The sequence below is a fragment of the Somniosus microcephalus genome, chromosome 9 (assembly GCF_052327205.1).
Source record: "Somniosus microcephalus isolate GS21.2 chromosome 9, FLI_Smic_1.0, whole genome shotgun sequence".
Classification (NCBI taxonomy): domain Eukaryota; kingdom Metazoa; phylum Chordata; class Chondrichthyes; order Squaliformes; family Somniosidae; genus Somniosus; species Somniosus microcephalus.
This window is the reverse complement of record NC_140995.1, coordinates 203236736-203372648: the sequence shown is the minus strand read 5'-3', so window position 1 is coordinate 203372648 and position 135913 is coordinate 203236736. Positions and strand designations below refer to the sequence as shown.

The following is a 135913-nucleotide window of genomic DNA, read 5'->3' as shown; positions in this document are numbered from 1 at the left end:
TCCCTGAGGCAGACACTGCATAGAAGAGGCTATTGCTGCTGAAGTTTTTTGCCTGTTTATAGAACTTTCCTGGGGCAAAAATTTCTATTGCATTGTGCTCTGGAGCTTCACTAAAACATTCTCCTATCATTTAAAGTGAATGGTGGACCAATTTAAATTTTGGAGTGCGGAAATGGATTTTCTACACTTCCTGTGTTATAAAAAGGAGCTGGAAGGGTCCAGATTGAAGGAGCTTAGAGTGAGATATCACAGAAAATGCTTGTTTCCAACCAGTCGATACCGAGTCCAAATGGTTACAGAACTGAAAGATCTTACTTAGATTCCTCTGCTCATCCATGCCTCAAAATAAGGCTGAAAACCTGCTGCCCAGTGGAATGAAGAGCTCAGCAATGAAACTGGCCACTTACCTGAATTTTTTTTTAACCACGGGATCTTTCCAGGCAGTCTCAGGTGACCTTTTTCATATTAGTCAGGGTGCAGCTCACCACTGTATAAAGAAGGTCACTGATTTTCTGCTCAGGTGGGCTTCACAGTTCGTTACTTTTTCAATGGAACCTGCAAAAAGAGAGCGAACAGTTGGACTGTCAGGGTAAAAGTCCCGCTCCTGCCAACGAGAAGAAAATCCAGTCCTTTCACTGTAAATGACTGCTATGCCTGACCAGGCTGTCACAGGGTGCTCAAAATAGAATGTGTTCCATTTCCCAGAGCTAATATCCCTCACCTTGATCAGCAAAATTTTTTTTTTAAATCCTTTATCCTGGATCGCTGACCACTTTAGCACTGCCCCATTTTCTGCCCTCATTTCTAGTGACAGACAAAGGCATCTGTCTCAAACTGGTGGGAGTGGAATTTAAATATTCATTTGAGAGCAAAAAAGTCCAGCATCACAAGTTTTCACCCTTCTGGCCTGCAGGATGTCAGATGTAGATCATACACGTGAAATGGGTGAGTAGGTTTGCTACGTGCTGGTAAGTACACAAGTCATGGAAAGGGCACAGTAATTTAAAGATAAGTGTATTTCAGCCATTTCTTAACCATTTTTTTCCCTATTGGCACTTAGGTTCTCTTCAGCCATTGTGCCAATTGTTGTAAGTTATTTATCTTTTGCCCCTTAAATCAGTTTCCCAATGGAAAGTCCCCCTATCTCAACAACAACAACTTGCATTTATATAGTGCCTTTAACACAGTAAAACGTCCCCAGGCACTTCACAGGAGCATTATTAAATAAAAGGAGATATTAGCACAGGTGATCAAAAGCTTTTTAAAAATTTGTTCCTGGGCAAGGCCAGCATTTATTGCCCATCCCTAATTGCCCTTGAGAAGGTGGTGGTGAGCCGCCTTCTTGAACCGCTGCAATCCGTATGGTGAAGGTACTCCCACAGTGCTGTTAGGGAGGGAGTTCCAGGATTTTGACCCAGTGACAATGAAGGAATGGCGATATATTTCCAAGTCAGGATGATGTGTAACTTGGAGGGGAACTTGCAGGTGATGGTGTTCCCAATCGCCTGCTGCCCTTGTCCTTCTAGGTGGTAGAGGTCGCGGGTTTGAGAGGTGCTGCCAAAGAAGCCTTAGCATAAGAACATAAGAAATAGGAGCAGGAGTAGGCCATTTGACCCCTCGAGCCTGCTCCGCCATTCAATAAGATCATGGCTGATCTTCTACCTCAACTCCACTTTCCTGCACTATCCCCATATTCCTTGATTCCCTTAATATCCAAAACTCTATCAATCTCTGTCTTGAATATAACTCAACGACTGAGCCTCCACAGTCCTCTGGGGTAGAGAATTCCAAAGATTCACCACCCTCTGAGTGAACAAATTTCTCCTCATCTCAGTCCTAAATGGCCGACCCCTTATTCTGAGACTGTGACCCCTGGTTCTAGACTCCCCAGCCAGGAGAAACATCCTCCCTGTTTATTCTTACTCTCTGTATTCTGTCCGTTAACCAATCTTGAATCCATGCTAGTATATTGCCCCAATCCCATGAACCCTAATTTTGTTTAATAACCTCTTGTGTGGCACCTTATCGAATGCCTTCTGAAAATCCAAATACACCACATTCACTAGTTCCCCCGTATCTATTCTGCTAGTTACAATCTCAAAAAACTCTAACAGATTCATCAAACACAATTTCCTTTTCATAAATCCATGTTGACTCTGCCCAATCCTATTATTATTTTCCTGTTACCACGTCCTTAATAATAGATTCAGGCATTTTCCCTACTACTGATGTCAGGCTAACTGGTCTGCAGTTCCCCGTTTTCTCTCTCCCTCCTTTCTTAAATAGTGGGGTTACATTTGCTTCCTTCCAATCCACGGGAACCATTCTAGAATCTATAGAATTTTGGAAAATGACAACCAATGCATCCACTATCTCTATAGCCACCTCTTTTAAAACCCTAGGATATAGGCCATCAGGTCCAAGGAATTTATCGGCTTTCAGTCCCATTACTTTTTCCAGTACTATTTTTTTACTAATACTAATTTATTTCAGTTCCTCATTCTCGCTAGACCCTTGGTTGCCCACTATTTCCGGGAAGTTTTTTGCATCTTCTTCTGTGAAGACAGAGACAAAGGGGGTGATTTTCATTCAGAAGTCGGGAAGGAGGCGGGACTACAACTTTCGGGGTTGCAGTCCCGCCTCCATCGAGAGGTGGCCAATCCACGCGATTTTAACTTGATTGACCTTGTTGAGCCCGCCCAGTGGGCTCAGCAGGCCAATTAAGGGCCACCCAGCAACAGGTGACGTCACAGACTGAAATTTCACCTGTCAAGATGTTTTGACAGATGAAATATCAGTGTTTCACAGCTGTTGGAAGCTGTCAAACACTGACAGTCTTACTTCTAACCTGAGTCCTTCTACACAGACTCAGTTAGAAATCTCACTGGCACAGAAAGCTGTAGGCTGTCACTTTTGACAGATCGCAGCCATTCTGCTTTCTGTGCCGGTTAGATGATGGACTCCCGAAACCTAGAGGAAGGAAGGCTGAAAAGGTAAGTACAGGTAATTTAAACTTCTTTACACACTTTAGGCACACCAAACACACTTACCTTTGCACTCATGCACCCATCACTCACCTGAACACCGACATCTCGACCCCTCCAAGTCCTTCAACCCGACGGCCCGACTTCTCTAACTTGCCGTGGTTTGGAGCCATCGGGAATCCCACACTTCAAGCTTTAAAATAGGGATTAGGCTAAAAACTGCCTGTTAACTACCTGTTAACAGGCAATTAATTGGCACTAATCCCTTCCCGCCTCGGGTAGGTGGGTCCCAGTGCGGGGTGGGTTCCCGCCTCCTTTGAAACTTACATGGAGGCGGGTTGGGGGCGGGATGGTGTCGGGACCCCCGAATTCAGGACTTTAACCCCCCCCCCCATGCCTCCAATCCCGACTCCACAGGTCAATGAAAATCGACCCCAAAGTATTTGTTTAATTTCTCGGCCATTTCCTTATTCCCCATTATAATTTCTCCTGTCTCAGCCTGTAAGGGACCCACATTTACTTTCGCTAATCTTTTCCTTTTTACATAACTATAGAAGCTTTTCCAGTCTGTTTTTATGTCTCTTGCTCATTTACTCTCATTCTATTTTTCCTTTCTTTATCAATTTCTTGGTCCTCTGCTGAATTCTAAAATCCTTCGGCTTACTACTCTTTTTGGCAACATTATAAGCCTCTTCCTTTGATCCAATACTATCTTTAACTTCTCTTGTTAGTCACGGTTGGACCACTTTTCCTGTGGGGTTCTTGTGCCTTAAAGGAATGTATATTTGTTGTAAATTATGTATTAATTCTTTAAATGCTTGCCATTGCTTCTCTGCTGTCATACCTTTTAATGTAGTTTCCCAATTTACCTTAACCAACTTGCCCCTCATACCTACGTAGTTTGCTTTGTTTAGATTTAAGACCCTAGTTTTGGATTTAACTAAATCACTTTCAAACTCAATATAAAATTTCATCGTATTATGGTCACTCTTCCCTAAAGGACTCTTTACTACAAGGTTATTAATTAACCCTTTCTCATTGCGCAATACTAAATCTAAAATAGCTTGTTCCCTAGTTGGTTCCTCAACCTACTGATCTAGAAAACTATCTTGCATACATTCCATGAATTAGTCCTCCACACTATAACTGCAAATTTGATTTGCCCAGTCTATATGTAGATTAAAGTCCCCCATGATTACTGTATTACCCTTGTTACATGTGACTCTAATTTCCTGATTTATACTCTGCGCTACAATACAACGACTGTTTGTGGGCCCGTAAACAACTCCCACCAATGTTTTCTGTCCCTTGCTGTTTCTTAGCTCCACCCAAACTGATTCTACTTCTTGATTTTCCAAGCTAAGATCCTTTGGGGGAGAAATTGTGTCGCGACCCCTTTGGGGTGCTAACTTCGCCGGGGCGCTACTTTTAGCGCACTGAGAAAACTAGCAACTCCCTGGCTGAAATTCATTGGGAACGCCCCAAGGGGGAAGTGGGGCGCTACTGGAAGCACCCTGCCTCCCTCTTGAGGTGCTGTGAGGGAATATCGCTGCACATCGCACCGCGGTACTGCAGACCTTCCTCCCCTTCTTAAAGGGGAGGGGCCTAGCGCAGCGCGACCCGGGGCCCAACTAGGCCACCAGAGATCAGAGTGCCGGCTCACGGAGCGCAGCCGACACTCCGCGGGGGGGCTGCTGTGGAGGTGGGGGACGGCAACGTGGGCAGGTGCTGGCAGGCAGCCAGCAACAAAAATGGCCGCCTGGCACCTCGCCTTTAATTAGCGCCACCCTGGCCGCAGGTAGGCCCCCATGACCCCGTCATAGCGTCCGGCGGTAAGTCAGGGGGCGATACCGAAGATCGCGGCTGGGGCGCAAGCAGGGCACTGCGCATGGCGATGACGTCATTGCCGGTGGTGCAGTGCCACGGGGCGCTGCCGCTAACCTCTGCTGAATTTCACAGGAGGCGTTGGCGGAGCCACGCCCAGGCGCTAGTTGCTTTTGCGCCACCTTAGGGTGCTAACGGGAGGCACAAAGCAACCGAATTCTTCCACCTTTTTCTCTACGGTCTTTATCCCATCCTTTATTATCAGGGCTACCCCTCCTCCTTTTCCATTTTGCCTATCTCTTCTAAAAGTTAAGTATCCTGGAATATTTAGTTCACAACCTTGGCCACATTGCAACCACGTCTCCATAATGCCTATTAGATCAAACCTATTAATTTCTATCTGCGCTATATATTCATCTATTTTGTTGCAAATGCTTTCTGCATTCAGATGTAGTGCCTTTGGTTTTGACTTATTTCTATTTTTCCCTGATGTCACCTTAGTCACCGATGCCTTATTTGCTTTGTTACTCTCTTTGTCCCTTCTGGACCCACTCTGCTTATTTTTATCCGAAACTCTACTCTGCTCTAGAGCCTTGATATTTCTCTCGCTGCTTTTAAATTTACTCTTTCCTGAATCCTCCCAACCCCGCTTCAATAATTTAAAACCCTGTCTACTGCTCTAGTTATTCCGTTCGCCAGGACGCTGGTCCCAGCCCGATTTAAGTGGAGCCCGTCCCAACGGAACAGCTCCCTCTTTCCCCAGTAGTGGTGCCAGAACCCCATGAACTGAAACTCCTTCCTCCCACACCACTCTTCTAGCCACGCATTTAAACCTCTAATCTGTTTGCCCCATGCCAATTTGCGAGTGGCTCAGGTAACAATCCAGAGCAGGTTATTGGTGAGTAAGTGCCGCTTGATAACACTGTTGGCGACACCTTCCATCACTTTGCTGAGTAGAAATAGAAGGATATTTCAGATGAATACGTGGCTAGAGGAATGGTGCAAGGGGGAGGGATTCAAATTCCTGGGGCATTGGAACCGGTTCTGGGGGAGGTGGGACCAGTACAAACCGGACGGTTTGCACCTGGGCAGGGCCGGGACCGATGTCCTAGGGGGAGTGTTTGCTCGTGCTCTGGGGAGGGTTTAAACTAAAATGGCAGGGGGTTGGGAACCTGAGCAGGGAGACAGAGGAAAGGGAAACAAGGATAAAAGCAAAAGATAGGAAGGAGAAAAACAAAAGTGGCAGTCAGAGAAATCAATGGTTTAAATCAAACATGGCCACAGTAAGTAATAATTCTAATAGGTCTAAGAGCTTTAAAAAAACAAGCCTGAAGGCTTTGTGTCTTAATGCGAGGAGCATTCGTAATAAGGTGGATGAATTAGCTGCGCAAATAGAGGTAAACGGATATGATATAATTGGGATTACGGAGACATGGCTCCAGGGTGACCAAGGCTGGGAACTCAACATCCAGGGGTATTCAATATTCAGGAAAGATAGGCAAAAAGGAAAGGGAGGTGGGGCAGCATTGCTAGTTAAAGAGGGGATTAACACAATTGTAAGGAAGGATATTAGCTCTGATGATGTGGAATCTGTATGGGTAGAACTGAGAAATACCAAGGGGCAGAAAACATTAGTGGGAGTGGTATATAGACCTCCAAACAGTAATACAGAGGTTGGGGATGGCATTAAAAGGGAAATTAGAGAAGCGTGCAATAAGGGCACAGCAGTCATCATGGGTGACTTTAATCTACATATAGATTGGGCTAACCAAATTAGTAACAATACTGTGGAGGAGGAATTCCTGGAGTGTTTATGGGATGGTTTCCTGGATCAATATGTCGAGGAACCAACTAGAGATCAGGCCATCTTAGACTAGGTATTATGTAATGAGAAAGGATTAATTAGCAATCTTGTTGTACGAGGCCCCTTGGGTCAGAGCGATCATAATATGATCGAATTCTTCATTAAGATGGAGAGTGAAGTAGTTGACTCAGAGACTAGGGTCCTGAATTTAAATAAAGGAAACTACGATGGTATGAGGCGCGAGTTGGGTAGGATTGATTGGGGAATGTCACTCAAAGGGTTGACAGTGGATAGGCAATGGCAAACATTCAAAGACCGCAGGGATGAACTACTGAATTTGTTCATCCCAGTTTGGCATAAAAATAAAACAATAAAGGTGACTCAATCGTGGCTAACAAGGGAAGTTAGGGATAGCATAAGATCCAAGGAGAAGACTTATAAATTGGCCAGAAAAAGCAGTAAACCTGAGGATTGGGAGCAGTTTAGGATTCAACAAAGGAGGACAAAGCGATTAATTAAGAAGGGGAAAATAGAATATGAGAGTAAGCTTGCAGAGAACATAAAAACTGACTGTAAAAGCTTTTACAGATATGTGAAGAGAAAAAGATTGGTGAAGTCAAGCATAGGTCCCTTGCAGTCAGAATCGGGGGAATTTATAATGGGGAACAAAGAAATGGCAGTCCAATTAAATACATACTTTGGTTCTGTCTTCACAAAGGAGGACACAAATAACCTCCCAGAGATGTTGGGGAACATAAGGTCAGATGAAAGGAAGGAACTGAAATAAATCAGTATTTGTAGGGAAATGGTGATAGGGAAATTGACGGGATTGAAGGCCGATAAATCCCCAGGGTCTGATAATCTACATCCTAGGGTACTTAAGGAAGTGGCCCTAGAAATAGTAGATGCATTGCTGATCATCTTCCAACATTCGATGGAATCTGGAACAGTACCCATGGATTGGAGGGTAGCTAATGTTACCGCACTATTCAAAAAAGGTGGTAGAGAGAAAACGGGGAATTACATCGGTAATGGAGAAAATGCTAGAGTCCATCATAAAAGATGTAATAACAGAGCACTTGGAAAACTGTGACAGGATCGGACAAAGTCAACATGGATTTACAAAAGGTAAATCGTGCTTGACTAATCTACTGGAATTTTTTGAGGATGTAACTGGTAAAATAGATAAGGGAGAACCAGTGGATGTGGTGTATTTGGACTTTCAAAAGGCTTTCGATAAGGTCCCGCATAAGAGATTAGCGTGTAAAGTTAAGGCACATGGGATTGGGGGCAAGGTATTGACTTGGATAGAGAACTGGTTGGCAGACAGAAAGCAAAGAGTTGGAATAAACGGGTCTTTTTCTGAGTGGCAGGCAGTGACTAGTGGGGTACCGCAGGGATCGGTCCTTGGACCCCAGCTATTCACAATATATATTAATGATCTAGACAAGGGAGCTAAATGTAATATCTCCAAGTTTGCAGACGACACAAAGCTGGGTGGGCGTGTGTGCTGTGAGGAGGATGCTGAGAAACTCCATGATGATTTGGACAGGTTGGGTGATTGGGCAGAAGCATGGCAGATGCAATATAACGTGGATAAATGCAAGGTTATCCGCTTTGGTGGCAAAAGCAGGAAGGCAGATTATTATCTGAATGGCAATAGATTGGGAGAAGGGGAAGTGCAACGAGACCTGGGTGTCCTTGTGCACCAGTCGCTGAAGGTAAGCATGCGGTTAAGAAGGGAAATGGTATGTTGGCCTTCGTAGCATGAGGGTTTGAGTACAGGAACAAGGATGTCTTGCTGCAGTTGTACAGGGCCTTGGTGAGACCACATCTTGAGTATTGTGTGCAGTTTTGGTCACCTTATCTGAGGAAGGATGTTCTTGCCATGAAGGGAGTTCAGCGAAGATTCACCAGGCTGATACCTGGGATGGCAGGAATGACGTATGAGGAGAAAATTCTCACAAATATGCCCTGAATTCAGAAATCTGACTGACAACCAAAAACTCCCATTCCTACTGGGGGAGGAGAGAAGCTGTGTAACACTGGCGGCACACTATGTTACAGCTTGCCATGAACAGAGGGACAACCAGTAAACTAAGACAAGAGTATATATAAACAAGGCGAAAATATATTTATAAACTCAGGGATATACCTGTTTATACACTGTATGAATGGAACCGCGTTTATGTGTTCAACCATAAATGTATTTTGATGCTTTGGCAACATAAGATGTACCTTATCATGCCAATAAAGCGATTTGTATTGTATTGTATTGTATTGATTGGGTCGATTGGGCTTATACTCGCTGGAATTTAGAAGAACGAGAGGGGATCTCATTGAAACTTATAAAATTCTGACAGCACTGGACAGACTAGTTGCAGGAAGGATGTTCCCGATGGTCGGGGAGTCCAGAACCAGGGGTCACAATCTAAGGATAAGGGGTAAGCCATTTAGGACAGAAATGAGGAGGAATTTCTTCACCCAGAGAGTGGTGAACCTGTGGAATTCTCTACCACAGAAGGCAGTAGAGACCAATTCATCAAATATATTCAAGAAGGAGTTGGATATATTTCTTAAGGCTAAAGGGATCAAGGGATATGGGGAGAAAGCAGGGACAGGGTACTGAATTTGGATGATCAGCCATGATCGCATTGAATGGCGGAGCAGGCTCGAGGGACCGAATGGCCTACTCCTGCTCCTATCTTCTATGATTGAGAGTAGACTGATGGGGCCTTAATTTGGCCAGATTCAATTTGTCCTGCTTTTTGTGGACAGGACATACCTGGGCAATTTTCCACATTGTCGGGTAGATGCCAGTGTTGTGGCTGTACTGGAACAGCTTGGCTAGAAGTGCGGCTAGTTCTGGAACATAAATCTTCAGCACAACAGCCGGGATGTTGTCAGGGCCCATAGCCTTGCTGTATCCAGTATGCTCAGCCCTTTCTTGATATCATGTGGAGTGAATCAAATTGGCTGAAGACTGGCTTCTGTGGTGGTGGGGACCTCAGGAGGAGGCCGATATGGATCATCCATTCTGCACTCCTGGCTGAAGATGGTTGCAAACGCTTCAGCCTTGTCTTTTGCACTTGTGTGCTGGGCTCTGTCATCACTGAGGATGAGGATATTCTGGAACCTCCTCCTTCTGTTTGTTGTTTAATTGTCCACCACCATTCACGACTGGATGTGGCAGGACTGCAGAGCTTTGATCTGATCTGTTGATTGTGGGATCGCTTAGCTCTGTCTATAGCATGCTGTTTCCACTGTTTAGCATGCATGTAGTCCTGTGTTGCTGCTTCCCCAGGTTGGCACCTCATTTTTAGGTATGCCTGGTGCTGCTCCTGGCCTGCTCTTCTGCACTCCTCATTGAACCAGGGTTGGTCCCCTGGCTTGATGGTAATGGTAGAGTGAGGGATATGCCGGGCCATGAGGTTACAGATTGTGGTGGAATACAATTCTGCTGCTACTGATCGCCCACAGCGCCTGATCGATGCCTAGTTATGAGCTGCTAGATCTGCTCTGAATCTATCCCATTTAGCACGATGGTAATGCCACACAACACGATGGAGGGTGTCCTCAGTATGAAGATGTGACTTCGTCTCCACAAGGACTGTGCGGTGGTCACTGCTAACAATGCTGTCATGCACAGATGCATCTGTGACAGGTAGATTGGTGAGGACGAGGTCAAGTAGGTTTTTCCCTTGGTCAAAGAGGTAGTTTTTAAGGAGCGTCTTAAAGAAGGAGAGGCAGAGGGAATTCCTGAGCCTAGGGCCCCGGCAGCTGAAGGCACGGCCGCCAACGGTGCAGCGATTAAAATTGGGGAGGCCAGAATTGGGGGAGTTCAGATATCTCGGAGTGTTGTAGGGAGGAGGTTACAGAGATCGGGAGGGGCGAGGCCATAGAGGAATTTGAAAACAAGGATGAGAATTTTAAAGCGGAGTGATTATTTTCACGAACAAATTTGCGTTGTTCTGCACATGCGCAAAGTTTGGGGTGGGGGGAGCCTGATGACTGTCGTGCCCCCCTCCCCCTCACCGGAGCAGCGATGAGCACCTGTCGTTCCAACCACGCATGCGGCTAAGTTTCCTGTCAGCCCAACACAAACCCCGGAGCCCGAAGCCCATTCACCGGCTGTAGGCCCAACTCAAACCCCGGAGCCCATTCACCGGCTGTAGGCCCAACTCAAACCCTGACCCCGGAGCCCATTCACCGGCTGTAGGCCCAGCTCAAACCCTGAGCCCTGGAGCCCATTCACCGGCTGTAGGCCCAGCTCAAACCCTGACCCCGGAGCCCATTCACCGACTGTAGGCCCAGCTCAAACCCTGACCCCGGAGCCCATTCACCGGCTGTAGGCCCAACTCAAACCCCGCAGCCCATTCACCGGCTGTAGGCCCAACTCAAACCCCGGAGCCCATTCACCGGCTGTAGGCCCAGCTCAAAACCTGAGCCCGGAGCCCATTCACAGGCTGTAGGCCCAGCTCAGAGCCTGAAGTCCATTCACTGGCTGTAAACCCAGCTCAAGGTTGAGGGGAGGTCAGGAATGCAGGGGGCAGGCGGGGGGCATGGGGTGGGGGAGCGCGGGGAGTGGAGGTGGGAGAAGTTCAGGACCTTTTTGAGGGGGGGAGAAGTTCAGGAACTCGGTGGGGGGGGAGGAGAAGATCAGGAACTTGTTGGGGGGAGAAGGTCAGGAACTTATTGGGGGAGAAGGTCAGGAACTTGTTGCGGGGAGAAGGTCAGGAACTTATTGGGGGAGAAGGTCAGGAACTTGTTGGGGGGAGAAGGTCAGGAACTTGTTGGGGGGAGAAGGTCAGGAACTTGTTGCGAGGAGAAGGTCAGGAACTTGTTGCGGGGAGAAGGTCAGGAACTTATTGGGGGAGAAGGTCAGGAACTTGTTGGGGGAGAAGGTCAGGAACTTGTTGGGGGGAGAAGGTCAGGAACTTGTTGGGGGAGAGAAGGTCAGGAACTTGTTGGGGGGAGAGAAGGTCAGGAACTTGTTGGGGGGAGAAGGTCAGGAACTTGTTGCGAGGAGAAGGTCAGGAACTTGTTGGAGGGAGAAGGTCAGGAACTTGTTGGGGGGAGAAGGTCAGGAACTTGTTGGGGGGAGAAGGTCAGGAACTTGTTGCGAGGAGAAGGTCAGGAACTTGTTGGGGGGAGAGAAGGTCAGGAACTTGTTGGGGGGAGAAGGTCAGGAACTTGTTGCGAGGAGAAGGTCAGGAACTTGTTGGAGGGAGAAGGTCAGGAACTTGTTGGGGGGAGAAGGTCAGGAACTTGTTGCGAGGAGAAGGTCAGGAACTTGTTGGGGGAGAAGGTCAGGAACTTGTTGGGGGAGAAGGTCAGGAACTTGTTGGAGGGAGAAGGTCAGGAACTTGTTGGGGGAGAAGGTCAGGAACTTGTTGGGAGAGAAGGTCAGGAACTTGTTGGGGGGAGAAGGTCAGGAACTTGTTGGGGGAGAAGGTCAGGAACTTGTTGGAGGGAGAAGGTCAGGAACTTGTTGGAGGGAGAAGGTCAGGAACTTGTTGGGGGGAGAAGGTCAGGAACTTGTTGGGGGGAGAAGGTCAGGAACTTGTTGGGGGAGAAGGTCAGGAACTTGTTGGGGGAGAAGGTCAGGAACTTGTTGGAGGGAGAAGGTCAGGAACTTGTTGGAGGGAGAAGGTCAGGAACTTGTTGGAGGGAGAAGGTCAGGAACTTGTTGGGGGGAGAAGGTCAGGAACTTGTTGGGGGAGAAGGTCAGGAACTTGTTGGGGGAGAAGGTCAGGAACTTGTTGGAGGGAGAAGGTCAGGAACTTGTTGGAGGGAGAAGGTCAGGAACTTGTTGGGGGGAGAGAAGGTCAGGAACTTGTTGGGGGGAGAAGGTCAGGAACTTGTTGGGGGGAGAAGGTCAGGAACTTGCTGGGGGGAGAAGGTCAGGAACTTGTTGGGGGAGAAGGTCAGGAACTTGTTGGGGGAGAAGGTCAGGAACTTGTTGGGGGAGAAGGTCAGGAACTTGTTGGGGGGAAGAAGGTCCGGAACGTGTTGGGGGGAGAAGGTCAGGAACTTGTTGGGGGGAGAAGGTCAGGAACTTGTTGGGGGGAGAAGGTCAGGAACTTGTTGGGGAAGGTGGTCAGGAAGTTGTTGGGGGGAGAAGATCAGGAAGTTGTTGTGGGGAGAAAGTCAGGAACTTGTTGGGGGAGAAGGTCAGGAACTTGTTGGGGGGAAGAAGGTCAGGAACTTGTTGGGGGGAGAGAAGGTCAGGAACTTGTTGTTGGAGGGAGAAGGTCAGGAACTTGTTGGAGGAGAAGGTCAGGAACTTGTTGGAGGGAGAAGGTCAGGAACTTGTTGGGGGGAAGAGAAGGTCAGGAACTTGTTGGGGGAGAAGGTCAGGAACTTGTTGGGGGGAGGAGGTCAGGAACTTGTTGGAGGGAGAAGGTCAGGAACTTGTTGGGGGGAAGAGAAGGTCAGGAACTTGTTGGAGGGAGAAGGTCAGGAACTTGTTGGGGGGAGGAGGTCAGGAACTTGTTGGAGGGAGAAGGTCAGGAACTTGTTGGAGGGAGAAGGTCAGGAACTTGTTGGGGGGAGAGAAGGTCAGGAACTTGTTGGGGGGAGGAGGTCAGGAACTTGTTGGAGGGAGAAGGTCAGGAACTTGTTGGGGGGAGAAGGTCAGGAACTTGTTGGAGGGAGAAGGTCAGGAACTTGTTGGAGGGAGAAGGTCAGGAACTTGTTGGGGGGAGAAGGTCAGGAACTTGTTGGGAGAGAAGGTCAGGAACTTGTTGGGGGGAGAAGGTCAGGAACTTGTTGGGGGAGAAGGTCAGGAACTTGTTGGAGGGAGAAGGTCAGGAACTTGTTGGGGGGAGAGAAGGTCAGGAACTTGTTGGGGGGAGGAGGTCAGGAACTTGTTGGAGGGAGAAGGTCAGGAACTTGTTGGAGGGAGAAGGTCAGGAACTTGTTGGGGGGAGAAGGTCAGGAACTTGTTGGGAGAGAAGGTCAGGAACTTGTTGGAGGGAGAAGGTCAGGAACTTGTTGGAGGGAGAAGGTCAGGAACTTGTTGGAGGGAGAAGGTCAGGAACTTGTTGGGGGGAGAAGGTCAGGAACTTGTTGGGGGAGAAGGTCAGGAACTTGTTGGGGGAGAAGGTCAGGAACTTGTTGGAGGGAGAAGGTCAGGAACTTGTTGGAGGGAGAAGGTCAGGAACTTGTTGGGGGGAGAGAAGGTCAGGAACTTGTTGGGGGGAGAAGGTCAGGAACTTGTTGGGGGGAGAAGGTCAGGAACTTGTTGGGGGGAGAAGGTCAGGAACTTGTTGGGGGGAGAAGGTCAGGAACTTGTTGGGGGGAGAAGGTCAGGAACTTGTTGGGGGGAGAAGGTCAGGAACTTGTTGGGGGGAGAAGGTCAGGAACTTGTTGGAGGGAGAAGGTCAGGAACTTGTTGGGGGGAGAAGGTCAGGAACTTGTTGGGGGGAGAAGGTCAGGAACTTGTTGGGGGGAGAAGGTCAGGAACTTGTTGGGGGAGAAGGTCAGGAACTTGTTGGGGGGAGAAGGTCAGGAACTTGTTGGGGGAGAAGGTCAGGAACTTGTTGGGGGGAGAAGGTCAGGAACTTGTTGGGGGGAGAGAAGGTCAGGAACTTGTTGGGAGGAGAAGGTCAGGAACTTGTTGGGGGCAGAAGGTCAGGAACTTGTTGGGGGCAGAAGGTCAGGAACTTGGGGGGAGAAGGTCAGGAACTTGTTGGGGGGAGAAGGTCAGGAACTTGTTGGAGGGAGAAGGTCAGGAACTTGTTGGGGGGAGAGAAGGTCAGGAACTTGTTGGGGGGAGAGAAGGTCAGGAACTTGTTGGGAGGAGAAGGTCAGGAACTTGTTGGGGGCAGAAGGTCAGGAACTTGGGGGGAGAAGGTCAGGAACTTGTTGGGGGGAGAAGGTCAGGAACTTGTTGGGGGGAGAAGGTCAGGAACTTGTTGGGGGGGGAGCAGAGAAGGTCAGAAACTTGTTGGGAGGGAGAGAAGGTCAAGAACTTGTTTGGAGGGAGACGGTCAGGAAGTTGTTTGTGGGGGAGAAGTTCAGGAACTTGGTTGGGCGGGGGGTGGGGGAGAAGGTCAGGAACTTGATGGGGGGTGGGGAAGAAGTACCTAACCCAGGAGTTTGAGCCCTCTCTGTTCTCTGAAAGCAGTAGTGTTAGCACTGTGAGCTCTGGAGCCTGGCTGTCACAATGAATGGAGCAAATTACACATTGCAAAGATCTTGATTACTCAGGCAGGCAGGATCTAATTACACATTCCAGACAAACTTTTGGGTGTGCCTTGTCCTCCAAGGGGACCAATCAGAAATCTGGTCTTGTCCTCCAAGGGAACTGACATGAATCAGTCATTCATGAAAGAAAGACTTATGAAATAATACTGAGCGGCCTGCAGGTGGCACTGTCCAGGGAGAGTATAAATACTCGGGCACGGGCCCAGCTTGCGCAGGACATTCTTAACAAGAACTAGTGAAGGACACAACTAGATCTCCATGTTGTAAAACAGTTGATTAAAGCTTTGTTTAACGCTTAGACCAAGTGCCTAGTAGTTTTCTTATGTCAGGAGCCAATCAGAAATTTGGGGTTGCAAATAGTTACAGCCATTTTAAAATTGAGGCATTGCCTCAGGGGTTTGGAAGAGGAAGGAGAGGCCAACTTAGGAATTCCAAGCAGGTTAAACTGAAAATGAGATGCTGTGTCTACCCGCTATTACCTACATAGTTGCATTAACAGACAGGTGAATAAACCTGGCTTCCACGCATGATATATGCCACCTATGAAATCAACTTTCAAACTTTACCAATAATAAGGTGCATACATAACAGCTTTAGCGCAACCATAATTTTAATGACAACTCATATTGTGTATGTACTCAGTGCTTCTTGCAACCATGCTTCCCCTTGGTTCCAGAAGGTTCAAATACCAGGTGGCAGCCAGCCACTTCACTCATGGGGCAGCACGGTGGCATAGTGGTTAGCACTGTTACCTCACAGCGCCAGGGACCCGGGTTCGAATCCGGCCTCGGGCGACTGTCTGTGTGGAGTTTGCACATTCTCCCCGTGTTTGCGTGGGTTTCCTCCGGGTGCTCCGGTTTCCTCCCACAGTCCAAAGATGTGCGAGTTAGGTTGATTGGCTATGATAAATTGACCCTTAGTGTTAGGGGGATTAAATACGTGGGATTACGGGGATAGGGTGGGATATGTGTTGGTGTAGGGGTTACGGGGATCGGGTGGGATATGTATCGGTGCAGGCTCGATGGGCCAAAATGGCCTCTATCTGCACTGTGGGGTTTCTGTGATTCTGTGATTCTGTGATGCTGCCACTGCAGTAGCATCAATAAGAGGCCCAGGGCTAGGGGTATGAACACATTCTTCATACCAGCGTTACTTGCTATTGGAACCTTCTGGGATTGAGCTGGCTCTTGTCTCACAGCATCTAAGCCCTGAGATGGACGTGTTGCAGACTGCAATACTTGAGCTGCTGCATGGGCTGCTGGGCCTGAATTAGTTTGCTCACATGTACAGGGGGTTGATAGGGATGCATGCATGTGCTGCCATCCTGAGAAACAGTGTAATTATGCATTCCATTCCTGCCATAATGCTTCGGAGGGAAAGCAAACCTGATGGTAACAATGACATCTGTTCAGCCCTATATAATGCTTGTCTGAAACGCAAACGCAATCCTTTGAAGGACGGATGAGACATCCCTTTCCAATTTGGCACCCCAGGTCTCTATGACAGCAGTCTGGGCTTCCATGAAACATCACAAACTGGCCTTCGGGCTTCTGTCATGTTGGTCTCTGCTGTAGGTGTCCCTGGAACAAGTCTTCAGTTAAGAACTCACATGTTCTGACCTGGTTCTCAACAATATCTTGCTTCTTGTGTCACCGTGCTCTGTATGTCACCCAGCGTACTCCCCTCTGGCTAACTCTGTAACTTCCCCAGATGTCTCCTGGGCTGGTGCTTTCGTGGGAGTGAGCGACTGATAAACACATGCCCTGAAATGGTGGTAGGGCAGTATGCACTGGGACCCAGTTCATCTTCGTTGGGCACATCTTGAGGAAGAATAGATAGAGAGGTTAGAATGGGTTGCTGAAGATCAGAGTTCACATGTTGTTCTAAGTAGGAGTGACATAAAGGTTCACAATATAGTTTGCTGAAGGGTACCACGAGGTATGGTGGAATGAAATGGAAGAGAAGTATAATGTCATCACAAATCTGCAGCTGGCACATGCTGTCCTGCTTCCCTTTCTCCAATGCCTACAATGGCTTTTCTCCCCAGGATTTGAAGAGCTTCTTCCTCGTACAGTAAAAGGACAGAGATTTGGGTGACAACCACCTATTGCAGATCTCTCTCTCTCATGTGATGATCTGTCTTGTCCTTGAAAAAAAGAACGCAAAAAATGAGAATTACCTTTGGTTAACATTTCATGCAATAATACCCAGGTGTCCGCATGCAGCTCATAATGAGTGTGATGGCAGGTACGCATACACCAAGCAAATACATATGAGACTTCAATTTTGGGAAATCCTGCTTCTTTCCTCTGTCATATTGCCAATGGTTGTCAATGGAAAGCAGATAAAATTGCTAGCTGTAGAAAACAGTGCATCTGTGACTTCCTTGATGGATCTGCGCATAGCTGTTTGTTTAATGTTACAGATGTTGCCTGTGGTAGCCTAGAATGACCAGTATTGTAGTGTCCGAGGATCAATAATACTCAGACTGCAGGAGAACAATAAAACAGGTATTTACTGAACAGGGAGTAATTCAAGACTGAAATACAGAAGCCTGCTATGGCTTTATATACAGGGGTGGTCACTGCCGGTACTGCAGTATAGAATCAGTTCTTCTCTTAAAGGCACATACACAACAATTCCTCCCCTTTTAGATAAACAGTACATAACATTCATTTAACAACTAAATAATAACTAATTACAATTACAATTTTCTCTGTACTATATACATTGATGTGCCACCAATAACTCAAAGACAAGGAGTTTAAAGGATTCAACTAAAGGCTTTTAATCACTAAGAACATTGCAGGTCTTTCCACGTCGGGTTCGTCTGATAGAATGACTCATACAGCTCTTGAGACCTTTATATGACAAAAGACAGGGGCGTAGCCAATACACACAATAGGAAAAAGGGGGCGGTACACACAATACAAAGCAGGTAAAACACAGGGGCTGATGAAGGCATATATTTCATTACATTCACCCCTTCTACAGATTTAGTCTGTCCGGGGGTGTGATAGTCCTTCCTGAATGTCGCAACAGCACCTCGGGTTCCGACCGGGAGTCCGTGGTGCCCTCTTGGGCATACCCATGTGTTGGGGGTGTTGCAGGTACTTCTGGGGGTGGTGAGCCTGGGGATGGTGGAGGTTCTTCTGGGGGTGGTGGTGGTGATGGGTCGTCGTCGCTTCCTGCCGAGGCGAGGTCCTTTATGGACACGGTGTCCTCACACCCGTCGGCGTGCTTGACGTACGCGTACTGTGGGTTTGCATGGAGTAGGTGTACTGCCTCCACGAGGGGATCCATTTTGTGGCCCCTCACATGCTTCCGTAATAGGACTGTCCCTGGGGTGGAGAGCCACGAGGGTAGGGCCACTCCTGAGGTTGATTTGCGGGGAAAAACAAACATCTTCTCGTGAGGAGTGGCGTTAGTAGCAGTACACAGTAGCGACCTTATCGAGTGGAGTACGTCTGGGAGGACCTCTTGCCAGCGGGAGGTGGGGAGGCCTTTAGACCTTAGTGCTAAGGTGACCGCCTTCCACACTGTCGCGTTCTCCCTCTCCACTTGCCCATTACCCCGGGGGCTATAACTAGTGGTCCGACTCGTGGCTATCCCCTTCGACAGCAGGTATTGGCGCAGTTCGTCGCTCATGAACGACGCCCCCCTGTCAGTGTGGATGTAGTTAGGCATGCCGAACGTGCAAAACAGGTTGCCGAGGCACTTGATGACCGTGGCACTGGTCATGTCTGGGCAGGGGTAGGCGAATGGGAAGCGGGAGTACTCGTCCACAATGTTGAGAAAGTACACATTGCGGTCGGTGGAGGGGAGTGGTCCCTTGAAATCTAAGCTCAGGCGCTCGAATGGCCGTGTAGCTTTGATCAGGTGGGCTCGGTCGGGCCTGAAAAAACGGGGCTTACATTCCGCACAGGTGCGGCAGTCCCTGGTCATTGACCGGACCTCCTCGATGGAATAGGGGAGGTTACGGGATTTATAAAGTGAAATAGCCGGGTGACCCCCGGGTGGCAGAGGCCATTGCGGAGGCCCTGTAGCCTGTCCCCCTGGATGCTGGCACACATCCCTCGTGATAGGGCGTCGGGGGATTCGTTGAGGGCCCCTGGCCTATATATTATGTCGTACTCAAACGTGGAGAGTTCGATCCGCCACCTGAGAATTTTGTCGTTCTTGATCTTCCCCCTCTGTTTGTTGTTAAACATGAAGGCTACCGACCGCTGGTCGGTAAGCAGGGTGAAGCGTTTGCCGGCTAGGTAGTGCCTCCAGTGCCGCACTGCCTCCACTATGGCCTGGGCCTCCTTCTCTACCGAGGAGTGCCTGATCTCGGGCCCTTGGAGGGTTCTTGAGAAAAAGGCTACGGGCCGCCCATCCTGGTTGAGGGTGGCTGCTAATGCGAAGTCGGACGCATCGCTTTCGACCTGGAAAGGGATGTTTTCGTCCACTGCCTGCAGCGCGGCCTTCTCAATGTCGTGTTTAATGCTGTTGAAGGCGGCGTGGGCCTCGGCCGTGAGCGGGAAGGACGTTGATTTCAGGAGGGGACGGGCCTTGTCGGAATAATTGGGGACCCATTAGGCGTAATAGGAGAAGAACCCCAGGCACCTTTTCAGGGCCTTGGGAGTGTTTGGTAGGGGTAGCTCCCGTAGGGGGCACAATCGGTCGGGGTCCGGACCGATTTCCCCGTTTTCCACCACGCAGCCCAGGATACAGAGGCGCGTGGTGCTAAAGACACACTTATCCTCGTTGTAGGTGAGATTGAGTCTGAGGGCGGTTTTCAGAAATCTCGCGAGGTTCGAGTCATGGTCTTGCTGGTCGTGGCCGCAGATGGTGACGTTGTCTAGGTATGGGTAGGTGGCTGTTAACTGGTTCTCATCGACCATGCGGTCCATCTCCCGCTGGAAGACCGAGACCCCATTCGTTACCCCAAAGGGGACTCTGAGGAAGTGGTAGAGGCGTCCGTTCGCCTCGAAGGCGGTGTATGGACGGCCCTCCGGCCTAATGGGGAGCTGGTTGTATGCCGATTTTAGGTCGATGGTGGAAAACACCCGGTATTGCGCAATTTGGTTAACCATATCCGCTATGCGGGGCAGAGGGTAGGCGTCTAGCTGGGTGTATAGATTAACCGTCTGGCTATAATCTATCACCATCCGCTTCTTTTCGCTACCCTTAACTACTACTACCTGGGCGCGCCACGGGCTGGTACTGCATTCGATGATACCCTCCCGCTTGAGTCTTTCTACTTCCGACGCAATGAACCGTCTATCCTCCCAGCTGTACCGCCTACTCTTGGGCGCTATGGGTCGACAGTTGGGTGCGAGGTTGGCGAACAGAGAGGGCGGCTTGACCTGCAGGGTAGCCAGACCGCACACTGTGAGGGGCGGCTGGGACCCACCGTAGGTAAGCGTGATACTTTGGTGGTGGCACTGGAAGTCCAGACCCAAGATCACGCTCACACAGAGATCTGGCATTATCAATAGTTTAAAATCTCTGTAATCAGTGCCTTTTACCGACAACATAACCGCGCAGAAACCTGTAATTTTTGAGGTATGAGTCTTATCAGCCATGGCGATTTTGCCCTGTGTGGGGACTATCGTTAGTGAAAGTCGTTTTACCAGGCTAGCATGAATAAAGCTTTCGGTGCTCCCGCAGTCAATCAAGCATTTAACCTTGTTCCCGTTTACCTCTATGTCCATCATCGATTTAGACAACGGATGCGGCCTGGATTGATCCACTGTGATCGAGGCCACTAGTGGGTCCTGGAGGTCCGTGTAGTCGGGGCAAGATGGTGGACTCCATGAGGGTGGACAAGATGGCGTCCAAGATGGCCGCCCCCACGGCGCACATGCGGCGGTGGTGGAGTTGGAGGCGGGGTTCCCTCTGCAGACTTTGCTGAAATGTCCTTTCTTCCCGCATTTAAAACAGGTGGTGCCCTTCGCTGGGCACAGATGCCTGGAGTGTTTGTCCTGGCCGCAGAAGTAGCATTTCGGGCCCCGATGCATCGCGGCAGTAGTGGGGCTCCTGGGTGGGGGCTGGGGCTCCGATGGTGCTAGGCTGGCCTGAGACCTGGGAGGTGAAGATGGCTTCCAAGATGGCGGCCCCCACGAGGCGGAGTGGGCCACGTGGCCTGAGGAACAGGATTCAGAGTTCCTCTGGGCCATATCCAGCGATCGCGCTATACCCATAGCCTGTTTTAAGTCCAGTCCCTCCTTTTCAAACAGTTTCTGCCGAATGTAATTTGAGCCGAGACCCGCAATAAAGGAGTCTCGGATCAGCTCCTCCGTGTACACGATGGCAGACATGGCCTTACAGTTACAGTCTCTGCCCAGTACTTTTAGGCTTAGCATGAAGTCCTTTAGTGACTCACCATGCCGCTGCGTGCGAGTAGTCAGAAGATGCCTGGCGTACACTTCGTTTATTGGCCGCACGTAGTGGGCCTTCAGAATGGTGCAGGCATCCCCGTAGCTGGTGGCATCTTGGATGAGAGGGGAGACCCGATGGCTCACCCAGTTTCGCAGGATTCCCAGTTTCACGTCTCCGGTGGCGGTTGCGGCTGCTATGGCGGTGGATGAGTTTGCGATGAAAAATTCGAAGCATTGGAACCAGTGTCCGAACTGTGTGGCTGCGTCTGAGGCATGGGGGTCCAGATCCAAGCGCTCTGGTTTCAGGAGTCGATCCATCTTGGTGTTTTAGTGATTAAAATTGATGTGCCATCAATAACTCAAAGACAAGGAGTTTAAAGGATTCAACTAAAGGCTTTTAATCACTAAGAACATTGCAGGTCTTTCCACATCGGGTTCGTCTGATAGAATGACTCATATAGCTCTTGAGACCTTTATATGACAAAAGACAGGGGCGTAGCCAATACACACAATAGGAAAAAGGGGGCGGTACACACAATACAAAGCAGGTAAAACACAGGGGCTGATGAAGGCATATATTTCATCACATACATCAACTGAAATAATCATTTATAAGTTCAGTCTTTGATGAGGCTTCCTGATCCTGACTGGATAGCGCCTTTCTCGAGTATCCTGTTCTTGCGGCGGCGTTGACTCTGGCTCATTGTCATTGGTTGGTTCGTCAGCTTCCAATACCACTGCTTCTGAGGTAGACGCAATCTGTACTTCGGGTTGATTACCAGGTGCATCTGCTCGTGGTATGGGTTTGGCTTGTTCCTGTGACTCTAGAATCTGGTCAGCATGGCGTCTCACGATGCTCTCTCCAACGTCCACTGTGTACATTAAGTGGTCCCTGCTGTGTGCATATCGTTCCTGGCTGCCATTTTTCTGTTCGGTAGTCGCGGGCCAAGACTGGTTGCCCTATCTTGAAGCTCCTGGTTGGCTTCTCATTTATGTGCTGGAATTGCTTATCCTCAACATCTCGTCTTATGTTTGGTTTGAGCAAATCCAGGTGACATCTTAGCCTTCGGTTGAAGAACATTATGGCTGGAGCTTGGTTGGTGACTGCATGTGTCGCATTCCGGTAAGCAAACAAGAAATTATCCACCTTGTGTTGTAGTGGTATGTCGTCATTATACGTTGCCTTTATTGTCTTTTTAAAGGTCTGAACAAACCTCTCAGCCAATCCATTTGTGGCTGGATGATATGGGGCAGATGTGTAATGTTTCACCCCATTATTCTTCAGGAACCTCCGGAAATCCTCAGACACAAACTGTGGCCCATTGTCGGAGCAAATCTGTTCTGGCAAGCCATTCCTGGTGAAGATGGTCCGTAGGACTGCAATAGTTTTCTCCGTGGTGGTGGAGGACATTTTGATGACCTCTGGCCATTTCGAATGGGCGTCCACAGCGATTAGAAACATTGAGTCCATAAATGGACCAGCAAAATCAATGTGTACCCGTTGCCATGGAGATGAGGGCCACTCCCATGGATGTAGCGGGGCCTGTGGTGGAGCGTTTTGGATCTTCTGGCATCCTGTGCATCTCTTGGTCATATCCTCGATTTCTTTATCGATTCCCGGCCACCACACAAACACCCTGGCTAGGCTCTTCATTTTTACCCCTCCCAGATGACCCTCATGAAGTTCATTGAGCACTCTATCTCTCAACTTGGGTGGAATTACCACTCGGGATCCACACATCAAGGTCCCCCGGCACACTGACAGCTGTTCTCTCCTTGGCGAGAATGCTGGCAACAGTGAGTCGCCATGTGCTGGCCATCCCTTCACCGTCAAATCATAGACCCGAGAGAGTGTTGGGTCATTTCGGGTTTCCTTCTCTATACTTGAGTTTGTAACAGGTAGACATTCGACTATGGTCGCATGGAATATCTCAACAGGGTCCACTGCAGGTGCTTCCTCTACCGTAGGCAACGGTAGGCGCGACAGCCCATCAGCGTTTCCATGCTGTTTTGTACCCTTGTACTCTATGTCGTACTGATGTGCCCCTAGAAAAAGTGACCATCTTTGCAGCCGTTGCGCCGTCATCACCGGAACGCCCTTCTTTGGGTTAAAAATGGAGACCAGGGGCTGATGATCAGTCAGTAGGGTGAATTTCTGCCCGTGCAGATAGTGATTGAACTTCTTCACCCCCCACACCAGGCTGAGGGCCTCCCTGTCAATCTGGGCGTAGTTACGCTCAGCTGAGGTTAACGAGCGCGACGCAAAGGCTATTGGCCTCTCTGAACCGTCAAGGAATTTGTGTGACAGCACCGCTCCGATGCCATAGGGAGATGCATCACATGCTAACCGAATCGGTAGTGTTGGATTGTAGTGGGCCAATACTTCTTTTGAAGTGATTAGGCATTTACATTTCTGAAAGGCACGCTTACACTCATCACTCCATTTCCATGTTACTCCAGTTTACAGTAGGGCGTTCAGTGGGTGCAGAATTGTGGATAAATTCGGCAAGAACTTATGGTAGTAGTTCACCAACCCGAGGAACGACCTCAGTTGCGACACATTTTCCGGTGCTGGAGCCTTGACTACAGCCTCAATCTTGTCCGGTGACTTATGCAACCCTTCCTCATCAATCATGTGGCCCCAATATGAGATTTGTCTCCTGAAGAACTCGCATTTGGGGCAGTTGGCTCGTAGCCCATATTCCTGTAATCTCGTGGAGCACCTGCTCCAGGTTGGCAAGGTGTTCACTGTCATTTTCGCCCATAACCAGGATGTCGTCCAAATAACACTGGGTCCCCGGGATCCCTTGCAGGACTTGTTCCATCGCCCTCTGCCAAATAGCCGGAGCTGATGCTACCCCGAATACCAGTCGATTGTACTGGTAAAGGCCTTTGTGAGTGTTTATCGTGAGGTATTTCCTAGACGCTTCTTCCACCTCCATTTATAGATACGCTTGGGCCAGATCAATCTTTGTAAAGCGTTTCCCTCCAGGTAGTGAGGCGAAAATATCTTCTCTCCGTGGAAGTGGATATTGTACTGTGTGCAGGACTGGGTTCACAGTTACCTTGAAGTCCCCACAGATGCGAACCTTCTTCGGTTCCCCAGGCGTGCTGCTCAATGATTTCTTCATTACAGGAACGATGGGTGTGGCCCACTCGCTCCAGTCCACCTTGGACAGCACACCCGAACGCTCCAGACTCTCCAGCTCTGCTTCAACGGCTGGGCGGCCTTAAAAAATTTGGGGTTTGCGTTATCTTCGATTTTTATCGTTGCCGTTACTCCTTTTAGAGTCCCAAGTCCTTGTTGGAACACCTCTTTCGCGTCAGTTAGAATTTTTGACAGTCGTCCAGGTGTGACGTCATCATCCTTTTTATCAGTCACAGTTAGCGCCTGAATGGAATGCCAATCCAATTGTATTTTTCGGATCCATTCACGTCCCAATAATGGTGGTCCTCCATCTGGTAGTATATATAGATACAGTTTCTGTGTTTCCTTGCCGTTGTATTCAACTGGCACCCTTATTTTTCCTCTGGGGTAGACTTTTTGCCCCGTGTATGTCTTCAATACAATGGACGTGTCCTTCAAGGGTATGTGTGAGAATAGCCGCTCATAGTCTCGTCGATTCATGACAGTTAGGGCTGATCCTGTGTCCAATTCCATCTTTACTGGGGACACTGCTATCATGAGGGTGACCCAAATGGTTCGGTGACCCTCCTTTGCGATCACGTTGTGTAACTTTAGACAACTTAGTCTCCTGCTCCCGGAGTCCTTATCACTCTCCTGATCTTCCGAACTACTGTCTGTCAATTTCTTTACTTTCTTGTACTTTTCCTTAGTAGTTCTTGTAGTGTTGGTTTTCTTTCCCGACCTGCAGACTCTTGCTATGTGTCCCATTTTCCCACATTGCCTGCATATTTTGTCCTTAACCCAGCAGTCCTTCTGATCATGGGTTGTTCTGCCGCAGCGATAGCACTTTTCTGCTCCATACGCCATTTCGTTAGCGCTGTATTCCTGTGGTTTCTGTTGTATTTCCGCAGCTCCCCATGCTGCTGCTTCGTAGGATACTGCCACGCTGAAAGCCTGTTCTAGCGTCAAGTCCTTTTCCGAAAGTAGTCGTTTCTGGGTTCCTTCACTCTGGAGCCCGCAGACAAACTTATCCTGCAAGGTGTCTGCCAGTCCTGCTCCGAACTGGCAGTGCTTCGATAACTTGCGTAGTTCCGTAAGATAGTCAGCATTGCTCTCATCTTTGTGCTGGTTTCTTTTATGGAACTTGAATCTTTCTGCTATCAGCAGCGCTGTATGGTTTAGTTGTTCCTGTAAGATATTAACAATCTCCTCAAAACTTTTCTCCATTGGTTTAGCTGGGGAAATTAAATTCCGCAATAGGCCGTACGTTCTCGCGCCCATCAAATTTAATAATACCGACGCCTTCTTTCCATCGGCCACCTCATTTGCCTCGCAGTACACTTCAATTCTTTCCACATACGTGGTCCAGTCTTCTACCTCGTTGTCGAAAGCAGTGATACTGCCACTTTTTGGCATCTTGGGTGATTTAAAATGGCGCCTCCCGCGCTTTTTCTTCTTCAATGAATTAAAATGGCACCTCCCGCGCTTTTCCTTCTTCCGCAATGGAATAAAATGGCGCCTCCCACGCTTTTCCTTCTTCCACTTGCTGCCACGCTGCTCCTAGCGTTCTACAGGGTAATGGCGGCGACCCGCGGCTTCAGCACGTCTCACTTTTCCTTCCCCGCATTCTATCCTCTCCATGCTGCCCTGTTCTTGAGCACCGACCACGCCCTGTGCGCTCCACCCTCTCTCTCTCTCTTTTCCTCCCGATGACGCTGCACGGCCCCTTTGCAGAGCCGCTCTATCGAGCCTGAGCCCGCCGCAGTCCGGAAGGGTCAGCGCACTACCTGCTACCAGCACGACTTGCTGGAACACCTCGACTGGGGAGCCAAGCCCAGCTCTCCACAGCCTCCCCTGCAACTCTCCGATGGATCCCTGGGCGGTTGCCTGCGGTCGACGCCCGCCGTTCTGACTTCGACCTCCAAGAAGCTTCTCTTCAGGGAAAAGATCCCCGTGAGGTGATGCAGTACTGCAGGTGAGTTCAAACCTGCCCGTCGCCAGTGTAGTGTCTGAGGATCAATAATACTCAGACTGCAGGAGAACAATAAAACAGGTATTTACTGAACAGGGAGTAATTCAAGACTGAAATACAGAAGCCTGCTATGGCTTTATATACAGGGGTGGTCACTGCCGGTACTGCAGTATAGAATCAGTTCTTCTCTTAAAGGCACATACACAACAAGTATGACATAGAGGTTAAGGGCAACTGTAATCTTAACAGCCATTAATGAAACTTACCTGTGGTGGAGGTGAGCCTGCACCATGTAACATACTTAGTTACAGCTTTGGAAAGCTCCTCGGCCAAATGCAGATAGCAGAAGCACTTCTGACTGTATATTCTGATGTGGAAGTATGAGCATGTGGGTGCCATGCATCTCTAATACATCCTTACCAGCGCACCATTCTTACATTGCATCTTCTTTCCTTCCAAGAAGCAGATGGAGAGGAATTCCCAATGGGAAAGCCCCTGTGCCCTGTCTGAAATGGGGGACGAGGAAAGACAGAGGACAACGATATTAGCAATAGCAAAAAAAACAACATTCTTGAGAAATAAGCTTTTAACTGCACCTGCAAGCATTGAACTAGGCCTTTAAAATTCTCTTTAACCTTCTCCATAGCATCTAACAACCCCGGATGCCCAGTTTACATGTGTATGGAATTGAATCAAAGCAAAAAGATAGAAAAGCAGAAAATGGAACATATGACATAATTATGGCTTAATTTGCATGCTGATTAATACTGACACCCCTATAAATGGGTATTGAGGATTATCAAGCACAATGGAGGGGGATTTTCCACCAGAAATTATGTTGGAAGATGGGACAGGCACTAAAGTAGGTGGAGATCTGGCATAATAAATCTTTGGCCTATTTACTGCTGTTGCCCACCCAATAAATGCCACAAAATTGAGTAGAAACCAGTAGAAAATCTAGGCATCCCACTCTCTGTGGCAAAGTGTTTGATAGCATGACCTTGCTTGGAAAGTAGCCAGGCATGAAATTTGAAGTGTAAGCCTATATCCCACCACTCTGGTACTGCACATTAGAACTCAAATATTCTGCTACACCACTGTCAACTTTTTTATTTTTAAGTAAATCATTTTAAAAATCATTTTATGGTCCAGTAGACATACTCTCATTTATTAGCGAGTTTCCTGGGTGCTTATCCACAGTGTAAAATTCAGACCCATTGCAAGCTAAATTTTGATTAAAAAGGCACACTTTACCATGATGCATTTTATTTCTGAGTTGAATTGGATCGAAAAATCGTTATAAAATAGGGAGCCATTTTATCCATTCTCTTCCAGGAGGAAGACGTGATGCATTCAGAGATAATCCTGTCTGCGCTTTAGCTATCCTCTTAGTTTTAGAAAGAACTACGTTTTGAAATATCGTGTTTGCTATATCTAGTGCAGCTTGACATTAAAATCGCCTTGATTCGAATTAACTTTGTTCCTCCTTTGTTTGCAGTCAGGCTTCTCGAGAGACATTGCAATGTAGGTCAAATTACATAGCAACGCATGTGCAGTGCAAAATCTATTCAAATGTTATCATGCGTTTCTTTTACACAGTCACCCTAATGGATCATAATGGATTGCAGATTTAACTGTAAATAGTTCTTTACCGTGGCTCAGTTTAGGTTAAATCCCCCCCTCCCCCCTGCTTAAAAGCTGAGACAAGGATTAAAATGTTCAAGTGAAATACAAACGAGCACATGGTGTACATAATGTTCTTCATGAGGATTAAAACAGATGGTTGAGTATGTGGGTTGCTGTGCTCACCAGGGGAAATGCAGCTATAGTAATATTATGGGGGGGGGGAGGGGAGGGGCGGGATCAAGCCTCCACCAGCACCACTACGTGGAGATTTAAATTTATAATATTCCCTTCCTTCAAAATTTTGTCAGTTTACTTCAGGTTTATAAATGTGTTGCAAAATTTTTTAAAATCCTAGTTTTGCTCTCATATTTGTCACAAAGCTGTTGCAAATAAGATGGAGATTTTATTCTGGACACAACGTCAACCCTTCTCAAACAAAAAAAACACGGCTGACAACACCGCACACGTGCTGTGATGACACACTGAAAATAATGCAGCATGGCTGCAGCATGCCTCGACTGACAACACCAGGAAAGCAGTAACCAAAAGGACAAAACGGACCCGTCCTTGTATTTAGATGAATGCCACACACATTTAAAATAAAAAGAGGAAAACCACACGTAAATGCAATATAGCGCAATCCCTTCTTCCTTCCACGTGCACAGACTGCCTTTGCTGGGATTTAATGATTAAATACACTGTCCGTGTTTTTGTTGTTATTGTGCATCCCCCTCCCCCAACCTCAGAATGGGGAAGAATGGCCAACAATCCCGCCAATCAGCGCCAGCTGTTAGCTTGAGTGACATTCGCACCGGACCAATAGGAGTCGAAGGGAGCCGGAGTCACGCGCTCCTGCCAAGAGAATGACGCAATGTGTTTCAACTCGCCAACCTAACTTGGTGGTCGAGCGGCCTGCGTGATGCAGCCGACTGACGGCTCCCTATCCGACCAATCAGACGACTGTCCGCCTCACTCACCCACCCGTCGAGTAAAGACGTGCCGACGCGAGGCCCGATAGATCCAATGAGCGCGATGCGGAGGTTGGGCGAGTCGGATAGTAAAGCTGGGTTACGCTCTGGCGTCTCTAAACTTTGTTTCGTTGTTGGGAGGAGGGGGGGAAGAGAGAGAGAGAGAGCGAGAGAATATGAGTGTGTGTCTCTCTCCTGCCAGTTCTCTTGTCAGAGTGGGAGGAGAAGGGGGAGCGAAAGGAACATCAACAGCGAACGTGGGACTTGGCGCGAGCCAGCTGGGAATGTGCGATTTAGGTAGCGAGTAACGGCCGGCCGTTCTAGATCTTCGCCCGTCTCCCGGAGTGACGGCTCGCGGCCAACTGACGGCGCGCGAGCGAAGCAAAGGGGAGAGAGAAAAAGAGAGAGAGAGAGAGAGAAAGCGGCTTCAAACCGACCCGCAACAGCGTTAACCCCCCCGCCCCGTGCATTGTTTAACCCCCCGACTCGTGCATTGTTTAACCCCCCGAGCCTTTCCTCACAGCAATCGGGGGGGAGGTCGCTTTAAAGGACTAGGCGGTGGGGGAGAGGGGCCCGGGGGAGGGGTGGGGGTTAGGGGTTTTAAAGGGGTGACACGCTGACCCACACACTCCAGCCAGTTGGAGACGGTGTCAAGATGGCAGCCTTGTGAGCAAAGCGACGGACATTTACCTTGCCGTCGCCCGCTGAGCAGTGTGAGGCCGGAGTTTTAAAGCCGCTCGATGGATCCGAGTCACCACCTTGCGGCTTTCGTTGTTTCTCCGAGTGCATTCTGAGCGCCGAAAGCTGAGGGGAGCTCGGCGGCCAGGAGTCCCGTACCTGCATCACACCACCCCCCCCCCCCTTCCCATCACCCACCCACCGCGCGCGCTCTCGGTCCTGCGGGCTGAATCATGGCCGAAGGGGCTGCCCCCACGGCCGTGGCCGCCCCACTGGACATCGACCCCGACTTCGAGCCGCAGAGCCGACCCCGCTCCTGCACCTGGCCCTTACCCCGGCCCGACTTCCCCGCCTCCGCCTCCTCGGGCAAGAACGACTCGAGCGAGGCTTCCGACATGATCCCCGAAGAAGAAGAAGAAGAAGCGGAGGACGACGAGCTCGGCGGCTCCGAGCCCGGCCTGTTGCTGCTGCCGCCGCTGGGCTCCGCCGGCGGGGGAGAGCCGCAAACAGCAGCCGGTGGCGGGGGAGACGGGTTGTTGAAGCAGCAGCCGCCAGCAACGGGCGGCCCCCGGGGCTCCCGCTCGCCGTCCTCCTCCTCGCATTCCCCCGGCTTCGGCGCGGCGGCGGCCGGCGGTGCGGGGCCCCAGCAGCGGAAAGCCTCGTCCCGCAGGAACGCCTGGGGCAACATGTCGTACGCGGATCTGATCACGAAAGCCATCGAGAGCTCGCCGGACAAGCGGTTAACGCTGTCGCAGATCTACGACTGGATGGTCCGCTGTGTGCCCTACTTCAAAGATAAAGGAGACAGCAACAGCTCGGCCGGCTGGAAGGTACAGCAACCGCCTATCATTGTTAGAGCCCTGCACTCACCCGCTGATACTTTTTAACACTTTAATGCTCCACTCTGTCTTTCACAATCGAATTACTGATTTTAAAAAAAATTATAAAGCAACGGAGCCAGTGAGTAAACTTTATACGCAATTCGACTATTTTGTGACCGATACATTTTGGAAATGGCTGCAAGAGGGTTTTCAACCTAGGATAACTTGTTCCGGAACACCTACGATTTCGACGTAAACTTGTTACAGGAGATGGGGGATGTGTCTAATGTTGCCGTATTTCCTTCATTAGCTTATTTAAAAAAAAAAAAATCTATTTTGCACTAAGTATTTGTTTCTTTTAGTACTCTATATATCAGCCAATACAGACTATTTTTAGTTACAAAGAACTTGCATTTCTATAGCTTCTTTCACGACCTCGGGACGGCCCAAAGTGCTTTACAGTCAATGAAGTACTTTTGAAGTGTTGTCGCTGTTGTAATGTATGGCACAGCAAGGTCCCACAAACAGCAATGTAATAATGACCAGAAAATCTGTTTGTGATGTTGATTGAGGGATATATATATATATATAGATATTGACCAGGATACCGAGACAACTCCCCTGCTCTTCTTCGAAATAGTGCCATGGACAGGGGTCTTTTATGTACCCCTGAGAGGGCAGATTGGTTCTCCGTTTAACGTCTCATCCGAGAGACAGCACCTCCAATGGCAAAGCTCTCCATCAGCACTGCACTGGGGTGTCAGCCTGGATTATGTGCTCAAGTTCCTGGAGTGGTACTTGAACCCACAACCTTCTGACTCCAAGGCAAGATTAAACCACTGCCTTGTGTGCTGCTGCACTGCAAGCATTTTGGTAAATGGAGATGTGAACATTGGTTTTTAAGAACCAGGCAGTATCCATTGATGGGTGTTCTAACATCCTGTTAACTAACCCTAACTCTGTGCATATCACTAAGCCTGGAGGTGGGTAGATATGCCTTGCATTGAAAAGATGCCCAGACAAATACAGTTTCACTCCTGCCAGAGCAAGTGGGATGCAAGTGTAGTTTCAATTTGTTTTATTCTATTGTGAATTTAAACACTGCTTGGGAGCAGGGAAGAAGATTTTATCTGTGACCCCTTTTTTTGTAGGTCTGATGCTTGTACCACTTTACTGGTATGTCACTAATCTACAATATTCACTGAAAAAGTGCATTTAAAAACCTTGTTTTATAGTGGTTGTAGTCTGGTACCATGATTCCCAAGGGTGACATTAGCTAGTTAAACAAAGGAATCGGTACAGTTGTACTCCTAACTTGAGTCTTCACATTGAGGATGGGTGGAGCAGAGACCATCAGAGGGAAAAGTTGGAGGCAAGAGGGGGAAAACATTGAATTAAATGTTCCCCACATTGGTAAATGGAGGTTGTGATTGCTGAGTTAATTTGGTATCTTGTGGAAGCCTCAGGACTGGGAATGTGACAAGTAATTAAAATCAGATAGCTTATTCCCTGTTAAATTAGTGATTTGAAATGCAGCCATCTGCATGTCTAGGATATGCTGTTGCATGTTTCTACGAAGACAATTATTATCTGTCAAGATCATAATTGAGACTGCAATTGACGATTGGCACAGGTACTAGTTAAGGGTATGGCAAACTTAAAAAAAAACTTAATTCAAGTGCCATGGAATTGTGTGCATGTGTGCATGTGGTGTTTAGGTTTATGTATTTAGATTCTTTTGGTATGTGGATGTGTTAAAAAGCAACACTTTATAAAAAGAGAGGTTTCTTTCTAAAATAATGCTGCATTTTACGTGGTTCATGACTTTTATTAAATAAGACTTAAAAATGTTTTCAGCTCTTGCTAGTCTCCTTGATAAAATTGTTTGCTGAACTAGCACCAGCATTAACTCACATTGATGGCAGTGAATGTCATGCATTTTAGCTATTATAGCTTTTGTAAACCAAGATGCTTCACTGTCTATAATGTACAACCTGTAATAACAGGGACTTAATGTGTATATATTTTGTATTCTGTGCAGTTTTTCTAAATGAACAACTTGCTTTTGAAGTTGCAGGCCTTAGAATTACTTGATTCCCTGGTATTCTTCAGTTATAAATAACCCTGACACTGAAAAAAGCCTGTCTTTTATTTTAAATGGATGTAGTGACTGCTCAACCTTTTAGCATATTTCTGTGTGTTCAGTCCAAGAATTTTTTCAGCTGCCATAATTTTGCAGATTGCTTAATAGGAATGCTGCTTTCTGGCAGTTAGTTTTAATGTTGAGGATGGGATAGATTTTTTTTGAACTGTGCAAGCAGACTAAATTTGGTTCTGATAATGAGCTATTAGATCTTTCAAGTTGGTGTTTGGGAATATTGCAACCACTTGCACTTAAATAGTGCCTTATTAACATAGAGAAATGCCACAAAACATTTCAGAGGCATAAGGAGAATCTGCATCGAGCCAAATAAGGTGAGATTAGGAGGAGTGACCAAAAGCTTTGTCAGAAGTGGTTTTCAGGAAGGATATTGAAGGAGGTAAAGAGGCATAAGGGTTTAGTGAGGGACTTGGATAGCTGCAAGCCATTTGTGGAGGTGGGGGGGGGGCACGAGGGCAGGGGTCGGTGGAAATGGATTTGTGGCCCGTTAAAGAAATAGTGTGTAGTGCTGGAGGTGTTTAGAGATAGGGAAGTGATGTAAGCTCAAGGTGAAAATTTTTAAATTTGAGGCAGTGTGTGACTCCGTGTAGATCAGTGAGGACGGTGTGAAGGGTGAGCAAGTCTTAATGCAGGTAGAATTTAGACAGAAGAGTTTTGGATGAGTTAAAGTTTATGGAGGGTGGCTGACTGACCTGACTAAGAAGTATTCCACTTGTGACTCAACACATGTGCCCTTCAAAGGCAGATTTTCATGGAGTGACTGGGGACAGACATGTGAGGAAAACCTTGGAGGTTGAGGGGAGAGTGGGAGTGACCTAGACACTGGGAAATGGAGCTAATGCACGGAGCTGATGGCAGTTTTGAAAGGCATGAGGGACAGCGCCTGAGGAGAGCGAACAGTTTAAAATGGGTGCTAGGAAGTGAAGTTTGGTTATCTGAACTTTGAGGGAATAGGGTTGAATGGGCAGGTGGTAGGGCTCGCGGATGAGTTGAGTTTGGAAAAGCAAAATGGGGGGGGCTTGGGGTTTAGGGCTAGGATGGTGATGGTGGTTAAGGGCAGTAAGAACCAGAGGTAGTAACAGATGGTCACACTTTGAGACAAACAAATCCTTCCTCACGTCATTAGAGATGGGGAGGCGGATTTAAGGAGGCAGTTGGTAGAGAAAAGGGGGTGTGGGTTATCTTCGTCCTCCAGAATGATCAGAGAATAGTGGACTGATTTAACAGAGGAGACATGACCTGGTGGAGCTTGATGTGGGCTAGTCAGATCTGGTGATAAATGGCTTAAACCAGTTGTCAGCCAGCTTTCTCAAGTTTGTTCTCCTTGGAGTTGAGGGACCAAAGATGGAGGCTGTACCAGAAGTATGACCAAGGTGGGCATGGTGAACGTTTTATTGGGAACAAGGGCATCAAAAGCAGAGGTGAGGGAGTGTTACAGTAAATAAATAGCTACCGAGGTATCGTGGCAAATGGAGCTAGGTAGTGAGTTCAAATGTGTGATTTTTAAGAGATTTATTGGGGGAGGCGGGGGCAGGTTGTTTCCAGGATGCAAAAGGAAGGAATTTTGGGGGAATTGTGTTGAGGGATGTGACCAAATAGGCAGAAATGACCTCGCTTGGTGTTTTGAGCCACAGGAAATGGCAAACTTGAGGGGTTGGCTGTGAATATGGGGAGGAGAGGTTTAGCGAAGACATTAGGTCAGTCAGTTTGGAGGAGATGGGTCAAGGGGAGCTGAAATGGAGATTGCTGAGGCATCGAATACAAGAGCAGGGAGGTTATGATAGAACTATATGAAACACTAGTTAGGCCACAGCTAGAGTACTGCGTACAGTTCTGGTCACCACATTGCAGGAAAGATGTGATTGCACTTGAGGGTACAGAGGTGATTTAGGAGGATGCTATCAGGACGGGAGATTTTTAGCTATGAGGAAAGATTGGATAGGCTGGGGTTGTTTTTTTTGGAACAGAGGAGGCTGAGGGGAGACTTGATTGAGGTGTATAAAATTGAGGGATCTGGATCGAGTGGATAGGAAGGATCTATCTCCCTTAGCAGAGAGGTCAATAACCAGGGGGCATAGATTTAAAGTAATTGATAGAAGGAATAGATGGGAGTTGAGAACTTTTTTCACCCAGAGGGTGGTGGGGATCTGGAACTCACTGCCTGAAAGGGTGGTGGAGGCAGAAACCCTCAGTGCATTTTAAAAAGTACTTGGATATGCACTTGAAGTGCTGTAACCTACAGGGCTATGGACCAAGAGCTGGAAAGTGGAATTAGGCTGGATAGCTCTTTTTCGGCTTACACAGACACGACGGGTCGCATGGCCTCCTTCTGTGCTGTAAATTTCTATGATTGATTGATTCTATGTTTAAATTTGCCTAGGATAGTGCCTTCAGCTGTCTAGGCCCTATGCTCTTGAATTCCCTCCCTAAACTGTCATATGAATCTAAAAGATCCCATGACACTATTTGCAGAAGAGCAGGGATGTTCTCCTGGCGTCGTGGCCAATATTTGTCCCTCGACCAACATCACTAAAACAGATTATCTGGTCATTTATCTCATTGCTGTTCGTGGGACCTTGCCGCGCGTAAATTGGTTGCCGTATTTCCCTATATTATAACCGTGACTATACTTCATGTACTTCATTTGGCTATAAAGCGCTTTGGGATGTCTTGAGGTTGTGAAAGGCACTATAAAAATACAAGTTTGTTCATCTGTTTGTTCTTTTAAGCCTCACCACCTCCCTCCTTCATTTAAGACTCCCATATAACCCACCTCTTTGCCCAAGCTTTTAATATCCCCTCCTTTGGCTCGGCATCAATTTGTCAGATTATGCTTGTATGAAGTGCCTTGAGACTTTTTTTCTACATTAAAGATGTAAAAGTTGTTGCATGAATAGTTTGATGCAGAAGCTGAGGGTGAATATCTAGTGACCCAGTTGATGTAAGGAATAAATACAGTATTCAGACATCCAGTGATGAGTAAAATCATAGGTGTGTATTCCCAGGGGCTGCTGTACATATTTGCATGAATTATCTGAAATACAATTATCCAATGCAGTGTATTTCAATGTCATTCTTGATGTGGCGGGATTGTAAAGACTTAATGAAGAGGCATCTCGGCAAAAGCCATGTATTTACATTGTAAAATTAAGGTTGACTGTGGGTAAAAGCTCTGTGCTGGTTGTGGCTTGCTCCAGGGCTTATGTGACCTTGTTAACTTTAGTGTGGGTTGGATAAAGGACTGTGATAAGCACAATATTTAGTAATTGATGTGGCTTCAGTCAGAGTAGATTATGTAATTTAGTATTTTTACAAACGTGTTTAGGAGTACAATTCCTAATCTACTCATGCTGGCTATCGTATTTGAAGAATACAATCGGCAAACATTTTGCCAAGTGGGTCTTGTACAATTGTTGCAGTGGACCATTGGGGGATTCAGCCTGGAAATACAACCAGTTGAAATCGCAGCTGCATCCTCTAAACCTCTCAAACACAGTAAATAGAAGAAATGTACATTACTGTGCAAATGTCTGAATTGACCAGTGCCATGCAAGAGTTTCTTGGCTGAAGGAAAATATGGAATATTGAAATGTATTTGTATGTGGAGAAACATAATCAGTTTTGTTGGAAAACAACCATGGGAGTTCTAGAAAGGCAAATTGTCATGAAGGAGCATACTGCCCTAAACTACCAGCTCTAAAATGAGTTGGATTATACTTCTCAATGCAGTTGGCCCAGCCTGCTAATTTGTTCACACTAGAGTAAGGTATGAGGGCCACAACGTGTTATGTTTTAAATCTAAACCCACATTGGGTACATTAAGGAAATACACCCAGGCAAATAAAGTGTGACTCCCACAAGAGCTGCATGAATATCTTTCAAATGGGATTCAAACATTGGTAGAATTTGTTCTACTTTCTTTGTCAACACTGCAGCTGCTAAGTGGTTTTTGCTTTGCATCAATGCTAAAGGTGCACTATATATCCAGTGTCCAGTCTGATTCTGGAGGGAAGTAATGAGACCCCACCTTCCCCCCCCCTCTCTCTTTCCCCCCCCCCCCCGACCCCCTTAGAGTGTAACCTATGCGGTTTTGAACCAAGTTTTTATATTTCAAAAAAATGCTTGGCGGATTGTTGGACCTCCTGAGCACTTCCTAAATCTACTTGGAGTTAATTTAAACATTGAGAGTGTAAATGCCACTACTTGTGTTCTTGCTGTGAAATTTTAACTTCTGGAAGAGGAACACTCCACTGCATGTCAGTTAAACGATGTTATTTTTAACAGAACACGTTCCTCCATACAAAAAGGGGGCGTAGATACAAGAACACATCAAGACTGAATCTCAACATACTACCCAAATGATATAAGACATAAGGACGCTTCACAACATGAAGTGGCTTTAGTGCAAGCCCCTATTAAAACTGTAGCCTCAACTGTGAAACTAGCATGTTGGAGATGAAAGCCAAATGCTTCCAAACTTAATGCTACATTTATACAGGGACTGGTAACTGGAATATGGCTCAATCTGTGGCTTGCAGTATGGTTCCAGCTAAACTATAGCCTATTTCCACTGTCTCAGTGGAACTCCAATTCTCCAGCTTAGGAGGGAGCTTTTGGGTAGGTGAACATGTAACGTGGTGTTTCTAAATTCATCTGTTTTCTATATCCTATTGAATGGCTAGTTTTGTTTTTATTTAAATCTTTTAATGGCCATAACTGTAGAATGGCCTATGATGATGCTTCTAATTCATTAAACAAAAATGTGTCCCGATTATCTTTTGGAGTGTCTGGAATTTTGTATGAAATTCTGATCTACTCTGGAACTTGAGCACATAATTTAGGCTTACTCTCCAGTGCAGCACTTGATAAGTGTTGCATTGTAGGTGGTGCCATCTTTTAAATGAGATGATAAACCTATATGTTTCATTAAAGTACACTTAAAACATAGGTTCCATGGTATTAAAAGAAAAGCCTGGTGTCCTGGCCAGCATTGTTCCACAACTAACATCAAAACCTGACTACCTGTTCATTATCTTATTTCTGAGCGATATTGCGGTGTACAAAATAGCTGCTGCTTATGTAAATTATACCACAAGATTCATTGTATATGAAGTGCTTTCAGACAATTGAGAGATGTGATAAAGCACTCTATGAATGCAAGTTCTTTACTTTTACCCAGAGGTTTCCACTGGAACAGTAATCTATAGAAATTGTCCTAAGATGGAATGTTGATCACAACTTTAGTCTTGCCAAAGAGCAGCGTGTCTGCTAGTCCTCGCCTCTGGTTCTTTTATCAATTACCTTAAATCTGTGACCGTTGGTTACTGATGCTTTTTAAAAATTAGTTCCTGGGATGTGGGCGTTGCTGGCAAGGCCAGCATTTATTGCCCATCCCTAATTGCCCTCAAAGGTGGTGGTGAGCTGCCTTCTTGAACCGCTGCAGTCCGTGCGGCGAAGGTACTCGCATAGTGCTACTTCTGCCACTGGAAACATTTTCTCTTTCAAAACCCCTCATAATTTTGGACACCTCTATTAAATTTCCCCTTTAACCTTCTCTGCTCTAAGGAGGACAACCCCATCTTCTCTAGTCTCTCCGTGTAACTAATGTCCTGCGTCGCTTGGTACCATTATAGTAAATTTTTTCTGCACCCTCAAGGCTACAACATCCTTCCTAAAGTGTAACACCCAGATTTTGGACACTGTATTCCAGCTAGTGATTTATAAAAGTTTAGCATAACTTATTTGCTTTTGTACACTGTCTCTGTTTGTTTATAAAGCCAAGGATCTTGTGGGGTTTTTTAAAACCGCCTTCTCAACTTATCCTGCCACCTTAAAGATTTGTGTACATACATCCCAGCGCGCTCTCTTCCTGCCCCCTTTTTAAAATTGTACCATTTAGTTTATAAAATGCATCACTTCACACATCTCTGCGTTAAAATGTGTCTGCCCATTTCACCAGTCTATCTCTGTCCTCCTGAATTCTGTTACTATCCTCCTCACTGTTTTGTCTTGTCAGCAAACTTTGAAATTATGCCCTGTATACCCTGTTCCGGGTCATTAATGTATTAAAGAGCAGTGGTCATAAAAACAACCCCCTGGGGAGCACCACTATACTTGCCTCCAGTCATTCACCACTACTGTCTGCATTCCATCTCTTAGCCAGTTCCGTATCTATGCTGCCACTGTTCCTTTTAATCTCATGGGCTTCAAATTTGCTAACAAGTCTATTATGTGGTACTTTACAAAACACCCTTTTGAAAGTCCATTGAACTACCCACATCCACCCTCTCTGTTACTTGATAGAACTCAATCAAATTAGTCAAACACGATTTGCCTTTAAAAATCCATGTTGGCTGTCATTTAGTAACCCTTATTTTTCCAAAAGACAATTAATTTTGTCTTGGATTATTATTTCTCTTGCCACCACTGGCGTTGCCAGGTTTATCCTCTTTTTTGAACAGAGGTGTAATATTTGCAATCCTCCAGTCCTCTGGCACTGCTCATATCTAAGAAGGTTTGGAAGATTGTGGCCAGAGCCTCCACAATTTCTATCCTTGCTTCCCTCAGCCACCTAGGATGCATCCCATCCAAATTAGGTGGCTTTTCTACTTTGATCGCTGCCAAACTTTTAAGTACGTTCCATCCTATCCAATTTCTCTATTACTACTTCCTTTACTATGATTTTGGCAGATGCAAAGTACTCATTTAGTACCTCAGCCATATATTTATATTTCTGTTTTATTAATAGGAATGCTGCCTTGTATTAACTTTCAGCAGAGAGTCACACATTGACAGTTACTTGTTCTATGGCCTTGTATTCTGGGAAAGGCAAGTCTGGGGGAGGGAAAATGCAGACTGGCTGGCTACTCTGCAACCTAAGCCAATAGCATGATATCTGGGGTTCCACTGGTGTGGAGTGCCTCCTGGGTCAGTGTTCAGTCAAGGTTCTTGCTGTTTGCTTTATAACTGCTCCTTATCTGAAGTTTGGAACATGCCCTGACCTTGCATTGTTCCTGGGAAGCATGGTGGCATAGTGGTTAGCACTGTTGCCTCACAGCGCCAGGGACCCGGGTTCGAATCCGGCCTCGGGTGACTGTCTGTCTGTGTGGAGTTTGCACATTCTCCCCGTGTTTGCGTGGGTTTCCTCCGGGTGCTCCGGTTTCCTCCCACAGTCCAAAGATGTGCGGGTTAGGTTGATTGGCTATGATAAATTGACCCTTAGTGTTAGGGGGGGGATTAAATACGTGGGGTTACGGGGATAGGGTGGGATATGTGTTGGTGTAGGGGTTACGGGGATCGGGTGGGATATGTGTCGGTGCAGGCTCGATGGGCCGAAATGGCCTCTATCTGCACTGTGGGGTTTCTGTGATTCTGTGACTAGCCTTCCCAGGTATGTCTCTTGACTCTTTTTAGTAGCTGACGGGCATGATGGGACTGTTATAGAAAGTGTTATACTTCCAGGAAGTGATCACACAAGACATATAATAAAAGAAAGACTTGCATTTATATAGTGTGTTTCATGACCTCTTGACTCTCAAAGTGCCTTACAGCCAATTAAGTACTTTTGAAGTGTAGTCACTGTTGTAAAGCAACCAATTTGCACACAGCAAGGTACCACAAACAGCAGTGTGATATGACCAGATTATTTGTTTGTGTTGGTTGAGAGTTAAATATTGGCCAGAATTTCCCTGCTCTTCAAAATAGTGCCACGGGATCTTTTACAGCCACCTGAGGGGGCAGAAGGGAGCTCGGTTTAACGTCTCGTGCAAAATACAGCACTGAGGGCAGTGCAGCACTCCCTTTTGTGCTGCACTGGAGCGTTGGCCTAGATTTTTGTGTTCAAGACTCTGGAGTGGGACTTGAGCCTGTATTCTTCTGACTCCGAGGCGACCATGCTACCACTGAGCCACAGCTAACACTAATGCTATGCTATCAATTAAAAAATACATGCAATATACATGCCTCATCAATAAGGTCTTGCATTGCTAATACCAAGCATGCTTTGTTCGCATTGATGCATTATATTTAAGGCATCTTCCAGCTCTTCCTCCTAGGCAGGTGGTACAGTGTTACTGTACACAGCACTATTTGCCTGAGGACTGCAAAATTGGGCTCATACCCAGGGTTCCCTCCTGTTGCTTCTCATCACTTTGGTGATATCCCCACTCCTTCAAGGCCTACAGCTGCGTCCCAGAAACTGTTTTCATAATTTTGAAAGGGCTTACCGTACTTGTACTAAAATAGCAAAAGTGCTGTAAATGCTTAAGAACTTTAAAGCTGGTTCCTGGGTTATTCTAGGCTTTTTCTTGAGTGGTTGTGGAATTTTGCAAAGGACTTTATCTAGCACTAAGCTGGCATGCTTGTGTTACACATTTTAAAAGACAAATGTCTCGGCTCTTCAGGCACCACTCCTCTACATGCCATCACATCTTGGGTCTTTATCTCCCTCCTTCCCGCCTCTTTCTGCCACCCGCCCCCCCCCCCCCCCCAGCACTCAATCCTCCTGTACCATCAGACACGTCACCCTCCACTCATCCTGGACTTCGTACTTCCTCCCTAATATTTCTACACCAGGTTACTGTGCCCCCTGCTCCTGCAACCCTCTTCGCAGTGGTTCCACACCACAGCTTGCCCTGCCCCCTGCCATTTCCATGGTTATGTCCCTTTCTAAAGCCCAGTACTCCATTATTTTGCTTCTAAACCCCACTATCCACCTTATTGCTCCAGGACCATCAACCCTCCAACTACTGCTCTTAACTTCGGTTCCCCCTCCCAATTCAACTTGGAACTTCTTCCTGTAGATCCTGGACTTCAAAAATTGCAAGACTTAAATGGAGTACATAGGTAATCAAACACCATGGGTGCTGCTGTACAATTTAGTTCATTATTTCTATATTCTGAAAATGATCACAATTTAAGCTTGAACATCCCGGAGAGCTGTGCATGCTCTTATCGTTGAGTATATTCAAGGCAGAGACTGATTAGATTTTTTGATATCTAGTGAATCAAGGAATATGGGCATAGTGTGGGAAGGTGGAGTTGAGTTAAAGATCAGCCATGATCTTCTTGAATGGCAGAGCAGGCTCGAATGGCCTAGTCCTGCTCCTATTTCTTAAATTACACTACACCAGAAATGTTAAATGTTAGTGTTCCGTCGCCATATATCAGTGGTCCTGTTAAAAGGCTGGCTATAACTTCTGATAGTTGTGAATTACGTCAACTTTACTTGATGAATTTTAATACTTGCAGCACAGAGGAAGGTAAAATGGGCAATGAACATGCTTCACGAGTAGTGCTGAAATAGATAAGGATGAAGTTAAGAGACCTATGAGTCTTAGACTCGACACGAAACATGTCCAACCAATGCATTGAGGCAATCTAGCAAGCAAATAAAATTTTAATCTATCTGACCAAAACAGTACTGTATCCAATCCTGGTCAGCAAGACACAAATGAGACATTCTAGTGCTGGAAACATGTGGAGAAGAGCCACAAGGCTGATCCCTAGTATGAAAGGTTTGAGTAGGAGGAAACACTCGGGGCGTGGGCTTTTCAGCTTTGGATGAAGTGACCTTGTAGAAGTATACAAAATGGTATGGAAAATTAATTTAAACTGAATTACATGATTAGGACATTGGTTCAATCTAGTAAAAGTGCAAATTTAGGATTGGTGAGGAAGTTTTTCAATGATAAACTTCTGGGAAGAGTGGCGGAGGTGAAAATTGTGGACTTGTTTTTCCTGATTAAATGAACTAAGATGAGCCAAATGGCCATCCTCATCTATCATTACCTTGTGTGATTAAACTGAAAATATTTGCACGTTTGGTCAACAACTTTTGTTTCCTGTTAATGAGGCTGAGATTTTTTAAAATCACATAGCTGTTCCTTATTAATGCATTGAGGTTGCTGTTACAGGTTCCAGTGACTGAATAGCTAAAAATGATAGAGGTCTTCAAGATTATGAAAGGGTTTGATAGGGTAGACGTAGAGAAGATGTTTCCACTTGCCTCGAGACCTGAACTAGGGGCCATAAATCTAAGATAGTCATTAATAAATCCAATGGGAAATTAGGAGAAACATCTTTACCTACAGAGTGGCTAGATTGTGCAACTTGCTACCACGGAGTAGATGAGGTGAATAGCATAGATGCAGTCAAGGCGAAGCTAGATAAGCGCATGAGGGTGAAAGGAATAGAAGGATATGTTGGAATGAATCGGAATGATGCTGCACCGAAGGAGGCCATTCGGCCCATCGTGCATGTGCCAGCTCTTTGGTAGAGCTATCCAATTGTTCCCTGCTCTTCCCCATAGCCCTGTAATTTTTTTCCCCTTTCAGTATTTATCCAATTCTCTTTTGAATGTTGCAATTGAATCTGCTTCCAGCACCCTTTCAGGCAGTGTATTCCAGATCACCACAACTCTTTTTTTAAACAATCTTTTCTCATGTGACCTTGTGCCATGTGGGAACTCAGGACGTTTCCTGTGTCCTGGACAACCACACGTACAGGAAGTGTTGTTAGCTGGAGGAGCTCAAGCTCCAGTTTTTGGTTGGATGGAGAGGGGTGGGAGGAGGCTAGTGTGGAACATGGACCTGTTGGGTTGAATGGCCTGTTTCTGTGCTGTAAATACTCTAATACTTTGTAATTGTGATATACATTATAAACATAGACAAAGACAATGTGCTGGATAATGCGTATCTTAGCTCACAGTGATAGAAATCTTCATTTATGAACCATAACAGGTATTCATGAAAAATTACCAAGTGGGTTATGGTCGGCCTTGCAGGTGGAGATAACTACTCCTATTAATGACTGATGGATTCCATTTGTAACAACTTAAAAAAACTAGCAAATGTCTTTTGGAGCAGAAGAAACCTGTTGATGAAGTGTTTCATTGTGATGCCACTTATCTGTAAAAAGAAAAGCCTAAAGATTTTGAAAGTACTGGTATTTTATGTTCAATCTTTTGCTTTGTGACCAATTTGTGTAGGATACTGTGCAATTCTGCATTTTTGTACAATCCAAGTGTTCCCCTGTGAGCGTGCCACCACCCCAACCCACAATATTTCCCCAGAGATGGTGGATGGTTTTGAATGGGCCCTATGTTGTTCTGGAGTTAACTAATCTTCCCACCTTGGTAAAACCTGGTCAAAATCCTCAAATCAAGCATGCAACCAATGTTTGTATAGTGTTTCAAGGTTGTTGGTGTGTTGTGACTGAGTACATCAACAGCATTACTAATACTTGCAGTATTTAACTCTGCTATAAAGAATTTGAAGGAAAAAAGTGTACGTTTGTTTTTAAGCTCCTTTCCATTCACTGGTCAGAGTTATAAAACGCTTTTTAAACTTTTAAACCCTAATTAAATAAATGTTGCCTTGATAATCGGATTGAGGGCTCCCTGCTGACTGTATGGACACTCAATCCTGTTCTAAAACTACCAGCAATTTACAGAAATGCCTAATTTAGTACTAAATTGACTGCCTTGCTTAGGTCACAAGGAGGACATCTATGAGGAATAGAAGCATTGCACTGGTACAGTAGGGACATATTTCAGCACTTTTTTGGAACAGCATAATACTAAGTTTCAATTTTGAACTTGTTATATGTACATAGAAACACCAGAAGATAGGAGCAGGAGTAGGCCATTCGGCCCCTCGAGCCTGCTCCGCCATTCAATGAGATCATGGCTGATCATCCAAATTCAGTACCCCGTTCCTGCCTTCTCCCCATATCCCTTGATCCCTTTAGCCTTAAGAAATATATTCAACTCCTTCTTGAATATATTTAATGAATTGGCCTCCACTGCCTTCTGTGGTAGAGAATTCCACAGGTTCACCACTCTCTGGGTGAAGAAATTCCTCCTCATCTCAGTCCTAAATGGCTTACTCCTTATCCTTAGACTATGACCCCTAGTTCTGGACTCCCCAGCCATCGGGAACATCCTTCCTGCATCTAGTCTGTCCAGGCCTGACAGAATTTTATAGGTTTCGATGAGATCCCCTCTCAATCTTCTAAACTCCAGTGAGTACAAGCCCAATCGTCCCAATCTCTCCTCGTACGTCATTCCTGCCATCCCAGGTATTAGCCTGGTGAATCTTCGCTGCACTCCTTCCATGGCAAGAACATCCTTCCTCAGATAAGGCGACCAAAACTGCACACAATACTCAAGGTGTGGTCTCACCAAGGCCCTGTACAATTGCAGCAAGACGTCTTTGTTCCTGTACTCGAATCCTCTTGCTACGAAGGCCAACATACCATTTGCCGCCTTAACTGCCTGCGACACCTGCATGCTTACCTTCAGCGACTGGTGCACAAGAACACCCAGGTCTCTCTGCACTTCCCCTTCTCCCAATCTATTGCCATTCAAATAATCTGCCTTCCTGTTTTTGCCACCAAAGTGGATAACCTCACATTTATCCACATTATAGTGCATTTGCCATGTTTCTGCCCAATCACCCAACCTGTCCAAATCGTACTGGAGTTTCACGACATCCTCCTCACAGAATACCCTCCCACCCAGCTTTGTGTCGTCTGCAAATTTGGAGATACTACATCCAATTCCCTTGTCCAGATCATTATATATTGTGAACAGCTGGGGTCCAAGGACCGGTCCTTGCGGTACCCCACTAGTCACTGCCTGCCACTCGGAAAACGACCCGTTTATTCCAACTCTTTGCTTTCTATCTGCCAACCAGTTCTCTATCCAAGTCAATACCTTGCCCCCAATCCCATGTGCCTTAATTTTAGAAGCTAATCTCTTATGCGGGACCTTATCGAAAGCCTTCTGAAAGTCCAAATACACCACATCCACTGGTTCTCCCATATCTATTTTACCAGTTACATCCTCAAAAAATTCCAGTAGATTAGTCAAGCATGATTTACCTTTTGTAAATCCATGTTGACTTTGTCCGATCCTGTCGCTGCTTTCCAAGTGCTCTGCTATTACATCTTTTATAATGGACTCTAGCATTTTCCCCACTACCGATGTCAGGCTTACCGGTCTATAATTCCCTGCTTTTTCTCTACCACCTTTTTTGAATAGTGGGGTAACACTAGCTACCCTCCAATCCATGGGTACTGTTCCAGAGTCTATCGAGTTCTGTAAGATGACCAGCAATGCATCTACTATCTCCAGGGCCACTTAAGTACCCTAGGATGTAGATTATCAAGCCCTGGGGATTTATCGGCCTTCAATCCCGTCAACTTCCCCAACACCATTTCCCTACAAATACTGATTTCTTTCAGTTCCTCCCCCTCATTAGACGCTATGTTCCCCGACATCTCTGGGAGGTTATTTGTGTCCTCCTTTGTGAAGACAGAACCAAAATATGTATTTAATTGGTCCGCCATTTCTTTGTTCCCCATTATAAATTACCCTGATTCTGACTGCAAGGGACCTACGCTTGACTTCACCAATCTTTTTCTCCTCACATCTCTAAAAGCTTTTATAGTCAGTTTTTATGTTCCCTGCAAGCTTACTTTCATAATCTATTTCCCCCCTCTTAATTAATCCCTTTGTCCTCCTTTGCTGAATCCTAAACTGCTCCCAATCCTCAAGTTTGCTGCTTTTTTTGGCCAATTTATATGCCCTCTCTTTGGATTTTATGTTATCCCTAATTTCCCTTGTTAGCCACGGTTGAGTCACCTTTTTTGATTTATTTTTATGCCAAACTGGGATAAACAAATTCTGTAGTTCATCCATGTGATCTTTGAATGTTTGCCATTGCCTATCCACCGTCAACTCTGAGTGACATTACCCAATCAATCCTACCCAACTCTCATCTCATACCATCATAGTTCCCTTTATTTAAATTCAGGACCTTAGTCTCTGAGTCAACTACTTCCCTCTCCATCTTAATGAAGAATTCGATCATATTATGATCGCTCCGACCCAAGGGGCCTCGCACAACAAGATTGCTAATTAATCCTTTCTCATTGCATAATACCCAGTCTAAGATGGCCTGATCCCTAGTTGGTTCCTCGACATATTGGTCCAGGAAACCATTCCGTATGCACTCCAGGAATTCCTCCTCCACAGCATTGTTACTAATTTGGTTAGCCCAATCTATATGTAGATTAAAGTCACCCATGATGACTGCTGTGCCCTTATTGCACGCTTCTCTAATTTCCCTTTTAATGCCATCCCGAACCTCTGCATTACTGTTTGGGGGTCTATACACCACTCCCACTAATGTTTTCTGCCCCTTGGTATTTCTCAGTTCTACCCATACAGATTCCACATCATCAGAGCTAATATCTTTCCTTACAATTGTGTTAATCCCCTCTTTAACCAGCAATGCTACCTCCTTTTTTTCCTTTTTGCCTATCTTTCCTGAATATTGAATACCCCTGGATGTTGAGTTCCCAGCCTTGGTCCCCCCTGGAGCTATGTTTCCATAATTCCAATCATATCATATTCATTTACCTCTATTTGCGCTGCTAATTCATCCACCTTATTACGAATGCTCCTTGCATTAAGACACAAAGCCTTCAGGCTTGTTTTTTTAACGCTCTTAGACCTTTTAGAATTATTATTTACTGTGGCCATGTTTGTTTTAAACCCTTGATTTCTCCGATTGCCACCTTTGTTATTCTCCTTCCTGTCTTTTGCTTCTATTCTTGTTTCCCTTTCCTTTGTCTCCCTGTTCGGGTTCACAACCCCCCTGCCATTTTAGTTTAAACCCTCCCCCACAGCACTAGCAAACATTCCCCCAAGGACATCGGTCCCGGTCCTGCCCAGGTGCAGACTGTCCGGTTTGTACTGGTCCCACCTCCCCCAGAACCGGTTCCAATGTCCCAGGAATTTGAATCCCTCCCCCTTGCACCATTCCTCTAGCCACGTATTCATTTGAAGTATCCTTCTATTTCTACTCTGACTAGCCCGTGGCACTGGTAGCAATCCTGAGATTACTACCTTTGAGGTCCTATTTTTTAATTTACCTCCTAACTCCCTCTATTCAGCTTTTAGGACTTCATCCCATTCTTTACCTATATCGTTGGTGCCTATATGCACCACGACAACTGGCTGTTCACCCTCCCTTTCCAAAATTTTCTGCAGCTGCTCCGAGACATCCTTGACCCTTGCACCAGGGAGGCAACACACCATCCTGGAGTCTTGCTTGCTGCCGCAGAAACACCTATCTATTCCCCTTACAATAGAGTCCCCATATCTCTAGCTCTCCCAGTCCTTTTCCTCCCGTTCTGTGCAGCAGAACCACCCCTGGTGCCAGGAAGTTGGCGGCTGCTGCTGCCTTCCCCTGGTAAGCCACCCCCCCCCCCCCCCCCCCCCCCCATCAGTATCCAAAGTGGTATATCTGTTTGAGGGGGATGGCCACAGGGGACTTAGCACTACCTGCCTGCGCCTACTACTCTGCCTGTTGGTCACCTGCTCCCTCTCTGCCTGTGCCAACTTTACCTGCGGTGTGACCAACTGATCAAACGTGCTATTCACGATGTCCTCAGCATTGCGAATGGTCCAGTATGAATCCAATCGCTGCTCCAGCATCGTAATACGGTCTGCCAGTAGCTGCAGCTGGACACACTTCCTGCACACATGGTTGTCAGGGACACAGGAAGTGTCCCTGAGTTCCCACATAGCGCAGGAGGAGCATACCTCGGCACTGGGCTGTCCTGCCATGACTTGCCCTTTAATTAATTGCAATTAAATTAAACAAATGAATCCCACCAATTTCACTACAGTTAAATGACATATTTAAGGGCCCTGGTTTACAAACTGTGCCCGCTACACCACAGAGACCTTAAACTTTAACTCTGTGGTTTATAGTTTTTTTTAAAAGAGAAATACTCCAGCCAATCACTTAGCTGTTTTGTGGTGACGTCACACCTCGATTACTTTTTACTTCTCTCGTTCCCTGAGATTGGTACGCCTGCCTGGGCCTCTGGGGCCTTTTGTAGTCGCTCCGAGATTCCTGGAGAAGATTGATGTTTTATCGTTTATGCAAAAAGTGTAATTTTATTTTCACCAGTTGTCCTGCAGCTTCAGCAAAATAGCAATGAACTTGTGCATTTGTATTTTCCTGTGTAGAGGGTGGGGGGGAAATGCATTATTTTTGGATTGTGGACTACTTCTGAGCCTCAAAGGCTTTTGGGATAGCAGCCACATAAATGGTGAACTTGATGTAATTCTTGCACTGTTCTGTGCTTATCATATTGGAAGCAATTTTATGGGCTGAAGTATTGCTGCATTAACTTTTTTGGATTATTACTTGGTAAGGATGCTTTTTTCTTTTCTCCCTCTCTCTTTCTCATCCCAACCCAGCAAATATTTCTTGCAATTGGGGTCATGCTTGGAGCCAGTGGCATGTTTCTGTGCTGTAAATACTATATAACCAATGTTCTCGGGACTCAAACTGTATTAGTTTTTTTTACTCATTCCCTTACACCCACGCATTCATGCTGAATGGTATTTTGATCCTGATTTGTTGTATAATTTACAACAAGCCCCAAAAACACAAAGTAAACAAATAGTGTCTATGTACAAATAAGAGACATTGTATTTAAAACATTATTTAAAAACAATACTGACCAAGTTGATTATTGAGAGATTGTGTAATCAACTTACAGCTTAGAATTATTAACCCATCACCATATATGTTGTCAAGCAGCAACCACATAGAGCACATGGCCGCTTGTATTAGAAAAGGCTTTGAGCGTGTTTTGACAAAGTTAGTACTGTTTTTAAATTGAGTGGAGACTTAATGAAATGGTAAAAAATATGAATGATTTAAGCATTGGTTGAAATTTTAGGTATGTTTCAGTACACTGCATAATATTAAATGTGAATGTCTCCTAGTTAAAATAACTTTCCATTAAAGATACAAGATTTGCTTCTACTTTCCCTTTTCTTCTAAACCCCCACCATGCTGTAAATCAATTGTATTTCATCTGGTGCACTGTCTGAGCACCCTATCTAGATAATCAGCTGACTTGGCTCATGTAGATTATGGCAACAGGTAGAAGTGGACCTGGAGGTTCTAACATTAATTCAGCACTACCTGACCACTGGCTAGTAAAAGGAAGGATTGCTACTTGTAATTACATCTTATTTGTGGTAAATTCAGGAACTGTTTTGGACACTTGCAAAAGTGAATGGTGGGCTTGTTTCATGTTTTGAGGTTAATTTAACCATCTGGTCGACCAGAAAAGAAACTGAAGCTGCACAACTTTTTTGATTTCTTTTAAGGGAATCTGAATAGCCCATTAGGTACTACTGTGAAGACAATTTTTTTTTATATACTGCAGCAAATGTCAGTCATTAATTCCTAGTTAGGGATGGAGCAAGGACAGCAGTGTTACTGGTACAGCTACTACAACTGGTAGTCCCCTGAAGACTGAGGTCATCAATCAAAGGCTGACCCATACCACAAACCAAGGCATTGTATACTAAAAACAAGATTGCAGCTGTTCCCTTGTGCATAAACTCCAACAGTTTTTTGTTAGCCTACCCCATAGTGGCAGATAAGTAGACAAAGCATTAATAGTAAACATAATTTATTTTTAATTCAGAAAAATCATCAAACTACGTGCTCATTTGCCCGCTATAGTTACTTAATACCAGATACACCACTCTTGCAAACTCCCTTTACTGTTCAGTGCTGACAGTGAGATGATCAACTTTAAATTGGCTTTGTTTGAAATACTTGCTTAGATAGAATAAAAAATATAGTCATGGTTTGCTATTTCAGGTGCCTGTGGATAGCATCGCCTCATGTTCTGGCCTGTTTTTAACCACAGTAGAGCCTGCATTGAATTTGAATCTATATGACCCAAACTTAATTTAATCTCCCAGGATTTATAATAAAAGCTGCTCCGATTTAGTTGATGTACTCGGTTGTATTAAATTACCAATTTGCTTGTGCTAAATTTTCCCTTCCTGTTTAAAAAGCCAGGAGTGTCTCATCTGGTGCTTATACCAGTCTGAACTACATAGAGATTCACATCGAGCCAATTTTGAGGCCATGAGCTCGGGCGGAGGCAGGGGTGGGGGTGGGTAGCTTTTTAAAATATAGTAACTTGCAGCAATTGTACTTCATAATGCAAATTAAATTTTACAGGATCTTTCAACAATTGATTCTGGGGCAATTTTTTTAATGCAAGTATATAACATATCTAAACAAACCTGTTACTTTGTATGTTGAAACAGTGTCTCTCCATCATATCCTAAATTAGGTGTGCTGCCTTTACTTAAAGCTGCCTTCTGAGTACCATGCACCTGGTAATGCACTTCTTGATAATGCTGTGTGCTTAATTTAGATTGTACAGTATGTAGTTTGGGGGGTGAGAGAGGCAGTGTATGAAGGAAAAAATTTATTTTGTGCTTCAATGTGAAATCGACATCACAAGTTTGGCAGTTTGTCAAACCTCAAGATTTGATTTGTTTTCTGCCCTGCTGTTGTGTTAATTGATCTCTCGAGTTGGTGTTTGATAAGCTGTGTTAATTGATTTTGAGTTGGTGTTTGAGCTGCACTATTGTATCGAGGTATAAAATTACATAAACTACAGTGGAGCAGTTATTTAGCAGTCTAATACTGTCTACACTGCCATGTTATTCCTGAGTAAGTCTGGCATACTTCACATTGAAGTTGGCACTTATTACCCTTTTGTGTGCGTGTGACATTGAAGAGGAGGAGCAATTTGAAGATGGGGCACTCGTAGTCTCTAGCTATGTACATTTGCTGCCAGGGTTGCTCCAATAGCTTGAAGGTTCCGCTAATGGGGACTTGCACAGAAAAATATCTCAAATGAAATCCTCTGGCCGGCGCACATCACCACCCCACTTTGCATTAAACAGTCCTTCAACCACACGTCCACCCATTGCACATCCGCCCAACGGGTCCGTCGTGTATCGACATTTATCATGAAACAAGTGCACGGTCAAGTTGACACTTGAGCTGCAATAATGGGAAAGTCGTGGAACTGGTGCTAAGCAATAAATTTTATGTCCATTATGAGAAAAGAAAACTTAACAATATAACATTTTGTCAAACACTCGTGTATACCCTTGGTGAATTGCAATAGCTTTCTCTTCCACTTCCTACCACTTTTACATAGAGCGTCCTGTGTGGCTTCGGCAGAGGCAGGCAACTAGAACCCTGCCCTGACTGCTGAAATGCTTTTGGCCTACGCCCTCTGGGTTTGAGTCCCTGAGGGCCCTGCCAAAGACTGCTCTCCTTTGCCATCATCCCTCTCCTGGCCAGTGCTAAATCACTCGTCCCACGCTGCTTCAGACCAGCTTGGTGAAGATCAGTGACTTGTAAGGTATGTCATCCTGTTTAAGGTGGCACACATGTTGGCATCCAAAGTCTGCCTGCCGTGCTAATGGCCTGCATAGACTGATTTGAGAGCCATGCTTGAAACTCCATGGCGGCAACCACACTCCATGGCAGACGTTCTCGCAATTCCCTGCGCTACCGATCCACTAGTGATAGAGTTGGCCTCCATTATCTCCGCTATTGTGGAGAGTGCATGACACATCTGTCAGTACCTTGCTAAGTTGTTGATACATCTATGTCCACCTAAGCAGAGCTTGGAGAGGTGTGCATCCCCCTGATGTGGACTCTCCACAGCTGTCCCTACCACCAGTGTCTGCTCATGCTCACTTGAGTCGTAAATCACCAGGTGAAAACCCAACTAACTGTCTAACTGGACCCACTGAAGTGTACTGGTTCATGGCCGTGTACCCTGAAGGAATGAGGTCCTCCTGAGGAATCGTCCTCACTCATGAATTAGTCATGGCAATGTAACAATCTTGGCAATCGCCATACTCAGTCTTCTCCTATTTCAGTCATTGACGAAATAAAGTCAATATATGTATGTCAGATATATTTATAATTCTGTCACCAGCTATCTGTGCGTTCCCTGTCTCCATCCCCAATTGAGAGGGACACAGATGTGCCACTTATCTCCATGGCATCGTTCTCTGCATATGTGAGCTGGACTATTTGTGGCGGCTCACCTTCAGCCCTCTCCCTCGCGTTTTGTGCTTTTTTTTCTAAACAACTGGTGAAAAAACAGACCTGTGACTGAAGGTCAAATATTCACCCGCTAGATGGAATGCATTCGATCACATTGCATAAGGATTGGGGTGAGTGGCAATGGTGGATGGATACATGGGGGAAGTGTATAGAAAGTAAGGCTGGGTGCTATTGAACATTGGGTACGAGAAGTGATGTGATGGAGTATGCTTGGCAAGACTGAGTGTAAGTGGGTGGGGGGGGGTGGGGGCGGGGGCGGGGACTTGAACCACAGGATGTAGGTGAATCAGCAAATGTACTCTTTTCTTGGCCTGGTATAGGTCATTAAATTGCTTGCTGCACTGCATCCAAGACTGGGGTACAATGTTCCTGCAGCTCACCACGTCCGCTACCTCCAACCCTGCCTTCTTGGTGAGAGCCACAGGTTTCCTTCTCCCATTGCTGGGGAAAAGTATGTCCCTCCTGTTCTTGACTGCACCCAGCAATAATTCCAGGGATGCATCATTAAATCTGGGTGTTGCCCTTGCTCTTTGTGCATCCATCCTAAGCACCACCTGGTGGCTCCAAATTCCATTTCTACATTGTCCCTTTAAATAGATTTGAGATTGCCCTCGTGGGTGCGCATCACGCCCACTGTGCAGCTTGGAGATGTGAAACTCAAGTCAAAATTTATTGCCTCAACCAAGCTGGAATCGGACATGCCGACTTGGCTTCCGGGTTTTGCCCACGCATTTCCACCCGCCTTCACATTACTATCGGGGCCGTAGAACATGGGAAACTTATAGGGAAAAAAATTGTCACTTGACTGCTCCTTTCTTGAATAATTATTTGACATGGATCAGTTCCACACACATGTTGATGACATCCATCTCTACCTCTTCTCCACCTCTCGACCCATCCACTACCTCTGTGCTGCCAGATTGCTTGTCCAATGTCCAGTTTTGAATGAACCGCAATTTACTACAACTAAACATCGGAAAGACCAAAGCTGCTGTTTTCGTTCCTATTACAAATTCCAGTTTCCCCTTCTGACCATTGCCTCGGGTTGAACTAGACTGTTCACAACCTCAACGTCCTATTCAACTCAGGTGATCTTCCAGCCTCCTACCCTATATCCTCTCCATCCCATAGACTTTTCATCACTTCAACATCTGCAGCATTGCCCACATTCGCTGCTATCTCAGTCCATCTGCTGCTGAAACTTCCATCCGTGCTTTTGTCGCCTCAAGACTCTGCTGTTCCAATGCTCTCTGGACTGGCCTCTCATCCTCCACCCTCTGTATACTGTACTTCAGCTCATCTAAAACTTTGCTACCTGTGTTTTATCCTACACAGGCCTGCTTGCCCCCCTTGCTGACCTACATTGATTTCCAGGTCTTAAAGTCTCACATTTAAAATTTGCATCCTCATGTTTAAACCCCTTTACAGCCTCACCCCTTCTGATCGCTGAAATGTCCTACAGCTCCCTCCTTTTACCTCTTTCACCCCCATCCCAAAGAAAACCCTAAACTCTCCATTGTTCTGATTTTGGTCTCTTGTATGTTCCCCTTCCCATTGTCAGCTGTGCTGTTGGCTGCCTAGGCCTATTGCTCGAACTCCCTCCCTAACACTCTTCACCACCATCCCCTCTTGAGACTGTCCTTTATAAAATCCCATCTATTTGACTAAACCTTTAGTCACCCCATCTCAACTCTTTCGACTGATATCCATTTTTTGGATCATGCCTCTGAAACGCTTTGGAATGTTTTACTATGTTAAAGGCACTATGAATGATTGTTGTTGGATTGTTCATTGTTAAAAGGATTAAGCTCAAATGTTTTTAGACTTTGCGACACTTAATACAATCTGCTTTCACCATAAGGCACCTAGTTCTGACGATGCCACCTTCCATACTGGTGCTTCCGACGTGTCTTCCTTTTTCCTCAACCGAGGATTCCCCTCTGCTGTGGTTGACATGGCCCTTGACCGTGTCCGTTCTATTTCCCGCTCTTCTCGTTCCCCTTGTCCTCACCTTTCACCCCACCAGCCTCTACATTCAACGGATCATTTTCCGCCACCTTCAGTGTGATCCTACCACAACACATCTTCCCTTCACCTCCCCTTTCAGCATTCCGAAGGGACCGCTCCTCTGTCACACCCAACACCCCTTCGCCTGGCACCTTCACATGCAAGCGCAGGAGATGCAACACATGACCTTCCCTCCAACATAAGGTCAGAAATGGGGATGTTCGCTGATGACTGCAGTGTTCAGCACCATTCACAACTCCTCGGGTAATGAAGCAGTCCATGCCCGCATGCAACAAGAGCTGGACGACATTCAGGCTTGGGCTGATAAGTGGCAGGTAACATTCACGCCACGGAAGTGCCAGGCAATGACTATCTCCAACAAACAAGAATCTAACCACCGCCCCTTGACATTCAATGGCATTACCATCGCTGAATCCCCCACCATCAACATCCTGGGGGTCACCATTGACCAGAAACTTAACTGGACCAGCCACATAAATACTGTGGCAACAAGAGCAGGTCAGAGGCTAGGTATTCTGCAACGAGTGTCTCGCTTTCTGACTCCCCAAGCCTTTCTACCATCTACAAGGCACAAGTAAGGAGTGTGATGGCATACTCTCCACTTGCCTGGATGAGTGCAGCTCCAACAACACTCGACACCATCCAGGACAAAGCAACCCACTTCATTGGCACCCCCATATACCACCTTAAACATTCACTCCTTCCACCACCGGTGTACCGTGGCTGCAGTGTGTACCATCTACAAGGTGCACTGCAGCAACTCGCCAAGGCTTCTTCGGCAGCACCTCCCAAACCCGCGACCTCTTCCACCTAGAAGGACGAGGGCAGCAGGCGCATGGGAACACCACCGCCTCCAAGTCGCACACCATCCTGACTTAGAAGTATATCGCCGATCCTTCATCGTCACTGGGTCAAAATCCTGGAACTCCCTCCCTAACAGCACTGGGAGTACCTTCACCACAGGGACTGCAGCGGTTCAAGGAGGCGGCTCACCACCACCTTCTCTAGGGCATTTAGGGATAGGCAATAAATGCTGGCCTTGCTGGCGATGCCCACATCCCATAAACGAATAAAAAAACACCTTACTCCTCCCTTCCCGCTGTCCAGAGCCCCAAACACTCCTTCCAGGTGAAACAGCGATTTACTTGTACTTCTTGCAATTTAGTATACTGTATTCACTGCTCACGATGTGGTCTCCTCTACACTGGGGAGACCAAACGCAGACTGGGTGACCACTTTGCGGAACACCTCCGTTCAGTCCGTAAGGGTGACCCCGAGCTTCCGGTCGCCTGTCACTTTAATTCTCCGCTCCACTTCCACTGTGACCTTACCGTCCTCGGCCTCTTACACGGTTCCAATGAAGCTCAACGTAAGCTCGAGGAACAGCACCTCCTCTTTCGATTAGGCACTTTACAGCCTTCTGGACTCTACATCGAGTTCAACAATTTCAGACCATAACCTCTGCCCCTATCTTTTTTCATTTTTTTCCTCAAATGGCAGCTGTCGATCATTCTGCCATTGCCATTTACACTTCATCTAGTCATCTTTTGTTTCTTGTCCCATTACCATCTCCTTTTTGCCTTGCACCATCATCCCTTTTGACTTAATCTCTCCTGCCTTCCACCCTATCACAGACCTGCCCTTTTGTTCTTTTCTTTCCTCCCCTCCCCCCTTTCCCTGCCCCTACACTTGCTTAAAAACCTGTTCCATCCCAGCTTTTTCCAGTTCTGACGAAGGGTCATCGACCTGAAACATTAACTCTGTTTCTCTCGCCACAGATGCTGCCTGACCTGAGTATTTCCAGCATTTTCTGTTTTTATTATCTAGTTCTTATACGTTGGCTACATGATTGATTCATAAATACCATGAAAAAGTCAATAACTGCATGTACCTATTTTTAACAAACCAACTGCTTCTTTCCCAAGAACTGTTGAAGATTAAGTATAATAGAAATCTTGTAACCAAAATTAATATTTGTAATCTTTCTTTACATGCAACTGTCACTGGAGATATGCAAAATTTTCTTGGCTCCTAGTTTCTTTGTCTGCATGTGCATTGCTTCCACAACTGCAGGAATTAGAATGTATTCTGCCAAGCTCAATGGGACTGCTTGGTTGGTGAAATGGTTGTACTGTGTAGAACTTGGAACAAGTCCAGTGAAGCTTGCACGATACACTATGGTTTTACTTGAAAGCATTGTCATATGATCTCCCTGAATAAGAGGGTTCTGAAAGGACAAAAAGCTGAAAAGCACTAGTTAGTGATTTCTCTAATGAATAATTTAACACATGACTATAATTTGGGACCAGTCATTAATTGTGTATAATGAAGTGAGCAGAGTAATTGAAGTGACATTTGTGTCGTGCATAACAGAATTGTACTGGCTGAACTTTATTGAGTACTAATCTTATTTATTGAATTGACAACCTGCTGTACTTGAGCCAGTTATGTGTATGAATGCTGATAGAATTACCCAGGATTCTATTACTGTTGGTGTATATTGACTCTGGGGTTGTGGTTGGTGTTTTTCATTTTTATATAGAAAACAATTAGAAAATGGCTTTTGATGACTTTTCATAATTGATTTTTTAAATTGCATATTTCCTTTTAATGTTGCATTTCCCTGTAAATGTATTTTATTTAGTTCTCAATGTTCAGCGTTATCTGTTTTGTCAGCTGGTATGTGTTCAACCGCTTGCGTTTGAATTATGCGTTTAATGCAAAGAAAGTCCCAAGAAGCAATGGATGTTATTGAGGGAGAGCCGAGAGGTGAACAAAAACTTCTTTGAGAAAAGGAGAAAGAAATCGAGGCAAAGGGATTTTAGGGAGGGTGTTCAAGACTGGGGAGAGACAGCTGAAGGCTGCACCAATGATGGGGTATGGGGGAGAGGGAATGTACAGAAGACCAGAGTTGCAGGAGCAGATATAAGCCTGCAGAACCAATTTACTCTTTATTTTTACACTGCTTCATATATAATCTACTTGCTCCAAAAAAAAGTTTGGAATGTTTTAAAATTGGAACCCCAAAAAAGCTGCCAAACGTGCTAATTTACATTAGTGAGCCAATACAGGAGTGTAATTTTTTTTCTAAGATGTGTCACTGGGAATGAGTCCAGGCAACAAACCAGTTGGAAGAGTAGGACTTTAAGTTATTTCCTATGACATAGATAAACTGAAACTGACCGTAACTTCAGGATTTCGCACAGTACACTGGTTTTACTGTCATGTGATCTCCCTGGATAAGAGGGTTTTCTTGTATTTGTCCTGACTCCCTGTCTGCTGTGCCACGGGAGATTGACTAGTAACGTAAAATGATTTGACCTGTATTTGTTGCTGTAGACATTTTTTGGAAGTGGATATTTCCATTCTTTGTATTTCATCTGTTAATATTTGACAACCTACAGTATTCTGTACCATAGTCCTCTAATCCAGTATTTAATTACAATCTATTGGAACGATTTCTTGATAAAAATTTGCTTATGCATGGTGTTGTACATGATGTGTATATGTTGTTTATACAAGTATGGCAACTGCACTAATGTCTGTTAGAGAATCCATTTCTTAGCATATGAATATCATGTAGTTGTTGGCAAGGACTATTTAATGGCTTTTACTGTTATATGCTGGCAGCAAAAAACCCTGCTCTACGTTTAAAGTGTAGGCAAGAGGAAGAATATGAATTGGGGCCACAATAGCTACCTAGGATTCTAGAATACTATCTTAAGACAAACCTCAGTCCAAAACTATAGCTATATCTATTACCCATTTGCACATTGCTCTGAAAGATATAGTAGAATATTGTTTTTGGTTCCCTCTCATCTAAAACCAATATCTGTGTGGTTCCCAAGCACTTTATTCATTTTGTGGTCTCCTTCATTTGGAAGTTTCTGTACAGGTTTTTAGTATTTTTTTTTTTGTGTAAGTTTTCTCTCCTGAAAATGTTGGCTCCTTGCTGGGGTACAGTTTCCTTTGGCACCCTGCCAAAGTGGCCATTTTGTAGTATGTATGCCCATATTCACGGCCACCCCCTTGACCTTGCCATCTCTTATGGCCTCGCTACTCCCACCATCTCAATCGAAGATAAGGCCATCTCTGACCACCTTGCATCGCTCTCCACCCACATTTTCTCCCCCCCCCCCCCCCCCCACACAAACCCCAATCCAACTCTACTTCCTTCTGTGTCTGCCCCTGGGGAAAAAACACTCCCCCCAACTCTCTTATGACTGTACTTGCGAAATCCCAATTGTCCAGCCTTTGGCCCTCCATTCATCATGACATTTCTGCAGCTACCGATCTACTCAACCACACCCTCGCCACCACTTTTAATGCCCTAGTCCCTATTGAAACCATTACTCTCACCCTGGCCGTTTCCCCCAGTACAGCCCACATTTTTGCTTCAAGTCTAAGGGACGCAGACTTGAACGAATATGGCGGACAATGAGTTTAGCCATTCACCGCCAGATCTGGCTGGACCACACAACATTATCAGGTCCTACTCTTGTCTGCCAAAACTGCTCACTATTCAGGATCATTCTGGATTGCAAAGATAACCCCCATTTACTATTTTTCTACTGCTAACTGTCTTCTTAAACCCCTCTCCCCTGTCTCCTCCACACTCCCCTCCAACAACAAGTGCGAGGAGCTCATGGACGTCTTTGACTCTAAGATTGAGACCATCTGATCAGCTGCCTCTGACACTTCCCTTCCTTCCCCTAGCCCACCGGGTCAAACTTCCTTTAAGGTTCCCCCCTGCCATAGCCCTGAACTCTCATCTTTTTCCAGTTTCTCTCCAATCTCCCCTCTTGACCTCTCCACGCTCATCTTGTCCATGAGACCCACTTCCTGCTCCCTCGACCTTATTCCCACTAAACTGCTGACCACCCAACTTTCTTTTCTGGTTCCCATGTTAGCTGACATTGTTAACGGTTCGCTCTCCTCCGGTACTGTCCCCCTCTCCTTCAAATCTGCCGTCATCACCCCTCTTTAAAAAAAACCAACCCTTGACACCCCCGTCCTTGCAAACTACCGCCCCATCTCCAACCTCCCTTTCCTCTCAAGCCCTTGACCGTGTTGTTGCCTCCCAAATCCGTGCTCCTCTTTCCCGCAACTCCGTGTTTGAATCCCTCCAATCCAGTTTCCACCCCTGCCACCGTATCGAAACGGCTCTCATCAAAGTCACAAATGACATCCTTTGTGACTATGACAAAGGTGTAAACTATCCCTCCTTGTCCTTCTCGACCTGTCTGCAGTCTTTGACACAGTTGACCACTCCATCCTTCTCCAATGCCTCTTCCACCGTCGCCCAGCTGGGTGGGACTGCACTCGTCTGGTTTCCATTCTTATCTATCTAATTGTAGCCAGAAAATCACTGCAATGACTTCTCTTCCCACTCCTGCGTCATTACTTCTGAGGTCCCCCAAGGATCTATCTTTTGCCCCCTCTTATTTCTCATCTATATGCTGCCCCTTGGCGACTTCATCCGAAAACACGGCGTCAGTTTCTACATGTATGCTGACGACACCCAGCTCTACCTCACCACCACCTCTCTCGACCCCTCCACAGTCTCTAAATTGACACACTGCTTGTCCGACATTCAGTACTGGATGAGCAGAAATTTTCTCCAATTAAATATTGGGAAGACCGAAGCCATTGGATTTGGTCCCCGCCACAAACTCCGTTCCCTAGCCACTGACTCCATCCCTCTCCCTAACATCTGTCTGTGGCTGAACCAGATTGTTCGCAACCTTGGTGTCATATTTGACCCTGAAATGAGCTTCCGACCACACATCCGCGGCATAACTAAGACCGCCTATTTCCACCTCCGTAACATTGCCCGTCTCTGCCCCTGTCTCAGCTCATCCGCTGCTGAAACCCTCATCCATGCCTTTGTTACCTCTAGACTTGACTATTGCAACGCACTCCTGGCTGGCCTCCCACATTCTACCCTACGTACACTTGATCATCCAAAACTCGGCTGCCCGTGTCCTAACTTGCACCAAGCCCTGTTCGCCCATCACCCCTGTGCTCGCTGACCTACATTGGCTCCCCATTAAGCAACGCCTCAATTTCAAAATCCTCATCCTTGTTTTCAAATCCCTCCATGGCCTTACCCCTCCCTAGCTCTGTAATTTCCTCCAGCCTCCCACCCCCCCAGAGATATCTGCCCTCTTGAGCATCCCTGTTTATAATCGCTCAACCATCAGTGGCCGTGCCTTCAGCTGCCTAGGCCCTAAGCTCTGGAACTCCTCCCTAAACCTCTCCGCCTTTCTACCTCTTTCCTCCTTTAAGAGGCTCCTTAAAACCTACCTCTTTGACCAAGCTTTTGGTCATCTGCCCTAATTTCTTATGTGGCGTGGTGTCAATTTCTTGTCTTCTAACACTCCTGTGAAGTGCCTTGGGACGTTTTACTGCGTTAAAGCTGCTATATAAATACAAGTTTTTATGTACAGGAAACTCTCTTTTAACCGGCAAAATTCAAGAGTAGGTTCAGGTAAGTTTTACTATATATTAGTGGCCGTGTAACTGGGATTCCTGCACCTGTGGCAGTGCAACAAGGACTCTTGGATCTGTGGCTGTGTAACCAGGACTCTTGCACAAGTGCCGTGTAACCGGGGCTCCTGCACCTGTGGCCGTGTATGGGGCTCTTGTACCTTGGTAAGTATACCTCTTTGTAATCTGGACTTTTTGATCAACTGGCACCACGTCGGTGCCGGATTTAAAAAAAAAAAGCGTTTCCTTCAGAACTGCCACATCAGTATCGACCAAGCCAATTCCTCTAGTATTATTCACTGTTAAATACCTCCTGAGCCTTTAGCTTTTTCGTTGTTTGAATCTTCTGTTGAGGATGGTACTGGTCAGTCATGTGGGGACTTTCACTTGTCTAAAGCTAAAGGTAAGTGACTTTTTTTTCCTGTGCTCCACCCTCTTTCCCCCCCCACCCCCCCCCCCCCCCCCCCCACAGCAGGGACTTGCGCTCGCAAGTCCCTGCTCTTTCTCTGGCAATCACTGTCATATACTTCTCACATGGGGAGAATGCTGTTGGAAAATAAAGGAAGTGTATTTGGTGTCTTTAAACAGTGGGTGAGCATATTATCGGGCGTTACTCAGTCAAACAGTGTAAAGAAAATGGACTTATCTACATTTGAAATGACAGTGTCTTAAGGATTATGTAGTGATCTACAGGATGCAAGATGAGCTGCAGGACAGCACTTGTATCTCATAAGTGAGCTGACCTAATTCTCACTACTTTAACCATGGGTTATGGTTCGTGCTCTCAGTAGGATGTAGATAGTACCTTGCAGCTCCTCATCTTGTATTCTACTCCTATCACAGTTTGAATAGTGGAATGGTAGGGTCAGCTCGGTTTTCATTTGAAATTGTATACGGATTATAGACTTTCACATGCTTTCTGTTCTCTCATGTCTTTACTGAATTTTTTTTAATTCAGAGGTGGTGCCATGCTCAGTATAAAATTGGTTAACTTAAACTATTTACTCAGTCATGCTGGGTCTTAGTGAATTCTAAGTATTAATGGTCTCATTCATAGTTTCAACAAAACTTTAAATAAAAAATATGTTTATTACCAAATATGTTTATTACCAAAAATAAGTAACAAGATAACTTATTTAGACTGGAACCTATAACCAAACTGCCACTCTTCCCAAACTTTCCCTGTCCTCGCACTTCACACAAACTCCCCCACCCAAAGCCTTCCCGTAGCCTCTACACCTGAGATTTCTGTCTCTGACCACTTCCTTGCTTGATTTCTCCAACTTCCTCCTTCCATAAACTCCAACTTGTTCAAACCTCCTCCCAGGATTATTCACTAACTTTGTAATGTCCTCCAGCCTTCTGTTCCTTCCCATACCCTTGGATTCAATGACTCTGGTCTTCTGTGCATCACTCCTCCCTTTGCTCCAAAATTAGTATAGATGGTATATATTTCTAAAATCTGAAGGAAATCCCAACTGAACATTCAGATTCAGAGGTGATTGGCTTGATTGCCCTGGGTATTGTTAAAAGTACCCCAGACAATTTCCTGATACTGCAGAGAGAGATGCTATTGGATTTATTTGGACTTGACTGTGGCAGCTGTTTGGTAGTGTCTGGTAAGACTGGCTTTGCCAACACTCTACCTAGCATTTTAGTGCCAGATGAGCCTTGATTGGTGCACTCATGCAGCTAGAAAAGCTTCTACCAATACATTTACAAGACAATATTGAAACAATTGATCCTTTTGATTAGAACCAGTGAGATCCAGTTTTGCATGAGATCAGACTTGTTTATAATCCACAAATTTGGGTCTGAATTTAAGCTTTGTACCTGTAGTAGCTACTGTGTGAACAAGATCTTTTGAGAAAAGGTGAAAACTGAACAAAGATTCTTTGTCATGGCAGTACTTTAAAAGACAAACCATATCAGGAACTTGTAGTTGCCATTTTCTGAAGTCATTCTATTTATGACTCCTTGTGTGGAAGATGGCATTGCTGGTGAGTTTTAGTGAACTCACTCTAGGTATTAATGGTTGATTAGCCCAAGCCTTCTAATTTTTGTTTCTTTTTTTAATAATTCCAAATTTATACTATCTTTCAATCAGCAGGGAGAGCAATAGGATATATGTAGAAATCTTTACTACTTCCTGACAAACTGGTGCAAGATGCTGTTCCTATTTCAGTGTGAGTCTGACTCTCTCAATACTTCATTTACTCTGCAGCTATAAATCTAATGTAGCTATAATGTTTGAGCCTGTTTACATTGGCTCACTGATTCTTCTGCTCAGGAAAGCTTTATGCATGTATAGTTTCTTGCACAATTTATAGTATAGCCTACACTATATTGTCTGATGAGGATAATTGTTGATCTGCAGCATGCTAAACTGTACAGATTATAAGTTTCAGATTATAGAAGCTGTGTCTGCCAATGGAAGCTGCCTTTTGCCATGAGCATGAAGGTGGTGTTGGGAGAGACTGAATTGTAACACAGGTCCAGTGGCTACATCACTCAGACTGGTTCAAACTCAAGTTCTGTGTTCTATTGTAGCTATTGTGTTGCACTTTTATTTTTCCTCTGTTATCTGGCTGTCTTTTTTAACATTGAACAATACACTTTTCTCTCTTTTTGGTAGTGCATTATAATGAGCAACAGTCTTGGTTGATGCTACTGTTGCAGTAGTTATTGGTGTTCTAGACAGACCCAAGGGAAGTGTCCCTTACCCCTAAGTGACATAATGAATAGCAATTCCCATAAATTCTAATAGCATCCTACCACTGAGAACTGCATGTGTAAACCAGCCCCAACCATTTGATGACATTTGTCTGGATGAAATCCTTAAAGTTCTGAGACTCTTTAGCTGCAACTTGTGCTACAGTTGATCGTTGTCTGCGCTAGCAATACCAAGGAGCGTTTTAGATGGCTCGATACCCCAGTTCTAGTAGTGCACTTGCATGCTGTTATATTTCTTAATAAATGGACGTGATGAGGAAGCCTTGGGTCTTTCCAGTGATGTGTGTTTAACCAAGATAATTAGTTGAGTAGAAATTGGTTATGTAGTACTTGCTCTTGCTACTTGGGTGAAATGCTGGAAGCTTAGATGTTGTCTCCCTGCATTAATGTAGAACCTTTCGCATCCTCCCAAAGCATTTCACAGCCAAGGAATTACTTTGTTGAAAGTGTGGCCACTTTGTTTTGTAGGCAAGTGCAGCAGGCATTTTGGGCATAGCAAAGTCCTACAAATGGCAGAGATTCTTTTTGCCATTGTTGAGGGATGGGTATTTTGGCACTATTGTAGCTTGTTGCTTGGTGGATCATATGTCTCTATCTCTCTCGGTCCTCCGCTCTCCTCATGGCAAAAATCCCTATATTCTGGGAATGGAGGTCAGCTTTAACAGTTGAGCAAGTTGTTTTTTGGCCTTCCAGATGGGTATTTTCAGGTCTTCAGAAGATGGGCTCTGTGTGCTGGAGATGTCGTGTGACCAGGCAAGCCTGGCCACATGCTCAAACAACGAGAAGTGCCTTTTGGCAATTATAACACGGGAGACTTTCTGACCTGACCTGACCAGTATATGTGGCGAAGACAGCACTGGTCCACTACATCACTAGAAGGACTCCCTGCTTTTTTTCAATAATGTACCTTGAGATCTCTTGATTCTGCCTGAACATGCAGCTGGGCCCTTGGTTTAATGTCACACCTGAAAGATAGCACTTTTGACAGGTGCTCTCTTCAGGACTGTACTGAAGTGTTGACCAAGATTACAGGGGGGATTTTCCTGCGTCTGTGACCAGGCGCACTGGATCATGAGTGCAGTGAATATTGGAAATTTGCATGAGTTGGAATGCACGCCTGTAAAGAAACCTGCCCAATTTATTTTTGGTGTATGTTTGGTGATCATACAAAGTGGCCATGCATTGTAACAGGAAGTGCCTCAATGGTGCAAGAGTACACAGCTAATACTTGCAATATATTGCATAAAATCAATTATTTTAGAGGTTTTCTCCAATTCTCTATTTATAATAGGGTGGTGGCATGTTGCCATGAAAGGATATAGATTGGTGCACCGATGGTAAGCTCCCAGTATCTGCCTCTGTTAGAGGAACTGATTGTAAGCTTAATATTTTCCTACACAAAAGATAAATATGAAGGCAAGGCAGTTTTTTGAACATTTGGCCTTCTGAATAACATTGGCAGAGTCCCTGGAAACAGGTTGCTGTTGGTGGGGTGATCCCAACACACTCCAAGTGGAAGTATTGTCATGCACATACATGACATATTGAAATCAACACACTATTAAAAATTACATGAAGCATGGCAATCCACTCCAGTAGTTCATCTCCACAAATTGTACCCCCACCACCACTTGTGACCGATCTATAACTGCTTGTACTCTCCCAAGTGCTGTACAGTTCAAAATACACTCTCCCTAAGTAGGTATTGTAAACCTTTCATGCTACCATCACAAAATCCTAGTAACAGCATTGGCCCGTAGTTGTGAAGTATTGTCAAAGCTAAGCATGTAATAAATATTTTGCTGTTGTCAGTTTGAAGCTTGTGACTCAGTATAGTTTATAACCAGAGTTTTGAAGCCTCAAATATTTGAGGGCGACTTAAGCGTCATGAAACATTGCACCCTGGATTTTCGCAAGTAGTCAGTCTCAGTCAGATCATGGCATATCTTCCAGTGATTTGGTTGAAGTGTCAGACAAAAGTTGTCTCTCGGAACTTGCAATAGAAAAGAGGTGAAGTATGTATGAGGAAAATAATAATTGGAGTGGGAGTGGTGGCGGGGAAAGAGTGATGAGAGAAAAATGGGTTTAACACTAGAGCTTGACTCACTCTAGTAATGTGTTTTCAGTAGACTTTGTACAGTAGATCAATATGCCATGATGGATTATAGCGTCTGAACAAACCGGTTCTTACAATTTCAAATGCTCTTTATGAAGAAAACCTATGACATAATGTGTTTGCTTCAAAGGAACTAATAAGTTGGTAGCATAAATGAACCATTGGTTTACTTATCACACATTTATTCTAACACCACTAAGCCGACTGACATGGATACATGAGCCATTTAACTGGAGCAGTTTCCATAGTGTAACCTATGTATGCAAATGAGTTTTATTGGATATAGATAAAGGAATATGCTTATAAATAGAATTATTTAATTTACTTTTTTCTATAGGCCATGGTACAGGCAATGTAAACTTTTCACTTATAATTGCACATTGTTTGTGGCTTTTACAGATGTCTGTATGCTTTGTCCACATGCACAGTGTCACTTTCAATTGCTGTATTTCTACAGAATACTTACTGTGTTAGCGGTTATTTTATTGGCTGTCTAGCATGTTTTCGCTGGGTGGAGCAGCAAGATATAGTTGCACGATTTCCTGAACTTGATTAAAAATGCACCAGTTTCCCAGAAGTCTTTTGAAATCTGCCACATTTTGCTTAACTTGATAAGACAACAGTGATTCAAAAATGAAACCAACCTGTAATGCCCACCTTTTGAGTAGTTCTGCATAGTTCACATAACCTGGCATTATTGTCACCTGGCTTATTTAGTGTTGGTATTAATATTGCTAATTGGATTCACTCTGCATGACCTCAAATGACACTGGACACAGCAAAGGCTATGATCCCAGCTGTGGTGCTGAAGACCTTTGCTCCAGAATAGGCTGCAGCTCTAGTCAAGCTATTTCAGTACAGTCAGTACAGCTACAACACTGGCAACTATCCGGCAACATGGAAAATTGCCCAAGTATGTCCTGTCCACAAAAAGTAGGACAAATCCAGCCTGGCCAATAACCGTTCTATCAGCATTGTGATTGAAGGAGTCATCAACAGTGCTATCGAGCAACACTTTCTCACCGATGCTCAGTTTGGGTTCTGCCAGGGCCGTTCTGTTCCTGACCTCCTTACAGCCAGTCCAAACGGAGACAAAAAGCTGAATTGCAGAGGTGACTTGAGAGTGACTGCCCATGACCTCAAGGCAGCATTCGACAGTGTTCCAGTGCACCTGCTGCACTTGCCCTTCTAGGTGTTGGGAGGTCGTGGGCTTCAGAGCTGCTGTCAAAGACACTTGCCGAGTTGCTGCAGTACATCCTGTAGATATTACACACTGCTGCCATGGTAGTTGAGGGAGTGGATGTTTAAGGCGGTGGATGGGCTGCAGATCAAGCGGTCTGCTTTGTCCTCAAGTTCCCTTCCAAGTTGCACATCATCCTGACTTGGTTATATATCGCTGTTCCTTTATCAGCTGGGTCAAAATCATGGAACACTCTACCTAACAGCACTGCAGGAGTACATTGACCATATAGACTGCAGTTGTTCAAGAAGGCTCACCACCACCTTCTCAAGGGCATCTAGGGATGAGCATTAAATGCTGGCCTTGCTAATGACGCTCATATCCCAAGAATGAATAAAAAGAAAATCAATAAGTAATAGAAAAAATAGCATTTAAGCCAGTTAATTTTATTATTTAAATATGTTTCTTCTGTGATGAACATCTTGGGGTAATAAATTTAAGGTAGTCAGATACAGCTCACTATTTTCAGTTCGAGTAGATAAAATAGGACACTTTCTCCGCCCCCCCCCCCCCCCCCCCCCACTTTTAGCAGCATACTTTATTGACGATCAATACTGCAGTAAGTCTGAATTGGCAATAAATTTACGTTGATCTCTAAGTTTGTCTAAAATCTGTAACTATTATTCATAAAGTAATGAGGTTTAACATGTAATGCAGTAAACTTGCTTGATGGCCCCTTATGTGACTGCTCTTGTCCATAAATAAAACTTTTTCTCGATGAATATGGACTTGGTGATTAGTTGCCACCTCTCAGAATTCCAGCAGATTTCTATTATTTGTAAAGGCATGCTGACTGCTCTCTTTGCATTTTTAAGGGAGAGCTAGATAAACACGAGGGAAAAAGGAATAGAAACAAAGTGCTGGAGAGAAACACAGTTGACGTTTCAGGTCGATGACCTTCCATCAACCTGAAATGTTAACTCTGTTTCTCTCTCCACAAATGCTGCCTGACCTGCTGAGTGTTTCAGTATTTTCTGTTTATTTCAGATTTCTAGCATCCACAGTATTTTGCTTTTGTGTTGGGAAGAAAAGAATAGAAAGTTATGCTGATTGGGTTAGATGAAGAGGGGTAGGAGGTGGCGCGTGTGGAGCATAAACAGCGGCATGGATCAGTTGGGCTGAATGGTTGACTTATGAGGAGAGATTGAGTAGATTGGGTCTATACACTCGAGTTTAGAAAAATGAGAGGTGATCTCATTGAGGGAGATTGACAGGATAGATGCTGAAAGATTGTTTCCCTTGGCTGGAGAGTCTAGAACTAGGGGCATAGTCTCAGAATAAAGAGTTGGCCATTTAAGACTGAGATGAGGAATTTTTTCACTGAGGATTGTGAATCTTTGGAATTCTCTGCCCCAAAAGGCTGCAGATGTTCAGTCATTGAGTATATTCAATTATCCTTAATATTAGAACATGGTCTTGCACGAGTAGGCCTAGAATGTCAAGTTATTTTTAGTGACCCCCTGTAGCTGCAGAGAATATGTTAAGTATTAATTTGTAGTAAAAGGCATTCGGCATGATTTCAAAAATTGGCATTCCACAAATAAAATTAGTTTTTCAGGGCCAGAACAGTTGTTCAGTCAGTATGGAGTTAAAAACCAAGTTACACCTCTTAAGCCGTGTTCAAACGTTTTAGGGGTTTTTAAACCTCGCGATTCCATTGTAAAAGGGGAAGTTTTCATCTGTTCAAGTGATTTGACTTGATTGCCAGATCTGGGGAGTTCCACTGATGATCGTTTCTGATGATGATCTGTGGCAGAGCAGAGAATAGCAGACCCCCAACTTCAGGATTTCATCGTTTATCTGCGCATGCGCTAAATCCTGAAGTTGCTGTCAGTTTCAGAGGGGTCATGACGGCGAATGCTGACAGTTTCGTCGTCATTACCACTGCAAATCCAGATCAATGTATTTAAGCATTAGGATGTGGAAAGCTGGGGGGGGTGTGTGTGGGCGACAGTATTTATTGCCAATCCCTAGTTGCCCTGAAGCTATTAAGAGTCAACCATGTATTAAACTGGAGACGTGTGGTGGCAAGTTCCCATCTTTAAAGGATATTAGTGAACCAGTTGAGTTTTTACAACTATATAGTTTTTATGGTCATTTTCTGATGCCAACCCACAAATTAGCAGATTTATTTAATTTAAGTTCACAATTGTTTGGTAAGATTTGAACTCCCAACCTCTGGGTTACTAGGCCATTACTATAACCACCCAAACCCATATCCTTTTATGTAGTTTTGACCTTTCACTTTTTGTGACAACTCCTTCAGTATCCAGATTTCCTATTGTTAACAAGGAGAGCAAATTTCAGTTGCTTTGTAGTTTATTTTTAACTGGCCTACAGAAGCCATTCCTGGCTTATACTAAGGAAAGACCTCCAATGTGGTGAATACATGCTGGCAAAAGCTGAAGTTGTGGAACAAAAGTACGGAGTCTTCCAAAAACATACATTTGGTCATGTGGAATGGAATGTTCTTTCTTGCATTCCAAGTACGCAAAGCTGGGATTGAGGCTACTGAGTGGTTGTTGTAGTAGAACTTCACTCATCCATAACATCTTGGCATATTTATTAAGTCTTGATTTATGGCATTCGTCATACAGAATTAAATATATCTGAATGTACTAATTGAAAATGGGGCTGAGACTTCAATTTTACTACCTTGTGGCAGATTAAATGAGACTCCAACTTGGATATCATGGGAACTTGTGTTTGATTTGAAATACAGAATATTAGTGATAAAAGTTAATGTAAGACACTCATTTAACTGTGCCTTCCAAGTACTGCATGAAAAAGCTTTCTCAAGCATTTATAAGCATTTTATGATTTGTATTGTTGCTTGAGCTATAGATTTTTGTTAGTACCTTTTTAGGAAAAGGACTATTCAGCTGTCTCTTTTGTGTATGTGTTTGTGATGAGGAAATTGGATGAGGACCTGACTCTGGTTGGGGAGGGGAGGAAATAGAAGGGAAAGAATAATAGAATCTTAGAAATTTGCAGTACAGAAGGAGGCCATCCAGTCCATCGTGTCTGTGCGGGCTGAAAAAGAGCTATCCAGCCTAATCCAACTTTCCAGCTCTTGGTCTGTAGCCTTGTTGGTTACGGCACTTCCAAGTGCATATCCAAGTACCTTTTTAAATGCAATTAGGGTTTCTGCCTCTACCACTCTTTCAGACAGTGAGTTCCAGACCCTCACCACCATCTGGGTGAAAAAAGTTCTCCTCAACTCCCCTCTAATCACTGAACTATTTTTACATTAAATTATTAAGCTAAATAAGAATTTATACTAGCTAACTGCTTTGTTAACAGTAACTTGAATATATACAAACCATGACGGACAGGTGACGATCCTCTGGTCCATCGAGCCCGTCTCCCACAATTGCGATACCTTGTGTATCACAATATAATACACTACACTCCACCTGAAACCATGCCATCTCCTGGGCGAGGCAAAAAACCAGATGATCAAACCCAGACCAATTGGGGGAGGGAAATCTGGGAAATTCCTCTGACCTATCTAGATGATCGAAACTGGTGCAGGCGATCACTCTGGCCCTGAATTCCCTGCAGTATCCACCTTCTGTAAGAGGTGATCTTTGCCCCAGCCAGAAGCAGGTCCAGCTCTCGCTTGAAAGAATTCAGCAAATCGGCATTCACTGCGCGAGATGGCAGCCTTTTCCAGAGGTCCACTATTCTCTGGGAAAAGAACCACCTCCTGACATCTAAATTATACCTAGCCTTATACAACTTAAATTTGTGACCCCCTGGTCCTCCCTAACTTATTTAGTTGAAACAAACTGTCAGCTAGTACACAATCTATTCCCTTCATTATCTTTTAAACCTCATTCAGATCACCTCTACGTCTATGCTTCTCCAAAATATAGAGTCCCAACTCTTTTAGCCTATCTTGATAACTAAAATACTTTAAACTGGGAATTAGTCTAGTGGCCCTTCTCTGCACCCCTTCCAAACCCCCCCTCACCCACCATGTGAGGAGACCAAAACTGGACACAGTATTCCAAGTGCGGCCTGCCTAAGGTCTTGTACAAGTACAAAATAGTATAACTCGTCTTCTACTCAGTTGTCCTATGGATACACCCCAATGCCTATTTGCTCTAGCTATCGCTTCACAGCATTGCTCATGTACCTTTTAAAGATGTATGCACTAGAATGCCCAAATCTCAATCTACCTCCAACTTCTTTTAATGCTTTTCCCTGAAGGCTGTATGAATGTTGAGCAGTGACCCTGCCCACATGCAGAATACCACTTATCCAAGTTATACATCATTTCCCAGTCATGAGCCCAATCTCCCTGTGAAGGAATAAGCCATATTCAGAAAAATACACCATTCTATGAAAGAATTCTGGCCTTTGTAACATGACAAACTGGGATTGAAAATCTAAAAGCCTTGGCAATGGAGAAGCTGTGAACAGCATTCAGGCTATTGAGATAAGATAAGTTGTTGACACTGAATCAATAACCTTGTTGAAACAGAAGGTTAAAAGTTCATGAAGTCTGCAGCTTTGGAAAGAAGACAATGGTACACCCTGTTAAGGTGTCCTAAATTACACTTTGGAAAGGCACATAAAAGAAGAAACAACATATGCCTTCGTAAAAATTAAAGAAACACCTGCTCCACACTTTTTTATGATCAGCTTCGAACAACTAAAGGTAGAGACACGATTCTTAATGCTACCAGCTGATCTAACTAAGAATAGCAGGGGTCAGCAGAAAAAAGACTAGAGATAATTAGCTTCCATCAGCAGAAAACTTCAAAGGAAATACCACTTCAAAGGAAATACCACTGCAAAAGGGTATAAAAATTGAACTTTCAAATGGGATGATAAACTAGTTTAAAGGGGCAAAGCGATTCTCGGCTTCACAGCTAGCTCTAAGTCTTCAACTCTTTGTATCTCGGGGATCAAGGTATTGTATTTGATTTTGGTGGATATCCTGGAATAAACTAAGAACTGTAAAACTAGAGAAGTTAAGATTTGAGAATAAGGATCTCTGATAATAGAATTGTAAGATTTCTGTTTTTGGAACTGTTAATGTTGCGATTGAATCACCAACTGTAAATTACATGTTGGTTCTTTAATAAATCTATATATTTTTAGAATTGTCTCTCTCACTTCTGTATCAAACTCGCAAACTCAATCTCTGTACGCTCCTTGGTGAGAAGTTGCAGAATTCTGGGGGAGTTATCCGGACCCCCTCAATATCTGGAGCGTTAGTCTAGCTAAACTTATAAAAAGTGCTATCTGGAGGACGGTAACATCTTCAGGTTGTTCCTTTCCTTTAGGGAGAGATAGTCTGGAGCTTTAGACCCAATTAAGTGTCTTTAGGATTCGGCTACCTCAAACTTTAGTTGAAAGTGAATGTCTGGGGAATACGCCTGATCTGGGGTAGCCCTAAAGGGGCTAGGACTAGTAATTATCCTTTCATTCCAACACACTAAGATCCGCCTGAAGCAGACGAGCGTCGTCTACAGTCCTAATACGCGCACAGATCTGCAAATTTGCAGATCGTACCCCCAACACTTACATCCAGATCATTAATAAAAATAGTAAAGAGCAACAGCCCCAACACCGATCCCTGTGGGACACCACAGATGACCAGTCTCCAAACAGATCCAAATCCATCTAGAGCTACTTTTTGCCTATGTCCTTCCAGCCAGTTCTCAATCCAGCTCAGTATATTACCACTAATACCAGCTCAGTATATTACCGCTAATACCAGAGACTTCAATCTTGTAGAGAAGCCTCTTGTGCGGTACCTTATCAAAAGCTTTTTGGAAGTCTAAGTAGACAATGTCAACTGGACTTCCCTCATCCACCAACTTCCTTTCCTCTCATCCAAACAGAATGGGCTTGCTTCAACTTAAAAAATTCATTTAATCTTCTATTTAAAAAAAAACTTGCATTTACATAGCACCTTTTTATATCCTCAGGACATCTAAACACACTTCACATACAACAAATTACTTTTCAAGTATAGTCACTGTTTTATGCAAATTGGTTGCCACAAATGCCTAAAGTTTTGCACAATATGAATGAGATAAAAGTACAGTTAATCTGTTTTGGTGATGATTGGTGAATAATTAGATCAGGACAGCACATTTCTGTATTTTAACCCAAATTTAGTGATTTCACTTCCTTGCATTCTTTCCATAAATGGACATGCATTGGGTTATCTTTGGGTCTTGCATCTTTTACTGTTCTGTAATTGCCGTTTCAGCTTTATTGTTAGAGATTCGTTTCCAATCAGACTCTTGGTTAGTTTTGATGACTGAGGGAACAATGGGCCAATTTTGCTGTAAAAATAACAGTGAGGCTAACTGCACTCACCGTTATTTACGTGCAACTTCCGGCGACTGCATATGCCTAGTTAAACGTGGAAATCCGGAAGTTGTTGTCGGAGATGCTCTGCTGCTCCAAAAACTGCATGAAAACAGCATTTCGCTATCTGACTCATTCAAATACATTGAAATGAAGTTCCTGTACTTGGCTCAGATGAGGACTAAACTTGCCCCCAAAAAAGTTAGTGCTTGTCCATTCCAGTCCAAGCACCCTTTTAATGGTGTGATAAGTCTTAATTACTACCAAATAACCTCTTTGGTACTGAATTTATTTGTTACATGTGTGGTGTCTCTTTCCTGCAGATTTTAATTGTTGGAGATTTTTTTAACGTTTTCTTTTGTCTTAGTTCTCTCCCGTGTGCACTTTTTTCCCCTTTTTTTAATTTTGCTTTCTGTACCTGATTTGACATTAAATTCACTATTCTCACTGCCAGTTCCTGGTCAGACTGCACTGCTCATTAAGGATTCTTTAATCTGATTGGCTAAGATTGGCTAACACAGTTGCTTACCCTATTCACACAGGTCCCAGATACCCTGTAGAGGGTGCTGTGCTTTTTAGATGGTTGGTTGACTGCAACTTGCTGTGCAAAAGCCAATAGAAAGTCTATGGACAAGTGCAAGTCATTTGCCGGTCGAAGCAAAATCTGGCCCAATAGCTCCAATAGGTATTTTTGTGCCCACTTGTAGCCTGAAGTTGAAGATACATATTTTAAACAAAATTGGTGTGCAGCATCTTGGGTACGACATTTATATGGATTGACCACTGTCTGGAAGGACGTAGGCAAAAAGTAGTTATATTTGGGTCAGTGGTGTCCCGCAGGGAGCGGTGTTGGGACCATTGCTCTTTACTATATTTATTAATAATCTAGATGTAGGTATTGGCGGCATGATCTGCAAATTTGCAGGTGCAGCAAGTGATCAAGAAGGCCAATGGAATGTTGGCTTTTATTGCTAGGGGGATGGAATATAAAAACAGGGAGGTATTGCTGCAGTTGTACAAGGTATTGGTGAGACCGCATCTGGAATACTGCATACAGTTTTGGTGTCCATACTTAAGAAAAGACATACTTGCTCTCAAGTCAGTACAAAGAAGGTTCACTCGGTTAATCCCGGGGATGAGGGGGTGGTCATATGAGGAGAGGTTGAGTAGATTGGGACTCTACTCATTGGAGTTCAGAAGAATGAGAGGCGATCTTATTGAAACATATAAGATTGTGAAGGGGCTTGATCGGGTGGATGCGGTGAGGATGTTCCCAATGATGGGTGAAACTAGAACTAGGGGGCATAATCTTAAAATAAGGGGCTGCTCATTCAAAACTGAGATGAGGAGAAACTTCTTCACTCAGAGGGTGGTAGGTTTGTGGAATTTGCTGCCCCAGAAAGCTGTGGAAGCTACATCATTAAATAAATTTAAATTTAAAACAGAAATAGATAGTTTCCTAGAAGTAAAGGGAATTAAGGGTTACGGGGAGCGGGCAGGAAATTGGGCATGAGTCTAGGTTCGGAATGGTCATGGCCCTGTGGGTAGTGGAGTGGGCCCAGGGGCCGTGTAGCCTGGTTCTGCTCCTACTGTGTTCTAATTCTGTTAGATTTCAGGAGATGGTTTTATTCCTGTTCCTGGCTGGGGTGGAGATCGCCTTTACAGAAGGTAAGTACTGTAGAAAATATAGGGACAGAGTGATCTCCTGGAAGAATTTCGATCGCCTAGATGGGTCGGAGAGGAATTTCCCAGATTTTTTTCTCCCGAATTGGCCATTGGGTCTTTATCTGGTTTTTCGCCTCTCCCGGGAGATCACATGGGTTCGGGTGGATGCAGAGTGATAGAAGATTTGAGGTTAGGATCAGATCAGCCATGATCTTATTGAATGGTGGAGCAGGCTCGAGGGGCCGATTGGCCTACTCCTCCTATTTCTTATGTTCTTATGATGGAGATCTGTGCTTGTGTTAGGAGTGTAGACGATGCTCGACTGATTCAGGTGGATCTTGAGTTGTTGGGAGATTGGGCTCATGACTGGCAAATGATGTTTAATTTGGAAAAGTGCAATGTTCTGCATGTGGGCAGAGCGAATGCTCAACATAGATGCACCCTACAGGGAAAAGCATTAAAGAAGGTGGTGTGGCAGAGCCACCAGGGGATTCAGGACAATTGTTTATAATTCCTTTAACAGCAGTGTAGTGCAGCCCTTTTAATGTATCTGTTAACTGCACTATGGCTTTCCTTTACTCCGCGTGATGATGTCATGCCGCCCGTCACGTGATCCCCCAACAGCGGGAAGAATGGCTTTCAACCAGACCAGACCTATTTGTTCATTAAATGTTATTGTTTTTGATTCTGTGTCGATCTCAATTCTTCAGCTAGGAACCTCCGTTCCTACATTGGTGACCCCGATTTCTTCGAACAAATTTTGTTGAAGTTACATGGACACGAACGCCGTCACCCTCAAACTGCCGCAATTTTGGGAGCAACAACCAGCCACGTGGTTTTTCGAGGCGGAAGCCCAATTTGCAATCCGGGAGTAGTAGCAGATTCGACCCGTTGTTGTTATTACGTGGTCTCCGCCCTCGACAGCGCCACGGCCTCGCGGGTCGTCAGCCTCCTCGGGAGTCCTCCGGACAATGGCAAGTACGAAGCTTTAAAAACACGGTTACTGCAGGTTTTCGGTCTGTCCAAGTCGGAGTGCGCTTGCAGACTTATCTCCATGCCCGGTCTTGGGGACTCAAAGCCATCAGAGCTCATGAGCCAGATGCTCACGCTCTTGGGCTCGGAATCGGAATGTTTTCTGTTCCGCGAGTTGTTTCTCTGCCAGTTGCCAGAGCCAGTACAGGCAGCCTTGGCCAATTCCGCGATCACTGACTGTGCTGAACTCGCTGCAGAAGCGGATAAAATTTTCACCGTCGCACAACAATGTTGTGCGGCCACGAGGCGCCCATCCCCCCACAAGAGCGAAGCTGACTCCTCCGCCAGCAGGCTGGTGTGCATACCATGCTCATTTTGGCGCGAAAGCCCGATGCTGCTGTCCTCCCTGCAGTTTTTCCCCCCAAAAAACCCCTACCTCAAACCAGCAGTTTCTGAGAAGGGCGACAGGGCCTGAGGGACATGCCGGAGTTACGATGGCCGTCGGTTCCGCAGGCAAACTCCTTTATATCACAGACTCCCTGTCAGGTCGACGTTTTCTCTGTGATACTGGCTCCCAGTGCAGTATCCTACCAGCGTCTAAGCTCGATCTTCAATCCGGCGGTCACGGCCCCTCCCTCGAGGCAGCCAATGAGGCAACCAATGGTGCGGCCATCCGCACGTTCAGAAAGCGTAGGGTCCAGTTGCGTTTTGGCGGCCAGCATTTCGTTTGGGAGTTCATCACGGCGAAAGTCTCTCAGGCCATCCTGGGGGCAGATTTTTTTTGCGCCACTGGTTTTCTCGTCGACGTCCGGCACTGCCGTTTAATCAACGCGGCCACCTTTCATTCGGTCCCCGGCCACCGCAGCACCGCTGTGTCTTGGTCAGTTGCCTGTGCAGTCCCATCTCCAGATGAGTTCTCTCGTCTTCTCGGTGAGTTTCCGGAGCTCACCAGGCCCACTTTTTCTTCAGTCGCGAGGCATGGTGTGGCGCACCACATTACCACGACAGGATCCCCAGTTTATGCACGGGCTCGAAGGCTGGAACCCGGTAAACTCGCAGCCGCAAAGGCGGAATTCCATACCATGGAGCGCCTGGGAATTATTTGACGATCGAATAGTCCTTGGTCTTCACCATTACACATCGTTCCTAAACCAGGCGGTGGATGGCAACCATGCGGCGACTACAGATGCTTGAATGAAGCTACTACTCCAGATCGGTACCCGATTCCTCACATACAGGATTTTTCGGCCCACCTGGCAGGGAATTCCATCTTTTCCAAAGTAGACCTTGTCCGGGGGTATCATCAAGTGCCCGTTCATCCTCAGGACGTCCCCAAAACCGCTGTCATCACGCCTTTCGGGCTCTGAGTTCCTTCGTATGCCGTTTGGGTTGAAGAACGCAGCGCAAGCCTTCCAGCGTCTCATGGATTCTGTGTTGCGCGATATGCCGTTCATCTTCGTCTACCTCGATGACATCCTCATTGCCAGTACCAGCAAGAAAGAGCACATTACGCATTGCGTACCCTTTTTTCTCGTCTCAGCCAGCATGGCCTTATTATCAACCCGACCAAGTGCCAGTTTGGCTTAAAGCATTGATTTTCTGGGACACAAAATCACCTCGGAAGGTGCCGTTCCACTGGCCACGAAGGTGGAGGCAGTTACCTTGTTCCCGGGTCCTCAGACCGTCGGGGCTCTCTAGGAATTACTGGGGATGGTCAATTTTTATCATCGTTTCGTCCCCAAGGCGGCCCCGTTAATGCAACCGTTGTACGAGGCTCTAAAAGGTAAATGGGGTAAAGACCCCATCGGCTGGACACCCCAGATGGACCAGGCGTTCCTCAACACTAAGGACGCTTTGGCTGATGCGACCATGTTAGCACATCCTCTTCCAGGTGCAACCATCGCCCTTACCACAGATGCATCTGACTATGCCATCGGGGCAGTGCAGCAGCAATTGGTCAACGGCACGTGGCAACCGCTGGCTTTCTTCAGCCGTCAATTGCGAAAAAATGAACGCAAATACAGTACCTTTTGATAGGGAGTTGTTGGCACTTTTCCTGGCCATCCGCCATTTTCGCTTACTGGAAGGACGCCCATTCACGGCTTTCGTAGACCACAAGCCACTTACGTTTGCCATGGCCAAGACAGCGGAACCATGGTCGGCTCGGCAACAACGTCATCTTGCGTTCATATCAGAATTTACAACAGACATACAACATGTGCCTGGCAAGGACAACCTGGTGGCGGATTGTCTCTCCCGCGCCCCGGTCCACGCAGTCCACCTGGGAATCGACTATGTTGGTTTGGCAGAAGAACAGATGGCAGACCCTGAAGTGCAGGCATACCAGACCACACCTTCCAGCTGACAAGTGGCTGATGTCAGTTTTCAGGCCGCGGAGACCACACTCCTTTGCGACATCTCGATGGGAGTCCCCCGACCAATTGTACCAGTCGAATGGCGCAGGAGAGTTTTCGATGCAATCCACGGTTTGTTGCACCCTGGTATGCGGGCTTAACAACGACTCATGGCAAAGAAGTTCGTCTGGAAAGGCATGCATCTCGACGTCCGTGACTGGACTAATACCTGCATGAGTTGCCAGAAGTCCAAAATCCAACGCCATGTTAAGGCCCCAGTGGCCACTTTTCCAGTTCCAGAGCGTCGCTTTGACCATGTTCACGTGGACCTGGTTGGCCCTCTCCATTCTTCTCGCAGTTTCACGCATCTCTCACCGTGGTAGACCGCACCACCCAGTGGCCAGGGGCAATTCCTTTGGTTGCCACCACATCGGCGGACGTTTCCAGAGCCTTCATCTCGTCCTGGGTGGCTCGGTTCGGGGTACCGGCCGACATCTCCGACCGAGGACCTCAATTTACCTCGGAACTTTGGAATGCCGTGGCTCAGGGTTTGGGTACCAAGCTTCATTGCACCACCGCCTATCATCCACAGGCAAACGGTCTGTGCGAGAGATTTCACAGGTCCCTTAAAGCTGCACTGCGTGCTAGTCTTCGTGGGACTGGTTGGGTGGACAGACTCCCTTGGGTGCTGCTGGGTCTTCGCACGGCTCCTAAGGACGACCTGCAATCATCATCTGCAGAACTGGTTTGCGGCCAACCACTCAGAATTCCTGGCGATTTTCTTCCTCCTCACACGGAGCCATGTTCCGCAGCTCGTCAGCCACCAAGAGGCGGCTAAGAATTTCATCCCAGTGCCTACGTCTCATCACGACCTGCAGCGCTCCTATGTCCCGGTGGAGCTCAAGAGCGCTGAATACGTTTTCATTCGTCAAGATGCTCAGAGACCCGCTCAAACCGCCTTACACTGGTCGATTCCGCGTCATCTCTTCAGGTGACAAGTCTTTCACAGTCAATGTTGGCGGTAAGCCTGACCACATCTCCATCGACCGGTTAAAACTGGCTCATCTGGATCTGAGCAAGTAAGTCGTCACCGCTCAACCGCCTCGTCGTGGGCGTCCACCGTCGACCGTCGGTCCAGTACAGCCACAGCCAGCCACTTCTTCTCCTACGCCTGCGGCACCATCCCAACCACGGCCAACTGCCAGTTCGTCTTCTAGCGCTCCGTTCCAGTTGCCAGAGTATCGCAGTCGGTTGGACAGACTCGTCAGACCCCCTTCTCATCTTACCTTTTCTGTTAAAGACAATTCTGGGGGGGGGGCGTATGTGGCGGAGCCACCAGGGGATTCAGGACAATTGTTTATAATTCCTTTAACAGCAATGTAGTGCAGGGGCTGCACCTTTAATGTATCTGTTAACTGTACTATGGCTTCTTTCCTTTACTCCGCGTGATGACGTCATACCGCCCGTCACGTGATTCCCCCAACGGCGGGAAGAACGTGATGACGTCAGTGCTCGTAACCTTCCAGCATTTCTAGAGAGGCTTTCGACCAGACCAGACCAGACCTATCTGCATTGTATCCAGTTTACTGTTTAACTTCGTTTGTTCATTAAATTTTATTGTTTTTGATTCTCTGCGTCGATCTCAATTCTTCAGCTAGGAACCTCTGTTCCTACAGTGGAGATGGAAAGCGATCTGGGCATTCTAGTGCACACATCTCTAAAGGTACTTGAGCAATGCTGTGAAGTGATAGCTAGAGTGAGTATGACATTTGGGTGCATTCATAAGGACAATTTATTAAGACGTGTGATACTATTTTGTCCTTTTACAAGACCGTGGTCAGGCCTCAGTTGGAATACTGTGTCCAGTTTTGGCCGTCTTGCACGGTGGGTGATAGTGAGGCTTTAGAAAGGGTGTAGAGGAGGGCCACTGGACTAATTCATCTTGGTTATCAAGATAGGCTAAAAGAGTTGGGACTCTACACTTTAGAGAAGCATAAACGTAGGGTGATCGGATTGAGGTTTATAAGATAATGAAGGGAATAGATTGTGTTCCAGTTGACAAATGTCACAATTTCAAGTTCTACAAGACCAGATCTAGGTTAGATGTTAGGAGATGGTTCTTTTCCCAGATAATAGTGTACATCTGGAACAGGCTGCTGTCTCATGCTGTGGATGCCGATTTGCTGAATTCCTTCGAGTGAAAGTTGGACCTGTTTTTGGCTGGGGTGGACATCACCATACAAAAGGTAGGTACTGCAGAGAATTCAAGGCCAGAGTGGTGATCTGGACTAGTTTCGATTGCCTAGGTGAATTGGAGAGGAATTTGTCAGATTCCACTGCCCCCCCCCCCCGCAAATTAGTAGCCTGGGTTTTTATCTGGTTTGATCACATGGTCTTGAGTGGGGTGGAGAGTGCATATAATGTGATGCACAGGGTATCTCAATTGTGTGGGATGGACTGGAGGTTCTTTACCTATCCGTCATTGTTCGTATTTGTACACAGTGTAGGTATTTGTTGTATAGAGGTATGAGCACCCTCCCACCCCCCTTAATATATGGTAAATTGATTGCATGGTAATAAAAGTCAGCTATCCCAGGCTGACTTTTCATTTCTTAAGGGAAAAGCAGCTTAATCCTGAAGGGAAGGGGGGGGGTTTGTGCACGGGTAGAAGAGAGAAGCGCAAACAATCTAGTTCTGATCATTATCATCTCCAAGTAGGTAGATGGCTACCCTGTATTATTTTAACATTGGATCTGTACTAGGACTCTAATGCTAATTAATTGCAATGGTACATGCATTTTAATATTTTCAACCCCATTGCACAGACCTGCTTTGTAAACTATACATCCTTGTTACTGGATTTCAGTACAATATAATAGTGCTTATGTGAATTTGTTTTATTAGACTATCCACTTGAACTGTGGATAAACAAGTTAATAGGTTTTAGCCCTTTCAAACTTTAGAGAGCATTTTGAACTATATAAAATTAGCAGAAAGTACTAGCACTTACTGGTTTGTCGATGGTGGGAGCAATTTAAAGTGATAAAATTAAAAGTGCCGTGCAATAATTCTATTTCTCTTCCTGTATTGGATAGTTACTAAGTGTATTCAGTATATTGATGCTAATGCTGTCCAAGTGCAACATACAGTTATAGTATTTCAACAATTTGAGAGGTTTACTTAAGTAAAATCAATTCTAGAGTTTGTAGTGTTGCCCATAGATTTATGGCAGTTTTAGCATTCATAGACTTTAGAGCATTAATACCCTGGGCTTCACTCCACCCAAATGAATAAAACCAAATTTTGAGGGGGAGTTTTAAAAATGTGCACTTATCTCCAAGTTATTTTGAGGCACAAAGCCAGCACAACTGTAGGTGTAAATGTGAAATATTTGAGCAGTACATGACTGTTACTACAACTATTCCCAGCATAACTTTTGTTTTGGAAAAGTTTATCGTTTCCAGAGGTTTTATAACTTGGTGTTGCACAACTTGCTTTTTTTAAGTGAGTGGTTTCCTTGTTACGTTGCAGAATGATAAATTAATACCATATGTTTCTCTAAAACAAAAAGCTTCTGTTTCTGGTTGAATCAGTTGCAGCTGGTGTCTTGAGTTTATAGTAAGATCCTGCAACATAAATGACAGTTTGGATGGATCCCAAGTAGATGGAATAAAAATGTTTTTTAATACACTTTCAACCTATACCGAATACATACGCATTGCAGAAAAAAGCACACATTGGGCAGCTCTTTTTATTGGCAAGGCACAGGAGTTGTTTTTATAGGCTTATTTGCCAATATTAGTGTGTGGAATTTTGATTAAACATTTGTTCTTGGGAAATATTTGGATTTAAGAAGTGAATAAAATGTGCACCACAGCTGGCTAAAAGCATTCCCATACCCTAGTATCAGTACTCATCTTGTTTATTTTGGTCTATCTAAAACTAATGGTCTTGCTTATCAGGATTTTACAGATAGCCTAGCCTTTTGCCAACTCCATTTTTAATCCATTTTTCTGCTTATTGTGAAAATTTGCTCTCCAAGATTTTACTTGCTTGCATAAACTTTATTTCCAAGGGTAGTTTTGATCGCCTTTGGGCATTTTTCCATTGCTATTCCTACAGAGAATGTACTTGCTTTTTACAAAAATTGTCACCAGCTTCAGGTCCTCAAGTAAGAAAGCAGCCAAATGGAGCAGTATGTGAAGTACTCTAAACCTTTCATTGGAATAATAGCCATACAATCTTTAACATGATGTGGCATTGTGCAAAATCTTATGTTGGATTGTTGGAATGGTGCCTCAAGCTGATCCTTTTAATTGCAGAAGTTAACAAGCGTGGGCCCAAAAAGCTTGGTTAGCACCAAAACGCACTTGCAGCAGTGTTGGTCAAGTCAACCTCCACTCTCGTAACAAAGCTACACTAAAGAGATACTAGCAAGCAACAGCGCAAGTCCCATTTACTAGGTGTCTGGGTTTAAAGTCCCTGGTCTCCCAACAGAATGCATTAACATGCTGAAACTATCAGCAGTAGTGTTGGCCATGTCAAAGTTTAGGTTTCTGGTTAAGGCTAGTCTATTGTGGGTTGGATAATTCAGTGGCATTTTGTACAGAACAAAAGTTGATGACTTCTCAAAGAGGATGCAGGGACACGTAAAATGTAGGACATGTTGTACCTGTTTGTCCCAACTCTTGACTGTCGTGAACAATGTAACAGTAGACTCTGAACCAGACTCTAGCACACATATTTGAAAAGATGATTCCTCTGATGCCAATTGCTTCTACAGTCTTGTAGACTTGCATACAGCCGCAATTATCGGGCTCAAGTAGTGTTCAAGAATCAAAGACAGGGCCGCAACACTATTGGACTATTTGGCAGTGCATATTTTATGTGATTGGGAAAAATGGAACAGAGTTTAAAAATAACACTAGTCATTCATTTTGCTGAGGCCATTATAGGATTAATACTGTCACACTTGCTTTATTATCTCCCAGTAGGAATCTGTTATCCTAAAACATTTGGTCAAATTCTTGAGTACTGCAAACTTTTTCATTGAAGACTATTGAAGGGCTTCATTATTTTGGGATATATTTGCCTCCAAAAAATATGCAGAAATTTGGTGTTTCTCTAGAGACTTGTCTTAATGTGCAGGAACTTTTTTTTGGCAGTCACATTGGCATAATAACCTACCATCCCAGAAATGTTCTCTTGGAAAACATCCACTTGCATCATAGCTCATTTAAAAAAAAAAAAAAAAAACTTGTCTAATCTGCCTTGTTTCCCTTCAACCCCTCAAAATTGAAAATTTTGTAGTGAAACTTGTACTTCCTTTTGAATCCCTTTTTTCTTGGAAGACTGCTGTCTTAACTGAATTTCATTACCTTATCTATTATCACTAATTGAATAGACATAATATAGTATGATCAAATGATCCTAGGACAATGTCCTAAATTTCATCCTTGGGTAACCTCAGAATTCAGTTTTCGTCAAGAAATTCTGAGCGGATGACCGGGGACAAGGTGGTGGGGGGGATTGGGGCTTGGGCCAATGGGGACAGGGTGGTGGGGCTTGGGCCAATGGGGACAGGGTGGTGGGGCTTGGGCCAATGGGGACAGGGTGGTGGGGATTGGGGCTTGGGCCATTGGGGACAGGGTGGTGGGGATTGGGGCTTGGGCCAATGGGGACAGGGTGGTGGGGATTGGGGCTTGGGCCATTGGGGACAGGGTGGTGGGGGGATTGGGGCTTGGGCCAATGGGGACAGGGTGGTGGGGCTTGGGCCAATGGGGACAGGGTGGTGGGGCTTGGGCCAATGGGGACAGGGTGGTGGGGATTGGGGCTTGGGCCATTGGGGACAGGGTGGTGGGGGGATTGGGGCTTGGGCCATTGGGGACAGGGTGGTGGGGGGATTGGGGCTTGGGCCAATGGGGACAGGGTGGTGGGGATTGGGGCTTGGGCCATTGGGGACAGGGTGGTGGGGGGATTGGGGCTTGGGCCATTGGGGACAGGGTGGTGGGGGGATTGGAGCTTGGGCCAATGGGGACAGGGTGGTGGGGATTGGGGCTTGGGCCATTGGGGACAGGGTGGTGGGGATTGGGGCTTGGGCCATTGGGGACAGGGTGGTGGGGGGATTGGGGCTTGGGCCATTGGGGACAGGGTGGTGGGGGGATTGGGGCTTGGGCCAATGGGGACAGGGTGGTGGGGATTGGGGCTTGGGCCATTGGGGACAGGGTGGTGGGGATTGGGGCTTGGGCCATTGGGGACAGGGTGGTGGGATTGGGGCTTGGGCCATTGGGGACAGGGTGGTGGGGGGATTGGGGCTTGGGCCAATGGGGACAGGGTGGTGGGGCTTGGGCCAATGGGGACAGGGTGGTGGGGGGATTGGGGCTTGGGCCAATGGGGACAGGGTGGTGGGGATTGGGGCTTGGGCCATTGGGGACAGGGTGGTGGGGGGATTGGGGCTTGGGCCAATGGGGACAGGGTGGTGGAGGATTGGGGCTTGGGCCAATGGGAGAGATTGACAGCAGACTGGTGGTTAGGGGCGAGGGGGATTGGTGGTCACAAGAGAGGGAGAATGGGAATCGAGGGATGGGGGCCTGAGAGAAGAGTTGGAGATTTGGGGGAGCTGGGATTGGGGCTCTGGCACAAGGGTGACTGGGAAATGTGATGGGTGTGGGGCCTAGCATTTCCTGTAGCTCTGGGCACAGCAGCTGCAATGTGGTGAGTGGGTCTGGTACCAAGAAGAGCATCCAGTAAATGGGTGAGTGAAACCTGGGTAACTTTTACTGTAGGTAAATAGTGAAAGATTCTTTCCACTAGTAGATGAATCGAGACCAACAGGACAAAAACAGGACTCTCACTGGAAGAGTTGAGGGGGAAGGAAGAAGGAAAGTTTTTGAACCGAGGGCTATTGGACATTGCATGGTTCACGACAAGTAACTATTGAGGCAGAGACTAGAACATCATTTAAAAAGGAATGGGATAAGTATTTGTAAAGGAGGAATATAAAAGATTTGGTGAGAATTGGGTTACAGGAGAGTGTGACAGTACTGTTTGGGGCCTCAGTGGAGGAGGCCAAATGGCCTCCTGTGCAGTCATTTCGATCATTCTATGAAAACTCTCCGTTATCAAGTCTGAGCTCAGGGAGAGATTTAGAAATGTTGGTGCGGAGCTGAGTTTAGGATGACGTGCCCTATGAGAAGAGCTCCAAACACCAAGCCTGCTGCCCTTTGTGCAATCTCTCGGTTTGGTTCAGGTTGGTCTGTGACAGCCAGTTTTGATGTGTGTAATCCCAAGTACAGATTGGCAATCTGAACCCCAGCAAAATCCTGTACTCTGCAAAAGAGGGAAACTTATGGAGGTTGGTTGCAAAACGAGAATTAAAATGAACTACAAGACGAATGGTAAAGTGGGATAGAACACCCTTTACTTTTTTAGGACGTGTTTGAATCTTCCATGGTCAAGCTCCATTGTCAGGGTCGTGCAAGATATTTACTCTGCTCCTGACCCATTCAATGCATGATCTGGAAATTCTTTATGCTAAAAGAGGAACAAAAATGCTTTTTCTCAAGTGTTCACAAAATATACCAAAAATATTAAATGAGAGGAAAAATTGATAAGTTGTGTCCAAATGTTTCTCCGTTTTTAGATTGAAATGAGGGGAAGGGGTGAAGATATAAATGTCTAATGTGGAGAGACTAAAGAAATCTCGTTCACTGAAACTATCAGTGTACTACTAATTGCTAATAAAGAAATGTGTTTAACGTCTGCACAAAAGGAAACTTACAGGTCTGTTGTGGGATGAAGCAGTTACTTCTCAAATGATTGGACTTAGTAACTTGCAAGGAAACCATGGCCTAAAATTTGCAATTGGAGGCTTCCCGCAGGTGGATGCCTCAGACGTTGTTTAAAAAAAAAACTACGCATTTATCTGGTAGCCCGGGAGGTATGGAGACTTGCAATCCTGGGCGCCTCTGGTTCCCGCATGCGCGCTTGGGATACCTGGGCCTCTGCCCGCGCGTATCCAATCAAATAAGGGAATCCCCCTTCACACTTTTGACGATCTTTACGCATAGATCTGTCAAAAGTATGAATGGGGATCACTTTATAAAAAAATAAAAAAAACAGTTGAACATTAAATACATTTTTTTAAATCACTTATTTAATTATATTCTAAACAAATATTTTGAGAAAAAAATTAGCTTTTTACAGGGCTAAAAATAAACTTAAAAAAAAAAGTAATTATAAATTTTATATAAATGAGTGGAAAAAAATTATTTAAATTTTTTAAAACTCTTATGCTGATAAATGCAGGCCATGCGCCTGCTTTTACCAGGCGTAAGATTTTTAAAGGTTTTCAGCGGACGGAAGTTGTGCAGAAAGCGCAACTCTCTGCCCGTGGAGGCCCTTTTCCCAGGCAGGTGGAGGATCTGTCAAGTGGGTTCTTGACACATCGGAATATGGCCCCTTTTTTTTACATTTGGGATAATTTATATATTCAGTAGCTAAACATTAGCTTAGTTATGTAATAAACGTTAATTTTGTGCAACCATTTTTTTTCCCCCATGGCTACTACAGCAAGCGAGCATGAGAGGTTGAATTTGCATCACTGCACTGCCCCAGAATTAATTTATCCAGTGTCAACCGGCCTCCCATCATGTACCCTCCATAAAGACTCAAGTTGTTCAAAATTCAGTTGCCCATAATCCTGGCTTGCTCACCCATCACTCTGGTCCTCATTGAGCTACATTGGCTCCATGTCCTTCAATGCACTAAATTTAAAATCCTTGTCCTCCCCTTCAAATCGCTCTGGTCTTGCCTCATCATACAGGAAACTTTTTTTTATCCGGCACCGACGGGACCGACATAGTGCCGGTTCATCAAAAAATCCAGATAGCCGAGAGCTATAGTAAAAGATAGAGAGCTGAGAGCTCCGTATAAAGCAACAAACCCTGTTGCTTAGCAACAGGTGCAGAACAATGGCCACAAGTTTCAAGTGTCTCTGTAGCTTAGCAACAGCTGCAGCCACACCCTTGCACAGCAACAGATCGAGGAAGGCAAGTACAATATGAAGTAAAACTTAAACCTACTCCTGAATTTTGTTGGTTAACCGAGTGAAATAAAGAATAGATTTGCCTTTCTAATCTAGGCTTTATTAACTTAAAAATCCTGTAGCACATCTTTCAACACCCAGTCCCAACTAAAGGCTGGAAAGAACTGAATTTAAGATGGCCACCACAAATCACATGACATCAACTACCAATGAGATTACAGCATATATCCCAAGGCAGGAAACAAACAACCAATCACAATACTTCTTACTAAACATAAAGAATAATCACCACACCGAGATTTTCGGTTATTTAGGTGCCGGTAAATCGAAAGTTTCCTGTATATCTACACACTCTTCCAGCCTTGCATCCTTTCGCACACCCTTTGGTTCTTTAACTCTCTGCTATCCCTTCATAGGAACTAGAGTGGACAATTCAGCTTCTCAAGCCTGTTCTACCATTCAAAAATATCGTGGCAGGCCTGTACCTGAACTCCATTTACCTGCCTTTGTTCTGGATCCCTTGATACCCTTGCACAACAACAATCTATCAATCTCAGTCTTAAATTTCAATTGAAACAGCGGCCACAAACTTCATGGAGTTCCAGATTTCTATTACCTTTTTTGTGAAAGTGATTCCTAATTTCACTCAAGTGGCATGGCTATAATAATATTAAACTCTTTGTATTCCACCACCATAATTAGTTTCTCTGTATCTACCCTGTTGAATCCCTCTATCATTTTAAACAACTTGATCAGATCACTCCTCAACCTATCACTCCTCAACCTAAACTCAAGGGAATACAAACCCAGTTTATGCAACCTGTCCTCATAATTTAACGCTTTAAACCCTGGTATCATTCTGGTAAATCTGCACTGTACACCTTCCAAGGTGTAATATATCTGTCCTGTGGTTCAGTATCCAATGAACGCAGTACTCAGATGGGATCTGAGCAATGCTCTGTGCAACTGAAGTATCGCTTCCTCACTATTGAATTCCAACCCCCTTGAAACAAAGGGCAATATTCCATTAGACTTTTTGACTGCTTTTTGTACCTGTGCATTAGCTTTTAGTGATTTGTGTATATGGTCACCTAAATCTTTGTTCCAGCACAACTCCTAGCATCTCCTCACTAAGAAAATATCCCTATTTATCTTTCTTGGATCCAAAGTGGATCTTCTCCAAATTAAACTCCATCTGCCATGGTTTTTCGCCAATTCTGATGTAGCGTTGTCTGTGAGCGTGGATATACAACTCTCTCTCCCTTCATGACTTGTATGTGTATACACCCATCTGGACAGCAGCAATACTTTGTGCTAAAGAAAACATTTAAGTTGGCGTAGTTTAACCCTTGATGTGTTTTAATTTCCTTTCATAGAGAATATACAGTTGTCAGTTTTCTTTTTAAAAAATCTTTGTTTCTGCCTCAGTGGTATGCAAGTAATATTTTTCATTTTCCCTTTTTCAGAATTCAATTCGCCACAACCTTTCACTGCACAGCAGATTTATCAGAGTACAGAATGAAGGTACAGGCAAAAGTTCTTGGTGGATGATCAATCCAGATGGTGGAAAAGGTGGGAAGTCTCCACGAAGACGTGCTGTTTCCATGGACAATAGCAACAAATATGCAAAAAGCAGGGGGAGAGCAGCAAAAAAAAAGGCAGCTCTGCAAGCTGCACAAGAAGCTAATGCTGACAGCCCGTCACAACACGCAAAATGGCCTGGTAGCCCAACATCCCGCAGTAGTGATGAATTTGATGCGTGGACAGACTTTCGTTCTCGTACTAACTCAAATGCCAGTACTTTGAGTGGGCGGCTTTCTCCTATAATAGCCAATCCTGAACTTGACACTGTTCAAGATGACGATGCTGCTCCATTGTCTCCCATGCTGTACTCCAGTCCATCCAGTGTTTCCCCAACTGCAAGTAAACCATGCACTGTTGAACTGCCTAGGTTAACTGACATGGCTGGAACCATGAACCTGAATGATGGATTGAAAGAACATCTGATGGGTGACTTACTGGACAATATTAGCTTAACTCCTGCTCAGCAGTCATCACCCGGGGGCCTCATGCAAAGGAGCTCAAGTTTTACTTATGGCTCAAAGAGTTCTGGTTTAGGTTCCCCAAACAGTTTCAGTAATTCCATATTTGGACCACCTGCTTTGAATGCTTTGCGTCAGACTCCCATGCAAACCATTCAAGAAAACAAGCAAGCTACTTTTTCTTCCATTTCTCGTTTTGGCAACCAAACTTTGCAAGATCTCCTTGCATCTGATTCTCTAAGTCACAGTGATGTCATGATGACTCAGACAGATCCTCTGATGTCTCAGGCAAGTTCAGCTGTGTCTTTACAAAATTCACACAGAAATCTGATGCTTCATAATGATCCAATGATGTCATCCTTCACTGCCCAATCTAATCTGGCAAATCATAATCCGCTACATCGCCAGTCTCCACCTCCGAGTTCTGCACTTAGTGGCGATAGTGCCTTGTCAAACTCCATGAATCACGTAGCTTTACCAACAGACTCCAACACAATCTCCACTAAGCATCAGCTTCAGTCATCTGCCAATCAATCTATGCAAATAGGATTGTCTGATACACTCTCTGGCCCTTCCTTATATCCTGGTAGCATGACTCTTCCTGCTATGGGCCAAGACAAGTTCCCCAGTGATCTGGACTTGGATATGTTCAATGGAAGTTTAGACTGTGATGTGGAATCCATCATTCGCAATGAACTCATGGATGCAGATGGGTTAGACTTTAACTTTGATTCACTCATATCTGCTCAGAATGTTGTGAACCTGAATGTGGGAACCTTCACTGGTGCTAAACAAACATCAACACAGAGCTGGGTTCCAGGTTGAAGTTGCCTTATAATGGTGGAAGCAGGTCAGTAGAGTATAGCTTCAGGTTTGGGTAATCTACATTCTGTGTATATAATGGCTCTTGGTGTCTGAGAGTTTAATGTGAATGTACTAGACCAAGTACAGGGTATACAGGATGTTACGCTTTATTTATAGCACAACAGATGTGAACAAAAAAGCAGTTGTATGTGACTCTCCTGGGGTGTCATGCTTTGAGTGGAGCTAATACTGTGTGCGTGCTTAAAATGAGACCTACAAGTACATGTTTAGCTCAAATATTATTCATAAATAGTGCAAAATTTTTAACTGAACAGATAAGGAGCCTACCAAAAACGAACAGCATCCGGTTTAAAAAGAATTTTAAAAAATCAAAATGGGAAAAGAAGACAGTTATTTTCTCCTGGTTTCATCTGACCCTGGTAACCTGTTGGGGATTTACAAGCAGCTGCCAATCAAGAATGTCAGGTGATCAATGCACAGTTCCCTTCTGCTGGACAGATTACTACGTCAGTGTTTTTTAAGCATACATAAGCAGACGACACCAATGCCTCCCACCGCCTTTCTTGCCTCCTCCACTGCCTCTGCTGTCAAACTGCTTGTCTTGTCTGATACCTAGACTTGGATGAACCAGATAAACATTAGGAAGGCCAAAGCCATTATCTTCGTCCCCATGACAAACTTACCACAGAATGCACGCACTCCAGCCACTGTCTCGGGCTGAACCAGACTGTTCGCAACCTCCGCATCTTATTTGATGGAAAGGATATATGGTCAGAACCTCGGCTCGCACCCTCCACCCTCAGTAAAATTCTGATCATCCAAACATCTGCTCGTATCCTGTCCTGCTTTCCCATTACTCCTGTTGTCACTAACCTACATTGGCTCCCAGTCCCTCAATGCCTCACGTTTAAAATTCTCATCTTCACGTTTAAATCCTCTCATGGCCTTGCCCCTCACTATCTCTGTAATAAGACTCCTCTGGTACCTTCTCCTTTTGAGCATATTCCACTCCTTTTGCTTCCTTTTAAAAATTCTTGTCTTGCTGCCCCCAGCACCCCCTAAATTTCTCAACGCGGTATCCTCCCATCCACTGAGTGACTCCTTATCCTCGGTGATTTCAGTTTCCATGGCAGCTCCCTTTCCCCTTTTCTCTAAATTTGCTGCCCTACTGTCCTCCTTTAACTTCTCCCTTCATATAAATCCTGCTACCCATATTCATGGCCATGTCCTGGAAACTTGTGATTTCCTGTATCCTCTCTAGTCCTGTGGTCTCAATCACAGGGCTATCTTCAACCAGTTCCTTGTATCCCTCACAACCCCCCCCCCCCCCCCCCAACTCCCTTTTGAGCCCTACTTCTGTGTCCACACACCAAAGAACTTTCCCCCACCCCCACCCCCATCACTTAAAACTGCACATTCAAACTCTCAATTGCTAAACCTTTGGCCCTCCATTTTCCATACTTCTGCAGCTGTCAATCTGCTCAACCACTCTTGCCTCCACCTTTTGAAGCCCTTGTTCTCAGCAAAACCTTTACTGTCTCCCTTCTCGGTCATTCTCCGTGGTGTGGCCCATATCTTTGCTACCTCAAGTACAAACTGTGCAGATGAACGTATCTGTCGCACAGTCATCCACCATCAGATCTAGCTGACTACATTAAGCACTATTAGCAACAATAAATTGCATTTATTTAGCACCTGTAACATCCTACAGTACTTCGCAGAAATATAATCAAACAAAAATGGACACCGAGCCAATGAAGGGGACTAAAAGCTGAGTTTTAAAGAGGGTCTTAAAGGAGACGAGGAAGATGGAGATGCAGAGCGTTATGGAGTGAATTCCAGAGCAAAGACCTAGATTGCTGAAAACATATCCACCAATGGGGCAAAGGGAGTGCGGTATGCATGAAACGCAAGAATCGGAGGAACACAGTTTGGGGTGCAGGGTTGTAGGGCTAGAGGAGGTTAGAGATTGAGGAGTGGGGGGGTGCTCACCTTCCTCTTCCAAAACTTACCACTACTCCAAGATCACCCTAGAGAGCAAAGATCATGCCTATTATTTTCTCCACTACCAGACAGCTCCTTAAAACTTACTCTCTTGCCCATTCCACCCTCTCCTCCAACAACAATGTGGGGCGCTCAAGGACTTTTGTCACCAAGCTTGTGACGATTCAGCTGCCTGCGCTCTCTTTCTCTCCACCACCCTCCCCCCCCCCCCCCCCCCCAATACTTCTCCCTTGCCCAACAAGCCAAACATCCTCCCAGGCTCACCACTGCCCTAGCCCTAAACCTGCAACTTTCTTGTTTTTCTGCTGTCTCTCCTCATGCTGTCTCTGAGCTCATCCAGAAAACCCACCTCTTTCTTCCTTGACCCCATTCTTACTAAACTGATGGCCACCCAACTTCCTTTCTTGCCCACTGTACCAGCTTACATTCTAAATGGTTCCCCCCATATCAGCTACTGTCCTTATCCCTTTCAAAGCAGTCATCACCCCTGCTCAAAAAAACTCACCCTTGACCCCGTGTTCTTGCAAACTATCATCCAATTTCCAATCGCCCTTTCCTCTTCAAGGTCCTCGAATGTGGTATTGTCCCAAATCTCAGCCCAGCTTTCCTGCAACTTCATTTGAATCACTGATCAGATATTTACTCCCACCACAACATAAACGGTCACAAATTACATCCTCTGTGATTGCGACTATGCTGCATTACTGCTGACTTCCACCACTGTAATATCACCCACCTCCGGTGTCCATCTCCTTCTGAAACACTCAACCATGGCTTTGTCACCGCCAGACTCTACTAATCTGATGCTCTCTTGATCGCCATTCTCCCCCCCCCCCCCCCCCCCCCGTAAACTTCAGCTCATCCTAAACTCTGCTGCCACTACCCTATCTTGCACCAAGTCCCAATCACCCACCATTTCTGCCATTTATAATTTCCATTGGCTCCCAGTTCTATAATTCCTATCCTCGTGTTTAAATCTCTTCGTGGCCTTGCCCTTCCTATCTCTCTCAACTTCCTCTAGTCCTACAACCCACTTAGGAAACTCTGTTCCTCCAACTTTGGCCTTGTGCATTCTCCTATTCCCTTTGCTCCACCATTGGACATACCTTCAGCCACATAGACCCATACTCTGGAATTACCTCCTGTAATTTCACCTATCCTCTCCTCTTTAAGACCCTCCTCAAAACTCACCTCTTTGACCTCCTAAGATCTCCTCTTTGGCTTGGTGTCCGTTTTTAAAATTACATTTCTATGAAGCGCATTGGAACCTTGGAAGTGTTCTATAAATGTAAGTTGTTAACTGGATAGGCCAGCCTGATTAAATGCAGCTGCACTTCCCAATAGGTGTAAAAGAAAAAGTCTATCAAGATGTCAGTGCACTCAACTCCTAATACACAAGTGGATCTCCCATGGTATAGCTCACAGTATTTCTGTTGTATTTTCCGGGGTGCCTCTCTCGCAGGCCATATTTTCTTGCTGTGGGTGCAGGGAAAATATGGATTGAGAGCTTGGGAGCCCTTCCTCTTCCCCTTACACCATTAGTCTTGCCACCTGCTGCTGTGTTGTGATCGCATTCATTACCTGTTTGCCTTCTCTAGCTATTCCTGTTTAAATAACTTCTGTTTGCTTGCATATTCTCTCGTACTTTCCTGTTGCTCCTTGTGCCATTTGTGCACATTGCGCCATTGCAACCTCTCTTGCCCTTTACCGGTCTAGTCAATCCTATGTTCATTCGTGTTTACTGCTCTTTATGCCACCTAGCCTTATGTCCCCTACCACCTTTTCATTGTGCCCCTCCATTATTAACCTCCTTTTGCCTGAGCCCTTGCTGACCTCATTTCCTGCCTTTGCATCTTTTGTGCGCTCCCATCCTTTTATTTTAAGGTTGTTACCTGCTTGTTTCCTCCTATGTTTTGCCTAATTTTCCCATAGCTTCCACTCCTATCCCCTCTGTCAAACAAGTTTATAGAAAGTTAACTGCTCCATGGCGTCACAGGATGCCAGCAAACCGGCTTTTTGTTTCTACCCTCTTTTATTTCATGCCCTATGATGCCCTCTATTATATGCAGCTATCTTTTCCCCCCCCCCCCCCGCCAAACTGTTGCTTCCAAGCAATGAACTCAGAAACCAGCATTTTGTTAGAGCTTTTAGTGCTATAAATAGAATAATGTGCTATAAGCCATTTAAAATAAATTGCCAGTTTGAATTTACTGCTTGGAAACAGTGAAGATTAGGGGCATTAGTGGCAGGGAGCCACCCTTCTAGCATGAAACAAGAAAGCCAGGCTGGAGCCCTTCTGGGGAAGAGCAAAGGGAGTGGAACTGAAGGCGCAATGTTTTTTTTAATATCAGGCGGAGGTCTTTGGGAGTGAGTCTGTTTGGCATTAAAATGGGCAGCAGGGCCTGAAATTGTAATTTTTTCGGGGGGAGGGGGAATGAGTAGGCAGTGGAGTAAGTCCATATGAGGCCTGAAGCTTTAAAATTAAATAAGTTAATTAATTTTAATATTGGCTGCAGATCTCTTGGGAGCAGAGTCAGCCAGGGCTACAGTTCCAAAGTTTGAATTTTTTTCAGGGGGCACAAGCTGAGCTGGATAGGGTCCAAATGGACAGAGGCTGGGGCTTAAATCTCAGCCAGAAGGATGTGTTTAAAGTTGAGTGGGACCAGAGGATGAGGAAAATAGTCCCCTAGCAGCAATGGATGGGCAGGATCCCAGGTCTGGCATCACCAGTTTGAAACTTTCTACGGTATCTGCAAACATTGGATTTATTGTTTTCAGACTCATTCCTGGACTTTGAGCGACCTCGACCTTCCCTCTATTTTCCCCTCCCCTTTCCCATTTGTTAAAGATTTAGCAATATCACTATTAAACACTTTGTCGCTGAGAGACCCCCCAACATTAAGTTTTAGGATTTACAGAGTTGGTCCTATGGCCTGAAAGTCACCCCTCTGGCTGGAAGAGTTGTCGTCATCGTCATAAGGGCATCACACTTTAGGAAGGACATGAAGGCTTTGGAGAGGGTACTGAGATTTACTATGGTTCCAGGAATGAGGGATTACAGTTATGTGGATAGACTAGAGAAGCTAGGGTTGTCCTCCTTAGAGCAGAGAAGGCTAAGAGGAGATTTGATAGAGGTGTTTAAATAGAGAAACAGTTTTCGATGGCTGAAAGGTTGATAACCAGAGGGCACTGATTTAAGGTAATTGGCAAAAGAACCAAAGGCGACATGAGGAAAAACTTTTTTATGCAACGAGTGGTTAGGATTTAGAATGCACGGCCTGATTGGGTGGTGGGTACAGATTCAATAGAAGCCTTCAAAAGGGAATTGGATAAATACTTGGAGAAAAAATTGCAGAGATATGGGGAAAGAGTGGGGGAATGGAACTAACTGCATTGCTCTTCAAAAGAGCTGGTGCAGACTCGATGGGCTGAATGGCCTCCTGTGCTGTACTATTGTATGATTATCCGATTGACTGGGCTGTAAAGATTCTCTTATTTGGTCTGCTAGTTGCATCACTAGTTTCACCGATTAAATTGATTACTTAGAGGGCATGGTGAGCGTGCTGATGCACTCTTTCTCTCCCCAAAACTACAAAGAAGAGAGAAGTATTCTATCGTTTAGCGAGCTAATTACTACTGATGCTGGGAAAGTTTGCATCTCCTCAGATGCAGGATCAATATTCTGCTAATGGTCTCATTGCTCCAGGTAAAATTATCAAGTTCAAGCCCTGGCTTTTGAGAGGCTGAGGCCTTCAAATAAATTTGTTGATGAATGTACTAGGACATAAAAGGCAATTCGGTTGATCATGTTGTGGAATATGTAGTTTTTTGATATTTTGTTTAGCTCCTTATTTTGGTCATTAGAAATTTCACTTGGAGGGGAAATAAGACATCACAATTTTTTCCAAAGGTGGGTTCATCAAAATGAGTGAAATATTGACCTGTTGATACTGGGCTTTTCCATTCTAAAGGTTCACGTGGCTTTTTTTCCATTGTGACATTGACGTGCAGCTTTCCCACTTGATGCGCTATCAATTACTCATAAAAGACTGAGAGTTAAGAGAGTAACTAAAGGCTTTTATTAACAAAAGAATGAAGGTCTGCCTCGAGTGGTCGACCGGTCCAGAAATACAAAGGGCTGGGGAGCAGTCACCTTTATACCAGGACTTGTGGGAGGAGTCAGCCGAGGCATGTCCAGGCATGTACACAGTGGAATACAAACAGTGGTTTACCACATTCACCCCTTGTTTAAAATTGAGTCCGGCGGGGTGACGTGTATTAAAAGTTAGTGTATTGGAGTCTCTCCGGAGGTCTTGTCTGCCGCTGTGATCGGCGTGGCGACGGCAGGGGTAGTGGAGCTTCCGGCGTCGAGTCCTGCGTGGGCTGTGGCACAGGCGTGTCGTCCTCGTAGATGTCGAGCAGGTCGCGGGGCCCAGGCCTGCCGTCTGCGGGGGCTGGATATCGGATCGTTGGGGGGGGGGGGGGGGTGGTAGTGAGTAGTGGGTTACTGCGGCCCCCGAGGGTGCAAGGTCTCTTATGGAGACTGTGTCCTCCGCCCGTCCGGGTATGCAATGTAAGCATACTGGGGGTTGGCGTGGAGGAGGTCGACCCTCTCGACCAGGGGGTCCGTTTTATGGGTCCTCACGTGCCTTCTCAGTAGGACCGGCCCTGGGGACGTCAGCCATGGCGGTAGCGATGTCCCCGATGTGGACTTCCTTGGGAAGACAAACATTTTCTCATGAGGGGTGGCGTTAGTGGCAGTGCAGAGCAGTGACCGAATAGAGTGGAGCGCATCGGGGAGCACATCCTGCCAGCGGGAGGTTGGAAGGCCCCTAGACTTTAAGGCTAGCAGGGCGGCCTTCCAAACTGTCGCATTTTCTCTTTCCACCTGTCCGTTCCCCCGGGGGTTGTAGCTGGTGGTCCTGCTTGTGGCAATACCCCTAGTTAGCAGGTACTGACGGAGTTCGTCGCTCATAAACAATGAGCCCCGGTCGCTATGGATATAGCTGGGGAAACCGAACAGGGTGAAGAGGTCGTTCAGACATTTAATGACCGTGGCACTGGTCATGTCCAGGCAGGGGATGGCGAACGGGAAACGGGAGTACTCATCAATAATATTGAGGAAGTACACATTGCGGTCGGAGGAGGGGAGAGGCCCTTTAAAATCAACGCTAAGGGGCGAGTGGCTTTTATCAGGTGGGCCCTGTCTGGTCTATAAAAGTGCGGTTTGCACTCAGCGCAGACTTGGCAGTTCCTGGTCATGGTCCTGACCTCCTCGATAGAGTAAGGCAGGTTGCAGGCCTTGATGAAGTGGAAGAACCTGGTGACCCCTGGGTGGCAGAGGTCATTGTGGAGGGCCCGCAGTCTTATCGATCTGCGCGCTGGCGCAGGTGCCACGCGATAGCGCATCCGGGGGTTCATTGAGCTTCCCGGGCCGGTACAAGATCTCGTAATTGTAGGTGGAAAGTTCGATTCTCCACCTCAAGATCTTGTCATTTTTGATTTTGCCCCTCTGCTTGTTGTTAAACATGAAAGCAACTGAACGTTGGTCAGTGAGCAGGGTAAATCGTTTTCCGGCCAGGTAGTGCCTCCAATGACGCACAGCCTCCACAATCGCCTGGGCCGCCGCCTCAACAGCGGAGTGTCTGGTCTCCGGGCCTTGGAGGGTTCGTGAAAAGAAGGCCACGGGTCTCCCCGCCTGATTGAGGGTAGCGGCCAGGGCAAAGTCGGACGCGTCGCTTTCCACCTGGAAGGGGATGGATTCGTCCACTGCGTGCATGGTGGCTTTGGCAATGTCTTCCTTGATACGGTGGAAGGCTAAGCGGGCCTCTGCCATCAAGGGAAAAGAGGTGGACTTGATCAGCGGATGGGCCTTGTCTGCATAGTAGGGGACCCACTGGGCATAATAGGAGAAAAACCCGAGGCACCTCTTCAGGGCCTTGAGGCAGTGGGGCAGTGGGAGCTCCATAAGGGGACGCATCCGGTCGGGGTCGGGGCCGATGACTCCGTGTTCCACAACACAGCCAAGGATGGCGAGGCGGTTTGTGCGGAATATGCACTTCTCCTTGTTATATGTCAGGTTCAGGAGTTGGGCGGTGCGGAGGAATTTTTCGAGGTTTGCGTCATGGTCCTGCAAGTCACGGCCGCAGATGGTCACATTGTCCAGATATGGGAAAGTGGCCTGCAACGCATTTTGATCTACCATCCGGTCCATCTCCCTTTGGAAGACGGAGACCCCGTTGGTGATGCCAAAGGGAACCCTAAGGAAGTGGTAGAGGCGGCCGTTTGCCTCAAAGGCAGTATACTGGCGGTCCTCAGGGTGGATAGGGAGCTGGTGGTACGCTGATTTCAGGTCAATGGTCGAGAAGACGCGGTACTGCGCGATCTGGTTGACCATATCAGCTATGCGGGGGAGTGGGTAGGCGTCCAGCAGGGTGTAGCGATTTATTGTCTGGCTGTAGTCGATGACCAGGCGCTGCTTCTCGCCGGTCTTAACGACCACAACCTGGGCTCGCCAGGGGCTGGTGCTGCCCTCAATAATCCCTTCCTTCAGGAGCCGCTCCACTTCGGTTTTAATGAAAACCCTGTCCCCGGCACTGTATCGCCTGCTCTTTGTGGCGATGGGCTTACAGTCGGGGGTGAGGTTAGCAAACAGTGGTGGGGGGGTGACTCTGAGTGTGGAGAGGTTGCACCTGGTGCGCGGCGGGCAATTTGGGAGCTGCTGGCTGCGGACTGTGAGTGGGGGTAGGGGTCCACCGTACGCCATCGTAACACTTTTAAGGTGGCACTGAAAATCTAACCCCAGCAGGACGGCAGCGCAGAGGTCGGGCAGGACCAGAAGTTTAAAATGACCGTACACGGTCCCGTCTACTACGAGTGTCACTACGCAGTAGCCGCCGATGTCCGCCGACTGGGACTCGGAGGCCATAGAAATCCGCTGGTGCGCAGGCAGGACTGGGAGAGAGCAACGCCGCACCGTGTCGGGGTGGATGAAGCTCTCCGTGCTCCCAGAGTCAAAAAGGCAGATTGTATCGTGGCCATTTACCTTAATGTCCATTGTGGAACTGGCCAGCTGGTGCGGTCTCGCTTGGTCCAGTGTAACGGATGCCAGCGTAGGGGTCGGTGTGTCGCTGCGGGTATCAGATGAGGCGGTGTTGGGGGCCTGCTGCGTTCCGGCTGTCGTCCAAGATGGCGGCGTCCATGATCCCCATGTGGCTGGAGGCGTCCAAAATGGCTGCTGTACCGGTGGTTCACACATGGCCGGGGAGGCCCAAGATGGCGGCCCGCATGGCCCACACGTGGCGCTGCTGGGGTTCGGGGTGGCTTTGGCCCTGCAGACGTTAGCGTAGTGTCCCTTCTTCCCGCAGATCGCGTTTTTCGCCGGGCAGCGCGCTCTGGGGTGTTTTGCCTGGCCACAGAAGTAACATTTCTGGCCTTGGGGCACTGCTGTCTGGCCTTGGGACACTGCTGCGGTAGTTGGGCCGTTGCTGGGGTGGCATGGCGCTATGAGGCGGTCCTACCGTGTCCCAGGCTGTCATTCCCCGCGGCGTCCACGGTGCAGAGGAGTAGGCATCCATGCCCCGGTAGGCTGCATCCAATGATAGTGCGAGTTCAGAGGCCTTGTTGAGGTCGAGGTCACTCTGCTCCAACAGTCGCTGTCGGGTGTAATTGGATCTGTGGCCCGCTACAAAAGCGTCCCGGATAAGTTCCTCTGTGTACACGGCGGCCTTTACATCCTTACAACCACAGGCCCGGCCAAGCACAGACAGTGCCTGAAGGTATCCCACGGTCGATTCCCCAGGTTGTTTACGACTCCCCAGAAGGTGCCTGGTGTACACTTCGTTCACTGGGCGCGTGTACTGGTCCTTGAGGAGCTTGATAGCGTCCGCGTACGAGGTCGCGTCTTGGATGACCGAGTACACTCGGTGGTTCACTTTGGAGGTCAGGACATCCAGTTTGTCCTCGTCCGATTTGATTGCTGCGGAGGCGGTCAGGAATTTTTCGAAACACTTAAGCCAGTGAGTAAACTTGGTGGATGAGTCTGCCTCCCGATGATCTAAGTCCAGGCATGCTGGTGTGAGGATCTTCTCCATTATAAAAATTTTGTTAATAAAATTGATGCGCTATCAATTACTCATAAAAGACTGAGAGTTAAGAGAGTAACTAAAGGCTTTTATTAACAAAAGAATGAAGGCCTGCCTCGAGTGGTCGACCGGTCCAGAAATACAAAGGGCTGGGGAGCAGTCACCTTTATACTAGGACTTGTGGGAGGAGTCAGCCGAGGCATGTCCAGGCATGTACACAGTGGAATACAAACAGTGGTTTACCACACCACTATAAAAGTATGACCTGGGAAGTGACTGCACAGGAAGTGTGTGCTTTATGCAAGACTCTTACTATAGATTATGCATGCATGATGCAGTGCTCCTGTCATTATAGACTGCTGCATCCTCCAAGTTAACTTCCATTGAAGTCCGTGAAAAAGGGGGGGGAAAAAACATACTTTTGATGCACCTTTTCTGGCTATGTAAGGTTGCATTGATGGCTCTCCAGGGTGTATAACGGGCAGTCGATTCACTACTGTGCATTTTGTGCTCTCGCCAAAGTTTAATATCATCCCCAGTAACTTCCAGGAAAGTTCCAATGGCAATAGTGAGGGGCAAATTAATATCTCTGAGCAATTAGCCCAGGTGTTATAAATTCATTGAATAGCTTGGAGTAGTGAGTGCGATTGAATGAAAGAGATAAATTAATGCATTTGTTTTCCTCTGCGCGAATTTAAACATTTGAGACTATTCTGATCAAGGTAGTCAATTAATTCTACTTTATAAAAAAAAATCAGGATGATACCACTCAACATTTTGTAGAAAATTAATGTAAATATTTAAAGGTTGTGAAAATCACTCTGGCTTTTAAATGTTGTTTGCCCACCTGAAGTGGGCTATTGGTGCTGGGGACTGGAACTTGTTTCCACCTTTTGCATTTAGAATCCATATCTGGCACATCCAAGTAGAGGTATATCCTACTTTACATTCAGGGTAAAGTAAACTACATGTTTCCATCAATTTACTGAAACCCCAATTGCCAGTAGGAAAGTGAAGTATCTGGTGTCATTGTAGCCTCTTGAGTGAAGTAGTTGTTTAAATCTAAATTTTAGTTCTGTGCTATGGAATAATGCCCACTAGAAGCTAGGTGGAGGCGAGCCAAATTCATTGGACTTTGGATCCTTGCAGCTAGTGGAGAGGATATTTGGATCATATTAGCGTGAATTAAATTCAAACTAATGTTTTTAATTCCTGCCGATTTCCAAGCTGCTTCTGGTGCACAGTAACCAGTTACTACATCTAGAAATCAGCGGGAATTTTATCTATTCGTTGGGAATAAATAATTCATTGGGCATTGCTGGGAAGGCCAGCATTTATTGCCCATCCCTAATTGCCCTCGAAGGTGGTGAGCTGCATTCTTGAACCGCTGCAGTCTGTGTGGTGAAGGTGATACTTTATGTAGTGGTTTGTTACAACTGAGTGGCTTGCTAGGCCATTTCAGAGGGCAGTTAAGAGTCAACCATATTGCTGTGGGTCTGAAGTCACATAGACCAGACCAGGTAAGGACTGCAGATTTCCTTCCCTGAAGGATATCGGTGAACCAGATGGGTTTTTATGTCAATCCGCTGGTTCCAGAGCCACCATGACTGATGCTAGCTTTTTACAGTATTCCAGATTTATTAATAAACTGAATTTAAATTCCCCAGCTGTTGAGGTGACCTGGATCATTAGTCCAGGTCTCTAGATTATTAGTCCAGTAACATAACCACTATGCTACCGTACCCTCAAACATCTCGCGCTGTGCTGATATACCGATGCAACATCACATAGGGTATATGTTTTCTCTGTGCAAAATTAAGTTTGAGTTCAGTTTCTTTAAAATTTATAGAAGCAGACTTTTGATGCCCATTTTCTGGCTATATAAGGTTGTATTGGTAACTCTCCTTGGCTAGCCTGTCATCCTCTGATGTCCTTGTCACATGCCTCCATGTGGCAGTATGGTGGCATTCAGATTTTCACCTCACACTCAACAATGCCGCCACAAGAACTTGGCGTGGAAGTCATGCAACTCTCAACAAGCGTAACTTGCATCGTATGTAATCCTGAGTTGCTGTTGTGTATCTTCAGTGTCCAGTTTGAAGGAGGTATTAATAAATGCCAACGAGCAGATTCTCTGAAACTGTTTGTGAAAGAAGTTAGCAAGTTTTGCCTTTTCGCACTTCAGATCAAAATTGTATAACTATGGAAATTTCCAAGGAGCCTAGTATTTAAGTGAACAAGAAGCATTTGCCTCTTCAAAATGAGTGCTTTCTCACAAAGGGGCACTTTTCTTGACCTGAAATTACACCACTGCATGCAACTGGGTTGAAGGCTGTAACTCAAATGCAATTGCAGCTCAAGTTTTCAATAGAATATACTTCTGAATTAAGTGATCCCAAATCTTTATTTTATACTTTGATTATAATTGTAATCTCAATCGATTGTTCATACGCAGTTCATGTGAGTACTTCACTACAGTGCCAATTAGTGTTCTGTAGGCAATCTGTCCAGTTTTGTCAATAAGGCATGCAAGTAAATAAAATACCCAAAATATTCACCATTTCAATTCCCTACAGCTGAATAAGTGAGCAAGCCAAATACAGTATGAAATTTTGAATGTTTGGTTTTTTTCCTATCTGTACTCCCATCTTCAGTGACTTGTTTCAACTGTTGCTCAAGTGAAGCCAGTTGTTTTTTGGGGAGTTTTGGAAAGTAATTGCTAATGACCAATGTTGCAAAAACACAGGATTTGGTAGAGAGCAAGAAAGTGGCAGGGTATGGCACTGGGTTAAATACTGGCTTCTTGCTTCCAACACTTGGTTTCAAATGTAACCCAGAATAATGGGATGAAAGTCTCATCAGTTGGCCTTGAGTCATATGATTTCCAACAATCTCAACCAAGTTTCTACTAGAGTCCACAGCAGAAAATGTAGCTGTCAGTTGGCACCAAATTGGTAATCTCACTGTTATGATGCAGAGAAATTCACACTAGTTTAGGCTGTGTTCTTGAGGTTGATTCCTGCCACATGAAGTCTGATTAAAGGGAGGTTGCCTGCCAGCTGTTTGTGCTGGACTTTTGACTCTGACAACTAGGTGCTGAAATTGGCAATCATCATTTACTCTCTAGCACTACATTAGCATTGAACCTAAAATTCACCCAAATCTTATGAAAATTTAGCTGTACACTCAAATTTCTCCTGTATGATTGAGGACAAGTGAGTAAGTCTAACCAAGTGCTAGGAGATATTCTTCCATATATTATTTTCATGCACATTCCCACCAGTGAAATGCCTCACCCCAGCAGCCTAACTAAAATTGAAAGATTAAGGGAATCATTTTGAAAACTGTATTCTACCACTTGACACAGGATGCTATTGGACCAAAGCATTACACAATTAGACGGTCCTACATTCATTTCTAAAATGTTTAAATTATAATGGTGCTATGATGAGAAACTGGGTAAACTTGGGTTAATTTCCCAGGAGATGAGGTGGTTATGGGCTGATCTCACTGAGGTGGTTAAAATAATGAGGGGAAATTACGTAGTAGATGGTGTTCCCTTTAGTTGGGGAATCGAGAACAATATGATGCCATTTTAGAATTTGAATGAAGCCAATTAAAAATAAATTCAAAAAGCAATCCTTCACTGTGGATTGAGCGAGTGTAAATACTCTTCAGAATGCCACAGATTTAGAATAAGAGGGAGATGGTTACTAGTAAATTACAGCATTAAGGGATATGGAGAAAGGTTGGGGAATTGGGATTAGGATGGAGCACAGCTTAGAAAATGGCAGATTCCTTGGATAAGCAGGTTATCCTATGAGAAGAGATTGTGTAGATCGGGCCTATACTCTCTGGAGTTTAGAAGAATAAGAGGTGATCTCATTGAAACACAAGATTCTGAGGGGGATTGATAGGGTAGATGCTGAGAGGTGGTTTCCCCTGGCTGGAGAGTCTAGAACTAGGGGGCATAGACTCGGGATAAGGGGTCGGCCATTTAAGACTGAGATGAGGAGGAATTTCTTCCCTCTGAGGGTTGTGAATCTTTGGAATTCTCTACCTCGAAGGGCTGTGAATGCTGAGTCTTTGAGCATATTCAAGGCTGAGCTAGATAGATTTTTGGACTCTAGGGGAATCGAGGGATATGTAGATCGGGCGGGAAAGTGGAGTTGAGGTAGAAGATCAGCCATGATCTTATTGAATGATGGAGCAGACTTGAGGGGCCATATGGCCTGCTCCTAATTCTTGTGTTCTTATGTTCTTAGAGCTAACTCAATGGCTGTCTGCTGTTCATGGTTCTGGGAATCCTGGCCATGCTGTGGTTCCCGCTGTCTTGATTTCTTGTCTCTCCTTTCTTTCTTTCCTCCCTTCCCTTCCCATTCCTCCCCCCACCCTCCCCTCAAATTGGAAAGATTCCATGTGTCACTTGTTAACCACCTTTTCCAACTATTTTGCAGTTTTCATAATGTAATGGCCATGCTCAATTTTGAATGAAATGTTAGATACTCACTGATGTTGCAGATATAAAAAAATTTGTGGCTGTTTATGATTTTACTGTTTTATATAAAATTATATTGTCTTTTGGCCTGTGACTATAGGCAGATTAAACAACTATTACAAGACGGTTACAGACGAGGGAGGGCATTTGGCCCATTTAAATATGTCCATCCAGAAAGTTCCTAAAGTTTACCCACTGTAGCATCCAGTTGTTAAATAATTGAGTTTTCACTTTCACTACTCTATCTGGCAATCGGTTTTATATGCTAATCATATTTTGCATAAATAATTTCTTGGCATCAGTCCTAAATTTAAATTATACTAGTTTGAACCTGTGTGCCCTTGTCCTACTTTATCTTTTTGTAATTATCTTGTATACTTCTAAGATTAGCTGTCAAATGTCTCTGATATAGGCTGAAATGCCAAATCTCAACCTTTCCTCAGACCTTTAGAATTAGTTATCAGTTTCATGGCTCTTCACTTGATTGTGTCTCCACAACCAGACTGTATGCAGTACTTGAGTTGTGATCTGATCAGAGCACTGTACAGTTTGATCACAACTTCTTCTGACTACTGTTTTGGCCAGCTAGTTCAACATTCTATTGGCTTTATTGATTAATCTTCTGCATTGGTTGTACACAATTGGCATAAAGTCATCTAAGACTACTAGATTTTTCACCTTTGCCCTTAGCTATTTCAACACTAGTCATGGAATATTTGTGTTGGCTGATTTTTTTTCCTATGTGCAGTATGTTGCACTTGTCTGCATTAACTTTCATCTGCTATTCTGCCCACTTAACATATTTTGTGTAATTAATTCTGTAATTGCTGAGCTGCTTATTATGATTCCAGTGTCCCTCCTAGTTTGGTATTGCTGTAAATTTGACCGCATTGCATTTTTGAATCCAGGTCGCGTATTTAAATTAGAAATAGTAATGGTGCTAACACTGAGCACTAGGATGACCCACTCGGTACTTCCCCATCCTGACATAGCTCCTCTTTAGAGTATTCATTTTCTACCTTTTTCAGCCAGTTTCTTAGCTATTTCTAGGGTTCCTTCAGTCTTCAGGTTAACAGCCTTTCATGTGGAACTTTGTCAAATGCCTTTTCGAAATCTACACTTTCCAGAATGTACCTGGTATGTCATTTCCTTAAAAAAAAAAAAAAATAATAAAGTTGAGGTTGGTCAGACAGGATCTTCCCCTTCTGAATTCATGTTGACTGCTATTTACTAGGTTATTTTTGTACAGATAATCCTTATTTATTCATAGGATTGATAGCCCTGCTGTCATAAGAACATAACATAAGAAATAGGATTACATAGGATATACAGCACAGAAACAGGCTATTCAACCCAACCAGTCCATGCCAGTGTTTATGCTCCACTCGAGCCTTCTCCCGTCTTTCCTTATCTAACTCCATCAGCATAACCCTCTATTCCCTTCTCCCTCATGCTTGTCTAGCCTCCCCTTAAATGTATCTATACTATTCACTTCAACCACTCTCTGTGGTAGCGAGTTTCACATTCTCACCACTCTTTGGGTAAAGAAGTTTCTTCTGAATTCCCTATTGGATTTCTTGGAGACTATCTTATATTTATGGCCTCTAGTTATGCTCTTCTCCACAATTGGAAACATTCTCTCTTTTTACTCTCTCGTAACCTTTCATAATTTTAAAGACCTCTATTAGGTCATCCCTCGGCCTTTTTTTCCAAGAGAAGAGACCCAGCCTGTTCATCCTTTCCTGATATGTATACCCTCGCATTTCTGGTATCATCCTTGTAAATCTTCTCTGCACCTCTCCAGTGCCTCTATATATCCTTTTTATAATATGGCGACCAGAACTGTATACAGTACTTGAAGTGTGGTCTAAACAAGGTTTGATGCAGGTTTTGCTTAACTTCACTACTTTTCAATTCTATCCCTCTAGAAATAAACCCTAGTGCTTGGTTTGCTTTTTTATGGCCTTGCTAACGTCACAACTTTGCGATTTGTGTATTTGTACTCCGAGATCCCTTTGTTCCTCTACCCCACCTAGGTTAGCACTCTCTAAGTAATGTGACCTCCCTATTCCTCCTACCAAAGTGTAATACCTCACATTTGTCTGTGTTGAACTTCATTTGCCAATTATATGCCCATTCTGCAAGTTTATTAATGTCCTCCTGTAATTTGTTGCAGTCCTCCTCAGTATTGACTTCACCCCCCCCCCCCCCCCCCCCCCACCTCTCCAATTTGGTGTCATCTGCAAATTTAGAAATTGTGTTTTTGATTCCCAAGTCTAAATCACTAATATAAATTCTTGATTATCATTTTCAGTATTTTACACCGAATGAAAATTAAATGTAGTTAATGGGTCTGTAATTACTTACCTGTTCTGTCATCCTTTTTGAATAAGAAATGCAGCACTATCATGTTAGGTTTATGTGTTCAAGCTTTAAAAGTTTTTTAAGTCCCAGCAGTATTCTCAAGTGGTGCTGAATGAAGACTTGCTGTGTTCAGAGTATCAATAAAAATGAAGTGGATCCAGTAGATTTGTGCACCTTCTACTGACCTTCTGTGGCCTGGGATGAAATGGCTCAGCTATTTTTAGTAGGCAAATGCCATGTAGCAGAGAAGACATAAGAAATTTTCACGTTGAAAACTGTGACCAATCCTCGACCTATTCAAGTTACTAGTAAGGCATTACACTCAAAAATGAATTTTAACATTTTTTAAGTTTTTTAAATATTCAAAATAATTAAATGTCTATGTATAAAACTAACCTGTCCTCAAAATACGACATGAAATTGCAAAGAATGTTTTCAAACCTAGATCTTGGTATTCTTTCACAAGTCATAAGATGATGAATTGCTGTTTTCAGTCTCCAGAGAACTGAAAAGGTCCCACAGAAATGTAGAGAACTATTTCTTCCTATAAATGGCTCATGACATCTTTTATTTTGGGTGATGTGTGTCATTGGAGACTCCACTGACTATCCATGTTTCAAGAGCAGTGTAAACAAGACTTGATACTTACCGGTTTGAGCAGTGTGTAATATTTTCTGGGGGGTTGGCAGTGTATGTATTTGCAGCCAAACATTTTAAAGCTATTGGTAAAAGGATTAACTATAAAATGACAAAACTCAAGCTTGTGCTAAAGTTCTGAAAAGTAACATGCAATGGATGATTCAGTATCTGCTTTCCCAGTATACAAATTAAGAACTAAACTGCTATTGGCTCTGCATCATTTAATTCATTAAAAAAAAATAAAGTTCTGTGCCTGTTTATTCTGCTCATAATTCTCTCTCTTGTGATGTCCCTACTTCCAGATTTTAGCTGCAGTTCCAAGCTATCAAAAATTTCTAAATTGAAGTCCTCTCTTGCTGAACTACTCAGCAACCATCCTCTTGTCCCCAGCCGCCTTCAATGAAAATAAATAAATCTGATAAATTTTTTAAGCTGATCCTCCTCTTACTGGAGCCCTTGTGTGCGCTTTCTCGCCCTTTTTTTTCCAGGTGCCTCGGTGCTGTTAATTTCATACAAAGTATCAGAAATGAGAAACTGCCACCATCTATTATCATTCTAGGGAAGCCAGCACTAGATAAAAGAAGATCTCCTTTTCAGCTAGTGACTCCTAAAGATAACCTATGTCTACGGTTCACAAAATCTCTTGCATTTGAAAGAGACTTGTCCCAATTGAGAGACAGCACCAGAGAGACTAGTGTGCCTCAAATGGATGACTTCCCTTTACATTTCAAGTCTGACTTGTCACTTCAGGGGAATTGTTTGTTCAGATTACCTGTGGAGCTCACCGCTGAGAGATCTTCTAACCTGTTAATTAGATGCTGTTCTGCACGCTGGGATTTTGGTACGCTTTAAACAAGAATTGTTGCAGTTCCTGGTGCTTCTTTAAAATATCCTGTGCTAACAAATCTTGGTTTACAAGATGTTTACTTCTATGGCTGTTTAGTTCTCAACACACAAAATCCTTGGATTTCGCAAAGAGTGAAGCTACCAATACCGAGCCATTCCTGTCTTTGTTTTGCATAAACCTCTAATTGTTTACAGTGTGACTTTGTGTTGGAAGCCTTGTTGCACCTTTGCTCTGGCCTAGGTATAATGGCTCCAAGAACAGAATATTCAGTTGTATTTCAAGTACAATCGCCAATAATGATGACATTTGGGTCCAAGACACTCAGAATCCAGTTGGCCACAGATTAGATAAGGTGGTACATTTAGCATGCCTAAACATTTAGGCTTTTCAAGGCCTGTTATCCAGTGATCAGACCCCCATGCTTGTCAGTCCACAGAACTTGGTCTCAAGTAATTTGTCAAAATAGTTATTGTCAGAACTATTGATATACTTAGAACCTACATTTGGCACTGAGCAGTATGAAAGATTGTAAGTCCATTCATTGTTCAACTCTTGAGTGCACTGTAAACCACCAATTACTTACTATATTCCAATGATCAATATTCAGAATGAGGTTCTGCAAATGTTGATCTATTTGCCACTTAAGCCCCCATTAATAGGGCTTTCTGTGATTGCAGAGCTTCAGTTGTGGATGATTTTTAATGTTTTGGAAGGATAGATTTTTTTATTCACTTTTCCTTCCCCCCACCCCACCTCTGGTGGAGGGGTCAAAATGACACCATACAACTTGCTGACGGGTATGGGTATTTGTCCCCACCCTACCCCTCCAAAAATTGAATTTTGGTTTAGTGACTATGCTTATAGTGCAGTCCTACTGCATTTTAATGGTTTCTGCTGTTTCAAGTCCTTTGCACTTTCATTCATTAAACAAAAAAGGAAGGCAGATAACCTTCAATACCAGGTCACAAAAAGACTTGGGCCTAGAAATTCAGTATAGCCACTTTTGGGGCGGTAAAGTCGGGCGGCCGCTAAAGTTTGCGCCCGGCGCAAAGTCGAGCCCCCTTCGCCGATATTCAGTCGCATCACCCTAAGAGGTTGCTGCTGCGCTAAAGCAGGCGATGCACGACTATCATTAGGTGCTAAGCCGGCGGCCCGGGGCGAAACCCCGGAAGTCGGGCGCAGCGAGCTGTCGATTGACGGCAGACACTCTGGCGCCGGTGAGCTCTTAAAGGGGGAGGGTGCATTTGTGTTTTTGCAAGGCCGACATTTCCATTTCCTCCTCCTCCTCCTCCTCCTGTGTTGAGCCAAACCAGAAGATCCGTCTCTCACAAAAAGGAGTGTTGCAACACGGCTGCCGTTTCTAGTGCAGGGGACGTGCCCTTTAATTTGCGCTCCCCGTGGCCCGCATCGGCTGAGCAACGTTCCACTCAACAGTCGTTAGGGCCGCCCGGCGCACAATGGGGTGGCGCGAGTGAAGTTCCGGTTCCGGGCGCACAAAGGGCGTTGCATGACGAAATGACGTCATGATCTGCGCGCGCAGATGAGCGCGCGCAATGACTTTGCGCCAGCGCTAAATGTCTACTGAAGTTGGGGCGAGGCGCAGATCGCGCTGCGCCCGGGCGCAAAGCGCCAAGCGCTCGAGATCTACTCCTAAGGCGCTAACGGCTGGCGCAGCCAACTGAATTTCTAGGCCTTGATAACTTGACTGGTCCTTCAGTTCTTCTAAATAAGTGCAACTATTTATCTGGAAAACCATTGGCTATTTATCTGGAAAACCATTGGCTGCAGATGTGTGTGTTTGCCATCATGCTGGTGGGTTATTAGTATTCATCACTGAAAATGTTCAAACTGGTTCAACTTGTAAAAGTTGTAGTGATGGAAACCTGAGCATTGCATTGATGTCACTTAACATTGAGCGCATAGGCATGTAAAATTGCACTTTTTTTCTAGTTAATACTTATGTTTCATTTGAGGTGTCGAGCCTTGGTCAGCTTTGGCTGCAGGGGCCCCTAGACAGTAAATGCTGTAGTCCTCCTTAAAACATTATTGAATGGGGTGTATTGTGCTAATGGTCAATTGGGGTTTGCCATCAAATATCTATGCTAAAAGTGGAGAGTTTGAAGATATTATTCAAGCCAAACCTCCATGTGGTAATAATACAGGACTATGATTTGGTGTGTGGTTTCTTTGCTAGTGGGTGACCAATCAGCACCTCTGAGTTGGAGTTCAATATTATTTCCCCAAGTTTATTCACTGAGCATGTATTTGCACAGTCGGTTGATTACTAAGCATGGTTTTCCTACATTAGCAGCTCAGATTTGTGACTAAGAATACTCCTACAGTACTAATCTGAAATAATTGCTTGAAATTTTGGTTATTTAAATATTTTTTAAAGTTAGTGATAATGAAGATGTGATTTACTTTGTTTTTATTGATCCTTTTATATAAAAGGCTCGGCCTCATTGAAATGTATTTTATTTATTTTTATGAAGATGTTTTGAGCTTTTTTTTAAAAGGTTACTGTGAAATAGGCAGGGTGGACAGCAAGCTTTCTGGAGCCTCAAATCCTAAGGCTAGCTCAGTCCAGACTCAAGTCTGAAAGCAGCATTATTTTCACATTTTTATTTTCCAATCCGAGTGTGGTATAAATGTGTTTGGATGTTGTACTCTATCGCATTTATCTTCAATACAGAAAACTAAAGAACTTGCATTTATAGCGCTGTTCACTATCTCAGGATATCCATAGCACTTTACAGCCAATGTAATACTATTGAAGTATAGTCACTGGTGTAATGTAGGAAGCGTGGCAGCCAATTTGCACACAGCAAGGTCCCATAAATAGTAATGAGATAATGACTACATAATGTTTGTGATGTTGGTTTAGTGATTAATATTGGCCAGGACACCAGGGAGAACTCCTCTACTCTTCGTCGAATAGCGCCATGGGATCTTTTACGACCACCTGAGTGTAGATGGTTCCTCTGTTTAAAATATCATCCATGGTTCCTCTGTTTAAAATATCATCCAAAAGATGGCACCTCTCTAAATTCCCTAAGTACTGCACTGAAGTGTCAGCCTAGATTTATGTACTCAAGTCTTTGGAGTGGGTCTTGAACCCATAACCATCTGACTCAGCCGAGAACGCTACCACTGAGACAAGAGTGACGCCTTGTAGACCAAAGTATTGTCTGTAAATTAGCATTTTCTGTTATTTCGGTAAGCCATAGACTAGTTTTGTGGTTGAGCTTGTATAGTATTTGTATTCATTTTAGTAGAAAAATCTAAATGAGCTCTCGTCAATAGGGAGAGTACTGGTTCATCAAAGCTCCCTTACTGCAGTCAAAAGGAAGTTTTAGATTTTTGTAGTAGCTTGTCTGAAAGGTCTCTGATCATTCCATACAATCAATTACTTGGTGTTTGAGATCAATGAATTCCTTCTGGGTTATCTAAAGGTGGTATGAATGTAATTTTGGAGAAGTTGGGAGAGAAGAAATGAAGATGAGATTTTGTTATTGCTCTAATACTTTTTTCCTCCCTTCTCTAGGTTAGTGAACTGAATACTTTTGTCAAATCTGCTGTCATCAAGATAACATGAATTGGATTATAGTAAGTTTGTTTGACAGCTGTGAATCTGAAATTGTTTCGTCTGCAATGAGGACAGTTCTTGGAATTGCATCTCAACCAACATGACGTTGACCAGAAGAATGCGATCTGCATTTAAAATGTATCTTGAAGTGTGTCTAAAAAGGAAAACCCATTGTGTAAGCTGTATAGTATCCCCTGTATCCCTTTATCTTTAGCCCTATATAAATTGTTGGTTGATATGGGTAGGTGCATATTTTAAATTTTAGTATTTTATGTCTGATATCAGCATCTGCCCATGGCCTCCATTGTATAGTTATCATTGAAGTGTTGATGGAATGGGACTGATGAACAGTGCCATCAAAGGCATGAATATTGATGAGGAAATGAACATGTATACTGACAGAATGAAGCAAGACGAATTGGCATTGTCAGCATGCCAGAAGACTTATTACACAGATGAAGGTTTTTATCCTTTTTAATCTGCTAATATGCGATTGATTAACTGGCATTTTAAGTAATTTGAAACTGCATGAGCTTATTCACACAAGTTGAAGCGCTAGTTTGAATGAACCCTTCCAATTTATGGCCCAACTTTATTTGGTCTTCTATAATAGGAGTGTCAGGGTGCCCAGTTTGGTTGAGGGGGTAGTAAAAAGCATTAGTGTGTCGACATTGCATCTAGCTTGGGAATAACACTGCCTGTAAAACTTTGCTTGGCTTTACAGACCAATCTTGTAAACCAGTCTTTATCTTGAATTAGGTGGTTGGGAAGAAAGAGTAGAGACTTTCATGTGTTTACAGATTATTGCATTTAGAGAAAATGGCCAAAATAATTTTCTTTTTGAAGTGATTTTTACTGCATGAATTGAGATCTAAATGTATTCACAGGATTGGAGAATGACTGACTTATACACATCCATCATCATTGTAGAAAACTTTCCAGGGTGTGTTTTTTTTTAAAGTCCTTTTTGTTCTTCTTCCTCATTGAGTACAGATTGATTTGAAATAAGGACAAATCATATCACCAGGTAACAAACTGCCTCCCTTCTGAACAGAATCATCATTGGTCAGCTTTAATGTAGTCTATTTTCTGTAGGTACATTTATACTTGTGTATAGTAAATTGTTTTGCATACTGCATTTCTGTATGACATTTGTACATTTTATTGAAGGTTTTATTGTACTGTGTACCCTTCTTGATCACCTTTTTTGAAGAGTTTCTATATAAATACAGAGCAGCTCAGATTGCACCAATTTATGCATATTTCTTCAAACTAATGTGTAAGATTTCTTCTTTATACAATAGGGTAATGCACATTTATATTTTATTATGGGCAGAGACAAGTCATTATGCATGACCGTTTAGTAAGTAAATTAGCAGTTTGTCTCGAAGTTCATTGCATGAAATTCCAGGCAGTCACGCTGATTGACGTCCGTGCCCCTGGGGAGCTAGCAGTGAAACAAAATGTGATGGAATACTGTTGTATAACTTACCTGTCTCATATAAATGGATTCTTGTCTTTTCATCATGCAGTTCATCAAAAGTGTGAATTATGTGCTATTGTATTTGTGGAACGATAGCACATCAATTATGGCAATTGAATTGTTTTCATCAAATGTAAATGAGGTTTAAGGTAGTATATTCATTCCTGCCATTTACTAATGTTTTTGTTTAACTTTCACTAAAGTCGTAGTATCTAAGTGACTTTTAAACCAAGTATTGTGAGACAGTTCTGCACATGTCAGTTTTCTTAAAGCTGCATGGTAGAATAGCAATTAAAGTGCTCATGTCACTGCTATGGTCTGTTTAGAATCTTACTACAACTGACTCTATCACTCTGGCCTGGATGAGAACACTGGGAGTTTGGCAAGTCGCAGGCTAGCATCTCCGGATGTGGAGAAGGAATTGCAGGGATCTGCAGTAAGTGCACATTTGCCTAGCCCCTTTTGTGGTTTAAGTATAAATGTGGAGGTGACGGGCCATTTAGTGGGAATGGAAATTTGAAAATACATTCACTTTTTTTAAGCTCTTTTTTAAAATTAACTAAATTTTAAATGTACTTGATGGTAGCATCTGGTGAACTTTTAAAACCTGATTTGTATATACCCTATTTACTAAACTTTACTGTTGTGCACTGTGTGCAAGATTAGATTTTGTGGCCAAATTGCTGTTACACCTCACCGTAACATCACTAATATCACCTACCACCTGCCTCAGTTAAATGTATTTGGTTTGATGTATCGCCTTGGAAACTGCCACAGTTCAGGTTTCTGAAACGGGCGATGCAATATTTTATAGTTACATCTGTCCATGGTTCATTTCAGCTTGCACCCTTCATTCAGAATTTGTGGTGTCTAGCACTGGTTAAAACAGAGCTGTGAATATCCTATATTTTGTTTTTGAAGTGCACACCTTGGGATGCATGAAGTACATGAAACCACTTTATATTGAGAAAAGGTATATTGTATAATGATGAGACAAATGAATATACTACCTTTTCTTTCTGCCCCCCCCCCACCCCTGTAAATTTGATAGTTGTGACCAGAAAAGGAAGGTTCTCTTGAACTGCAGGTTTTATAATTGCATAAATTATTGGTATGTATTGCCCTGTGTATTTCATTAATCTGTGCTCTAGAAGAGTGCGCATGTAAAATAAAGCTTGATAACAACACTATTGAAATGAATTTAGTCCCTAATAGCATTCATTTTCATGTGTAAATTCTGTTCATAGGTTATTCTAAATGGTAGATCATAAGTATTATGCCACAGCAGGTTACTGTTTTGACATGGCCCTGTACTGGTGCTAGCTGTTCAACTGGAACTATCTACCTTCATTCCATTTACCTACCTGTACTCTATATCCTTCTATATTCCTTTTGAAATACTTATTCAGTTTGTTTTAAATGATCGTCTCTGCCTCAATAGTCACTTGTGGTAAAGCAGTCCATATTCTAATAACATTGTGAAAAATTCTTCTGACTTCCCCCTTTTTCCTTATTGTCTGAGTCTATGCCACCTTGTTACAGAATCTGCCAACTAGTGGAAGCGATCATTCACTATTTACCCGCATAATCTTAAAAACCTTTTCGATCTCCAATTTTTCAAGCACTTCTTCATAACTATAACATTGTTCCTGGGATTTTAGTGAATTGTTGCTGTACCCTTTCAGTGGTTCTAATATCCTTCCTGCAATGGGGTGCCTGGAACTGCATGCAATACTCCCAACTGTAGCCTAAACAGTTTCCTGTACAAATGTGTGTTGTAATGGATCGGAGAGGGGATGTGGGAGGAATGGAAGAGCCTTGAACGTTGGTGTCCAGGACCCCAAGAATTCTTAATTTGGCTCTGTAAAACATGATCCTAACTGACTTACGGGATTCAGTTTTGTAAAGCATTTGTAATTTAAGATCAAAAATGTAAAACCTCACTCCAAATAAAAATATAAAACATTCTCTGGGTTGTGGGGAAATCGCAGCTTGTGTATTTACATATAATTAAAAGTTGACTGACATTTTTCACTCCTCTGGCTCCTGAGAATTGGCTTTAGCTTGTTTTCTATTGAGAAATTATTTTAACTCAAATATATGCAGTCAAGACTTCAGAATTAGCAGGAAGCCTTTTCCTAATGCCGGTCATAAATAATTTCTGCCACTTCACAGTTTCATACTTGAGACTGTCAAAGATTATAAGAAGGAGTCTTAAGTATTGGGTTGTGAAACTGGAAGTGATTGTAAAATTTAAGGACTCCTACAGCAGGAACACACAGTGTATTAGGTTATGAAGCATCATTATCCCTGTTGCTCTTCTATCATATACCTAACTCATGGAGGAAAATCTTTCAGCGTTGCTGAGAAGCTGCTGTTTCTGCTATGAAGACTTCAGGTACGTGATTAAAAAATAAGGGCCATCCATTCGACACAATTTTAACAAGATCATCGTGTCAACACTGCATGTGTACTAAGGCAGGAACTGAGTAATGTGGTTTCATATGTGCTAACGAGCAACAAGCCCACTTCCAATTCTGGCAGGGGAAGGAATCCCATTTAAATTTCATGTAGGTAGGCAATTTGCTAATGAATTTATAAAGTCTTGAGTACAGAAGGATACTGTCCACAGGAGAGCTGACAGAATCCCAAGCATTTGGTAGAATCTGACCAGGCCACGGCAATCCACCTTTTAATGAATCTCTGAAAGGCATTTCAAACAGTTGTGCAATTCTGAGAAGAATTATAACCTGAAAATTGAGAGAATGTAGTTGTTTGGATTAGTGATATGGCATTCAGGCCAATAATACAGCAATTCCAAGTTTGAAAAATGTTACCACAAAAAGTTCAATAATGGCTCAGCATCAGAATTTTTTTTTTTTTTTTTTAAGTTGAACAAAGCAAAAACATCCCTCTTTGCTTTTATTTAAAGAGTTATTGCTGGTGCTCCTATCAAGTTACTGAGCTTGAAAGTAAAGGTAGTCTGACACGCATAGTTTAATTGATTCTTAGTTAATAATTCCAAATTTTAAAAAATTTGTTCTCTGTATGTGGATGAGGTTGGCAAGGCCACTTTATTGCCCTGAGAAGATGATGGTGGACCTTATCCTTGGACTGCTGCAGTCCTTGCAGTGTTGGTGTTTGGTAGGAATTCCAGGATATTGGCCCAGCAATGATGAAGGAACAGTAATCTGTGTCCAAATCAGGCTGGTGTATGACTTGGAGGTGATGGTGTTCCCATGATTTTGCTGCTATTCTTCTCAGTAGTATAGATCACCAGAGGAAACAATATGGCGCCTTTCACGACTACCGGACGTCCCAAAATGCTTTACAGTCATTGAAGGACTTTTTGAAGTGTAGTCACTGTTGTAATGTAGGAAATGCGGCAGCCAATTTGCACACAGCAAGCTCCCACAAACAGCAATGTGATAATGACCAGGTAATCTGTTTTACTGATGTTGATTAAGGGATAAATATTGGCCAGGACACTGGGGATAACTCAATAGCAAAATACTGCGGATGCTGGAAATCTGAAATAACAGAAAATGCTGGAAATACTCAGCAGGCCAGGCAGCATCTGTGGAGCATGGGTATTTCCAGCATTTTCTGTTGTTACTGGGGATAACTCCCCTGCTCCTCTACAAAATAGTGCCATGGGATCTTTTCCGTCCACCTGAGAGCAGACGGGGCCTCAGTTTAACACCTCATCTGAAAGATGGCACCTCCGATGGTGCAGCACTCCTTCAGCACTGCACTGAACTGTTGGCCTAGATTTTTGTGTTCAAGTCTCTGGGGTGGGACTTGAACCCACAACCTTGTGACTCTGAGGTGAGAGTGCTAGCCATGGCTGACACCGGGCAAGGAGGGGAAATCAAAGTAGCCTTGGTGAGTTGTTGCAGTGCATTCTTTAGATCATACATACTGCAGCCACTGTGTGCACTAGTGATGGAAGGTGTAGATAATGAGTCCAGTGGTAGGGGCACCAATTAAGTGAACTGCTCTGCGTTGGATGATGTCCAGCACGCACCCATCCACGCAAGTAGTGAGTATTCCATCACTCTCTTGCCTTGAGCCTTGTAGATGGTGGAGAGGTTTTGAGCAGTCTGGAGGTGAGAGAGTGCTCAGCCTTAACCCTGCACTTTGGTTATGTTTATAGCTAATCCAGTTAAGATTCTGGCTAGTGGCAATTCCCAGACATAGATGGTGGGAAGCTTGGTGATGGTGTTGTTAAAGGTTGGGGAGATAACAGAACTTTCTCTTGTTCATGATCAGCACTTGTATGGCATGAATGTTACCTGTCACTTGTCAGCCCAAACATGGATGTTATCAGAGGTCTGATGTAGGCTGGCATAGGCTCCTTTTTGTTTTTGAAGGAGTTGTGAATGAAACTAAACACTGGAATTGTCAGTAAAATGGCACATGCCATGCCTTATGCTGGAGGGGAGATAATTGATGAAGCATAGGAACTGGAATAGGCATTCAACCCCTCCAGCCTGCTCTGTCATTCACTTGGATCGAGGCAGAGCTGTACCTCAACTCCAAATAACCCACCTTGGCTCCATATCTCTTGCTATCCTGACCAAGCAAAAATGTATCTGTCTTGAAAGCTCCAATTGTGCCAGCATCCACAGTCTTTTGGGGGACAGAATTACAGATTTCTACTACCCTTTGTGTCAAAAGTGCTTCCTGATTTCCCTTCTAAATGGCCTGGCTCTAATTTTAAGATAGAGTCCCTGCATTCTTGATTCCCCCACCAGAGGAATCGTTTCTCTGTATCCACCCTATTGAATCATTTCGACATTTTAAACACCTCAATCTTCTAGGGAACTCGATGTTTGGGATAGGGATAGTTCCTTGAGAAACCCCTGCAGTGATGTTTTGGGTCTGCGATAATGGGCCTCTAACTTTGTCCTTTGTATCGTGTGTTTTTTTTTAAACCGTGCAGATCGAGGTCATTTCGGCCCATCGAGCCTGCACCGACACATATCCCACCCGATCCCCGTAACCCCTACACCAACACACATCCCACCCTATCCCCGTAACCCCACGTATTTAATCCCCCTAACACTAAGGGTCAATTTATCATAGCCAATCAACCTAACCCGCACATCTTTGGACTGTGGGAGGAAACCGGAGCACCCGGAGAAAACCCACGCAAACACGGGGAGAATGTGCAAACTCCACACAGTCACCCGAGGCCAGATTCGAACCCGGGTCCCTGGCGCTGTGAGGCAACAGTGCTAAGCACTATGCCACTTTTCAGTCTGTTTTTATCTTTCCAAAACCAGCTTATGGTATAAACAATGGCATTCAGAGGTGGTAGATTCTGAAACATTACTGCTCACTTACACCCCACAGAATGTGTTTTTTCCCCTGGGGGACCAGATGAAGAAAACTGCATTTATATATTTTTTTAAAAATATATAGCATAGTGCTTGCATAGGTGTAATTTTTTTGTTCTCCCTCCTTTCTCCTCTTCCCTCTCGTTTAAACTGGTTCCCAACTTTGGCTGCTCTGCAAGAAAAGAAACTAGGGTTTAAAAAAAAAAGTCTGAAGAAACTGGGAAGGGAGGTTACATTTGGGAATAAAAACCCATCTGCTTAGCACCCAGTGATCTTCCAAGCTCTCAATTGCTTTAGGAGTGAAAACACTGAGCAAGGTAGGCTTTGCAGTTCAGGCACATGAGTTGAGTTTGAGTTAATTTTTTAAATGAAGGTTGGGTCCAGCATGTTTTCAAGAAAACCTGATATGTCTTCGAACAAATTCTTAGTGCTGTATTTATTTTTCAAAGTGGCACACAAGGGCCCAGAAATTCGGGTCTCCACGGGTGAGTACGCATGGGGTACTCACCCGTAAGCCCAATGGAAGTGCCGGTTTCCTGCATGCACTGCGCATGCACGGGAAACCAGCACTTCCGTTCCCCTGAACGAAGGGGTTCAGAGGTTGAACACATGCACAGGAGAGGATGCGCGTGCGCATCAAACTTGCGTTTTTTTTGCAGGTTTTCCCGGGAGGGTAAGTCTCCAGAAGTTAGACATATAAAAAGCAGTCGCAAGGCCTGTTTTTTTACAAGGTAAGTGGTGAATTAATTAAAATTAAAACTCTTTTCCACAGGTTTATTATTTTTAAATACTTTAAAGAAAGGTAAGTTTATTTGTAGCCCTGTTTTTAAAAAAAAAAAAAATATTTTTTTCAAAAATTTAAATTATTTGTTATTTCATGTAATTTATATTTATTTAAAAAATGTGATTTAAAAAAAAAAAATTATTTGAAGATTGTGATGTTTTGGGGCTTATAGTATTTATAAGTTTGACGGCCCTTCCTGTCAAACCTATGAATGAAGCATTCCCTGCTACCATTGGCTCTCCATGGCCCACGTGATCCCAGGGGATGCATTGAACTAACTGCGCCCCTGGGATACGCAAGCACTGCATGCCGGCAGTTGGAGGAGGCCCAGGATCGGAATTCCACGGGGGCCCACAGCTCAACGGCCGGCGCGCAAGTTAAGTGCAGGTTGGGGGCTTACACCCGCGGGAAGCCCCCAACCCGAATTTCTGGGCCCCAATGTATCAGCACTTGCAAATTAAACAATTCACATTATTAAAAGTATTGAACAGGTAAATTTAATTTGCAATTTTGTTTTCCAATCGAGATCTGGGTGAACAAGGTTTTGCTATAAAACTGTTCTTGACCTAACATCCCCTTCTAACCAATGAATGGATGCAGTCTCCTAAATTTGGAAGACTGCTGCTCCTACTAATAACAGATTCTAACTCCTTCCCAGAAAGAGGATTTGCCCCATATGAGAAAGTGATCACCATGCTAGCTAGCTTGGATGTTCAGTGCCAAAGGCCAGTCGCACAAGACTTGCAGCTGAGATTACTTTATTTTTTTGGGTAGGGTAATGAACACCAATCAAGGCCCTTCCATTTAAGAACATAAAAAAATAGGAGCAGGTGTAGGCCATATGGCCCCTCGAGCCTGCTCTGCCACTCAATAAGATCATGGTTGAACTTCTACATCAACTCCACTTTCCTGCCCTATCCCCTGATTCCCTTAGTGCCCAAAAATCTATTGATCACAGTCTTGAATATACTCATCGACTGAGTGTCCACAGCCCTCTGGGGTAGAGAATTCCAAATATTCATAACCCTCTGAGTGTAGAAATTTGTCCATCTCGGTCCTAAATGGCTGACCCCTTAGGTTGGCTACTGCACCAGGCTTTTGACCAAATGCCTATAAATAGGGCCACCTATACCATCGGAACAGGAGTTGGCCATTTAGCTCCTCGAGCCTGTTCTGCCATTCAATGAAATCATGGTTCATCTGTGACCTAACTCCATATACCTGTCTTTGCCCCATATCCCTTCACTCCGATTTAAAATTAACAATTGACCTAGCATCAACTGAGAGTTCCAAGCTTCTACCATACTTTGTGTGTAGAAGTGTTTCCTAACTTCACTCCTGAAGGCCATGCTCTAATTTTTAGGCTATGTCCCTTTGTCCTAGACGCCGCAACCAGCAGAAATAGTTTCTCTTAGTTCTCCTTATCTTGAAAACTTCACAAATAACCCCATAATCTCCTAAATTCCAGCGAATACAACCCTAGTTTAGGTAATCTTTCCTCATAGTTTAACCCGTGGAGTCGAGGTATCATTCTAGTAAATCTGCATTGCATTCCCTCCAAGGCCAATATCCTTCCTAAGATGTGGTGCCCAGAATTAAACGCAAGTAATCCAGGTGTTGTCTAACCAAAGCTTTGCATAACTGTAGCATGACTTCCAAAACTTATTATTCTAGTCCTCTAGATATAAAGGCCAACATTCCATTAGCCTTTTTGATTATTTTCTATACCTGTCCATGATATTTTAATGTTCTACATCCATGTCCCCGTAAGTCTCTTTGGGCTGCCACTGCTTCTAGCTTTTTGCCGTTTAGAAAGTACTTTGATCTATCCTTTTTTGGTCCAAGGTGGATAACTTCACACTTACCTACACTGAAATCCATTTGCCACAGTTTTGCCCAGTCACTTAATCTATTAATATCTCATGTAACTTTATGCTGCCATCTACACTGCTTACAATATCACCTATCTTTGTGTCATCAACAAACTTGGATATGTGGCTCTCTATCCTGTCATCTAGGTCATTAATAAATAGTGAATAGTTGAGGCCCCAATACAGATCCTTGTGGGACACTGCCAATTTGAGTACCTGCCCATTATCCCTACTTTCAGCCAATTTTCTAACCAGGTCAATAATTTGCCCTCAATTCCATGAGTTTCAACTTTAGCTAACAGTCTCTTATGAGGGACTTTTATCAAATGCCTTCTGGAAGTCCATACAAACACCATCTATAAAACAATATTCTCAGCCAAACCAGGAAGTAAAATGTACAGATAAGTTGTCTATAGGCCTCCAAACAATAGTGGTAATGTAGGGGATGGCATCAAACAGGAAATTAGAGATGCATGTAACAAGGGTGCTACAGTAATCATGGGTGACTTTAATCTACATATAGACTGGCCAAACCAAATTAGCAATAATACTGTGGAGGATGAATTCCTGGGGTGTGTACGAGATTTTTTTTTAGACCAGTACTTTGAGGAGCCAACTAGGGAACAAGCTATCCTAGATTGGTTATTGTGCAATGAGAAGGAGTTAATTAATAATCTTGTTGTGCAGGGTCCGTTAGGGAAGAGTGACCATAACATGATAGAATTCTTCATTAAGATGGAAAGTGAAGTCCAATCCGAAACTAGGGTCCTAAATCTAAACAAAAGAAACTACGATGGTATGAGGAGTGAGTTAGCTATGATAGATTGGGGAGCTTCATTAAAAGGCATGACAGTGGATAGGCAATGGCTAAAATTTAAGGAACAAATGCATAAATTGCATAAGTTATACATTCCTTTCTGGCGCAAATACACAAAAGGAAAAGTGGACCAACCATGGCTAACAAGAAATTAAGGATTGTTAGATCCAAAGAGGAGTCATATAAAGATGCCAGAAAAAAGTAGCAAGCCTGAGGATTGGGAGCAGTTTAGAGTTTAGCAAAAAAGGACCAAGAGATTGATTAAGAGGGGAAAAATAGAGTATGAGAGTAAACTTGCAAGGAACATAAAAGCAGATTGTAAAAAGCTTTTACAAGTATGTAAAAAGAAAAAGATTAGTGAAGACAAATGTAGGTCCCTTACAGTCAGAAATGGGAGAATTTTATAATGGGGAACAAGGAAATGGCAGAGCAATTAAACAAATATTTGGTTCTGTCTTCACAGAAGAGGACACAAATAACTTCCCAGAAATGCTAGGGAACCAAGGGTCTAGTGAGAAGGAGGAATTAAAGGAAATTAGTATTAGCAAAAAAAATAGTGCTGGAGAAATTAATGGGGCTGAAAGCTGATAAATCCCCAGGGCCTGATAATCTGCATCCCAGAGTACTAAAAGAGGCAGCCATGAAAATAGTGGATGTATTGGTTGTCATCTTCCAAAATTCTATAGATTATGGAACAGTTCCTGCAGATTGGAGGGTGGCAAATGTAACCCCACTATTTAAAAAAGGAGGGAGAGAGAAAACAGGGAACTACAGACCGGTTAGCCTAACATCAGTAGTAGGGAAATGCTAGAGTCTATTATAAAGGATGTGATATCAAGACACTTAGAAAATGTCAACGTGGATTTATGAAAGGGATATCGTATTTGACAACCCTACTGGGGTTTTTTGAGGATGTAACTGGTAGGTTAGATAAGGGAGAGCCAGTGGATGTAGTGTATTTGGATTTTCAGAAGGCCTTTGATAAAGTCCCACATAAGAGATTAGTGTGCAAAATTTAAAGCACATGGGATTGGGGGTAAGATACTGGCATGGATCGAAAATTGGTTAACAGACAGGAAACAGAGTAGGAATAAAAGGATCTTTTTCGGGGTGGCAGGCTGTGACTAGTGGGGTGCTGCAGGGATCAGTGCTTGGGCCCTAGCTATTCACAATATATATCAATGATTTGGATGAGGGAACCTAATCTAATATTTCCAAGTTTGCTGACGACACAGAACTAGGTGGGGTTGTGAGGAGGATGCAAAGAGGCTTCAAGGTGATTTAGACAAGTTGAGCGAGTGGGCAAATACATGGCAGATACAGTATAATGTGGATAAATGTGAAGTTATCCACTTCAGTAGGAAAAACAGAAAAGTAGAGTATTTAAATGGTGATAGATTGGGAAATGTTGATGTACAGAGGGACCTGGGTGTCCTTGTACACCAGTCACTGAAAGCAAACATCCAGGTGCAGCAAGCAGTTAGGAAGGCAAATGGTATGTTGGCCTTCATTGCAAGAGGATTTGAGTACAGGAGCAAGGATGTCTTACTACAGTTTTATATAGGGCCTTGGTGAGACCACACCTGGAGTACTGTGTGCAGTTTTGGTCTCCTTACCTAAGAAAGGATATATTTGCCATAGAGGGAGTGCAGTAAAGGTTCACCAGACTGATTTCTGGGATGGCAAGACTCATATGAGGAGAGATTGGGTCGACTAGGCCTGTATTCACTAGAGTTTAGTAGAATGAGAGGGGATCTCATTGAAATGTATAAAATTCTGACAGGGCTGGACAGACTGGATGCAGGGAGGAAGCTTCCCCTGGCTAGGGGGTCTAGAATGAGGGGTCACAGTCTCAGGATACGGGGTAGGACATTTAAGACTGAGATGAGAAATTTCTTTACTCAGAGGGTGGTGAACCTGTGGAATTCTCTACCACAGAAGGCTATGGAGGCCAAGTCACTGAATATATTTAAGAAGGAGATATAAATTTCTAGACACAAAAGGCATCAAGGGGTACGGGGAGAGAGCAGGAATATGATATTGAGATAGAGGATCATCCATGATATTGAATGGCGGAGCAGGCTCGAAGGGCCGAATGCCCTACTCCTATTTTTCTATGTTTCTATCTACAGGCAAGTTTCCTGGCAACAGGAAAATGGGTGCAGCAACCTGTTGCTGGGATGGGGAAAGAAAACACTGAAGAACCAGTTCGTTTTTAAAATCAGTGATTGGAATCTTAATTTTCTGCATCTGATCTGTTTTGGCAATATTTTCATTAAATTTCTTTTGCAGGAAGGATTATTGGAGGTAATTTTAATTGTTCCACTTTGGCTCTATCATAACCTCTGTGTAAGATGTGTAACAATATTATGCTATAATCAATGTTTAGTACAATCTATTGTTCAAGTGGTGGCAAAGCTTTTCCATCTACCTGGACCCTATATTTTAATTCTGCAATATCAGATTGAAAATGTATTGCTGGCTTAAGTGCTAGTTGTTTCTTTCTTTCTGTTATAATCCAGTCATCAGATCACATTATGGTCTGAATTTAAGAATCTGCATCAGGATCGCCAGCTGTCTAAATAAAAGTCAGCGCACAGCCAAACCAATTGACTTATTTCATTCATTTGCCAGAAAATGTTACCTACCCATGGTGCTGTGGAGTGCATACAGCTAGGACAACTGTTAATGGGAGCATGCTCTGTGCTGGTTGTGAAAGCTTGTGAGATAGAATCTTAAGAGTGAGTTGCTTACTTTCTTTTATAAAGAAACCCTTGCTCTGAAAAGCAAAAACACCTTGAAGAACTTGCTGGATGATGCTGTCAAGATTGTCAACTACTGTATATCAAAACAAGACCTCTTTTGCATTGTGAACAAATATGAGTAGAGTATCTGCATCTGCTCTTTCACGTCAAAATGTCCTGGCTACTCAGGCTGTGTGTGAGGGGGAAGATGATGAGTGCTCACCTGTCTCTCTCACTTGCAATATTGTGAAAACCCTGAATGGCTGGCCAGGCCTCTTACCTGATAAATAATCTCTTGGACAAAACTTAGTTAACAGGACACTTTAAGAATCAAACTTCATTGCTGTTCCCTTAGAGAGAAAAAAAGTCAAAACATTTAGGAAAACCCTGAACTTCATGAAGCAACTGCTAAAAATGGCAGACTTGGTATCTTTTGAGAAATTGGAGGACTTAGTGACAAAATATTTTTTTCTTTAACAGTCTGTGACATGAATTTTCCAATTATTTTGGCTTTCTGCAGGAGGAGTTCACAAAATAATTCCCTACTAAGAAGGATGGTGATGCTGCATGGGGGAAGAACCCCTTCAGTTGTACTGATGTGCTATCCCACCACGCTGCCTTTCCCTCAGTACATCTATATGTGGAAAGTAACATACAGGTTGCATTGTCATTGGAGTAATGGATTTACCAGCTATGGACAGCTAAGCAGGCCCACCCAATTCATTCAAGCAAGTGAAGAATTCCATTTAAAATGTTAGTTAAAAGTAAAGCCAAAGAGTAGCATTTCAGTAGATTACAGAATGTTCAGATAATGTACCAGTGTATTCATAATTCAATAATAAAAAGAACTTGGAACTTTTTCATTCATTTTTTTTAATGGGATGTGGGCGTCACGGGCAAGGCCAGCATTTATTGCCCATCCCTAATTGCCCTGAGAAGGTAGTGGTGAGCCGTCGCCTTGAACCGCTGCAGTCTGTGAAGATATTCCCACCATGCTGTTAGGTAGGGAGTTCTAGGATTTTGACCCAGCGACGATGAAGGATCGGCGATCTACTTCTAAGTCAGGATGCTGTGTGACTTGGAGGGGAACTTGGAGGTGGTGGTGTTCCCATGCGCCTGCTGCCCTTGTCCTTTTAGGTGGAAGAGGTCACGGGTTTGGGAGGTACCGCCGAAGAAGCCTTGGCGCGTTGCTGCAGTGCATCTTGTAGATGGTACACACTGCAGCCACAGTACACCGATAGTGGAAGGAGTGGATGTTTAAGATTGTAGAGGGGGTGCCAATCAAATGGGCTGCTTTGTCCTGGATGGTGTCGAGCTTCTTGAGTGTTGTTGGAGCTGCACTCATCCAGGCAAACGGAGAGTATGCCATCACATTCCTTACTTGTGCCTTGTAGATGGTAGAAAGGCTTTGGGGAGTCAGAAAGTGTGGCACTTGCCGCAGAATACCCAGCCTCTGACCTGCTCTTGTTGCCACAGTATTTATGTGGCTGGTCCAGTTAAGTTTCTAGTCAATGGTGACCCCCCAGGATGTTGATGGTGGGGGATTCGGTGATGGTAATGCCATTGAATGGCAAGGGGTGGTGTTTAGACTCTCGCTTATTGGAGATAGTCATTCTGTGGCGCGAATGTTACCTGCCACATATCAGCCCAAGCCTGAACGCCGTCCATGTCTGATTGCGATTTCAACAGGGTGCTGCGAGTTGGGTGCGTCAGGGAGGCTCAACTGGTTGCTAAAATCAAACTCTTGTTTGTTTCACATTTACTGTTTTTTATTGTACAACAGTACTTATACAACTCATCAATTACATAATAAATCTGTTACATTCATTGACCACAAAGAAAAAATAAAGCCTTGAGAACAGCTTTATGGTTAACAATACAAATGCAATGATACATTTTACAAATCAATAACATTTACAGTATTTCAATAAACCAAGAAAAAACCCGTATCACGCCAGTCCTACTGACATCGTTCACCCATTCAATCGTTCAATCATCCGCTCGTTCGTTCAAGGGTAAGTTCCATCGTGCGTGCGTGTTATTTGTGTCTACGTACATGCGTTTGTTCGTTCGAACGTAATTTCCATTGTGCGTGCATATCATTGTGTTTGCGTGCATGCGTTCACTCGAGTGTTCGTTCGATCCAGAACCCAGCCATCGAAGTACTCCTAAATTTCTTGCCAATATAATTTGGTTTTTTTTCCCTTTCTTTTCATTTTCCCGTTAACTTATTTTTCTCCCTTTTTATAAAACATACCATTTACTGGACAATAATCTCAAAGTAAATTCCACATAGACACTAATTAACACCACAATGTACAAAGTCCCATAACCTTATCAGAAATCAATTAAAGCTTCAAGTAGACTACTTTCAACCAGAAAACCAGAAACTTCTTCAACAAAACAAGTGAATACCAGTTCTACGCCAGTCCTATTGGCAATCTAATAACTCCTCATTTTCACTTGCTGTTGTCTAACCATTTAATGTCATAATCCTTGTTCATGGTCTTCAGCTTTTCCACGGAAAAGAAGCCAACCAATTTCTCAAATCCCGTAAAAAGACCGAATACTCACATTTTCTTCTTCTTCTTGCTGTTATTGCTCACGGGACCCAACCATCAAAATAATCATTATTCCTTGCCGATATTACTTTGTCTTTGATCTTCCTTTTATTTTCCTTTTTTTTCCCCACTTTTATTCCGTTCTCTTTTCCCATCCTATGGCCGCTCACACGCCATGCTACAGATGGAAGCAGTCTGTCTTTCCTCCACCAAAATGGCGGCGCACAACCCCGATCCCATCACCGAAACAAAGTCTCACAGCTGCCACCAGATGGGCCCGAGACCATTTTTCAACCTTAGAAACCGTACAGCATGCTCACCCACAGCATCATCTGCTTCTGCCGACCAGCCGCTCCGCCCTGGGCCCCCCACCTGGGGTCCTCCGTGCTGGGCCTCCCGCCTAGGACACTCTCCTCTGGGTCTTCCACCCTGGGCCTTCTGTACTGGGCCCTCCACACTGGCATTCCCTGTGAGCAGCTGGGGTGTGGAGCAGCCCGTTCACACAGCACCAAGCAGAGCTGAGTTGCTGAGAATCTCGCAGCCTGTGTGTCTCGCTCCACATTTACTGTGACTGTCTACTGTTTAAAATCTAAATTTCCCAGCTTTAAGCAGGGTTATAAAGGGATATACAAGGCCTACAATTCAGAGCAGCTGAAGGCAGTTAATTAGGGAAACTAGATTAAACTAGTTCTCCTGTAGCTGGGCTCAACAAGTCTCCCTTGTTTCAGGGCCTATAAAACAGGCTTTGAAGTGCGATTTTGCACTGATTGCGGTTTGAACAGAGTGCTGCGCGTTGGGTGAGTCGGAGTTAGGTGAGGAGTGGAAGGAGGAGCTCCCTTGCTTCGCCTTTGTTTTTCCTAACTTTTCACCTTGTAGGAAGAGGCCGGTGTCGGGAGCAGCAGCAGAGTAGTGAGTATTTAAACTGACTTTTGCGGGCTTTTTCTCAAAGACTGGTCAATCTCACAGACCGGCGGCGACGTTCCAGAGCCACGCCACGATTCAAAAAGTGATGCAGCAAGAGGAAGCAGCTGATTGGGTGAGTACGGCCAGGTGAGTATTTATACTATATAGTTTAACAGTTAAGGTTAAGAGCTTATAAAGTTTAGAAGGCTTTAATTTTTGTGGTTATAGTTTCTAAGGTCTCTGGTCTCTATCGGGGAGTGCTAGTAACCAAGGGCCCTTGAGTATATCATTTAATTGTAGTGTAATTGGTGGTTTTGATTTGATTTAATTTAAATTAATTGAAGGGTAAGTCATGACAGCACAGCTCGGCCCCGTGGCATGCTCCTCCTGCACTATGTGGGAAGTCAGGGACACATGTGCGAGAAGTGTATCCAGCTGCAGCTACTGGCAGACCGCATTGCGGCGCTGGAACTGCGAATGGATACATACTGGAGCATTTGCGATTCTGAGGACGTCGTGGATATCACATTTAATCAGTTGGTCACACCACAGGTAAAGGCTGCACAGGCAGGAAGGAAATTGGTGACCGCCAAGCAGAGTAGTAGGTGCAGGCAGGTAGTGCAGGGGTCCCCTGTGGCCATCCCCCTCTCAAACAGATATACCAATTTGGATATTGTTGAGGGAGATGGCTTATCGGGGGAAGGCAGCAGCAGCCAACTTCCTGGCACCGTGGGTGGTTCTGCTGCACAGGACGGGAGGAAGAAGAGCAGGAGAGCTATAGTGATAGGGGATTCTATTGTAAGGAGAATAGATAGGCGTTTCTGCGGCTGCAAACAAGACTCCAGGATAGTATGTTGCCTCCCTGGTGCAAGGGTCAAAGATGTCTCGGAGCGGCTGCAGGGCACTCTAGAGGGGGAGGGTGAATAGCCAGTTGTCGTGCTGCATATAGGTACCAACGATATAGGTAAAAACTGGGATGAGGTCCTAAAAGCTGAATATAGGGAGTTAGGAGGTAAATTTAAAAATAGGACCTCAAAAGGTAGTAATCTCCAAGATTGCTACCAGTACCACGTGCTAGTCAGAGTAGAAATAGAAGGATATTTCAGATGAATACATGGCTAGAGGAATGGTGCAAGGGGGAGGGATTCAAATTCCTGGGACATTGGAACCGGTTCTGGGGGAGGTGGGACCAGTACAAACTGGACGGTTTGCACCTGGGCAGGACCGGGACCAATGTCCTAGGGGAAGTGTTTGCTGGTGCTGTTGGGGAAGGTATAAACTAAAATGGCAGGGGGTTAGGAATCTGTGCAGGGAGACAGAGGAAAGGGAAGCAAGGATAGGAGCAAAACACAGGAAGGAGAAAAGCAAAAGTGGCAGTCGGAGAAATCAAGGGTGTAAATCAAACACGGTCACAGTAAATAATAATTCTAAAAGGTCTAAGAGTGTTTAAAAAAAACAAGCCTGAAGGCTTTGTGTCTTAATGCGAGGAGCATTCGTAACAAGGTGGATGAATTAGCTTCGCAAATAGATGTAAACAGATATGATATAATTGGGATTACGGAGACATGGCTCCAGGGCGACCAAGGCTGGGAATTCAACATCCAGGGGTATTCAATATTCAGGAAAGACAGGCAAAAAGGAAAAGGAGGTGGGGTAGCATTGCTGGTTAAAGAGATTAACACAATAGTAAGGAAGGATATTAGCTCTGATGATGTGGAATCTGTACGGGTAGAGCTGAGAAATACCAAGGGGCAGAAAACGTTAGTGGGAGTTGTATACAGACCCCCGAACAGTAATGCTGAGGTTGGGGATGGCATTAAACAGGAAATTAGAGACGCATGCAATAAGGGTACAGCAGTTATCATGGGAGACTTTAATCTACATATGGATTGGGCTAACCAAATTAGTAACAATACTGTGGCGGAGGAATTCCTGGAATGTATACGGGATGGCTTCCTGGACCAATATGTTGAGGAACCAACTAGAGATCAGGCCATCTTAGACTGGGTAATATGTAATGAGAGAGAATTAATTAGCAATCTTGTTGTGCAAGGTCCCTTGGGGCGGAGCGATCATAATATGATAGAATTCTTCATTAAGATGGAGAGTGAAGTATTTGACTCGGAGACTAGGGTCCTGAATTTAAGTAAAGGAAACTACAATGGTATGAGGCACGAGTTGGCTAGGATGGATTGGGGAATGTTACTTAAAGGGTTGACGGTGGATAGGCAATGGCAAACATTTAAAGATCGCATGGATGAACTACAGAATTTGTTCATCCCTGTTTGGCATAAAAATAAAACAAAAAAGGTGACTCAACCGTGGCTAACAAGGGAAATTAGGGATAGCATAAGATCCAAGGAGAGGACATATAAATTGGCCAGAAAAAGCAGCAAACCTGAGGATTGGGAGCAGTTTAGGATTCAGCAAAGGAGGACAAAGGGATTAATTAAGAGGGAAAAGAGAGTATGAGAGTAAGCTTGCAGGGAACATAAAAACTGACTGTAAAAGCTTCTATACATATGTGAAGAGAAAAAGATTGGTGAAGTCAAGCGTAGGTCCCCTGCAGTCGGAATCAGGGGAATTTATAATGGGGAACAAAGAAATGACAGACCAATTAAATACATACTTTGGTTCTGTCTTCACAAAGGAGGACACAAATAACCTCCCAGAGATGTCGGGGAACATAGGGTCTAATGAGAGGGAGGAACTGAATGAAATCAGTATTTGTAGGGAAATGGTGTTCGGGAAATTGACGGGATTGAAGGCCGATAAATCCCCAGGGCCTGATAATCTACATCCTAGGGTACTTAAGGAAGTAGCCCTAGAAATAGTAGATGCATTGCTGGTCATTTTCCAAAATTCTATCGACTCTGGAACAGTTCCCATGGATTGGCAGGTAGCTAATGTAACCCCACTATTCAAAAAAGGTGGTAGAGAGAAACGGGGAATTATAGACCGGTAAGCCTGATATTGGTAGTGGGGAAAATGCTAGAGTCCATTATAAAAGAAGTAATAGCAGAGCACTTGGAAAACAGTGATAGGATCGGACAAAGTCAACATGGATTTACAAAAGGTAAATCGTGCTCGACTAATCTACTGGAATGTTTTGAGGATGTAACTGGTAGCATAGATAAGGGAGAACCAGTAGATGTGGTGTATTTGGACTTTCAGAAGGCTTTCGATAAAGTCCCGCATAAGAGATTAGCGTGGAAAGTTAAAGCACATGGGATTGGGGGTAAGGTACTGACTTGGATAGAGAACTAGTTGGCAGACAGGAAGCAAAGAGTTGGAATAAATGGGTCTTTCTCCGAGTGGCAGGCAGTGACTAGTGGGGTACCGCAGGGATCGGTGCTAAGACCCCAGCTATTCACAATATATATTAATGATCTAGATGATGGAACTAGATGTAATATCTCCAAGTTTGCAGACGACACAAAGCTGGGTGGGCGTGTGTGCTGTGAGGAGGATGCCGAGAAACTCCAGTATGATTTGGACAGGTTGGGTGATTGGGCAGATGCATGGCAGATACAGTATAATGTGGATAAATGCGAGGTTATCCACGTTGGTGGTAAAAACAGGAAGACAGATTATTATCTGAATGGCAATAGATTGGGAGAAGGTGAAGTGCAACGAGACCTGGGTGTCCTTGTGCACCAGTCGCTAAAGGTAAGCATGCAGGTGCAGCAGGCGGTTAAGAAGGCAAATGGTATGTTGGCCTTCATAGTGAGAGGATTCGAGTACAGGAGCAAGGATGTCTTGCTACAGTTGTACAGGGCCTTGGTGAGACCACATCTTGAGTATTGTGTGCAGTTTTGGTCACCTTATCTGAGGAAGGATGTTCTTGCCATGGAGGGAGTACAGCGAAGATTCACCAGACTGATACCTGGGATGGCAGGCATGATGTATGAGGAGAGATTGGGTCGATTGGGCTTATACTCACTGGAGTTTAGAAGAATGAGAGGGGATCTCATTGAAACTTATAAAATTCTAACAGGACTAGACAGACTAGATGCAGGAAGGATGTTCCCGATGGCGGGGGAGTCCAGAACCAGGGGTCACAGTCTAAAGATAAGGGGTAAGCCATTTTAGGACAGAGATGAGGAGGAATTTCTTCACCCTGAGAGTGATGAACCTGTGGTATTCTCTACCACAGAAGGCATTAAATATATTCAAGAAGGAGTTAAATATATTTCTTAAGGCTAAAGGGATCAAGGGATATGGGTAGAAAGCAGGGACAGGGTACTGAATTTGGGTGATCAGCCATGATCTCATTAAATGGCGGAACAGGCTCGAGGAGCCGAATGGCCTACTCATGCTCACAACTTCTATGTTTCTATGTTGCATGCGGGCATGGACTGCTTCATTATCTGAGGAGTTGTGAATGGCACTGAACACTGTGCCTGACTACTTCCTCTGCATTCTCTCCAATGGCCAAAGATTTATTAGCCCTAGCATTCATAATTTGTGAGGTGTTCAGAGAACTTTTTGGTGCATCCCAGCTGAAAAATGTGAATGTCATCACTAAACCACCTGTAGGAGAAAGAAACACAATGATCTTTGTGTCAATTTTTTAGAAATGACATTCTTACCAGTGGGAACTGTGCAGCTGCTCAGGTTGGCTGGGGTCAATTTCCTTCTTTGTGAGAGTAGAGCTTTCACAGGTTTATTTAGTTCTTTGCTGGATACAGATGACTTAAACTTTGAAAGATAACTGAAAAAAATCTTTAAATGCCCATATTTTAATTCTTTTCTTTACAGTTCATAAATCTAACGAATTTGAACCACAAACATTATTCTGAACTACCATTCAAATTAAAAAGAAACCAAACTGTCTCCTTAACTTAAGATTTTATTTAATAAGAATTTGCTACTTAGTTCACAATACACTCTCAGCAAGCAAGCTCAGTATTTTAAATATATACACACAATTGTTCTTGGGATGTTGGTGACGTTAGCAAGGCCACATTTATTGACCTGAAGGGATAATTACAGTCCTAGCCCTTTTGGGCTATCCCAGATCAGGCGTATTCCCCAGACATTCACTCTCAACTTGTTAGAGATAGCCGAATTCCATAAGACGCTTAAATGGATCTAAAGGTTCAGGCTATCTCTCCCTAAAGGAAAGGAATGACTGAAGATGTTACTGTCCTCCAGATAGTACTTTTAATAAGTTGAACTAGACTGTAACCTTCCGGATATTATGAGGGTCCGGAATACCCCCCTAGAATTCTGCAACTCCTTACAAAAGAGTGTACAGAATTTGGGGTTGTGAGTTTATACAGAATTACTCTGAGACAATTCTAAAAATATATAGTTTTATTTAAGAGCCAACATTCAGTTAACAGCTGTTGAATCAGTCGCAACATTAACAATTCAAAATACAATTAGCTTACTTTTCTTATTTCTCAGAGATCCTTATTTTCAAATCTTTACTTCGTTACATTTCTACATTTCTTACTTATTTCTAAATCCAGAACATCCACCAAAATCAATCACTTGATTACCCGAGACTCATAGTTAAAGACTTACAGAGATGCCTCTGAAGAGGTGAGAAACGCTTTGCCCGTTCAGCGAGTTCTGACTCTCTGTTGAAAAGGTCTTATTTTTATACTCTTTTGGCAGTGGTTTCTTCCTTGAAGTTCTCTGCTGATGTCAGCTAATTGTCTTTATTGAGACCTCTGTTTGAATGCTTTCTATCTTATTATCAATTCAACTATTGCATGCATAATTATGTCTCTACATTTAGGTGTTCCAAAAACCATCATAAAAACAATGACAGCTATGGTTTCTGTTTGATGTCATTCCTACAAAATGCTTTCATTCAATTCTTAATATTGGCTTTACTGGTCTTTAGCAGACATCGTGGGGGCGATTTTCTTGCAGGTTGTGGGGAATTGTTGGGTTCCCACACGAATCTAAATGGGTCTGCCAGATTGATGCAATTTTCCCTCAATTGGCCAATTCATTTCCAGCGTGTGGGAACCCTTGCTAATTGATTATTTCCAGTCAGAAAGTCGCACAGTATGATGTCATCATTCGTGGTGCTTTTAAGGTCCACAGCAAGCATTGCTTCCTCTGCAGGCTTCCAAGCGAACCATACAGGATGGCAGAGGAGCCTGCAGCAGCTGTGGCCCATGCCAGACCCCGAGCTGCCTCCAAATTTGACGAGGCTTCACTGCAGGCATTATTGGATGGGGTTAGGGCCCACAGGGAGGTCCTCTTCCCTAGGTCAGGGAGGAAGAGGCCTCCCACTGAGACCAAGGCTGCATGGATGCAGGTGTCAGCAGATGTCAACTCGCTGGGAGTCACCAGAAGACCCTGGATACAGTGTCGGAAACGATTCCATGACCTTCACCGTACAGGAAAAGTAAGTATGAAGTTTCCATCGCCCTCAAACTGATCCCCATTGCCTTTCCCCACCAGCACTCAGCTTTAGCACTCTCTTCCTCCACATCCCACTTCACAGTCACATCCATGCACCCATACCCAATCCCTCTCTCTCTATGCTCACATTCACATAACTATTCCACCATGCAGCCCTCACACTCCCTCTCACTCTGATGCTTTGAACACAACTGACAACACACAGGGAGGGGCCCTTGGTCTTGCAGCCTCACACATCTTTGTCTCCCTCTAAGTATCTATGCTATGCAATCTCTACACTCACTCCTTCATTCTCACTCAAACTCCACTTGTCTCCCTCATTGCAGGAAAAGAGAGCTCACAACAACAGAGAGCGAGCCAGGACTGGAGGAGGCCACCCTCAATAGGCCACCTGACCCCCTGGGAGGAAGGAGTGCTGGAAATTGTCGGGGCTGATGTGGCTGCGGAAGTTGGGGAAGGAGAGACAGGGGCAGTCCGCAAGCTGGTGACAGAATAGTTTTCCATCTCTCTCATTGACATAGCATGAGTCGCTGTTATGATTCTGAAGATACATCATTTGGACTTATGAACATCTGCAAAATCCAATGTGCATGTAACCTTGGCATCACATCTCTAACTCTT

General features: G+C 44.7%; 2 protein-coding genes and 1 long non-coding RNA gene across 3 annotated transcripts in view; 1 reads left to right on the top strand and 2 right to left on the bottom strand.

Annotated features, from left to right (window-relative positions):
- armc2 (armadillo repeat containing 2) overlaps window positions 1–1075 on the bottom strand; it is a 127869-nt gene extending 126794 nt beyond the window's left edge. Inside the window, exons 1-2 of the mRNA XM_085998232.1 lie at window positions 1036–1075; window positions 486–555 (exon numbers count right to left, since the gene is read on the bottom strand). Coding sequence (XP_085854358.1) covers window positions 486–555; window positions 1036–1075 — 110 coding nt within the window. The remainder of the gene's footprint in view (window positions 1–485; window positions 556–1035) is intronic.
- Window positions 1076–15404: 14329 nt separating this feature from the next.
- LOC147112959 (uncharacterized) lies at window positions 15405–29979 on the bottom strand. Its single transcript, XR_015079604.1, has 3 exons — window positions 29893–29979; window positions 26554–26793; window positions 15405–16969 (listed from the first exon to the last, which is right to left on the bottom strand). It is a non-coding gene; the product is annotated as an uncharacterized LOC147112959 (long non-coding RNA).
- foxo3b (forkhead box O3b) lies at window positions 28849–115070 on the top strand. The gene is made up of 3 exons (XM_085997776.1): window positions 28849–30389; window positions 88978–90403; window positions 112359–115070. Exons 1-2 carry the CDS (start codon window positions 29793–29795, stop codon window positions 90376–90378), a joined length of 1998 nt encoding a protein of 665 aa, XP_085853902.1. The 5' UTR covers window positions 28849–29792; the 3' UTR covers window positions 90379–90403; window positions 112359–115070.
- The last annotated feature ends 20843 nt before the right edge of the window (window positions 115071–135913 follow it).

Coding starts and splice junctions, on each gene's coding strand:
- foxo3b (XM_085997776.1), top strand. CDS start 29,793: ATGGCCGAAGGGGCTGCCCCCACGGCCGTGGCCGCCCCACTGGACATC. Junction 30,390..88,977: donor ACAGCTCGGCCGGCTGGAAG/GTACAGCAACCG, acceptor TCCCTTTTTCAG/AATTCAATTCGCCACAACCT.